The following is a 129,105-nucleotide window of genomic DNA, read 5'->3' on the forward strand; positions in this document are numbered from 1 at the left end:
GGGGAAACGTCTTGTAGAAACCGAGCTCTGCAGTAAGGGCGGATACCTCAGATTCTAAAAGCATGTTTGTCATATCCGCTGCATTATTTATAGAAATGCATTATTTTACACCACTAATATTAAATTCTGTTCTTCATTACATGCATGACCCACTAATGCAATGCACTGCTGCTACTGTAGGTTACATAAGAAACAATGCCAAAGATTTATGATGCTAAGCATTTCATATTCTACTCTGTCAATACATGGCATGTTCTATTAATTTTATGGATTGAAAAATGTTTCCCCATTATGCAGTTAATCCATTGTACAGCACATTGAATCCATTGTAAGTAAATACAATCAACATTAACTGGGGGTTTTTAATGAATACTAAGGCCGATGCAGAAAGGTGCGTTCACCCGAATGCACAGCTTTACTTGCTCTGGAACGCGCATTTTTCTGTGCTCAAGACATACTGCCGACGCGGCAAGCAGTTTTGGGCAGAAAATGTGCATTCCAAAATGCAAGTACTTAATGAGGGCATTTATCTGGCTATCTTATTTTTTTTTTTTTTAATTCTCAGCACAGTCTCTTTCTTCCCTGGTTCTCCCCCACCACCTAGAGTTAAAATATGCGCTTGGCCTGTGCCGAACACACATTTTAACTCAGTCTACGCACTTTTTGACTCCCAATGCGTTAGCATAGCATTAACTTGCTGCATCAGGAGTTTAAAAAAATGTTCAGTCTGTGTGTTAAAACCGTGTGCTGAATCCAGTGCTCAGTTCTTTAACACATAAATAATTGCATCACTATCACTGTGCATAAGAGAATACATGCGATATTTAATATTTATATAGCATTTGGTCAAGCTGATAAGTATTAATCAAGACCACTGAATTCAAAAGCATGGAAAAATCATGTTTGCTTTGTAGTTATTTGCCATTCTCAGCAGTGGTCTTCTTGGACTTCAGTAGCATTAAATAGCAGAGGTCATTTACCTCAAGTGAAGCCCCACAAACACTGGCATCTCCTCAGGTACCCTGCGCAGCACAGGATGGTCCTCTTTTAGGGAAATTTTAAGCGGCCCACAGAGCCGTACCTCCCGATTCCCTGCGTCAGATTTTCCTTGATTCTACAGCAAGAGTTAGCAAATTCTGTGGCAATTACGCGATAAATATGCATAATTTTTCACACCTCTGTGCAAAAAAAATGTCAGTATTTATTGAAAACCATTCACATTGTTTATTTTTTTAAAAAATATTTAAACTGTGTACAAATACAAAATTTACGAAGTGCAAAACCAACTACTGTATTTACCAAATAAAGAATTATGCTACAAACCTTTCACTGGGAAATGTCACTTTTGTTTTGAATTGCAACCATCCTTTTTATATTTTCAGGAGGGAGCCCTGGTCTTTCTGAACACGTGACTATATGGAGTCTGAAAAAAAGGTCCTGCTGTTAATTACACAGAAAGCTACGTGTGCATATATATTATGGGGCAGATTTTAAATACTTGTGCGAGCGCGTACTTTTGTTCGCGCAGCAGGCGCGAACAAAAGTACGCTGGATTTTATAAGATACGCGCGTAGCGTATAGCGTATAGCGCACTGCTCCTCGGCTGTGGCCCACTGGCACCTTTACTCTTCAGTTGTGAGCGGGATGGGCTCCGCTCGCGGTCCATGGGGGCCTCCTTCCATTTCGTGGCATCCCGCTCGCCACCCACCGGCACCTCCCTTGTCTTCAGCCGCGAGGGGAATAGGCTCCACTCACGGCCTGCCGGACAGCTTAAAATCCCATCCTCCGCAGGAGCACGCTTCTCTCCTCCCTCTTTTGTGGCCGTACCAGCCGCCAAAAACAAATAAGCAGGCAGCTGATTGGTGCCACGCAGCCACCGCTGATTGGTAAGTAGTCAGAGATAGATCAGCTTTTACTCAACTGGTTGCAAAATCGGGCTGTCCAGTCCAAAATCAGGCATTTGGTCGCCCTATTTACAGCCCGACACATCCAGGGGTCGATGCAATAATGTGTGCCCAGCCTAGCGCACAGGTTTACACATGGTTGGATGCGTGTTTTGGATGCGCTAGACTAGCAGTTGATGCAATAAGGAGATTAGCGCGTCCAAAACGCATGCCCAAATAATGGCATTGCCAGTAGCACTCATCACATGTAAATTCCATGTAGATGAAGCTATTACCTATTACCCACTGGAGCAAAAATAAAAAAAATCACTGGGCTCCCAACACACATTTTTTAACATAGAAAATTTAACTCCAGCCCCGGAGGTGGCGTTAAGTCAATCTGCGAGTCAAGGGCTCATGAGAAATTTAAAAATACGGTCTTCTGTGGTCCTGCCTAGTTAGTATCGTTTTGTGACGCTTAAATTTACTGCTTGCAGTGTTTAAAAATAAAGAATTATGGGCTTGATTTAAAAAAAATAAATAAATTGTGAACGCACAATTTAGAACAACCTCAGCAAAGTCGGCCAGAAATGGGATAAAAATGGACACCTGTATCGAGCAGCTGATGCATTTGAGTGCTGGGGACACACAATACTTCCCTAGCATGTCCTTTTTTAAGCAGCCCCTCATTTACATACCGCATCAGGCACCCAGGGGACGTGGCTGTGCGTGAGTAAGGGCGCTTTAACGCGCGTCTCATTGCATCGGCCTGTCAATGTATTTTGCATCAAAGAGCACTTTGATTGAAGGTGGTTGCTATCAACCAAGCCAGCTTTAGCCCACCCAATCAAGTCAAGCAAAGTCTTCCTATCTCATTTGCCCCCCCCCCCCCAATCTCCTGCGCTGTGGCCTCTCACCGGCAGGAGGAGTCTATGAGCAGCGCTCCTTATCAGCTGCTACCATCTACCCCCTCTTCTGACTTCCTTCCTTCCTCCCCCCCGTAATCTTGCAGGTCCTGCTGGCCCATGCAGACGGAAGCTGGCAGAAGAGGCAGCAAGAGGGATGAAGCACTACGCACCACCGGATTCCTCCTGCCAGCTACAGCCCTTCCAATGGGGGAGGGGAAAGGGATGCCAGGGGGTGAGAAGATGTCAGAGGGAAAGCCTATCCCATCATTCAGTTCAAATAAAAACATTGATGGAATGGGAGGGTAGAACTGCCTGTACCACTCTGCAGAGTGCAGCAGATGTAGACCTGTGCTGGGCGCCTCACTTAGGAATGGCAGGTACTGCCCGTCAGTGTATCTGAAGAAACTGTGTAGACCTGGGTGAAGCCCGGCGGGACTGATATAAGTAAGAAGAAGATGCATCTGGGGAATGTGTCCCAGCATTCCGGGTTTCTCTTTTCTTCTTGACAGAGTTAAGCTGGGACCAGGAATTCCAGCCGGTCCTGCAATTAATGACTTCCATGCCCGCTGAACAGGAGCTGCAGATAGCGCCAGTGCTGAGTGTAACAGATTAGGCAGGTCATACAATGAAATCGCAGGATCCTCAAAGTGAAGAGAACTGGGGGGGGGGGGTGTCCAAAGCAATTATTCTGCTTCCGTCTAGGGAGGGAAGAGAATGCTTTTAGAGGATGGAGGGAATTTGCACACAAAGGATTAGCCAGAGAGGCTGGTCTTTGTTTCACTGTAGAGGCAGAGTGTGTGTGTGGGGGAGAACTAGCACATTAAAGTACCTCCAAACTTAGGGATTGGAGGGTTATAAAGAGATGGTTATTGGTAACTGTTAGATTTCATAAAAGCATTTCACTAAGAAGTGAAGGCCCAGGGCTGATTACTGCAATTGCCAATTTAGAGCACTAAGCGGATACCATTCTTAAGTGGAATGATCAAGGGGTAAAATTCACAAAGCACATTTTTTATGAGCACAACTCCGTGTTAAATTGGAAGTAAACTTGTGTGCACAAACACATGCACACAACAGCACGCTAACGTGTGCACATCACATGGCGCCCCCTTATTACATCCGCCTATCTAGGGCAAGGCCAGACTGAGTTCCGTTGTGTGGCCGCGTGGCCTTCAAGTTGATAGGAAGAACCAGCTTGAACCAGAGGGCCAATCCAATTTGGCGTCAGGTTCATTCCCCCCCCTGTTGAGAGGTTGGCCCAGCCAGCTCAGACCTCACCCCTCACCCCTCTTCCCCAAGCTGTCGCATTCACCGGGCACCAGTGAGGCACATGCCTGAGACACGTGGTCCTAAGAAACTCACCTCTTCTGCAAATGCTTAGGCGAATATCCTAAAATAGAAAAAGAATCCTGTATATCTTCGGGGACATAATTAGCATTCTGAATTAGTGTCTCCCTTAAACTCCTCCATCATACCTTCTAGCTCTTATTATTCGTCGGAACTACTGATGAAAACCAGTGAGGCAATGGAGGCAGAACGTGGGTCTTCTTCCAAAGATTTTCGGCAGCCTCTGTAATGCTGAGCTCCCTGGGTGACCTCCAGGATTAGTGCTATGATGTACTACTGGATCCTATAACAGGAAAATATATACGTCCCCTGTGAGTGTTCGGGCTATCGGTAAATCACCCTGCCCTGCTCTAAATTGCCGAGCTGTGACACTTCAGCTGGCGTAGGCAGTGCTATCATTTGCCTTTGGATACTCGTTGGAAGCTAATCGTGGGCAAATTTAATTATGACAAGTCCTGTGGAAAATGCTTTCACCTCCACGGTTCCACAGCACCTTTATTACTATAGGGTTCGATTACAACATAAGCAGTTCATTGAAATCTAACAAAGAATTGCAGTACTATCAGAGTGGCATATGTTCAAAAGCCCTGGTTTTCTGTGGTAGCAATTACAGGATGAAGATTTACAATACAAAATATGCACAGAAAGCTCATTTGCACTGTAAGTCTTTCACATGGTGTTGAAAGCGTATTTAAACTGTACACAATTAATACAAGATTTACCAGCTATTTAAAACCTACGATGAATTGATGATTTTAACTGTGAAATGTTAACTTTGTCTTAAATTACTGCAAAGCATGATCATCATTTTTATATTTTCTTGGGGAAATTGTCATCTTCTCTCTTCTTGTTGAGGCTTCAGAAGAACGCCCATCAAAGTGCAAAAAATGCAAAAGTGTGGGCCTTTTGCACAAAATTGTTCGTGAAAACACCTTTTGCAAATGTGCTTTGCAGTAGTAAACGTCTGTGCTTAGCTTTCAAATGCCCATTAATGAGCTGCTACGATGGAAAGTCATGCAAAGCAGCTTATTAATAAGTCATTTTACAAAAATTGAAGCAGGAAAAAGGGTTTGCAGGCCTATTTTCCCAAAAAAGATAAGTACACCTTAACAGGCAGTCCTCATATCTAGGAACATCCCAGTTGTGGTCACCCTGACATTAATATTCATGAGCAGATGCAGGGGGAAGGTAAGAGGAAGGAATAATGTGTATCATACAAATATGACGGCCTGCCCAGTCTGCCCATTCACACCAACTGCTCAGCTCTACAATTTCTACCAATTCCTCAGAGATCCCCTGTGCTTGTCCCACGCTTTCTTGAAATTCAGATTCTGTTCTTGTCCCCACCACTTCCATGGGGAAGCTGACCATGCATTCATCTCTCTCTCTCCATAAACAAAATATTTCCTTGGATTATCCAGAGTCTACCCCCTTTCACCCTCACCCATCAACTTTCTCTGATCCATTTCCCTCCTGCTAATCTCCACTCTCTCTCTCTCCACCACCACTTTTTCTCCTCTCAGGGCATGACCCCAGCATTCTTCCCTTCTACCCTTCCTCCCTCCCTGACCCCAAACTCTGCCTATGTGAATGTGTGTTATCCATTACCATTTTCATCTCAGCCTCTTCTCCCAGCTGTGAGTGGAGGTTATCCCATTTCTTTAAAAGGACAGGGTCAAGGGATGAGATAGTGGGGGGAGGTAGGCCCTCTAGTTATCCTGTACCCTAAGATCAGCAGAGGATCACATGTTCATCATCCTAACAGCAACATCCGAGTACCCTGAGCCACCATAAACAAAAGGTCTGGGCCCTTTTTGAAAACTGAAATATAATTGTCCCAAGGCTGTACCTGTAAAAACGGAGCAATAGGGAGCTGATCCTCCATGTTCATGATGATGTAGGGTGTGCGCACGGCGTGTTCTGAAGTTTATACCAACAAGGGCGCGAACCTTGGAGGCGTCCCCCCTTAGTGACATCATCGGCTTCCAACATAAAAGGTCTTTACTTACGCTTACGAATCGAGTTAGCGTGGGATTGATTGTGGGGATCATCTCGACCCGCTTCATTCTCCACTGCTCTGCCTCTTTGAACTTACCAGGTGTACCCGCTCCTCGGGGGCCCCGCTCTCTCTTCTTGTTTTCAGATTGCTAAGACAGGATCCAGTACTCGCTCCTCGAGGGCCTATGTCCCTGAACGCTCAGAAGACTCCCTATTGCCTGGAAGCGATCGCAGACGTGAACATTGTGAGTTTCTATTCCAGTTGCATATAGGAACCGGTACTCGCTCCTCGTGGGCCCATGTTCCTAGAACTCTGAAGATTCTCTTCTGTCTAAGACCCTATCGCAGGTATGGAGATTGTGAGTTATTACAGATTGCAGATAGGAACCAATACTCGCTCCTCGAGGGCCCATGTTCCTAAAACCCTCCGAAGACTCTCTTCTATTTCAGAAGCTATTTCATATACAAATATTGTGAGTTCTTATTTCAGTTTGCATATAGGAACCAGTACTCGCCTAGAGGCTCCTGTTCCTGAATATACTAACTATTCTCTATTGCCTAAGAAACCATTACAGAGATAGATAACTGTGAGTTACCATCGCTCTCTCAGAGCTGTCCCTGGAACCAGGTACTCGCTCCTCGAGGGCCTAACTCTCTCCAGCTACTGAGCCTTATTATTAATCTATGTGAGTGTATCATCTACTTCTGGTTATGTATCCAGCATACCCTGTCTACTCACCGTCTATGAGTCTCTCTCTACAGCTCAGCAAACCTGGAGATAGAAGTTCCAGGATCTGAAGGACTTCAGCCCTGCTGGGCACATCAGCTCACTACTGCCACCTCTGGTGGTTCTACTACCTGTCTAATAAAGAACTATCTGTGTCTGTCTCCATACTCCAGCCTAGTCGGTGGTCCCTCTCATGATATCCTCCTGGGGGCGCTGTCATCTGCCATTGGCCCAAGGATTCACCATTCTACATTAGAGTACTCATCTCTCACACTTCAAGAGCTGAGTACAACAAACTGCTACCTTTCAGTCTAACCCTCAATTGTTGCTAACATCTCCTTCCTCAGGAACTGTATCATAACCAATTGCTACTTCTTAGCAGGAACTGTACAGATGGCCGACATCTCCCTTCAGGGGAACTCTCATATATCAGGTTGCCACTCTGTGCGGAGATCCATAACAGATACTAACTCCTCTCCTCTGGAAGAACAGATCTTATATGGTTGCTGACCTCTCCCCTCTGGGGAGCAACTCTATAACAGTTTGCCAACAGACTGCTAAACCTAGCAGAGTCGCTAACAGATTGCTAGCTCCTCCCCTCTGGGGGAGCAAAGCTCAACAGGATTGCTAACTCCTCACGGAGATTCCTAACAGACTGCTAACTCCTCCCCTAGGGAGGAGCAACCCTAACAGTTTGCTAACTCCGCAGCCTAACTCTTAACAGATTGCTAGCTCCGAGCAGCAAACCTTAACACAGTCAACACTGAAAAAGCTTTCGACTGAGTTCATTGGCCATATCTCTCAAGTTTTGGAGGTCATGGAATTAGGTGATCATTTTGTTAATTGGGTACAGAAATTGTATGGAAATCCTCAAGTGAGAATTAAAATCAATGGAGCCTATTCCAACCCATTTGATGTTAAACCAGGCACTAGGCAGGGTTGCCCTCTGTCCCCAATCCTGTTTATCCTATCTCTAGAGCCATTTGCGGCGAGAGTGAGAAATCACCCACAGATTAAGGGGCTGCAGATTGGCGGGACTAATTATAAGATTTCCCTATTCGCCGATGACCTTTTGTTTACTATCTCTGACCCAGGGGTCTCATTAAGGATTCTACTAGAGGAACTCAGTTATTTTGGCAAGCTGTCTGGGTTTAAAATTAATGCAGATAAATCGGAGATATTGAACGTCTCAGTACCGGAGGATCAATATACTGCGGTGTACAGAGAGTTACCCTTCAAATTGGCTAAGCACCATATAAAGTATCTGGGAGTTAAGATTGGCTCTGATTTAGAAGGGCTATATGGTATAAATTATGAGCCATTGGTGAACCAAATTCAAAGGGATATGGATAGATGGAATAGGACAGATATATCATGGATGGGTAGGATGGCGACTGTCAAAATGAATGTGCTAACCCACTTCTGTTACATGTTCCAAACTCTGCCCATTGCGGTTCCGGAAGGAGCTATGTGCATTTGGCAAAGAAAAATATTCCAATTTATTTGGAAAAAGAAGCTTCCACGGGTTTCTCGGAAAGTATTATACAGAGACAAGGCGAGGGGAGGACTCAACATACCGAACCTAGTGTTACACTATACGGCCACGATTTTGGGAGTGGTTGTCAGCTGGCACCGGGGGCTGGACTTGAGACCATGGGTAGCTATTGAACAGTCAGTGGCCGGTGAACCACCCCTGACAACGAGGGCGTGGCATAGAAATGAGAGGACAGTTAATCTTAAACAATTGACTCTCTTCTCGCAGCTAGTGCTCCATAATTGGTATAAGTGGCGGAAAGGTGTGATCAGGGATAGAAGGGTTTTAATACATCATTCTTACAAAGCTCAGACATCACTCCGGGAATGGACATGGTGTTCGTTAGAAGGTAGAGACAGAAGGGTCTCACTAGACTAGGACAATTCTTTTCAAGTCAGCATTTGATTGTTTCCTGAACTTCAGGATAGATATAACTTTATCCCAGGCAGACTTGTTCACCTATCTGCAACTAGCACATTACTTTAGATCGGAGAGAGTCACTGTAGAATTATCTAAAGGGAGAACACTGTTTGAGAAAAATTGTGAAAATGCAGGATTATTCAAATGCCCAATTTCCCGCCTCTGTATGTTATTAAATGGGCTCCATTTAATTCATCTTTCCGCCATCGGCTCGATGGCGGAAAGATGAACTACTAGTTAAGGCGGGAGGAGGACATGGGTGTGACATTATCAGAGTCTGATTGAGATCATTGCCACATGGTAACAGGCAGGAGCTTGGTTTCAGCGAATATAAAAGAGAACGGTTCTAAGATCCTGTGCAAGTGGTATCTGACACCAGAGAGGCTGCAAAAAATGAACAGCCAGTTCCGTGAGCTATGTTGGAGGCGGTGTGAGCAGAAGGGCACTTTCTTCCACATGTGGCGGTCATGCCCTGCTGTGGTGAGGACGTGGGACGCAGTAATGGAGCTTCTGAGGGAGGTCATGGGCGAGCCAGTGCCACGGGACCCTACAATATGTCTCAAGCCTGGTTGAGGGGTTTGGGACAGAGTTACAGAGACTTCTTATGCTTCAGGTGGTGATAGCGACGAGATGAGCAATAACACAATGGTGGAAGAAAGCTGAAACACCTACTTTACAAGCTGTTCTCCTTCGGATTGATCAAATGTACCAGCTGGGATATCTTACTGCTACTCGAAACGATAGGGTGAAGAAATTCCAGGGTATATGGGCTTTGTACTGTACTTGGAGCAAGCGGCCCCGGTAGTCAGATTCAGAGTTTATTTACTCAATCAGGGCTTTTCTCCAAAGCAAAGGGAGGGTGGGAGGAAGGGTAGGGTCGGGTGGGGTGATCACAGGGTATTTAGTAAAGGATATGTAATTAAAAACTCGGTGGTGTTCCACACAAATGCAGGGTTTATTGCATGGTATGGTTATTTACCAAAAAACAATGTATATTCCTTTATTCTAATATTCTCTGTTTATACTCACATTATATATGTCTATCTTTCTATGACCAATGTTGTTTCAATATGAGATAGTCATTGTTTACATTGTAATACTATGCCGATAGATTAAAAAGTACTATACAATGTTGAATGCCATATTTAAATAAAGAATTACAAAAAAAAAAGAAGAAAAAATCAAGTCCATTATTTGACTCTGCATATGAAACAGACAGATGCAAGGAATCCAGAGGTACATCTCCCTATCAATTTGTTTTAACGATGGCCTCCCTGTTCCAATATTAAACAAAGTATGAAATATGGGTGCTGTTATGGACACCTACATATAGGCCAACTTGCTCATAATGCGTATTATAAATTACATTTTATTCATAGGATTCACCTGTATATTGAAGAGAATGACTTAAAAACAATTGTGCATTCCCTGATTATTGTAATATCTTATTTTGAGGCTTACCACGAGTAACATTGAAAGCTTCACAATTTGTTCAAAATTCGGGAGCAAGAATTATATCCAGAATTCCTACATGCCAAACATATTTCTCCAACCATGAAACAGCTTCATTGGCTTCCTGTTACTTGGCGACTCAAATTTAGAGTCTTATTGTTTGTCTTTAAAGGATTCAATGGGCTTGTGTCTTCGACTGGCACCCTAATTACTGAGGTTCCACCAGTTAGACCGATAAGGCTAGATGAATCACGTGAATGTTTGTTCATGGTCCAAAATCCTTTGCTTTGGAACTCCTTACCTTTGGAGATTAAGGAAGACTCTTCTCTTCTTAGCTTTAGTAAATTACTTAAAACTCATTTGTTTAATCAGGTGTACGATAATATTTAATTTTTTAGACAGCAATAGGTTAAGTATTATTTATGTTTAATTTTTTTTTTACATAACAGGCAACTCCTTTTTCAACATCAGTAGTAGCGAAGTGTGTGTTATTTATAAAAACTGAGTATTTTTTCTATGTAAGCAGGCCCTGTATGATATTAACAAAATGCTCACTTTTGTGCAGGTAGATGTCTCAAGATATGAGGAAATGGATATATTTAGGCACTGAAGTAGCTACAAATATATGTTGTTTTGTATAGTTTTACCTGCTTCTGTGTTGTGTATTATTTTTGTTGATGTATTTTTACTATGATTGTTTTATTGTGAACCACTTAGAAATTGGATAAGTGGGTTCTTCTTCTGAGTAGCATCCTCACACCCTGGCGTCTTTAGCATTTGGGCTATCAAACCGGATGACTCATCGTTATGAAACAGCCGTAGCATGGTCCTATGGGGTTCTACATCCAGAGGAAGCTCTCCTTACTCCAGGGCAACCTCCCCGACATCTGCCGAAGAGGCCTCCGAGACATCCTGATCCTCCTCTACATTGTCCTCCTTTTGTCCCTTCCGCCGCTTAGGTCACCTGGAAGGGGAGGAGGGAGCGGCTGGACGCTTTCCGTGTCTCGGGGAGGATGATTTCTGGAGAGGCTTCCTCAGATGCAGTGCCTCCTGCCCTTTAGGTAAGGCCTCGTCCCTTTCACCAGCCATCAGGGAAATTGGCCGTAGTGGAGGAGGGGGGCAACCCGCCTGGGAGGCCACTCCTACCGAGCCTTCCACCATGGTTTGGGACCTAACCCCCATGGGAGCAAAATCCCCCTGCGACCTCTCTCACTGCACCACCACCACACTTTTCTAGCACAGACTGAGAGATTTTGGTTGCACAGCCATTAAAATGTTTCCCAGGCTGACCGCCTGGCATCATTTTGAACACGTCGCACGCAGTCGTGCAAAAGGCAGCCTCATGGCGATCGCCTACCCTGCTATGCGACTATCCCCAAGCTGACGCTGTGATCAGCTGCAACTATGCAAGCCTCTTCTCCTGCCTCCAACAGCCCCAAGCACCACAATGCTCTCGGCCCCAGATAGCACAATCCCAGCTGCCCAGGAACACCTCCTTCCTTCTTTTTTGTTTTTGCATTTATTTTTTTAATTAGATCACCCAATTACGACCCAGCTAGCTCACCTTCCCCTGCCTGCACGATGAATGCAAGACCCCAGCGAGGGAGGAGGAAGAGGCAGACAGAGGCTCAGAGGAAAAGACAGACCTGAGCCCAAAGCTTCCTTTCAGCTCCTGGAAGCGATCCACTGCCTGCGGAGGGAGAGGCCTACAAGCCTTCACCTCACACTTTCCTTAATCGGTTCAGTGAAACTGGCACAACCTGCCCCAATCCTGGCAGGCTTACCTCCATAGGTAAGTATGCATGGCAGGCTGTCAGTACAGGACTATATGAGGTGGCATCAGTGAGTCAGTGATCTCTGTCTCCATCTGCTGGTAGGAGTGCATAACCCACTTATGTGGACTGGCCTGCCTCAATAAAAGGAATGTCTCTTATGTACCTGGATACCAGCTTGGGATTCAGTATTCCCAGAACAGTTGCTCAAACTCCCTTCCAAGTCATGTTCCAGAGTTCCAGGTTTTGTCTGTTCCCCTCTGATAGTTTTTTCCTGTATTTAATCAAGCTCTACCCCATCAAAGGCTGTCAAGTTCCCGCATACCTCCCCTTGCAAGTACACTCAGCTGATGGACAAAGTATTGTATGTATTTTATAATTTGTTGTGATCAGTTTTGAGCTTTGTGGGAAAAGCAGAATAGAAGTGAAAAATAAAAGCAAAATCCTTCCCATATTGTTCTATCCCTGACTGCTTTTTTTTTTTTTTACAGGGCATGACATCATCCAATATGAGGCCCAAGGGAGAAAACAACATGTGATGCCAATTATAACTTCTGCTGACTGAGAGCTAAGTCCATTCACAGCCCCTCCTAAATTCAAATGATGTGGACTTTGGCTAACCTGACACCAAAGCATGTGACCTTTTGTGTCTGAACTTGGAGCGAGTGCCAGCAACCCTGCTGGGATGGACGTGTTTCTGGTATAGTACTTTGGCATTTAGACTTTGTTCAATGAACTGTAATTTAGGGAATAATCTCATTTTATTTCCTGTATGAGGGTTCAGAAGGCCAAGCGTCATTCCCTCAGGTTTACATGCAGATACTCGCACATTGCTCACGCCCAAAGACCAGCTTAGTTCCTGCAGTGTTTACCCTGCGTTTTTTGGTTGCCTCAGGATCAGCTTCCCCCCTCTCTAATTTCCTCTTACATCAGCAATGCTTCTTTATTTGTCCAGGAGGGTTAATATAAGGCCAGAGTTTAAAAAAAAAAAAAGTTCTATAGGTCAGTAGTTTCATATCCTGCTCCAGTTTACTTACGTTTTCCAGGGAACTACCCGCTTACCTGCAGATTCCACATGTGCCATGTGCATGTCATATGCTTCATGCAACATTCCTGCACAAGACAATAAAACTTCTTCCAGATGCTGACATAGAGCTTTTCTCAAAGATTTGTATGCTTATGGAAAACGGTCCATTAATTAATCCCACAGCTCATACAATCCAGTACCTTTGATTGCTAGAACTTGCCACTTTACAGCCATCTGTTTTATATTATGTTTATTTCTATTTCTGCTTTTCTGTACATTTGCCCGGTGCCGTCTGAAATTAACTCCTGCCTTTGGCCGCACATTTTACTTTCTGTATTGCGGTGACTAACTAATAGGCTCATCAACATGCATTTGCATGTGATGAGCGCTTTTAGTTTCGGGGGGGGGGGGGGGGGTAATAATAGCGCGTCAAAAACGCGCGGCCGAGCGCACCGTTCTGTATCGGCCTGTGTGAGCGCTAGCTTAATGTGCTGTGGAAGTTTTCTTATCTTTCTCAGAGCATCAATCACCATCGGCTTCGGCCTTACTTTACAAATTGCTTTAAAGAAAAGTTCCTGTCGCTTTAAGCTTGTGGACTCTGCGACTGTCTAGGTCCACACCCGGGAAGATTTTCGTATCACTCCTTATACACAATTGCGCAACTTTTGGGGGGGATGGGGGACCCGGGTCACTAGGGATACGCAGCCAGTGTTGCCAAATAATTATCATAATTATATAATAACTACGCCCTTCGTACAATGTTCGACCAATACATTTGAAAAAGCGACCAAAATGTATAACGATTTCAATTTGCTAAAACGCCGCCTAACAGCCGAGGAGCAGCGCCCGCTTAATACTTTCCCGCGGCGTCGCTGGCAGCAGCCAAACAGCTCCGTCCCGGAGTCTATTTCAGGAGCGGGCCGGCGAGCCTCGTTCTCGCTCAGTCACGTGATCAGCCACCACGCCGGGACTTTAAACGCCCACTTCTCCCCCCCCCCCGTTTCGTGGGTCTTTATGACGTCCGTCAAATCACAGCTAATCAGGATTGTGCATCTTCCTAGCCCCGCCCCCCCATCCCCAGTCAGCTTGCCGGCCGGTCCCCTTGGATCGTTGGCAGTGACTGGAGTTTGAAGATGCAAAGGGTTTTAAGCGAAAAGACGAAATTGAAATGCATGAAGCCATCTGGCCGGGTCGCTTTAATCCTGGCAAATAGAAAACTGCTTTTAGGTTGTGTTAAAAGCTACAGAGCTGGTGAGCAGCAGAGCCAGAGCCGATTCTCCCGTTTCCTCTTTTTCCCCTGCAGTGTTCTCTGCTCCTCCTCCTCCTCCGCCTCCCATTTCCCACAAGCGCTGCCTGTTGCTGCGGAGACAGGAGGAGGAGGAGGGATTGCAGCAACACCCTTCTCCCCTCCCCGGATCTTCTTTGCTTTGGACTCTAAACTCTGCACTGGCTAGCGGCACAGAGAAAAGAGGAGGAGGAGAGAGCCACCAGGCAAGCTGTGGGTGATTTGTGAGGAGAAGGATCAGTGCTGGGGGAATTGTGAAAAGGAGGTGACTGCTGGGGGAGGAGAGTGATGAGCATGTGAATGGTGTGGAGAGACAAGGATCAAATGGAAGTTGGAGCAAGTATAAGAAGGGTATGAATGATGCTGCGGTGATGAGGCGGGGGGGGGGGGGGGGTGGGGTGAATGGTGGGGTTTATGAAACGACAAAGAGAGTGTAAAGGGGGTGGGGGAAGAGTATGAGAGGAGGGATGAATGCTGGTGATAGGGAGGAAGGCGCATGAGGTGAGAAGCATTGGGATAGAAGAGCACGTGAATGTGGCAGAATCGTTCCTTTTTTAGCAAGCAACCCTACATGGCACAGCCAGTTCTATTCCATTAATTTTGCAGCATGTCAATTATGTATAAAATTATCTTTAGGAAAAAGTGCATTTTCTACAGTTTAATCAGACTCTCGAGCAATCGGAAGAACCCTAATATATTGTGTCTGCATAATGCTCTAGTATTCCATGTGTGCATATATAACGAGATAAAAATAACCTTCACATAGTTTGTTTACATGCAATAATATAAAGAAACTAGATTGCCACAGCTTATAGGCGGCTCCATAGCTCAGTGGTTAGAGCACTGGTCTTGTAAACCAGGGGTCGCGAGTTCGATCCTCGCTGGGGCCTCTAAGCCTTTTCCCCCCCTCTACCTCCCACACAATCTTCAGGGACACTGATGTGATATATTGCTGGTTTTATTTTTTATTTGCACAGCTCCCTCGCTCTTCCAGAATCGCTGTGATTCTTAGCCAGCATGCCGCATTTTTTTCCGCACAGTTACCCAGGTAAGGAAAGAAAAGACATCTTCGACCCCCACAGAGCATGGACAATAACCTTCAAAACCAGCAAAAGATATGTATATTCCCGTGTAGATGAACGTGAAACTGGGAGCTGTGTTTAAACACGACTCCTGCTATATATATATATATAGCACACGGATGTCAACCTCTGGACGCTGATGCAGCCCATATCACCCAGCAGGTGGCACTGTAGGACCACTGTCTGCTCTCCGCTATTCTTGGCAATAAGGAAAGTTTGAATCCTTTCTCGTATTGGCACCTAGATTGCAGCCATTGGATTGATTCCTCAGTTCTCGGAGAGTGCCTTGATCCATATAAAGCTTGTGAGGTTTCTCAGCCCTGCAGCAACAGGTGCCCGAGGAAAGCAGGACTCGGGGGGAGGGGAATGACTAGCCCCTATCTACCCCCGCCTTGTTTGTTCCTGCGCCGAGTGCTGTCTCCTATTGTAATATCATGCACACTGACGCACAAACAGATGAAGTCCCTTACAAGAATTCAAGTCTCTTGGTAGGGACATTGACTTTCCCCCCCATCTCTCCTTTCTCTGATCTTGCACCGTACCATTTTTCTGATATTTATCTGTACCCCTCGTTGAATGGGATTCTCTGTTTATTGCGATATGGTTAATAAAAATCTAAATATATATATATATATAAAAAAAGAATTCCAGCCTCTTGCAGCAAGCTCGAGGTCTCCTGTTCTCCTACCTAGTCAGGAAGCACCTAAGGGAACTTAGTTACGAGAAAATCCCTGCAGGAAGGACTCTGTTAATTGTTTGTGAAAAGGTAAATTGCAACCTGGAATTATTTAGCCATTTTTATGCTATATGGTGAGATGCTTAAGTCACTCGATTGAAACGGGGTTATCTTTCCAAGTTATACTGTGTGGAACTGAAACTCTTATTGCAGATTCATGCACAGCTGACAATCCGAGTATTGCTATACAGCTTCAGGAAAATTTCCCTCTTACAACCCTGTGTGATCTGAGTGCCAGTCAGTCACTGCATTCCCAAAAGTACAGGACGTACTGGGGAATTATACTCCTGCGTCTTAGTGCAGAAAGGCAAGCCAAATCTCATCTTAAAGATCTCTGACCCTTCTGCCTGCAGCAAAAGGCGAGAAGTAAACTTTTAATGCACCAAAATGAAAGGCTTGCAGGTGCACCTCGAAGAAGGGCGTTCTAAACATTCAGTTAAAACTCCAGCGGTGGTGACTTTATGGATATCTGGAAGGCGTAAGGAAGTGGTTTTTAAATGGATCGTTATGAATTGCACGTCATATGAAGACAGCATTTAGCATAGTTTCAAATGAGATGCTGCAAAGCTTTTACCGACCTGAGCTTAAGAGTTTATATTAGCTGGTGATCATTTCATTCAGATTTCGCTGATAGATGTCACTCTAAAATTCTCCCCTCTCGGGCTGAATTATCCGACGTTCAAACGCCAGCAACTTCCTTCTTTACTCCGTTGTATGATTTAGCACTGACATTTTCCTAGGTGGCAGCGAGATCCTGCTCATGGTGGGTCCTGCATTTAAACCTTGCTGTTTGTTTAGTGGTTCAGTGGGCTGACAGGTCTGTAAATCTAATGGGCAGCAGCAGGAGCGAGCGGTACCTGCTGACCTCTGCCCTGGCCAGACACCTCTAGGCAGTTAATGCGCTGATGGGGGCAGCAGCAGGCCCAAGCCGTCATGAGGCAGAGAAAGCCATTAAAAGATGCTGAAGCAGTACAAATGAGCAGTAAAACCATCACCGCTTCTCATAACATAATGAGAAGCAAATCGCTGACTCGTGGGTTTGCTTCTCGTCCTCCTTTTGGCTAAAAAAAAAAAAATAAAACATCAAGTGTACTGGAAGGCAATCCTTTCTTGTTCTGCCTGAGATTGGGAAAGGCTTTTTTGTTTTTCCCCCGGCCCATAATCAAGATATGGACTTCATTGCCAGAGGATGCGGTCAAGGTGACTACCAGCGCTGGGTTTAAAAAAGGGTTTGGGCAAGTTCCTAGAGGAGACGTCCGTAAACAATTAATTAGCCTGGTGAATGTGGGGAAAGCCACCGCGTATCGCTGGGATTGAACAACAAAGAATAAATCTGCTGCTGAGAAGGGGCCGGGCGCTTCCTAGTGACCCGGAGTGGCCACTGTCGGAGGCAGGATGGCAGGCTCGATCAACCATTGGTCTGACTCAACATGGCACATGGGGGATTGGCGCTCTGCCAGTCAACCCCGCCGGGGCCACAGTGTTGTTCTGACCATTGCCAAAGCAGGAGCATGACATCACCTGCTAAATAATAATAATAATAAAAAAAAAAAGCGATCATTTTATAGCCACTAAAAAAAGGATGACATGCTGAGAGCGGTCATCCCTTTATTTATTGATTGATTGATTGATTTGAGTTTTATATATCGTCATTTGGTTTTGCCAATCCAACGGTTTACAAAGTTTCGATCTTTAACAAAGTGTTCAAAAGGTTCGTGCGAGTGTTTACATAGGTTGTTGTATGTGTGTTGCATTCGTGCCTGTTCTCGCCCTCGCTCCACCCTCTCTACATTGGTGGAGACTCCCTTCGGGTCTGATGGACATGGACAGATGCTGCCGCAGCTTCTCTTCGCCGTACTTCCTGGAATCCCTGGGCTGGCCTGACGCTGCGGATCCGCCATGTTCCTGATGATGTAAGGGCACGTGCACACACGCTCCAGAGTTTGTACCGGCAAGGGCGCGAACCTTGGGGGCGTCTCCCATAGTGACGTCATCTGCTTCCTGCTTAAAAGGTCTTTGTTTGCAACTATGAATCGAGTTAGCAAGGGGTTTGATTGCGGGGATCATTCCGACTCGCTTCATCCTATGCTGCTCTGCCTCCACCACCTTATCTAGGGGTACCCGCTCCTCGGGGGGGGCCGCTCTCTCTTCTTGATTTCAGATTGCTAAGACGGGATCCGGTACTCGCTCCTCGAGGGCCTACGACCCTGAATGCTTAGAAGACTCCTTACTGCCTGGAAGCGATCGCAGACGTGAACACTGAGTCCTATTACAGACAGGAACCAGTACTCGCTCCACGAGGGCCTATGTTCCTAATCTCTGAAGACTCCCTTCTGTCTAAGACAATGTCGCAGGTACGGAGATCGTGAGTCATTATTATAGATTACAGATAGAAACCAGTACTCGCTCCACAAGGGCCCATGTTCCTAATCCCCGAAGACTCCCTTCTGTCTAAGACATTGTCGCAGGTACGGAGATCGTGAGTCATTATTATAGATTACAGATAGAAACCAGTACTCGCTCCACAAGGGCCCATGTTCCTAAAACCCTCCAAGACTCTCTTCTATTCCATAAGATATCTCATACACAGATATTGTGAGTTCTTATTCCAGACTGCATATAGGAACCAGCACTCACCTATGGCTCCTGTTCCTGAATATACTGAAGACTCTCTGTTGCATAGAAGCCATTACAGATTAGAGATGTGAATCGTGTGATCGATCGTCTTAACGATCGATTTCGGCTGGGGGGGGAATTGGATCATCGCGGTTTTGTTTTTTTAAATATCGAGTAAATCGGGGGAGGGCGGGAAAACCGGCACACTAAAACATCCCTAAAACCCACCCCGACCCTTTAAAATAAATCCCCCACCCTCCCGAACCCCCCCCAAAATGCCTTAAATTACCTGGGGTCCAGAGCGAGGGTCCCGGTGTGATCTTTTACTCTCGGGCCTCCGGTGCATTGTAGAAATGGTGCCAGCGCTACCTTTGCCCTGTCATATGACAGGGCAAAGGTAGCGCCGGCGCCATTTTGTTTTTTATCCCCCGACGTCAGGAGCGTAGGAGACCGCTCCCGGACCCCCGCTGGACCCCCAGGGACTTTTGGCCAGCTTGGGGGGCCTCCTGACCCCCACAAGACTTGCCAAAAGTCCAGCGGGGGTCCGGGAATGACCTCCTGCACTCGAATCGTTTTGCCGTACAAAATGGCGCCGGCCACGTATGGCCGGCGCCATTTTGTACGGCAAAACGACGTCAGGAGCATAGGAGATCGCTCCCAGACCCCCGCTGGACTTTTGGCAAGTCTTGTGGGGGTCAGGAGGCCCCCCCAAGCTGGCCAAAAGTCCCTGGGGGTTCAGCGGGGGTCAGGAACCCTCGCTGAACGACCTCCTGCAGTCGATCTCCTGCCGGCGCCATTTTCCGTACGGAAAACGATTCGCGGCAGGAAATCGCTCCTTGACCCCCGCTGGACCCCCAGGAACTTTTGGCCAGCTTGGGGGGCCTCCTGACCCCCACAAGACTTGCCAAAAGTCCAGCGGGGGTCTGGAACGACCTCCTGCGTCGAATCGTTTTGGTCTATGGCCGCCGCCATTTTGCGGCGGCCATTTTGCAAAATGGCGCCGGCTGAAGACTACACTTAGGGGCGGATTTTAAAAGGCGCGCAAATAGCCTACTTTTGTTTGTGCTCCAGGCGCAAACAAAAGTACGCTGGATTTTAGTAGATACGCACGGAGCCGCGCGTATCTGCTAAAATCCTGGATCGGCGCGCGCAAGGCTATGGATTTTGTATAGCCGGCGCGCGCCGAGCCGCACAGCCTACCCCCGTTCCCTCCAAGGCCGCTCCGAAATCGGAGCGGCCTCGGAGGGAACTTTCCTTTGCCCTCCCCTCACCTTCCCCTCACCTTCCCCTCCCTTCCCCTACCTAACCCACCCGCCCGGCCCTGTCTAAACCCCCCCCCTTACCTTTGTCGGGGGATTTACGCCTCCCTCTGGGAGGCGTAAATCCCCGCGCGCCAGCGGGCCTCCTGCGCGCCGGGCCGCGACCTGGGGGCGGGTACGGAGGGCGCGGCCACGCCCCCGGACCGCCCCGGGCCGTAGCCACGCCCCCATACCCGCCCCCAAAACGCTGCTGACACGCCCCCGAAACGCCGCGACGACCGGGCCCGCCCCCCGACACGCCCCCCTCGGAGAACCCCGGGACTTACGCGAGTCCCGGGGCTCTGCGCGCGCCGGGAGGCCTATGTAAAATAGGCTTCCTGGCGCGCAGGGCCCTGCTCGCGTAAATCCGCCCGGTTTTGGGCGGATTTACGCGAGCAGGGCTCTGAAAATCCGCCCCTTAGTGTGCCGGTTTTCCTGCTCTCCCCCTTCCCCCGATTTAGCTACGGACTGCCGCTACGGAGGTAATTTAAGCTATGGACCGCCGCTACGGACCCCCAGGTAATTTAAGGCATTTGGGGGGGGATTTAATTTAAAGGGTCGGGGTGGGTTTTAGTGTGCTGCTGGACCCCCAGGTAATTTAAGGCATTTGGGGGGGGGTTTAATTTAAAGGGTCGGGGGTGGGTTTTAGGGGGTTTTAGTGTGCCGGTTTTCCTGCCCTCCCCCCTTCCCCGATTTACGATTTTTTGACGATAAATCGGGGGAATTGGTATTGTATCGTGGCCCTAACGATTTTTGATGATTTAAAATATATCGGACGATATTTTAAATCGTCAAAAAATGATTCACATCCCTACTACCTATAGTCTCTCTCTACAGCTCAGCAACCCAGAGATCGCAATTCCAGTATCAGAAGAACTTCAGCCCTGCCGGGCACATCAGCTCACTACCTCCACCTCTGGTGGTTCTACTTCCTGTCTAAATAAAGAACTATCTGTGTCTGTCTCCATACTCCAGCCTAGCCGGTGGTCCCTCTCAGGATATCCTCCTGGGGGCGCTGTCATCTGCCATCAGCCCAGGGATTAACCAATTCACCTCAAGTGTCATTCCTTACACTACTCAAGCGGTATTGTACGACTGCCACTCTGTGGGAAGCCAACCCAACACAGATCATTAACTCCGCCTACGGAGTATTACAATTATTAGCTCTTCCCCTTAGCAGGGTGACCTATAACAGATTGCTAACTCCTTGGCGGACTCATAACAGATTGCCACTCCTAGCAGCAGGGATTGATAACAGATTGTTAACTCCTCCCTCTCCAGGAGGAGATCCATAACAGACTACTAACTCCTCCCCCTACAGGAGGAGCTCGATAACAGATTGCTATCTCTGAGCAGCAGAATTATAACAGATCTCTACTCCTCCCCTCTGGAGGAGCAGATTGATAACAGATTGCTAACTCCGAGCAGCAGATTTATGACAATGCGTTATAAATGCGGATATCGAGCTATACAGGTTATATTTCTTGCTTACATTGGTTCCACATGGTTACAAAGAGCAGGGTGGGATGTTATATTACGTGCTTACATTGGTCTCATATGGTTACATAGGGCAGTAGGGAGGGAAGTAATGGAAGAGAATCATTGGGTGTTTTGGTAGGCTTTGGTGAACATCCAAGTTTTTAGTTCTTTTTTGAAGGTTTTTAAATTTTGTTGTGTTCTAAGTTCAGTTGGGAGGGTGTTCCAAAGTTTGGGATTTCCTAGGGATATGGCTCTTTTCCGGGTTGAGGTAAGTTGTTTGGATTGAACAGGTGGAATTTTTAGGCGACCTTTGTTAGTTGAGCAGAGGTTTTGGTTTGGTGAGTGGAGTTTTATTGATGTACTTAGCCAGTTTGTTTGCTTTTCGCATATTATTTTGTGTAATATGGAGAGTATTTTGTAGTGTATCCTGAATTTTATCGGGAGCCAGTGTAGTGATATAAGAGTTGGAGTAATGTGATCGTGTTTTTTAATTCCTGTGAGTATTCTGGCGGCTGTATTTTGAAGGATTTGGAGTGGTTGGATGGTGGTGAGAGGTAAGTTGAATAGCAGGGTGTTGCAGTAATCCAGGTTGGAGAAAATGAGTAGTTGAAGGACTGTTCTGAAGTTGATGGGAGAATGGAAAGGTTTTAGACGTCTTAGGGTTAGGAGTTTGTGATATCTGTCTTTGATTTTAGCGGTGATGTGGTTCCTGAAGGATAGTTCATTGTCAATTATGACTCCTAGGTTGCGGGCATGAGTGACAGGGGAGATTGCAGCCTGGAGAGTTGTTTTTTCTATATGATTATTTCTGTCTTATCGATGTTTAAGATGAGTTTCATGTTTGTTAGTAGTTACTTTATTTTGGTGAGATAATCGGCTGTTTTTTTGTAGGTATCTTCCAGAGTGTTGTGTATTGGGATTAGTATTTGGATATCATCTGCATATATGAAGTGGGTCAGAAGTTCTGAGTATCAGAAGAGTACTGGGATATTAGACACTAGAAAAGGCCTCTTTTATTTCATTTGTTTTTGTTTGCTTTGTACATTTTATGTATTTTATAATTTGTAATGTTTTTTGTAAACCTGTCTAGAGCTTGTTTTGAACTGGTAGTACTGTATATAAGGTGAAGAAATGAATAAAATCTGTTCACAACTTGCACTGCTGACAGCATCAATGGGTCTTCCATTTCTAGTGCTTTTTCTTTGTTTAACTGAGAAATCTTGGCTTGCTAGGAGGACGGGCATTACTGACCTTCACCCCACCCTCTCTGGACAATCACATCCCCCTACAAACCTTTTCACTTATTGATATTTAAGTTTCCCAAAGCAACTTCTTAAGGGGTTGCTGCCTAAATGCTGTTCAGCCACTCCAGATCTAAGCATAATTTATTTTATTTATTTATTTATTTATTTATTTATTTATTTAAAATTTTTATATACCGACATTCATCCAGGATATCACATCGGTTTACAGTGTAACACAAACAAACGCCAGGCATGGCGCTTTACATTGAACAAATAAAACAAGTTAACAAATGAATAAATGAGGGTGTGAATAACAAGGGGAAATTTGCATTAAATACATATGTACAAAAGGAAGACACTAAGAGATAAGCAGTTTAGGGGTGCTAGGAGGAGAGGGGGGAGTGGCGAGCAGAGGGAAGGGAACAAGGTGAGGGGGGGAGAAAAAGGTAAGAGGTGAGGGGGGGAGAAAAAGTATATGAGGTGAGGGGGGGAGAAAAAGGTAGGAGAAGGGCGAAGTGAGGGGATAGAGGGCCAGAAGAGGGGGGCAGAGGAGAGGAAGGGTGGGCAGTGGAGAGGAAGGGAGAAATTAGGTGTATGCCTTGGCGAAGAGCCAGGTCTTGAGTTTCTGCTTGAATGATTTGAGGCATTCCTCTTGCCGTAGTTCAACTGGCATTGTGTTCCAAAGGGTCGACCCGGCTATTGATATTGCACGGGCTCTGGTAGATGTTAGTTTGTAGAGTTTAGGGGAAGGGATAGGCATAGTTGCGAGATGTGCGTGTCTAGTAGGCTTATTAGACTGGTGTAAGCGGAAGGATTCATTAAACAAGTTCATTTCAGGATTGTATAAAGCCTTGTGGATGAGAGAGAGAGTCTTATATTGTATACGGGAAGCTATTGGGAGCCAATGTAGATCTTTTAGAACAGGTGTAATATGGTCGTGTCTGCGTAAGTTGGTCAAGATTCGGGCTGTTGTGTTTTGTAAAATTTGAATGGGGTGAATGGCGTTGTTAGGAAGGCCGAGGAGAAGGGAGTTGCAGTAGTCGGTTTTGGCGAAGATGGTGGTTTGGAGCACTGTTTGGAAATCGGGGGGGTGTAGTAAGGGTTTTAGTTTTTTTAGTGTATGAAGTTTAAAGAAGCCATCTTTTAGTATGTTGTTGATAAATTTCTTCAGTGTGAAATGCCCATCGAGAATGATACCCAGATCACGGACTTGTTGTGCAAATTGGAACTGTGAAAGAGGGGGAAGGATCGAGTGGTTAAGGGGTGAGATGAGCATGATTTCAGTTTTAGTAGTGTTGAGAGCTAGGTGGATGGAAGAAAGGAGATTGTTTATGGATTGGAGAGTATCGTTCCAGAAATCCATGGTTTTAGAAATAGAGTCAGTGATGGGTATGAGGAGCTGAACATCGTCAGCATATATGTAGTGTGGGAGATTTAGGCTGGATAGGAAGTGACAGAGGGGTAGAATGTAAATATTGAAGAGGGTTGAAGAGAGGGATGAACCTTGAGGGACACCTTGATTAAGGGGGATAGCCTTGGAAACATGATTGCCAAGCTGAATTTTGTAATCTCTATTGCTGAGATATGAATTGAACCAGTCGTGGGCAACACCTGTAATGCCTATTTCAGTCAATGGCTGTAGGAGAATGGGATGGCTGACGGTGTCAAATGCGGAGGAGATGTCAAGGAAGACTAGTATGTATGATTGTCCTTTCTCAAATCCTTTAATAATGTGGTCTGTTAGGGAAAGTAAAAGAGTCTCAGTACTATGAGATTTCCGAAAGCCGTATTGTGCGGGGGCAAGGATGTGATTGTCTTCAAGGTATTCTGTGAGTTGCTTGTTAACGGTTTTTTCAAGGAGTTTAGCAATAAATGGAAGATTGGAAATAGGGCGATAGTTGGCTAGATCAGAGGGGTCAAGTTTGGGTTTCTTTAGGATGGGTTTGACAATAGCCTGTTTCAAGGGGAGAGGTACCTGTCCCAAGTTAATGGAGAGGTTAATGATATTTGTTAATGGTTTAGCAATAATATTGGGTATTGTGAGGAGATGTTTTGTGGGTATGGTGTCAGATGGGTGAGAGGAAGGTTTGGCTTTCTTGATAAAGGTTTCTATTTCTAATGTTGAGGTGCAGTCTAGGGAGGAGAGAACAGTAGTATTGTTGCAAGTCTTTGTATTGATGAAATCGGGTTCGACAATGTTGATGGGACTGGCACAAGGGGTGAACTTTGAAAGTAACTTGTCTACTTTGGTTTGGAAGAAGGTGGCTAGATCTTCACATTTGGATTTGGCTACTACGTCAGGGATGTCGGGGGCAGCCGTCTTGGTAAGTGAGTTAACGTAATCATATAGTACTTTAGGGTTGTATTGGAATTGGTGTAATAAATGTGAGCTATACCCTCCACTTTATTTTTTTTTTTTAGATAATTGAATTATGAATGTATGCAAAAGATGCGCAAATGGACAGCTGCAAGTATTGAAGCCTTGATGATTGTCACTACTGCTCATAAGTTCTAAATCTGTGCTAATTCAACCCCTTTTTTTGTGTCTGCATTTTCTGGCCCATTCGGCTAAAAAGGAAAAGCGAGATTGCTATCACTGCTCTTTCTTAGGTTTGTAATAAAAGCCGATATTAATATGGACAGAGAGGACACCCCTGAGGAACTGGACGTAATGAAAGTGCAAGGAGTTGGGCGAGTGCTTGGCGGTTAATAATCACTGCAATAAAGAGCGTAGACTCATGAATGAGGGCTGTAGAAATTCAAGAGAGCAGTACAGGATGCAGGGTGAGATAATGATATGCACCAAGCTGGGATTCTAATGTTTCAGGATCTCAAGGCAGTAGGAGATGAGGAGGTGGCCAGAGCTAAAAGAAAGCAAGGGTGCATCAGGAGAGGCATAACCAGCAGGAAAATGGGAGGCGACAATGCCTCTGTACAGGTCATTGGTGCAGTGGCCTATCCATGGATGGGCCACTTTGAGCTCAGGCCCACCAAATCAGCATTGCCTGGCGGCCCAAGAATAAAGGCCACTGTGGACAGACCCAGCGCTGCTAGGTGTGGAAGAGGAGGAGGAGGACCAGGAGGCTGCCAGTGGACCCACCCCACCGGTGTTCAAAGAAAGAAGAAGACCCCGCTGGGAGAGAGCCAATTCTGCTGCTTCACCTCCATTCCTGCCCTACGGAATTCAAAATTCTTGTGGTTAGCAGATGCTCTATTCTGATCTGGTGATGCACAAGATCACCGTAGAGAAAGTGCTAGCCCCTTGGGTTTTGAATATCGCAGGGTACCACGCAAGGAGCAGCAGCAGCAGCAGAAAGGGCTCCCCTTCTGCTCCCAATGGGGGGAAAGAGGAGGTGCTGTGTGCCGCGTGAATGTGCTGCTCAGAATGGTGCCCTGCCCGTTAATCGCCACACTCCGAGGCTCACGCGGCAGCTAGGAGGAAGCAGGCATGGTTGCGCCTGTCTTCAGAGAGGAACGCTAGTGTGCGCCTCTTGCTGCGGGAGCCCCCGGTACTGGGCCAGAACCTGAGCATCGGGCAGTGGTGGCTTTCCCGTGGCACTCCCCTCCCCTCCCCCCCCGGATCAGGTCTGAAGACACACCAGGGCGCCCTGGCACAGCGCTGGGGAAACGTCGCTCAAGAGCAGGAAAGCGAGCGGAAGTGGATCTAGCAGGTAGGACTCCACTGCTGGCGTCGCAGGCAGCTTGAATGATAACCACTTGAAACAGAGAGGGAGCACCACTAGAAGAGGTTACAGAGAGCACATCTGTTTTTCCCAGGCAGCAGGGGGGTGGGAGTGGTTTCTGGGCGCAATACAAGGAGCTGGATGGAGGAGGAAGTCAAAAATAGAGAGCCAGCTGCTGCTTCTTCTGACTGAGGCTAGCTGCTGCTGTTACATTAACAATGAGATTTACCTATTCCATATATATATATATAATATAGAGGAGGAATAGCCTAGTGGTTAGAGCAGTGGACTATGAACCAGGGGACCAAGGTTCAAGTCCCACTGCTGCTCCTTGTGACCTTGGTCAAGTCACTTTACCCTACATTGCCTCAGGTACAAAAACTTAGATTGTAAGCCCTCTGGGGATAGAGAAATACCTGAATGTAAACCGGTGTGGAATGTCGGTATATAAAAATAATAAATATATATATATATATATACATAATATGAGGAATTATTTCATAATTTGTAATTACCCAGTGACCGCCATTTGTTCTTTTTGTTAGGAGAGAAAGTCTCCCACATTCAGACATTCTGCAAATCAACTAATGAATAGTGGAGGTGGAGAGATGCTGCTACCATATAGGAGCCTGGACAAGGCTTTATACTTAAGTCTCTAATGATTACATTAAAATTAGTAAGAATACAAACGTTTGCACACCAAGACTGTCTTTATTCATGAATCCATTCCTTGCTTTTCATTGTGTCACAAGCTTGGGGGGGGGGGGGGTGACCCCTTTTTCTGCTTCCTGTCTGCTGTCCAGCCTGGAGCTGTTCTGGGCAGTGTATCAGGTGACATTTGACACACATTTAAAAAAACCCCAAAACAAAAAGGAAGATGAAGATGATGCTGTTACAAATCCGTAACTTTGTCTCCATGCTAGGTAAAGAAACTTGCTCGCTCCCCCCTCCCAGACCAGAGAAAGCTCCACGGTGAAACCTATCAAAAGCTTTTTCAGAGTCTGGAAGGCTGCTAGAAAATGAGGCTGTTCAAACTTCGGCTGATCAATCAAGGATCTGATCAATTCAGCTTTTCCCTCACCTGAAACCTACGCACTCCTCGTGGAGAACACGGGGCGGCCGTGGCTGAAAGTTTCCAGAGAATGAGTCTGTGCTGACCATCCTGCTTCATCGCTAGACATAAGGGAAGTGGAACTGTTGCATGGGAGGGGGGAGCAGGACCAGCGCTGGGTGTGAGCAGCCTGAGGGGGGGAAGGGCCAGGTGTCAGCTCTCTCCTAAACATTCACACACGCCTCGATCAGGAGAGCAGAAGCACCGGGGCCAACAAGCTTTCATCTTCTGTCTCCTCGACCTTGGCCCGTTCTCCTTCACGGCCTCCTCAACAGTGCCAGCAAAGAGCACAAAAATCAAGGCCGCGTGGCTGCTCCCATCTCAGAGTGTGCAGGTCCCACACTCGCTGGAGCCTTGGGGGCACCAGCACCAGCACCAGCACCTCCAGTACTGGAAAAGAGGTGGTAGTACAAGGCCATTCTGAGCTGAAAGGGGCCGATGCAATATCACGGGTGGTCATTATTGAGCGCCCATTTTCCTAACTCGCGCGCAGCCGCCTCTGCTGGGCACCCGAGGTAATGGTGAGACGAGCCGGTGCGGTGAAAAAGGACGCGCCAGGGACAGATTGTGCGTCCCTACTGCTCAAAAACGTCGGGCGCCCAGGAGAGGTAGCTGTGCGCCCACGACAGCATCGGGCGACCAGCACCAGCAGCTCACCTGACCAAACCCCCTCCCAGGTCTGGCTCCGATGGGCCAAGCGGTCCGAGTCAGACCCCCCCGGAGTCCTGTACCTGAAATGGCGGATTCGGAGGTCCATGCGGTAAAACAGCCCTTGCCACACCGGCAGCAGATATCTTCACCATAGTTTGCTGCCTTCTGGCTTCGACAGATCGCCTTCCGGGATTTACTCCACAAATCATATCCTGGCAGTTTGAAGCATTTTACGTTGATGCTTCTATAACCCTTCCTAGGATTTCCCCGCACTCAGAGGTGAATACAAATGCTGAGCTCCTTTCCACTAAAGTTTGGGCAGCCGCTGCCGAGTCTCTCTTTTGGCTCAGAAGCCGGGGATCTCTCAAATGCAGACAGTTTGAGCAGGGACCCTAATTCTTTACTGATGTTGCAAAAGGTAAGCAAAATACTTCTGTATCCTGTTATAAACTGTTGGATTAAGAGGAAATAATATAAGCAGTTCTGCATTGCAAAATTTTTTTTTTGTGAACAGAGAGAGGAATTCCCTGCTTGTGTTGTGGACAATTAACTGCATTTGGGTTAAATAATGTTTGACACGACCACGCTTTGCTGTAATTTCAATTTATTGCACTAATTATTTTAAAAAGAAGAAACGTTATCACGCTTAACGTGCATGGTATACTGTCTGAGGTTGCAGAAGCCTGGAAACGTGACAGCAGAAAAAGAGACGGTATGCCCCATGTAGTCTGCCTGTCCACCCAAGTAATTGAGCTTCACCATTCCCTTCATTCTCCTAGAGATCCCATGTTTATCCCATGCCTCCTTGAATTTGAATGACGTTTCTCTCCATCACCTGCACTGGGAGGCTGTTCCATGCATCCGCCACCCTCTCTGTGGAGAAATATTTCTTAAGATTACCCCTGAGGCCACCCCCATCTCACCCTCATCCCATGACCCTCCTTTCTGTCGAAAGAGGCTCACCTCCTGTGCATGGAAACCTTGGAGATATTTAAATGTCTCTATCCTATCTCCCCCATCTCACCTTTCCGCCAGGGCGTACATGTTTAGATCTTTGTCTGTCCCCATAAGCTTTAGAAGGTAGACCACTGGTCATTCTAGTAGCCGCCCTCTGGACCGACTCCATCCTGTTTATATCCTTTTGCAGGTGCGGTCCCCAGAATTGTACACAGTATTCCAAGTGAGCTCTCAGCAGGGCAGCCCTGGATTTGTCAGTAGGCACACCAGGCCTGTGCCTAGGGCAACACAATTCTGGGGGGGCAGCTGAAAATGTGTTGCCTCCCAGTTCTGCTGCATCTAACTCGGCACAGAATGGTCACTCTCCCCTTCCAGTGCAGAGAACAGGAAGGAAGGGGGTGAGGTTGGAAGGGACAGAGCCAAGAAAAGACTGCACTGCTCCCTACCCCAGCCCTTCCTCTCCTGTTCTGTGCAGGGAGCAGCAGGAGGGAGGTGAGGCCACAGCACAGCAGGAAGCCAAAAAGTCGCTCTGCTCCCTAATCCCTCCATTCTTGGATTTAAGAGGAGGAGGTGAGCCTGGAGCAGAACAAAGCAGGCTGTGCCTTAGATGTCCTGCTGTGATATCTCTGGTCTGAAGAGGGAGAAAAGGGGGAGCAACTGCACCAACAGTGCCTGGGGGCAGCAAAATTCTAAATTCGTCACTGATACGGGGCAATACCCCCTCCCTTTTTCTGCTGACCATTCCTCTCCCAAGGCAGCCAAGCATCTTCCCGGCTTTAGCCGTTGCTGTATGCACCTGTTTGGCCACCTTAAGATCATCAGATCCAATTACCCCCAGGTCCCGCTGCTCTTTTGCGCTTAGAAGAATTTCACCTCCAGTACTGTACTTCTCACGTCAGGCCTTGCAGCCTAAATGCATTACTCTGCATTTTTTGGCATTAAATCTTAGCCTTCAGACCGTAGACCATTCTTCAAGCTTTGCTAGATCCCTCCTCAGGTTTTCCTCTCCTTCCTGGCTTACCCTGAAGATTTTGGTATAAATCGGCAAACCGACAAACCATTCTCGACAATCCTTCCACAATGTCGCTCACGAAAATGTTGAAGAGATTGGTCCCAGGACCAATCCCTGAGGCTGACCAGCAGTAATGCTACCCCCCCTCCCCCCCCCTCCTCAGAGTGAACTCCATTTACCATTGCTTTGTGTCATCTCCACTGAGCCAGTTTCTAACCAAGTCGGTAACTCTAGGTCCTATACCATCGGTGCTCAATTCATTTATAAATAGCCCATGCGGAATAGAGTCAAAGGCCTTTACTGAAATCCAGGTACACTCCCTATAGCGCTTTCCTTGATCCACCTCTGTGGTCATCCAGTCAAAGAAATTGATCAGATTCCAACTTATTGGATTTTCAGTCTCCTTAAAGTACACACATGCTGTCACACCATGTCTATTTTTGGCCGCTTTAAAGAGAGGCGTGGGTTTTTTGTTTTTTTGAGAGCGTGGGCAGGATTGAAAACACTGCATGTACATTTAGAGTTTAAATGTGTACGCGTGCAGCCGGCATGCCGCAAAGTACGTTATGCCCTCATTTAACATTGCTTCTGTGCACGCATGCACTTTTAGCCACATAACAAGCTGATCTTTAAGCACAAGGGGGCCAATGGAAGAAGGGGGCGCTAACCTTAGTGCAGGTTTGCACTCCTATTTTATGCACGCATTTTTCTGGTGCAAGTTAAAACCTCTGTTACATACCGGTGTTAATTCTTAAAAGATGCGTGCTAAAACTGGAGTAAAAAGCAGCACTAAGATTAGTGCGGGTGCATGCAAAGCCCATATAAAAGAAGGCATTAGCTGTTCCCCAGCAATGCAGGGAGTTGCGTTAAAGGAGAGACAGCTTAAAGCACATTTTCTTAACACTGCAAATTTAACTTCCGAGTCAGAGCAGGAGTAAAACTTAACTCACATTCTGGCTGCCATATTATACTATTGCTGTGCCCAGAGTGGTAGTGTCTAGCTGCTTCTGCCAGGCAGGGTGCAGCTATAGAATAACTTTGCCCACCAGAAATGTGAGTTTATTCCACCTCGACCCCAGGAGTTTAATTTCTGGTGCTCTCAGGGAGGGCACCTACATCTGAAAATTACACCGGCGCTGTGCATCCAATTTTAGGGTACTGTTTAACTGTAGGAGCCCACCCCAGGGAGCGTGCATGTGTTCAGCTGGCTATACGTGCCCAGTCCAAAGAGCAAATTCTTGCATCCAAGGCCTTTTTTGGCAGAGAATGGCAAGTAAAATCAAAAGCATAAGCTCTCTGGGGCGGGCACCTACAGCTAACTTAATAAAGCATAACATCTCTTGGGGGGGGGGGCACTTAAAGCTGAAGAGGATGCCAAAGTCATATGCACAGCACTAAAGTGCACACTGTTCAGCTGAAGGTGCCCGCCCCAGAGAGCTTATGCTTTGATTTTTCTTGTCATGCCTTGTCGAAATGGCACTGCATGTGAGATTGGTGCTGTGCATCTCAACTTGTGGGTACATTCTTTCATTAAAGGCCATTTTGACAAGGAATGGCAGGTAAAATAAAAAAAATAAGCTCTCTGGGGAAGGCACCCACAGCTAGATGAACCAAGCATAGGCTGTCTGGGTAGGGACCCACAGCTGAACAGTACACACTTTAGTACAGCATATGTGGTGCTGCCAACTGTTCAATGAAACAAAGAAAACCTGCGACTGGTGCCTGCCTCAGAGAGCTTATATTGGAAATTTAACTCCTGGGTCTGAGGTGGAGTAAACTCATATTTCTGGTGGTAAAATGTTGTCTATTGTTGTGCCCAATTGTGGTACTCCACCTCACACACAGGAGGATTTACATTCCCACGTTAAGCTCTCTGGGGCAGGCACCTACAACAAGTCAGGATGCACAACACCAAGTGCATACCATGTAGCTGAAGGTGCCTTCCCAAGGGAGCTTATGCTTTGTTCAGCTGTAAGTGAACCTTCCTTCGTCCGAGGTGGAGTAAACTCACATTTCTGGTGGCCAAAGTTATTCTATTGCTGTGCCCCGTCTGGTAGAAAGACAGTACCACATGGGCAAGGCAACAGAATATCATGGCCACCAGAAATGTGAGTTAATGTGCACTCCGCCTCAGGTCAAGGAGTGAACCTGAAAATCCACTTAGGTGCATTAAAGCAGGAGTAAGGTGGTAAGCCCTTGAAGCCAGAAAGAGTGTGACCAAAGTGAACTTGCATGCAAGATTGTGCCCAGGTCGGGATCCCCAGTCCCAATCTGGCATGCAAGGTCTTTTTTGTTTTTTTTTTAATTTATGTTTAGTAAGTTTTTCATTATTCAACTGGAACAATGTTACCAGGCATTATATCATGAACTGTGAACATAGAGTTTTACAATTATAGTAAGGATGATAATGATAAACATAGCAAGGTCATTTTACCAAATGAAATCAAAGCTCTCTGGAACAGGCAACTGCAGCCATTTGAGTTGAACAGCACCAGGTGCCTTCCCTAGAGAGCTTACTCTTTGATTTTACTTGGCATGCCTTGCCCAAAGGGCCTTGCATGAGAGAGTGGGCCCAAGTCAGGATACCCAGTGCCAATCTTGCATGCAAGGTCATCTTGGTGACACTCCTTAACTCGGGCACGCCGTAGCTTACGGACGACCGCCCCTCCCACCCTTGACCACACGACAACAGAGTAGGTAAACCAAGATAACCTTTATTGAGTGGAAGAAACGGCCACAGCCAAAAATTAAAGCACTTTTGAAAGCACGTCTTCTGCATTAGTGCTGAGTTTTTCAGTTTAACACATTTTAGCATGCATCCCATTATCTTACTGCATCCCATGGGGACCCCTGTTTTTTATGTGGGTTAAGTAAAACTCATGCTAAAATTTAATTCCAATTTTAACGGGAGGTTTATTTCATTGGCCCACAATGTGCATCGGGCTGGATTTAGGCATAGGGAACATGCCAAATTCTGAAGTCGCCCAAAAACTGGAACGAATGAACGAACACACACCCACACCCACACCACACATACACACACACACACTGTTCTCTGATTTCCAAAGGAAAATTCCCCTAACCTGCGTTCTCTGCCTATGGGTGCCATAATTTTAAATGCACCCCTGAAATATACACAGCCACCTGGTGTCTTTGTGGGGTGGAAACTCCAAGCACTTAGGGCATTTAAGGGTAAATTTCTATCTACAGTAGACACCACAACAACACTTGATCAATTCATATCCCCTCTACTATTCAATAAACAACAAACCACGCATGGGGGATTTTCTAGTGAATGTGTTTATGTGCGGTAGCACTTAAACTTATGAGAACCATATCTTATGCTGTACCAACTCCCCTATTCGGAGATCCCGACCCACTTAATTTGTTTTATTTGTATAGCAAATTACTTAGCTCCATTTTGGCTGAGGACCTCGATCCTTCCCATCTCTTTATTACGTGGGTCTGGTCCGACTGCCCAAATAGGGGAGCCGGTACAGCATAAGATATCAAAGCATTTTAAAAGAAAAAAAAGAGAAATTGAAAAAAGAAAAAATATAAATACATTTGAAGATTAAAATTAAATACGGTTATGCACTAACAAAAAGATAACCTTACAGTGGTTCTCATAAGGTTAAGTGTTACCGCACATAAACACATTCACTAGAAAATCCCCCATGAGTGGTTTGTTGACTGTCTATAGTAGAGCCCGAGGGACTGCTTCAGAAGGGTAAGAAGAAATACAAGGGAAAGTTGACTTTTGCTGACATTAGAAGTGGTGCTGGAAAGAACGGCCTATAATAAATATAATTATTGGGTTGTTTACAAGGAATGGAAGGTTGGTCAGCAGTATCGTCTGCCCCAGAACGGAAGAAGGCCTGGAATAAGCATAGAGGACCTTTGGATCCAGGGAATGTGAGGGTAGATCCTGAGATCAGAGAGGCTCCGTAGCATTGCCTGAGGAATGTGCAGACTGGATGGGCCTTGCTGTCCTTTTCTCTATTTCTATAATGCTTACAACAGGCTGCTCTTCCTCTTCCTTCCTGGCTGCTCTCTCTTTTGTCTCTTATCCTTCAGATTCTTCTCGTGTTCTGGGCCTTGGTTTGGTTCCTTTTTTGTCTTCCTTGCTTGCTCCTTGGCTATGACCCTTTGCACTCTAGGGTGAGGCCTTTTGGCCTCCTCTTGGGAAGGAACTGTCATTGGCCTTGGAGCTCCAGCTTTAGGAGGGAAGTGGTGAGTGTTCTTTGCCTGCCCTTCCGTGCCAGGCTCATCGTTGGGTTTGGCCCTGGTGTGCTGGCTGCCCATGGCTGGGGACTTCCTTCTTGGTCTTGCCGGCATCCCCGAGAGACGTCCTGTGCTTACGGGTGCAGGTTTAATGCTCCTAGCCCACGCGGAAGAGACTTTTTTTGAATGCTTTGGAGGTATGGTTTTCCTTGGAGAGGCTTTCTTCCTTGGCTTTGGTCTTTCTAACGACAGTGGAGTCAGAGAGGTAGTAAGAGATGTCTTCGGGGATTTGGCCAATTCCGTAAGAATTTCACGGACAGTTTCTGGGGAAAATATAAACTTGCTTAAGTTTCACTGTTTAACGTCTTCTGAAGAAATGCAACCGTAAGCTTCAAGTATGTTACAGGGAATTGAAATCAAAGGGAGGGCAAGGTAATAATGGGGGTGGGGGGGGGGGGGGAGGAGTGGCAGCTGAAGTAATAGAAAGGAGGATGTTGTTAGCAAGCATAGAGGGTGTAACATGGGGAGGGTAGAGGATGTAAGTAGTAAGGCAGGGTGGGAGGGAAGAAGATATTATTAGAGAAGACAAAGGAAGTAACATGGTGGAGGGGAGGGAAAGAATGTTACCTAGAAGGGCAAAGAGATTAGTGGTGGTGGGGGGGGGGGGGAGGATGTTATTAGGGAGCATACGGAGAGTAATGTGAGGGGTAAAAGCAGAGGATGTTTTTAGGGGGCATAGAGGGAGTAACATGGGGGGAGGGGAGAGGATATTATTAGGGAGGACAAAAGGAATAATGTGGGGGTTGGGTAAAGAATGCCCTTCAGGGCTGCAGAGGGTACAACACTGGTGGGGAGAGTTTAGCTCACGACTTTTCATTGGTAGCTGAAGGCAAGTTACATTCAAGTACAATAATCTGAACATTAAAAAACTGTGCTTTCCGAAGCCAGGAGCACACAGATGTTACCAGCAGTGGTAATGTCACGTGTGACCATCCTTCCACCCCAATAAAGGCTGAAGGGGCTTGAAGCCCCCGAGTACTCTCTGCCCCAATCACAGAAACAGCCCCACCATTACCTGACAAAAAAGAAACTCCCGAGAGTTCCTCCCCTTGTGCCAAATGTGAAGCCCCACATAATGGGGCCGATGCAATAAGACGCATGCTCAAAACAGGCACTGATATTATGTATAATCAGCTAACTAGCACAGCGGCTGAATATGGATCCCCATTGTGTCATGCAAGAAGGAATCTCTTATCACTTTTCTGTCCTTTTGTAATTCTTTCTTTTTTACCTTAATGCATTATATTGGCAAGGCACACACAAGAAACTTTATTGGCATGACAGTTTTTTTCTTGATGGTAGTGCAACTGGCTCCCCTGTCTCTCTCACATCTAGGCACATTTACCATCAGTGTGTGTATCACACACGCCCTTCCGTCACACCTTGACACAGACACTGGCTCTGTCACTCTGCAATTCTCGGTGTGAGACAGAAGATAATATGTGATGGATGCAGTGACAACGTGAGCATTTGTGTCTAGGACAGGGGTGGGCAAAATCAGGCTAGACTCTAGGGGGGCTGATGCAAATAATCTGAGCGTTACAAAACTGTGCGCTGGCTTCCAGTGGACATTTTTAACGCTCGGGTTAATTTGTTTTATTTTTTTTTTTACTCTAGATGCAATAAGCTAATGATATTCTAATGCATGGGAGTACAAAATACATAAAAACTATAAAATGTGCGTTTGGCACAGGCCAACGCACATTTTAATGCAGGTAGAGGAGAGCTGTCTCTATAAGCGGTGACATAGTCTGAAATTCAAACGTCTGGCGTGAATCACCGCTATGTAGCCGGATAAAGTACTACATAGCGGTGACCATGCCAGATAGATGAATATGTCGATACTTATCTGGCTAGGTGGTGGCGACGGCTGCTGCCACTTACCCGCCCGGACATTTTTTTTCCCTTTTCAGTTATTTTTTCTGTAGTACTGGAAACGTAACCCCAGCCTTGACCCAGGCATTAAGTTTCCAGCACTAAAGAAGGTGCGCTGGTCCGATGCAATCTCTCATTTGCATGGGATTTCCGTGCAGGGCGCTAAGTATTACTCTTCTTGCGGGTACTCACATTTTCTGCGGGCAAAACTCCTTCCTGCATTGGGAATAAGTTTTGCCCGCAGAAAAGACGTGCACAAATGCAGGCTAAAAGGTGCGCTCCACTGAACACATCTTTCTGCATCAGCCCCTAGGAGAAGGAGTGGCCTAGTCACTAGAAGAATGGGCACCGAAATCAGAAAAGCCATCGTATGAATCTCACATCCCCCACTTACACTCCTCATGACTTTGGACAGGTCATTTTATCTTCTGTGCTTCAGGTACCCACTTAAAGGCAAATTTTAAAAGCACAAAAATTAGCATATACATGCATACGTAGCTGCTAGGTGCAAATTTCATATTTTAAAAAAGCTGCACGTGCGTACAGTATATTCACATTTGCGCGCGAATATAAACGTGCAAAACAGGGGCGTTCTGGAGCAGGGCCCACACCTGCGCGCATAAGTCGCCTTTTTCAAAGACGCGTCCACGCATACCTTTTCCAGCTTACTTGCGTATTTTTACATCACTAATTATATCTGGCATAAGTGATAATAAACGTGTTCATCGCGTAGAAAAGACTGGGGGACAGGTCTGGGCAAACTGCGGGGAGTTCAGGCTGAAGAAGCAGGAGGGTCTCGATGACCTGGAGAAGCACTGGGTGAACTGGTGGACTAATTGGCAAAACTGGAAATTGCCTCGATACGTGCACGTTATAAAACTGAGTTAGGCGTGCAAATAGGGACTTGTGCAAGTAAGTCTTCGGTTTTGTGCATAAATTATATGCACGTATATGTTTAAAATAGGTGGGTAAAGCGTGCATGTTCAATACGTTTATAGCTATGTGGTTTCAATGTATTGCATGTATTTGCGTGTAGGCCTACATACACGCACGTGTGTAGCAAACATGCATGCATTTTATAATATGAGCATATGTGAAAAGCGCATGTTATAAAATACCATTGTAAAATTGTGCACACCCATGTTTCAAAGTTATCCTCCCTGACTGTAAGCTCTTAAGGGCAGGGATTTATTGTATCTGAATTACTAATAATGCTGTATGCTTTCTTGAGTTTTATTTGGAAAGGTGGGCTAAAAATCCAAATTATTATTAGATGTGACAATATAAGTGTACCCGTATTAAGAACATAAGAACATAAGAAAATGCCATACTGGGTCAGACCAAGGGTCCATCAAGCCCAGCATCCTGTTTCCAACAGTGGCCAATCCAGGCCATAAGAACCTGGCAAGTACCCAAAAACTAAGTCTATTCCATGTAACCACTGCTAATGGCAGTGGCTATTCTCTAAGTGAACTTAATAGCAGGTAATGGACTTCTCCTCCAAGAACTTATCCAATCCTTTTTTAAACACAGCTATACTAACTGCACGAACCACATTCTCTGGCAACAAATTCCAGAGTTTAATTGTGCGTTGAGTAAAAAAGAACTTTCTCCGATTAGTTTTAAATGTGCCCCATGCTAACTTCATGGAGTGTCCCCTAGTCTTTCTACTATCCGAAAGAGTAAATAACCGATTCACATCTACCCGTTCTAGACCTCTCATGATTTTAAACACCTCTATCATATCCCCCCTCAGTCGTCTCTTCTCCAAGCTGAAAAGTCCTAACCTCTTTAGTCTTTCCTCATAGGGGAGTTGTTCCATTCCCCTTATCATTTTGGTAGCCCTTCTCTGTACCTTCTCCATCGCAATTATATCTTTTTTGAGATGCGGCGACCAGAATTGTACACAGTATTCAAGGTGCGGTCTCACCATGGAGCGATACAGAGGCATTATGACATTTTCCGTTTTATTCATCATTCCTTTTCTAATAATTCCCAACATTCTGTTTGCTTTTTTGACTGCCGTAGCACACTGAACCGACGATTTCAATGTGTTATCCACTATGACACCTAGATCTCTTTCTTGGGTTGTAGCACCTAATATGGAACCTAACATTGTGTAACTATAGCATGGGTTATTTTTCCCTATATGCATCACCTTGCACTTATCCACATTAAATTTCATCTGCCATTTGGATGCCCAATTTTCCAGTCTCACAAGTTCTTCCTGCAATTTATCACAATCTGCTTGTGATTTAACTACTCTGAACAATTTTGTGTCATCTGCAAATTTGATTATCTCACTCATCGTATTTCTTTCCAGATCATTTATAAATATATTGAACAGTAAGGGTCCCAATACAGATCCCTGAGGCACTCCACTGTCCACTCCCTTCCACTGAGAAAATTGCCCATTTAATCCTACTCTCTGTTTCCTGTCTTTTAGCCAGTTTGCAATCCACGAAAGGACATTGCCACCTATCCCATGACTTTTTACTTTTCCTAGAAGCCTCTCATGAGGAACTTTGTCAAACGCCTTCTGAAAATCCAAGTATACTATATCTACCGGTTCACCTTTATCCACATGTTTATTAACTCCTTCAAAAAAGTGAAGCAGATTTGTGAGGCAAGACTTGCCCTGGGTAAAGCCATGCTGACTTTGTTCCATTAAACCATGTCTTTCTATATGTTCTGTGATTTTGATGTTTAGAACACTTTCCACTATTTTTCCTGGCACTGAAGTCAGGCTAACCGGTCTGTAGTTTCCCGGATCGCCCCTGGAGCCCTTTTTAAATATTGGGGTTACATTTGCTATCCTCCAGTCTTCAGGTACAATGGATGATTTTAATGATAAGTTACAAATTTTTACTAATAGGTCTGAAATTTCATTTTTTAGTTCCTTCAGAACTCTGGGGTGTATACCATCTGGTCCAGGTGATTTACTACTCTTCAGTTTGTCAATCAGGCCTATCACATCTTCTAGGTTCACCGTGATTTGATTCAGTCCATCTGAATCATTACCCATGAAAACCTTCTCCATTACGGGTACCTCCCCAACATCCTCTTCAGTAAACACCGAAGCAAAGAAATCATTTAATCTTTCCGCGATGGCCTTATCTTCTCTAAGTGCCCCTTTAACCCCTCGATCATCTAACGGTCCAACTGACTCCCTCACAGGCTTTCTGCTTCGGATATATTTAAAAAAGTTTTTACTGTGAGTTTTTGCCTCTACAGCCAACTTCTTTTCAAATTCTCTCTTAGCCTGTCTTATCAATGTCTTACATTTAACTTGCCAATGTTTATGCTTTATCCTATTTTCTTCTGTTGGATCCTTCTTCCAATTTTTGAATGAAGATCTTTTGGCTAAAATAGCTTCTTTCACCTCCCCTTTTAACCATGCCGATAATCGTTTTGCCTTCTTTCCACCTTTCTTAATGTGTGGAATACATCTGGACTGTGCTTCTAGAATGGTATTTTTTAACAATGACCACGCCTCTTGGACATTTTTTACTTTTGTAGCTGCTCCTTTCAGTTTTTTTCTAACAATTTTTCTCATTTTATCAAAGTTTCCCTTTTGAAAGTTTAGCACGAGAGCCTTGGATTTGCACACTGTTCCTTTTCCAGTCATTAAATCAAATTTGATCATATTATGATCACTATTGCCAAGCGGCCCCACCACCGTTACCTCTCTCACCAAGTCCTGTGCTCCTGTGTATTACTTGTTTTACACAAATCAACAATCTTCCTCCTGTTTGTTTTCTCTATTCTTCTATGTTTGTCTTTTTAAAAAAAAAAAAAAATGATGGCGAGATGTTTTGATTTCCTTGGGACTGAATGAGACAGCCCATAAAAAAAGTGCATCTTTCCTTAAGGCTCCCTCTCTGAGGGTACTGCTCAGGTATTGGTGCTGCAGGATTCTTTGGGTGAATCAGAGAGCAGATGTTTCTGCTGACAAGCAGTACAGCAACGGCCTGATTGACTTAAGATTTGTTGTGAGATAGGAGAAATTTTCTAAACTCCTCCTCTTGTGCCTCAAAAGTGAAATAAGGAAAGAACAAGTGGGAATGCTTTATTCTAACTGATGACTGAATTACCAAAAAAAAAACAAACCATTTCTTGAATGCGGTAGTAGTGCTTTATGAGGAACAGTAGAGAAGCACATGAAAAGAAAGAAAAAAAAAAAGGAAAACTTACTTGCTTCTGGAGCGAATGGGATACGATTACTCTTCACTTGTATTGGACTTGGCTTGTATTTACATTTCCCAGGGGGTGCCCGTCTGCAAACACACATTAAAGAGAGAATTACATGTAAGAACTGCACATCTACCTCTGGGATACTGGGCATCTGTTTAGCGGGGTGAGCCGATGGGCTGCTTCTTACTTTTGACTGCACCAAAGCTACTGATTTTCTAAAAGGTCTCCGCATCAACTCGCCCAGGACCATACCAGCCAACTTTCCAAAATGATTGGGGGTGCTGAACTCAACACAAATTACACCCCCCTGGGCACAGTGAAGGTGTTTGCTCAGTATTGGGGGTGCTCAAGCACCCACAGAGCTGGCGCCTTTGCCCAGGATATTACTTAATACCAGTGGCGGCTCGTACGTAATGCGGTGGTGCCGATGCCCTCACTCTGCAGGGTTCCGGCGCCTCGCTGAACAACCTCCTGCAGTCGATCTCCTGCCGGCGCCATTTTCCGTACGAAAACGATTCGCGGCGGGAAATCGCTCCCTGACCCCCGCTGGACCTCCAGGAACTTTTGGCCAGCTTGTGGGGGGCCTCCTGACCCCCACGAGACTTGCCAAAAGTCCAGCAGGGGTCCGAAAGGACCTCCTGCCGTCCAATCGTGTTCGTCTATGGCCGCCGCCATTTTTCGGCGCCATTTTGGAAAATGGCGCCGGCTGAAGACAACAAGATTCAGGAGCAGGAGCCCGTTCCGGACCGCTGCCGTTCCGGACTGCCGCTGGACCCGCAGGTTATTTAACTCATTTGGGGGGGGTTCGGGAGGGTGGGGGATTTAATTTAAAGGGTCGGGGGTGGGTTTTAGGGGGTTTTAATGTGCCGGTTTTGCGATTTTTAGATTTTTAGATTTTTCACGATTTTTCACGATTTTTCACGATATTTTACCCCCCCAAACGGCAACAATACGATTCCCTCCCCCTCCCAGCCGAAATCGATCGTTAAGACGATCGAGGACACGATTCACATCCCTACTACATACTATGTAGATTGCTAAACGGAACAGAAAACACTACAAGATAAAAGCAGCAGAGATGTCTGAAAGCCAACTGGACTATGAATTGAACAGGGCGTTTAGCCCCATAGCAGAAGCAGAAGGGAGCCATTTTGTGAAACAGGTGCAGATTAGAAATATTGCCTAAGATAGTGTAAACCTCGCCAGTGGGAGGGGCCACATCAAGAACTCCACCTCTCCGCTGAGTGATTTAGAATGAGCATGTGCAACACGCTTACACAACTGAGTGGAATATTTGATGCATATTGAACTTGCTGTTTCCTGCTTCATTGGGTTTTTTTGTTTTTGTCAGAAACAGGGCTTAATTTGTGGGGGAATGGCCAGAATGCAGTTCCACCATTTCTTTTCAAGCTTAAGTGGCAGAGCAGCAGGGGGTGTTCTGCTCCAGCCACTCCCCTCCAGGCAGCCTGCAGGGAAGAAGAGAAGAGAGGGTGAGCCTGGAGCAAAGATCAGCCACTCTGCTCCCTCATCCAACCCCTTCCCTCTTGTTCCCCCCTTCCCCACATCTCTCCTCCTATATTGCAAGGAAGAGAAGGGGAAGGGATGCAGACCTATAGGGGAAAAAAATTGACACAAATTGTTAAGATTGATGGGTGTGTGGGCCCTGGGCCGAGGTGAGAGATAGCACTGCCCAGGGGGAGGAGCCCCATGAGCCTCACTGTCGGGAGGAGAGGTCTCAGCTGATATCAGACACAGTTCAAGTCTAGAGTCTTTATTAAAGAGAAAGAGCAGCACTACCCGCGGAGCGGGAGGTGCCAGAGAAAGTCTCTCAGGCACTGAGGTACCACTGGGCAGTGGAATGGGGGATGCCCAAGGAGGGTACCTCAGAACAGATGGTAATGGTCCGCAGAGCGGGTTACACTGATGAAGTCCTCTGTAGAGATGGTTATGGACCGCAGAGCGGGGTACACCGGAGAGGTCCTCAGTAGAGAAGGTAATGGTCTGCAGAGTGGAGTACTTATGGCTGTAGTAGCGATGGTTCCAGGGAAGCCCCGAGAAACGGGGCAGGTAGAAGTCCAAGGCGTTAGGCCCTCCGAGGAGCGGATAGCCAGAGATGAAGGAGAGGCCCCCGAGGAGCGAGTACCTAGGACGTCTCACCCAATGGAAATAGAAGCTGGAACGAAGGGTCCTTCAGTGAGCGAAGTGGAATTAGCAAGAGGGAACTCGTTACTAAGTAATAGGTAGGCAGGGCCAGCTGGCTTAAATGTGCAGGAGGATTGATGTCATTCGGAGGGGATGCCCCCGAGGTTCCCGCCATAACGTGCTTAAGACTGGCCCATGCGCACGCGCCCCTATGTGATTCCGAAGGCATGATGGCGGTCGGCGGCGTCCCTGCCATCATGGGAGGCCTGGGAGTGGTAGGCAGGCTGGCGATGGCTGGCTGAGGCCTCAAGTCTTCCCAATGGAGTCAGGGATGTGAAGAAAGAGGTGAGCAACAGCAGTCACAGCCATCTGTGACCGATGGGTGTAACAGTATCCCCCTTCTTAGAGCCCCTTCCTGGGTTTTTGGCTTTCTTGGATGAGAGGTATGGAATTGTCTGATCAATTCCTTGTCAAAAATATTGACTGCAGGCTCCCAGCTATTTTCTTTGCGGCCAAATCCTTCCCACGAAATCAGATATTCCTAACGCTTCCCGCACTTCCTTACGTCCAAGATGTCTTCAACCTGATACATTATATCTTCTTCTGAAGAGAAAGATTGGGGCTCAGGAGGTTTCTTGGAGAATTCTGATAGGATGAGTGGTTTTAATAGCGAGATGTGGAAGGCGTTATGAATCTTGAGTGATGTGGGTAGACGAAGGCTGTAAGTGACCGGCCCCAGCCGGCGAAGTGCCGGAAACGGCCCGATGTATCTGGGAGCGAAGCGGGCTGATGGTAGCTTTAGATGAATAAAGCGGGTGTACACCAGAGAGGTCCTCAGTAGAGAAGGTAATAGTCCGCAGAGTGGAGTACTCACGACTGGAGCAGCGATGGTTCCAGGGAAGCCCCAGGGAATGGGGCAGGCAGAAGTCCAAGGCATTAGGCTCTCCGAGGAGCGGATTGCCAGAGAGCAGGTACCTAGGACATCTCACGCCACGGAAGTAGAAGCTGGAACGAAAGGTCCTTCAGTGAGCGAAGCAGAATTAGCAAGAAGGAACTTGTTGCCAAGTCGTAAGTAGGCAGGGCCAGCCGGCTTAAATCTGCAGGAGGATTGATGTCATCCGGAAGGGAAGCCCCCGAGGTTCCCACCATGACATGCTTAAGACTGGCCCATGCGCATGCGCCTAAGTGATTCCGAAGGCAAGATGGCAGTCGGTGGTGTCCATGCCGCCCCGGGAAGCCTGGGAGTGGTAGGCAGGCCGGCGATGGCTGGCTGAGGCCTCAGCCTTCCCAATGGCGTCAGGGATGTGAAGAAAGAGGTGAGCAACAGCGGTTGCAGCCATCTGCGACCGACAGGCGTAACACAAATAGAGTTTGAATCAGTTCAAGTTTTAAATTTGTGAGCATTAGTGCCAATTGTCAAGGCTTCAATCCTACCTTTGATAAATGGTGCTGCTACTTACAGCTTTTAATTTTGTGCTTATTCAACCCCTTTTTGTGTCCATTGCCGAGGGCTTCATTTTTGGCAGAAAAACCAAGAACAGCATTCTGCCACCTTTTATTTGGGACCTGAAAAAGCAGAACAGAGCTGGCAGTATATATCAATACTGGCTCACCCAAGGAAACAGTAGTGGAATGGATTATTTATGGCCTCCCAGACCTTGGAGGATGCAAAGAAGGGTAGAGCTGCTTACTCTGAGACAAGAGGTGTGTGTGTGTCCTGTCCATCACACCTGCTTAAGACTGGCCCATGCACGCGTTCCAGTTCCTTTTTGTCTACAAATTAAGCCCTGGTCAATATACAGTATGATTACAAGAACTGCCATCCATGAACATATTTCCCCTGTTTTGCAATCACTGCATTAGTTACCAGTGCATTAACAAATCCAGTACAAACTAGATGTTATAATACATAATCTCCTTACTAATATAATATCTCCCTGGATCACATTAATACTAAAGGCCTGATTTTCAAAAGCATTTACACGTTTAAAAATGGGTTTTCCACAAGCAAATGCACTGTATCCAAGTAAGTGGGTTTTTGAAAATTGCTACAATTTATGCCATTGAATTATACAGAGAATTTACCTGTGTAAGTGCACTTTATGTAGGCAAATGGCTTTTGAAAATTGCTACAATAGTAACTAAATTTACACATGTAAATCCTTTTGAAAATTACCCCCTAAAGTTATATGTCCCTTCTCGAACACTATAATCTTCCAATCAAAGTCTCTTTGATATTCCCTCCTCACATTTAGCCCGTCTTAGTATAACAAGAGAGAGAGTTTTTTTCCGGAGCTGGTCCCATACTATGGAATGCATTTCTTCCTATATCACATATCATAAAATAAAAGGTCCCAAAGATTTTTGAAAAGCTTTAAAATTTGCTTTATTTAAGATGGCCTTCCCCATTACAATCACAGCTTCTTAGCAACTACACTTCATAAACCAATTTCTATGATAATGATGCAGCTTTTCTCAAGCAGCTCATTATGTGACAGGTTCTCAGCTATTCAATCTCATACATAGATCCCCAGCACATCCTGATCACTGCTTTCTCCCTTTTCAGCTTAACAGATAATTATAGAGCAGCATTCATGAGATATTGTCTGTCTTATCTTTGTCTAAGCAGTATCCATGTGATATTAACTGTTATTTCTGCAAGAGTATGCATTGCCAGCTTTATTATGTATATTTTTATGTACCCCAGCCCAAACCTTGGAGGGAGCAGGAAACAAATTATTTTAAATAAATAGATAAATAAATAAAAATATACCATTTGTCATTTCAAATATAACTTACTTTTTCATGGAAAGTTGATTATAATAAATCCTAGCATCTTTCCCTCCAGGAATGTCCACTTGGTGTCTCTGTTAGCCAAGCAAAAAAAAAAAAACCCAGCACTGCCTTCCAGCCAAAGGCACCCCCCCTACTGACATTAACAAAGGTAATAAACATCACAATGAAGTAATAACAACTTTTCTATTAGCTTCAGAGGAACATTTGCTGTTCTACCCTGGCATTTCTGACTCAAATGGGATGTGACCAAGGGTGATCTTCTATGCAATTTAATTTACCCTAGCCAAACAGGGAAAAGAGCAATTTAATTAGCCACTAGATTACAGTAAATAAGAAATCATCAAGAATCCTTCTTTGCCTGAAAAGGGTTAATTAGCAGTAGGGGAAAAGAGGTGAAGGTAACATTGTACAAGGCTCATAACACCTTATCTGGAACATGGAGTACAGGTTTAGTCATCTTAATGTTATGAACAAGAAGTGGGAATTCAAAGAGACTAAACATCTCAAAGGGACTGAGCAAGCAAGTCTCACATTTGGACAGACGAGAATTTAAAACCTGGGCGCTGAGTATGAAAACTGGAGCTGATAGGGACTATGATAAAACCTGTGTAAGCATTTGAAGCCTGTACAAACAAGAAACTATTCAAGGAATGGCAGGACCAGGAGTTACAGGGTAAAAGATTAATTCTTTATAGTCAGAATAATGGAGGTCTGGCGTAACCCACCATCAGATCCTGCTGAGGCATCTTCCACTGCTGCACTTAAACATAAACCAGTCATACTGGTACCTGCTAACAAAATCTCTGGAACTGGGTTCAGGGCTAGATGACAGGTAAGATAAATGACTGGGACACTTGGAGGTAAGCGGCATACAATGCACCTGTGTCTTTATTCAGTCTAATAAATCTATGCCACAGTTTCTGCAGAGGGAGAGAAGACTCACTGGGCCAACTTCGGAAAGATACACACACAGCAAGAGCTATCAATGCCAGCCAAGAGGGAAAGCTGTGCAGGGCTCGCTGCTGGCAGTGGATTCCATCCCATCAGCACTTGGCCATCGGTGTGTGCCAATCGAGAGGCAAGAAGCCACCTGGAAGCCTTCTGTAAGCTTCTTGGAAAATATTTAGTAAACCTGGCTCTCCCTATTTTCTGCATTTATAGTGGAACTTGGAGCAGATTTGTCATCAGAACCCCAGCTACTCTCAGTAGTCAGGAATACAGTCTTATGTTCAGTTGTAGATATCAGTTTTGCCTGTGGATAAAGAAGCCACGCCGCAGTCATGAAAACGCCTGCTCACCCCTCAAAGAAAGAGGAGGTTGTGGTGTGCATTTTTCATGGGTGGAATTTCAGGTTCAGGAATTTCATTTTTAATTTGTATATACAATTGCTGAGGAATCTGTGTATTTAAAGTCTAAAACCAAATCCAGAACACTTCCAGATGAAAATGTATATGAATAAAGTAAACTCCAGGTCCCGTAACAACTCGCCTCTCTTCCCTCTCCTCCCAGCCCGGAGAGAGGAGATCTCTAGTCCCTTGGGGACTTTTCTTCCTCTCTCCTCCAGATTTCAGGGGAGAAGACCCTTGACCCCACGCTCACTCTCTTTTCTGCTTTTGGAAGCCATGGAAAAAAAATCTCATCCCTACACTGACCACGAGACGGAGGAACTGGAGTGCACCACACTTCAGGAATTTTTGTAATGGCTGTTGCACCATAGGGATGTATATTTGTTTGAGACAACAAAAAAAAAAGAGTCAAAAGAGCCCATTATTGTTTCATTTCACAAACTGAAAAATTAAAAATGAAAGTCATCAATTTTTTTTTATTTTGGGAAATAATGTGCCTTAATAGTAAAACAGTCAGCCTATTAGCAAAACAAGATGCTCTATTTGCTAGCTAACAGCGCACATTATTTCCCAAAAAGATAAAAATAAAATAAAAGCCCCAAAAATATAAAACAAAAAATCTCCAAAAGACAAAAAAATGAAATGAAGATAAAAGTTAATGCACGCATCCCTATTGCATAAACCTTTTCTTTTGTTTCTTGTTTTGACTGCTTTTTTATTTTCCTAAAAAAAAAAATAATCTATATTTTTCAGCCTTACTACACCTTTTTTACTTTTCCTCAACTGTGCAGGGCAACAGGAAATACCCAAAGAGCAAGTTTGCTTACCATAAATGGTGTTTTCTGTGGATAGCAGAATGAAGTAGCCATGACTCTGGGGAACATCCTCCAGAACTCTAGGTGGCAGAGCTTTCTCAAAGCACAGAGTCCTCACTGGGGAGGCGGGCAGAAATTACATGGCTAATTCATTCTGCTAACGATCGAAAACACCGTTTACGGTAAGAAAACTTGCTCTTTTCCGCAGATAAGCAGGCTGAATTAGCCATGACTTTGGTGAGTCCCAAGCTGGAAGGTTAGAGCATTGGCGCCCCCTGAGGGCAGTGTATTGCCTCTTCCAGTTTCTGATGACGTGATCAACCTGACCAGTGGTTGCAGACAGTCTCTCATTTGTCCTCGATAGAAGAGGGGTCGATCCTCTCTACCCTCTGTGGCCACCTGCTGACCAGCAGTGATCTATTGTGTAAGGCATACAACAATGTTCGCATGGCAGCTCACGAATGTCCATGACAAATGCATCCCTCGAAGTGCAATGGATGCCACAATTGCTCTGTCTTGGTGGCCTCGGTGCAGCATCAGAATACTTTGCTTGCTGGAGCAAGACAGGATGCACTAGGACCCAGAGCCTGGGCACTTCATCTTGAAGGATGCCCCAGTTGGGAGTGCTAGACTCCGAGTGTACGCAGCAGTCACAGTAGGTTGGGCAGATTTGGGATCCAACGTGTGAAGACGCCTTCTGTGTCTGCCTTAAGTGGCTCTGGGAGATGGCTGGCACAGTTATCGCCCGAGTAAAACAGAGATCCGAGATAACCCCAGGAAGGTGAGGGCTTGTTCATAGCACTGCCCTGTCTCAGTGAGATTCGAGATATTTATATCGAGAATGTCGGTATATGAAAACCCTAAATAAATAAATAAATTAGATGAAGCAGTGGATAAACGCCTGTTTTTCACTGACCCTCTTTCCTGAACTGAGGGTGACCCGGGCAGACTTCCCCTCAGCACGATGTCCCAGGTGACAGCTGTCCGATGATGCATATAGCAGAAACATGGGTTGACTCAGGCTCAGGCTAGCGTTTCATGGGACCACTCTCCTTGATTGCTGGCGTAGCCGAGAGATCCTTCAGCAATCTGGAGTTAAATGCTAGGTATGACACCAGGGAGTCATCCTGAGGAGATGATAGGCTACAATGGCATTCATGTGTCCTGTCCGATGCCGTTGCCCTTCTTGCTCGGCCTGGGGGAGAAAATCTTCTTCACACTTCCTGGGTAGCGGAGAAGGTTCGATCCATGTTCTCCACTCGACCTGCGTGCTTGGCACAATTACTGTGGTAGTCCTTCCAGGCAGGGTACTTACTGGAAGACCCCCCTACACCGTGCTTCCACGGTGTAGGGGGGTCTTCCAGTAGGTAGGTTCTTCCACGGTAGGTTCAGGTATGTTGATGTGTCCTTCAACCTCCCCAATGTTGGATGCTAGCAGGAGCGCATTGGGTGGAGGAAGGATCACCCTTCCTGACAGCAAGTTTTGTGTATGTCCATGAGTGTTAGCTTCCCAATGGGTGGACGAATCAGGCAAGCATCCCACAGTCTCTGTGGACCATTGAGGTCCTCAGTGTGATACTGATCCCATTCGAGCTTCATCTCTGAGTGGTCCTTGTTATATGCGGATATGAGGAAATTATATGGTAGCCTCTTCATCTCTGGGAACAGAGAAGCATCTTGTACTAGGTGAAGCCCGTGTGGGCAGATGGGGGAAGCCTGGATTCCCTGTTGCTTTTGGTGACCAAGGTGTACTAAGGCGGTCCCCCACCTGACGAGGTAACCTGCCACTGAATGCTAGATTCCCATTCTCAGGAGTATGGTATCACCGCATCTGTCTACTGTGGAATCCCTGCACAGGCTATGGCTATTCAGAGTGTGAAGGCCTGGACTCCTGTCTACTGCCAGATGAGTCCCACTTCTCGGCGGCCGTCTGCAGAGTCAATCCTCTTCCTTCGTTTGTATAGGGGATTGTCCTCTGGCCACCTATGCGGGCCATGATTACCGCCTTCACTGGAATCACTGGGTTTGAATCTGATGTGTATGGTGACCCCATCTTTGTTGGAAGCATGGTACATCCGTTGGCAGATTGCCTTCCTTTGGGCCGCCATGGAGGGTGACTAGCACCAGAGTTGCCATCTCTTACCCTCTTCATATGTCGATCTGGCCTGGTGAGGGGGGGCAGGCATTGCATCTCCGTGTTGCCTGCCTTGATTATTAGTGGGTTACGTATAATTGCATGGCTGATGCCGCTATCATTTTCCTCCTGGTTGACAGTTGCTGGCTGGGCACTGCACCCTGCCACTAATCTAGCCGCAGGCCATGGTCCTTGGATTTGGGTAGTCACATTTTGTTTTCCTTTATGCCAACTGTTGCCCAGGACCGTCAAAGAAATTTGCCAAATTTGGCGCTTCATTTTCCTGGTCTGTAACACATTGTTAGAACCCCTAAGTCATTCCTTCCTCCAGTGAGTTGAAGGGTCTGAGCCCCATGTGATTGATAGTGAGGCCAGCTTCCTCAGCCTTGCTGGTGGCTAGCTGGCCTTCAAGGCTGCCAGTTGCTGGTGTTCCAGTTAACAAACCTGTTGTGTCACCTATTTTCTGAGTGGGTGACTATCCCTTTAGAAAGATGTCTCATTCCGGGGGAATAGAGGTAGACCTGAGATCTGCCTCCCCGAGGCTTCCCCATCGCAATGAAGCACAGGGAAGCTGGACTGCACTGTGGCAGGATCATTGGCGCCCCAGTCGCAACTAACACTGCTTTGATGATATCTGAAGAGGTTGTAGTATGCCATGAACCTCCATCCTGGGGTCAGGCAACCTCAATCAACATGACCAATGCGCTGGACAGGAGAAACATATTCTTCCTTCTTAGTCAAGAGGATGGTTCAACCCCATGCGTGTAAGCAAGATGGACTGACCGCCTCACCACTCTGTCATCCTGAACAGAGAGGTGTTCAGTCGGAGAGTTTTGAGCATAGGCTTGCATTTATTTATTTATTTACTTTTATTTGTGTGATTTTATATACCGAAGTTTGGAGCAAGCCTTCACTCCAGTTTACAGATAAAACAACTTATTACAGTAGACGTGCATGGGAAGAGTTTCTCGAAGAGCCTATCTCGGAAGTGCTAGAGTCATCTCAACGACTGGCAATACTCTCCTCCAATGAGGCCTAACAAGGTAAGTCCATGTACACCTGCTGACTGGCCTCCTAGGCCTTGCCTATAGTTATGCTGGAGCAATGCCTCCACAGGTCAGCGTACTTCCAGCATCGACTCTGCACGTCGATGCGTCGGCCAACTCTCCCCTGCACCTCAATCAGGTCGTGACACCTCTGTGCCAGCGAAGGGGGGTACGCAGCTTGGGATCCCCAAATGGGAAGACACCCGCTGCTGAATGAGCCAGTGCTCCAGCTTCAACCAGTCACTCCGACACTTCAATGCAAATGCTTCAATACATCAGATGCATCGCATCAATGAAGCACGTGGAACAGTGGCGTAGCCACGGGTGGGCCTGGGTGGGCAGCTGCCCACCCAATTTAGACCCAGGCCCACCCAACTGACACCAGAACTGCAAGGCTGTCGCGGGATCCCATCCCCGCGACAGTGAAGAGGAGAACCCATGCTTGGCGCGCCATCACGGCACACATGGGGAAGCGCTGCTGCGGCCGTATGGCCGACCGATCTTCCTGTTTGGGGGGGGGGGGGAGAGGAGGAGAGCGGAAGCGCCGCGCACAGTTTCCGCTTCCTCCCCCCAGAGCAGGAAGATCAGCTGCCTCTTCTGCTGCCACTGGCCTCCTGCGTACAGCCGACCGATCTTCCTGGGGGGGGGGGGGGGGAAGAAGAGCGGAAGCGCCGCACACAGCCTCCGCTCCCCCCCCCCAGCAGGAAGATCGGTCGGCCGTATGGCTCGAAGATAGCAGGAGGCCAGTGGCAGCAGGAGAGGCAGCTGATCTTCCTGCTCTGGGGGGAGGAAGCGGAAACTGTGCGCGGCGCTTCCGCTCTCCTCCCCCCCCCCCAAAACAGGAAGATCGGTCGGCCATACGGCCCGAAGATAGCAGGAGGCCAGTGGCAGCAGGAGAGGCAGCTGATCTTCCTGCTCTGGGGGGAGGAAGCGGAAACTGTGCACAGGCTTGAATGTGTATGTGAGGATGAGAATGGGAGCCTTGTGTGTGTGTGGGTGAAAATCGGACCCTGGGTGTGTATGGGAGTGAGAATGGAGTCTTGAATGTGTGTGGGTGATAATGGAAGCTTGAATATGTGGGTGAGGATGGAAGCTTGAATATGTGGGTGAGGTTGGAAGCTTGAATATGTGGGTGAGGTTGGAAGCTTGAATGTGTGTATATATGGGTGAGGATGGAAGCTTGAATGTGTGTATATATGGGTGAGAATGGGAGCCTGGGTTTGTGTGTGTGGGTGAGAATGGAAGCTTGAATATGTGGGTGAGGATGGAAGCTTGAATGTGTATATATATGGGTGAGAATGGGAGCCTGGGTTTGTGTGTGTGGGTGAGAATGGAAGCTTGAATATGTGGGTAAGAATGGGTGCTTGAAAGTGTGTATGTATGGGTGAGAATGGGAGAATGGGTTTGTGTGTGTGGATGAGAATGGGTGCCTGGATGTGCGTCTGTGTGTGCATAAGAATATAAGCCTGGGGAGGGGTGAGAAAGTGAGAGCTTGTATGTGTGTCTGCAGAGAATGTGAGCTTGGGGGGGGGGGGGGGAGAGCATATGAGAGTGAGAGCCTGAGTGTGTGAGGAAGTCTGTGAGAGAAAGCATTTATGTATATATATGTGTGTGTGTGTGGAAGGGAAGAAGACAGTAGTAGAAAAGACACTGAAGAGGAATTAGGAAATGAGCGACAAGGGAAAAAATGGGAAAGAGAGACCAGGACCAACTGATTAGAAAAATACAAAGATCAGACAACAAAGGTAAAAAAAAAATATATATATATAGAGAGAGAGAGAGAGATGTTAGCAATTTAAATATGTCATCTTTGGGAATGTGCATTCTTATATTTTTGTATTTTGCTCTTTCTTAAGTATTCCACTGTTCAGACATTTTAGTTTCTCAGGCTTTCTATTTTGGCTTTATCTACATGTTTCTGTTTCTAATTTATAGTCTCTTATTTCTATATTAGGTAAGGGTCAGTCTCAGTTTTGCCTGTTTGTGACAGAAATGAGTATTTCTAGCATATAGTTTCTCTGTAGTAGTAGTCCAGCCTGTTCTGTTATTCCCGTAGGTGATGTATTAATGTTCTAGGGCCTGGTGTAGTATTTGCATTGCTGCTTTTTCATAAGGTTGCTGTTTGAATCCTGAGAGTCAGTGCTGTGATTGTTTGGCAAGGTTCCAGATGCCTCTTTCTTTGCAAGAGTTTGTTACTTCACAAAATAGCAGTGGAGGGTTATTTTTTGCTGAGATTACACCAGAATTTGAATTTTTTTTTCATGTTACTTGTAATGTGAATTGCCCTAGCTTTGTGCTGCACCTGTTCTGATGATTAATTATATTTTATTGTATTTATGAAGATTTCTGGGTTTCTGCAAAGATGGTTCATGAAAGAATACATTAATTTTTGTTTTATTATATGATTGGATTTGATTGTTTTCTATACTTGAAATAATTGAAGTAAATTATTTTAAAGTTTCATACATGACACATAATGGCTGTTGCAAACTACTTAGAAAGCCATTCTAGGGTGCAGTATATGGCATTATTTATCAGTAAGAAAACAACTAGTAGACCTGCATGCCTTGTGCCCACCTATGTTAACCTTGTGCCCACCCAAAAAATCAATTCTGGCTACGCCACTGACGTGGAAGCCTCGACTTCAACGAGGCACACTGATGGGTCAGGTTTGGCGAAAGCGCTTGGATGCATCGAATGGATGGAAGCGCTTGGATGCACTGAGTGGATGGAAGTGCTTCAATGCATCGAGTGGATGGACATTCCACGATGTTCCACTCTGAACTGGCATGGGGTGCTTAACAGAGTCCCTGGCTCACCATAGGACCTTGCTGAAGAGGCCCTTTCTGTTCTTGCGCTCAGGGAAGTCCCATCTGGGCCCTGGAGCAGACTCAACAACACCTGGTCTGACCCAAGAGCACAGATCCAGCTTTCACCAAAGATGAGATTTGTGCAGTGTTCTCTCAACCTAGCTTGATGTTACCCAGGTAGAGAGTCCATCAAGCTAGGTTGAGAGAACACTGCACAAATCTCATCTTTGAGTGAGCGTCCTCACTCCAAGGGTCATCAAATCTTCACAAGTGAGCACTGTTCTGTTTGTACGTCTCACTTTGAATGTCAAAGTGGCCCCTAACCCCTACACTAATACCTAAACCTTACCTCGAGTTACTAGGTTGGACTCCCATAGAGATATAAATACCTATCTAGTGTCAGGGAATCATGGCTAGTCTCTCTCTCTCTCTCTCTCTCTCTCTCTCTCTCTCTCTCTCTCTCTCTCTCTCTCTCTCTCTCTCTCTCTTTCTCACAGCTTAACACTACTGAAAAAAGTGTAGCTAAAATCAGCATTAAAGCTGTGCAATAGGGCTCCACAAAATGGTAAACTCCTCCTCTTTTTTAGATTTGCATCACACCACACGATATGGTGCTATCATATGCATTAACAGCACTTTTCACATGCGAAAACACCTTATAGCATTTTGATAAATGACCCTATCTGTTAGTTACCATGATTGATTATGATGTTCAATAAAGAGGCAGCCATAGTACAAACTGAACATAATTGTCTCTGTTCTGTCAATTGTTTTAAGATCATAATCAGCCATTTGAAAATTTCTTGCTTGTTTATAGAATCCTGTTCATTGTACATTAGTTTTTGACAACAGACTAAAAGAAACTTAAGTGAGTCTTCCTAGATAAACAATGCTGCTATAAGGTATTAGACTGTATTAAAAGTTTTAATAAAAGGTCTGAAGCTGAAGAGAGTTTTGTAGCTATACTGTATATCTATGATCTTAAAAGTTTATATATATAATATCATCTTAGCATTCTTACACTGATTTAATGAAAGATATCACAGCCAGCACAAAATTCAATTTGGGGAGGAGAGGAGAAGAACAGAATAGTAGGGGTGTGCATTCATTTGAAACAAGACAAATGAGCCCATTTATGTTGTGTTTCAAATGAGGGAAGAAAAACACAAATACTGTATATTTGTGGGGTTTTTTTCATTTTCGTAAATAGTTCACACTATTTACAAATAGCACACATCATTTCAAATAGTTCATACTATTTGCTGAAAATTAAAACATGAAAAAAATGAAAACCCCCCCCAAAAAACAAATACAACTCTGATAATGAAAAATAAACACATCCACCCATAAAATGAATAAACTAAAATGAAAAATATTGCATGTGCACATCCCTAGAGGACAGTAACATTACAGAACCTGGAGTGGTCATGTATGGGCACAGAAATATTACAAATCACCAGTTAGGAGAAAGGAAAGTTGTATATATTTTGTATCTACAGTAATTATGAGTAATTATCAATGTACATTCAGCCAGAAGGTGTCATTACTGAGCAATGGCTGAGACTCCCACCTCTCAGGGGCAGCGCGCTACCTCTGCAGCATCCCAGCCCCAGCCAGCCCAGGAAGCAGAAGCCTGGCCTGGGACCCAAACCCAGACCCTCTGAACATGGTGTGCAGAAGCACTTGCCATTGAGCCATCAAGCTGGCCTACAGTCCCCTTTTTTAATTTTATTTTAATTTTTTTTATTTAATTGTTTTATTTTATTCTTTTGTTGTTGTTGTTGAGCTGCCAGTTTTGTCCTGCTCCTCTGTACTTCCAGTTAAATCGGAGCCAAGGCTGGGATCTGGCATCATGAGCCTTCATTCACAACTCATGGATCTTTCCCCCTTTTTTATACCCCGAAACTATGTCTGCTCTGGTCATTGCAGAAATAATACCAGGCCATGGACCAGGGATCCTTCCAGAACTCTCCTGTCATGGACCCTGAATGTGGCCACCACTCTTAAGCAATGACCATGACACCTCCCCACCCCCAGCTGCTATTAATGCTGCCTCCACAGTATCCACAGCCACTGCCCAGCCAGAGAGCGGAAGATTTGACTCGGAGATCAAATGAGAGATTTTCCACACAACAGTTCACAGTACTACAACTGAGCCAGTGGGCTGGCCCCTCCCATCCCATTAGAGGCATTCCTGAATGAAGTACAGTAAGAACACCTGAGAGGTAGATCCTGTCCGTCCATCTGTCTGTGACCTCATATCGCAAGCAGAATAACGGGAGGTAGGATGCTGCGTCTTGTGTGATCCGGGAGCGTGTTGTGATATGCCGAGTTTCATGCTGGTTGGATAGAAACTTTCAGGTTTACAAGAACGCCTCTCCCACACCTGAATACTCTCCATGGTAGTATGCTTTTTGTACTTATTTACATATGCAATTCATAAAAAGAAGATATGCAAAGTTCCAATTAGAGCAGCCTTGCCTACAATTGCTATAAAGTACACTGGCTGGGTAGCATTTGCCAACTCTTCATTGATATTTTAGCCACTGGTGAGGTTAAATGAAGAGCGACAGGGACAGGTTAAACGTGAGCATGCACATCAGGTGGCATTAAAGATACCATTGTTCCAGTCCTGTTCCAGCGTCCTCCTGTTCCAGCATCCTTCTGCTCCAATGTCTGTCTATCTCAAGTAGTACCTCCGGACTGACTCTCTGGTACTGACCTCTGCCTGTTCCTTGACCATTCTGCTCGCTGTCTGGATCTTGACCTCTGTCTGCCTTGTGACCTCATCTGATCTCTGGAACCCTGACCCTTGCTTCATGGACTACTCCTCGGACTGATCCTCGGAACTGACCCCCAGCTGCCATTGACCACATCTCCTGATTCTGGCTTTGTCCCTTGCCTTATCATCACCTACGCTGTACTGGCCTTCCTTGCTTCTCCAGACCTACAGCCTGGAGACCTGACCGCACTCCTTTGCTGCTTGTGGGCACGCCTCTCTACTACCTCTCTGGGAGACCCTGTGAGGCCCACCTAAGTCCAAGCGGCCCGGGTCCCTATGGGCTCCACCCATAGGGGGGGACCGCGGGCTTCCAGTGGTGAAGCTCATCCTAGCCTCTGTCTCCTCCTGTGCTCCGCCCCCTGGGGGCAGGTGCTTCCTGGTCCCTACCAGGGAGCCGTTCCACACTGCTCCAGGACAAGGGTCCACCCCCGAGCGCAACATATTTCATGTATTTTGTGTGGGGTTTTTCTGTTACCCGCTGAGACTGGTGAATCAACGAGATCAAAATATTATAAATAAATCTACAAAATTATTATTTTTTTAAAATAGATCATTCTATTGATTACCAACACCACTGGATTAAAAAGATTTCAGTCTAATTCAGGTGAATATTTGGCACTGAAAGTTTAAACAGGTCGTGTTTGTTTTCTGTCCTTCTGTCCCCACCCCCCACCCCTGACGTATGCACAGCACATCATTCTTTTAATGTGCCTTTCCTTGGAAAAGTGAAATATCAAATAGAAGTAAATAATAGTGTGCAGGTTTTAAAAGCATATCCTCTACAGCTAGCAAAGACGGATATCTTGCACTTCCACGGTAACTTCATACCTAACAGGCTCTTTCACAGTGTAGGCAGTGCAAACAGTATTCCTGATAAAAATAATAATAATAATAATAATAATGCAATTCACAACCGGGCTGACGTTTAGTCCTAATTTGCAGCAGTATAGGTAAAGTCTTCCTCTTCTTCTAGCACCAGCCCTGTCATTTCCAAACCATCGGTGAGGTCCCTGGAGTGGGATACAGAAGACTTGCAAGGCAGTCAGCGTGAAGCCCCATTAGGAAAATCAATAGCCTGCCTGCCCTTTCTGGGAGTTTAAAAAGGCAGCGCCTTTTATTTTTTTGTTTAGTGACCTGCATTTATGTGTATTCAAGTAGACTGCTTTGAACAGGCAGTACACATTGTTCCCTCTGGACACGGTATTATGCAAAAATTCAAGGTGGTTTAGTCTGGCGCACACTATTTTATTTATTTAAAAGTCTTACAGTCTGCATGGCTGGGGATGGGGGACTGTTAAAGACCAGGCTTTTTGAGAGATGTGATTTTGTGATGGGTCCCAGTGTTGGCGTTGCTCTTGTGTGGGCTTCATATAAAAAAAAAAAACAAAAACACGATCTGGGAATTGCTGTGCGATTGAGAGATGTCGTTTCCTCGGCATCTGTACTGACTTTTGTGCTAAATTTGCCCTGCCAACGCAGCCTAAGACAGATGTGCTTCCTTGGTTAAACATTTACCATCCACAGAAACTTAAAATAAAGCAGGAAGGAAGGATTTTGTGCCCTCCTATGTGGCAGCCCTTCTGAGCCAACAAAGTGCAAATAGGAACCAACATCCCAAACACGCAAACCTGCCAAGCATATCATGGCAAGGCGTCAGGAAAATGCAAGTGTGTTACTGCTATTCAGAACCCTTTGAGGTCTGTGCTACTGTGGAGTAATCCTAGCCGGGCCTAATGGAACGATTCTTTCACATCACACACACACATTTCCAATTCCATTCCTCGGGGCATCTCCAAAGAGCCAAGTTTTTGAAAAGTCTTATGGTTTATAAAAAAAGAGGATTCTCTGCCTATACACCGTGAATTGGTAAGTCAAGCTCTCTGGTGGGGAAAGGTTGACATCGGGGATGGCTGCAGTGGCAGAGTCACATTGGGACAGAAGTAGTCCATTGCAGAAAGTGAGAAATGTAAATAACAGGTCTGAAGCCAAAATGTTTTTTTGAAATCTTTTCTGTAGGAGGTTTATCCTAGCAATGAGCACTGAGAGTTAGGAGACCTGGGGGGGGAGGGGCTTGTGAATTCTTAGCTCAGGTCTGTTGCTGGCTCTGTGCGTGACCTGTCCACACATGACAGTACCTCCCCATGACTCGCTCTGCCCGCCGGGAAACCTGTAATTGCTTTATCGATATTATTAGTGCTTCTTTCAAAGCTCTAGAAGCGGGATTCTCAACTTGTTCCTTGGGGGGAGGGACACATAGCCACAGTCTGTTCTGCAGGATAGCCGCGATGAATATGCATGAGAAAGCTTGGCATAGATTAGAGGCAATAAATGCAAATCTCTCTCGTGCACATTCATCCTTAAAACCAGACTGGCCAGGGTGGGTCCCAAAGGGCTGCGTGGAGAACTCCTGCTGGTGGATTATGCGCCAAACCCAGCAGCTCTTGCCGTTATCACAGAGGCAGCTGACCGCATGTTTCAGAAGTGCTCCAAATGGACAGGCAACTCTGAGCCTGCTTGGCTTACAAATGCACATTATTAAACCATCAGCAGATTCTAGGGGCCAGATATATGGAAGGGGACAAATCCACAGGGGAAAAAATGCAAGCAAAGGTTTTATGTACAAAGCTTCTGTAGGACGTTTACCCCAATTATTACATTTAAACTTAGGTGCAAAAGCCCCACAGCACTTTTTGCACAAGTCTTTGTATGCATAATTTTTTTTTTCAGTGAAAATTTCTGAAAGGAAAGAAATTCAAGAAATGAAGTGAAGGTGAAGGTAGGATCTCTAAAATCATCCAAGCAATCTGACTTGCAGGCATTTTGCATTTCTCCCTGCTTTTGACAGATCTTTACATCTCATTCTATGCCATTTATCCAATCATCTTCCTGCCCCTGGAAGATTCCCCCTTGTGATGTCACAATGCTGACCAATCAGGGTGGAACAAGGCGTTAACATACTCTATCTTTAGGAAGAACTTTCCTTTTGGGCCAAAATGTGATTTTTGACTACTGTTCCCCTATTGCAGTGCATTTTACTGAGAAGTCTCCCTCTTCTCTCATCTTCTCACAGAGTTTCCCTTCTGAAGAGGTCGTTAAATGCTGGTGGGTGTGAATATATTGATATTGAGTTAGCTCTGCCATGGCTTAAAAGCCCTGCCTTTCTCACTATACCTTGCCTCAGCTTAGGTCTCCTTTGCTGTAGTTGTGGCCATCATTGCTCTTGTTGCTTACGTTTTAGCTGCTGTTTGGCTTTCCGTTGCTGTTTGCCTTGTGCGTTTCCCTGTCTTGTGCTTGTTCTGTGTTTGGCCCCATTATCGTGGCCTTCACGTGCGTCTGACTCTGTTAGTATTGTCCGTCTCTTGTGGGCATCTAGTTCTGTGGGTGCAGGTCCCTGCTCATTTGGGTGGCCGTTAGTCCCTTGTCCTTGGACCATCCACGTCCTGCCGGCCACCAGAAGCTGAGGGGGGGAGGTGGAGCAGAGACCTGTCCCCCGGTCTCTGCTCCAGGCTGTCAAATCCCTGAATGCAGCCTGCCAGCTGCTCCTGTCCTGGAGGGGTTGCCCCTATAAGCGGCCAGTTTGGCCTAACAAGAACAGGTCCAGTCTGTCCCCTTGAAACAATGCTTGGCAGGAGCACCACCGGCAGTGGCTGACGTGTGCCTTCTCATGAGAGGAAGCCACTTCAGGATTGAAGCAGATAAGGGAGCAGCCAAAATCTAATTCACGTGACCCCCTATCGTAATAGCTGCAGATGCGATAATCCAAGGAGCACGAGTACTTAATAGTACCCTGTGCAATAGTCATCCCTGCCATGAGGTACATAAAGTAGTCCACCAAAAAAAAACCCAACAAAACCCCAAACAATTAGTTAAAGGAAAACCAGCAAAGTTATTGGCTAGGGATGTTGCTTTTAGCAGATTAATGAAGGTTTAATGATGCAAGCTTTAGAGAGGATGTTCGAAGTGCATTGCCTAATAATTCTGAAAGCTGGCAATTGGAAGCATTCATTAGCTTTATATTGGAGATTACCTTACCCCAAGCCCACTGCTTTTTATTTTTTAACCAGTGTTATCCAGAATCGTAGTTTAATGATGATTTATCTAAAGGTACAGTACTCTACTCTATGCTGCAGTTACTTTGCATTATCGTTCTTCTGATAGAGTAACATTACAGTTGCGCTTAGGATGCAGTGTTCAGTATCCCCATCCGCCAGGACTGGCTTGACCTGGGCACGCTGCAGAGGCCAGGGGGTCGAAGGGAGGGATGGAAAGCGAATGCCCCAACATTGGCAACCCCTGTCGGACGAAGTGGCATGATCTGAGGATACAGACTGAAGTTTGCTACATAAATCTAATTTTTTTTTTTTTTTTACAAATCCGCAAAGGCTTAACATTGCCCGGGTCATAAAGCAGAACAACTCATTTCACGAGCCGACAAAGGTGGTTTTCTTAGATCCTTTGCAGCTTGGTTGTGGATATTGTTCATGGAAGCCTTGATTCTCACAGAGAATTGTAAAGTGTCAAAGGGACTTCACGTGTGTAAAGCAGAGCTTTCGCTCCTGAAATGGTCCTTTGGAAAACTGCGCATAAAATGGCACTGGTGCACACTGCAGGCAATTCCTTTCACATGCCTCAGGAGAGTTGGGAATTACATGCCTGCTTTGTGATTTTAACACACGTGCACCGAGATTCGTCCCAACTCATGCACACCAAAGCAACAGGTGCGATCGTGGGGCATGCGGTTTTGCCGGAGTAATTTTCACAACGGACTTACCCAGGTTGAAAGTTTTTGCTTTGAATACAGTGCACAAATTTACGGGGGGCCTGTTCTAAAATTACCCTGCTAATGCATCGTTTAGCACCAACAAGATTTTATAACCCTAATGTGTGTGTCTGGGTTGCATGCGTGCATCACGGCGGAGTCTTTAATATCACTGCAGCACGTTTAACGTACGCGGCCTGGGCTTAATGGGGGCCGTTGTCCAAGTAATTTACGTGCCTAAACTCCGATTTATGCTTGTGAGTTGGCTTATGAAAATGACCCTGGGAGAAGGCTGTGGCAGGGGGAAAAGTATGCGAGGAACTCGATTCCATGCCTGCGCTTCCCCCGCACTTGAGGTAGGCGTTTTGACGGGGGGGGGGGGGGGGGGGGGGGCGAGGAAAGCATTTGTGTGCGCACGTTCAGGTTTTGAAAATGTGCACCCACATAAAGTTACAACGGCTCCAAAGCAGGGATAATTCGTATGCGTCCGCAAGCCCTGGGACTACTCGCAGATTCTTTAAAAACGGACATGCAGAAGTCTGCTTGGAAAGTTTGAGCAAAAGTCCGCTAAATTCGGGCTAGAGTACCGGCAGACTTTTACCTTTCCCATCTTATAAAGAAAGACAATGCTGCAGAGCTGAAACAATTTATATATGAGAGCACTGGATATCCACATATAAAGCAGACGCTATAAATACTGACCTTGCAGGATCAACAACTTTGTAGATGGTTCCCTGGGGTGCAAACGCACTTGGATAAGAAGTAGCCATGAAATAAAGTTCTCCTAAATAAAATAAAAAAGCAAAAGCAGGATTGGGGTGAAATGTTATCTCAAATGGCAGTGCACGTGCATTTTCTTCCATCTCTTGACCGAGTAATGCATCAGGGTTAATACTTTGAGATGCTTAAAGCAACAGCACGCCGTCCTCGCTCAGTTTTGGCCAGACGTGCGTGAGATGCACGGTGATCTCCTACCCTTCTTCCACGCCCATATTTTTTGGAGTCAATAGATATAATACTGGAAAGAGAATTTTTTTTTTTTTGGAAGATTTTTCCCATCTCTCCTGTGGTGTAGGCAGTGAGTGCTTGCAGCTTAACCAGCTGGGAGGAGGAGAGAAGTCTCGGGCAGATACAGGAGCCTGGCAGCCCCAGACATTAGCAGGACTGACCAAGGAAAGAAAATGCTCTAAAAAAATAAAGAAAACTTCAAATGTAGGTGTTGAAAGACATTTTAACAACTGTCTTGGCTATGCCTCTATGTTGCACTGTTGCTTTAAGTGCTCTATGTGACCAATATAGACTGTGTGACCAACAGAGACAAATTTTCATTTCTTTGTACACCAGGACTCCAAAAATGAACTTTTTATCCATTACATTACAATATAACTTGACAGTCAATCAGCAGCCAAACACTTAAAGTAGCAGTTCCACTATCCGGGCATAACAGGACCGGCTTCATGCATACCCATGGCTTCCAACTTCAGCCCTTAGAGTCCTGCTGGTCTGCCACTCAGCTCCACAAAAATGTTAAATGCACCCCTGTCAGCCAGCAGATATCACTCACCGTGTGCGAGAGCATTACCTATAAATGTGAAAAGCCATGCGGAGGGGCCTGGATTTAAATTTCCAGCTCAAGCCTTCCACTCCCCAGACCATGCCAAGGCTAGGGGGAGCTGTGGAGGCAGCACTCGCTGCCCCCTAGTGGAGGGAAGGGATTCCCAGCAGTCATTGTGCAATGGCAGATTCAGGGCCCACAGAAGCAGGGTTTTAGAAGAAACCCTGTGGCGATAGTCCTCGGCCAGGGGCCACGCTCCAATGACTAAAGTGAGTTGGGAGGAAAATATGAAATAAGGGGAATAATCCCCAGATAGTTGTTAATGAAGGCTCCTGATATCAGATCCCAGCAGACTGAGCTGAAAGCCCAAAAAATACAGGAGGAAACTGCCGAGTCAAAAAAGAAAGAAAGAAAAAGAAAACGCAACTTCGCATCATTTTCCAGTTGTGAAAGCACGAACGACAGACTTATAGATATGCCAAGTGATCCAGTTCAAGGAAGGAGATTTTAGGTCAGTCCTGCATTTCTGACGACCCCATTCAGATGCATTCTGGTACCTGCAGGGCTGATTTCAAATGGTAGAAGGCAGGACTACAAAGACCACAATGCCTTGGGATGGAAGTTCAAAAGCCAAGAGTGGCCAGAGGTTTCCCTCCTTGAGCTGGATCAGTTGGCGGCTCTGGATTTGTACCAAGATTGAATGTGAATATTGTAGGGCTGGTTGATTCCATATGCTCAGAGTGCAGGGGTGGGGGGGGCATCTGAGTTCAGAATCGGAGTTGGGACTAGGGAGTGAAGGAGGTGGCTGCCCCAGGTGTCAAGCCCAAGGAGGCATCATCAGCAAGGCTGCTTTTACCTGTGGGCATGAGCACATAAGTCTCTGCCCTGATGACTATTGTCCATTGCCCAAAATCTCAGGCAGCAGAGATCAGCCCTCAGCCTCCTACTCCAGCCCCTCCCTTCCCAGGCAGCATGCAAGGAACTGGATGGATGGGAGCCTGGAGTAGAGGGAGCGCACTGCAAAGCAAAGAAAACCCCTCCCATCCCTAATCCAGCCCCTTCTCCTATCTGCAGAGAACATAAGGGGGGGATGGGGGGGGGGGGATGGGACTGGAGAGGATTGCAGTTTTTATCTGCATATTTCTATTTCTAATTTGTGATCCCTTATTCTGTGTTCAGTGAGGGTCTGGCTGTGATCTACTGTGTGCGGAGGTGAAGTATTCTGCTAGCGTGTAGGCTTCTGGCTAGGGATCTCTGTAGCAGTCCAGCTTGTTCTGTTTTCCCACCAGGAGGTGTACTGGTGCTTCAGGTCCAGGTGGAATATTTGCAGTGTTGTCTTTTCGTGCAGGGTTGTTGCTGCATGGGTTCTGGGAGTTAGTGCTGTGTTGGAATGGCAGGCTTGCTGTATAGGTTCTGAGTAACATTTTGCAGGGTTTGTGTGTTACTTCCCAAAGTGCCTGGTATCAGAGGGACTTTGTGTCACTGTAACTGAAGGAACAACATCATTTGAATGTTCTTCCTATGGTGAGCAGTAAAGAGAAAAAATTGCAGTTCGGCCCAGCCTTTTCAGAGATTGCCTTCAACCAATGTAGTATGAATTTCTTTTACTTGATACATTTTTTGGGATCTTCTTTTTTTGCAGTCTATTTCCAAAAATCACAGAACACACACATTCATCAGACCCTGTGACATGATTTCTGAAACATATATTTAGCAAAGCAAAGTTTAATATTTAAAAGTATGCTGACCAGTTATGGGATTTTACAGGGTTATTCTGGGAAGGGTTGAGGAGGGGACATAGTGACAGTCGAGTTTAATTATAAAATCACAGGGGGAGCCTATGAGCCTGAAAATTAATTGAGGATGCACAAGGCTGAAGGCCTAGGGAAGTGGTCTCCAAACCTGTTCAGGGGGGACCCCCAGCCACTGTGGTCAGGATACTGCAATGAATAAGCTTGGGTAGGAGAAAGCTAGGGGCTGCCTCTCGGCTCACTCACGGGCTCGGCGCTGATCTTAAGTTCAGGGGGGACCCCCAGCCACTGTGGTCAGGATACTGCAATGAATAAGCTTGGGTAGGAGAAAGCTAGGGGCTGCCTCTCGGCTCACTCACGGGCTCGGCGCTGATCTTAAGTTCAGGGGGGACCCCCAGCCACTGTGGTCAGGATACTGCAATGAATAAGCTTGGGTAGGAGAAAGCTAGGGGCTGCCTCTCGGCTCACTCACGGGCTCGGCGCTGATTTTAAGTTTCTCCAACTATTGCTGCTGCCGCTGCAGAGAGATCGACAGCGCTGCAGCCTGAAGAGCACAGGAGGGAGGAGAGACAGAAAGAGGGCGAGGGGAGGGGGCTCCATTTAGCAGAGGTAAAGAGGAGAAGGCAAAGGGACTGACGGGGGTGCAACAAGAGTGAGGGGGCTGCTGGGCAGAGAGGGGGAGAGGGGGGATTCCTGCTGTTGGACTTGGGGTGGGTGGGGTGAAAGGGGGATGCAAGACATCTGTATGCATCCGGGAGGGGGTGCTGGAGAAGTGATAGGGGGGACGCAGGGCACGGAATGGATTGAGGGGATGCAGGAGAAGGCGTGGGGAAGAAATAGGAGGATTCATGGCACAGAGTGGAGTGAGAGGAGAAGGGGATACAGGGAAATGAGGGGAGGGGAAGAGAATGGGATTTCTGGGCATGAGGTGGGAGGATAAGGGGGGTGCTGGGTAGGAGGGGAGCTTTGCTGATGCTGCCGCCACTATAAGGAAAGCTGTGCCTCTGCGGCTGAAGGAGGAAGCGCGGTGCGGGAGCCGACACGGGTAAGGCAGAGGGGCCGTAATTCTGTCTATCTGCCCTGGGCACAGGAAAAGCTGGTCCCGGCTCTGTTCAGAGAGTAAAGAGGAGAGAGAGAGAGGTGGGCAGTGAGCGCATCACTGTACCTGCTTCGTCTTCAGCAAAGGAGATGATATATTTGTGGTAGGTGTTGATCAGCCTGGGAAAGTTACAGGTTTTTGTGTCACCCATGCAGATGTCCCGCTTCCTCCATCCCTTCGTCTTCTCATCTTCCTGCAAAGCCATAAGTCGACTGGATGAAAAATAAAATCTTATGTTTTAGGGCTCCGCGCTTCCATTTTGGGGGGTTAATTCCTGCTGAAACAGTAATTACTGGTCATTAACTGGTACCGTAATTCTGGGAGGAGCCTGTTCTGCGGCGTTCCCAAGTCCCATTACACGCCCATGTATCTGCAGATACTTAGCCTGCAGCGTGTCTCCAGCACTCACCCGCTGAGAGCACACCTCCCAAATTTCACATTACAAAGGGCTGACTCTTTCTGATGCTCAGTCTTTCTTTAAACTTTCTAAGCATCGCTATGTAATGTAGTAGATGACCGGTTTCTGGCTCCTGGAGTAACAACAGTAATTGTGTATTTGTGTTCATGCCTCATCAAATACTATTTACATATATGTGACATGATACATTCCCCACATATTGGGTATCCTGCAACTTTTTTTTTTTTTTTTATTACTTATAATCCTAAAGTTCATTAGAGCTGAATTGGGTAATTCACTAGAGGCCCACTGTAGTTGTACCTATGGAAAAACAAAAGTGTAATTTAAGTTACTGAAAACAATCTTTGCAGGCCTGCATCCTGTGGTCCAAACATACCTCCTTTAATTTGCAATAGGTTTTATCAGCCGATCTGTGGCTCATTTAAAAGTAGAAGAAGACTATATGTGAAAATGGTAGAAGTCTATTGTGAAGCCCTAAATTGTGCCTTGTAATTCTCCTTAAAAAATATAATCATTACTCCAGAGGCCGTAGGGATTCCCGGATGGTATCTGCCCCCAAGAAAGCGTTCTTCCACCTGTCTCTCAGCTACCCCTCCCCCCACCCCTCCACTCCGCTCTGCCACCTCTTGAATTATAGTTGCTATATTGTCCTGGTATCGTATTGTCGCCTTGAAGTAAGAGTTCCCATTCTTCATGTCCCTCTAAAATGGTAAATCTCATCATGACCCAAACCTGTTGGGTTTTTTTGGTTCCCCAAGCGGCTGACAGCCACCCTCACCCAGGGCCATCTATTCCCACAAACACCACTCAAGAGGAAATGAACTTGAGTCTCTCTTACCCATTCATGAAATCACCAAAAATGTACAGCCCATGCAGATTGGGGGACTCACAACCCCTGTATACGTAGCCTCCAGTGACAGATTTCCCCACTTTGTGCCCATAAGCGTAGATGGGAAGGATGTCATCTGTAAGGGTAGAGGAAGAGAACAGATTTCAGTGGCTCGGACATCAGGAGGGATTCAACAGCAATAGAAGATCATTGCTGTGCTTTTCTGCCATGCGGGACAACACTACAACATAAAAAATAATTAACCAATTTAATTACATAAGAACATAACATAAGAACATGCCATACCGGGTCAGACCAAGAGTCCATCAAGCCCAGCATCCTGTTTCCAACAGAGGCCAATCCAACTCACAAGTACCTGGCAAGTACCCAAACATTAAATAGATTCCAGGCTACTATTCCCTATTGATTAATAGCAGTTTGTGGACTTCTCTAGGAACTTATCCAAACCGTTTTTAAACTCAGATACACTAACTGCTATAACCACATCCTCTGGCAATGAATTCCAGAGCTTAATTATGCATTGAGTGAAAAATAATTTTCTCCAATTTGTTTTAAATGAGCTATTTACTAACTTCATGGCGTGCCCCCTAGTCTTTCTATTATTTGAGAAAGTAAATAATCGATTTACATTTACCATTTCAAGTCCTCTCATGATTTTGTAGACCTTTATCATATCCCCCCTCAGCCGTATCTTCTTCAAGCTGAATAAACTCTAACGTCTTTAGCCTTTCCTCATATGGAGCCATTACATCTCCTTTATCATTTTGGTCGCCCTTCTCTTCTCCATCGCAACTATATCTTTTTTTGAGATGTGGCAACCACAATTGCCTACAGTATTGAAGGTGCGGCCTCACCATGGGGCAATACAGAGGCATTATGACATCCTCAATTTTGCCATTCCCATCTTAATAATGCCTAACATTCTGTTTGCTTTTTTGACTGCTGCAGTACACTGAGCCGACGATTTTAATGTATTATCCATTATGATGCCTAGATCTTTCTCCTAATATGGAACCTAACATCGTGTAACTATAGCAAGGATTATTTTTCCCTACATGCATCACCCTTCATTTGTCCACATTAAATTTCATCTACCATTCGGATGCCCAATCTTTATTTATTTATTTGTTTATTTATTTATTTATTTATTTATTTATTTATTTATTTATTTAGAGGTTTTTATATACCGATAACTGTTTGCTCATCATATCGGTTTACATGGAACAGGTTAGATAAAATAACAACAATCTTCCAGCCTCACAAGGTCCTCCTGCAGTTTATCATAATCTGCTTGAGATTTAACTACTCTGAATAATTTTGTGCCATCCGCACATTTGATTTCTTGATTTGTATATTTCTGTTACATATAGGCCCTCTGCAAACATAACATATGCTAACAAAAGAATTTTCATCAGTGCCTGAAGAAATAGTAACAGAAGGACTTCAGCAACCCCCTCTATAGCGATGGGGGAAGTACCTTTTACAAATAGGGCAGGCTATCATACTCTTATTCATTTTGCTCTGTGTTGAGCAAATTAATGGAATCACCGCTAAAATAGAGAATAGTGCAGTTTCTGGAATCCAATGAATAGCAAGATCTAAGATAGCATAGTTTTACCAGAAGTAGGTCTTATCAAATGAATCTGATTCATTTTTTTGATTGGTGACCAGAGAGTTGGATGAAGGGAGAGCACTAGATCCCTGAGGCACTGGAGTGCCTCAGGGATCTGTATTGGGACCCTTACTTTTCAATATATTTATAAATGATCTAGAAAGAAATACGACGAGGGAGGTAATCAAATTTGCAGATGATACAAAATTGTTCGTAGTAGTTAAATCACAAGCAGATTGTGATAAAATGCAGGAAGACCTTGTGAGACTGGAAAATTGGGCATCGAAATGGCAGATGAAATTTAACATGGATATGTGCAAGGAGATGCATATAGAGAAAAATAACCCAAGCTATAGTTACACAATGTTAGGTTCCATATAAGGTGCTACCACCCAAGAAAGAGATCTAGGCGTCATAGTGGATAACACATTGAAATCGTCGGTTCAGTGTGCTGCGGCAGTCAAAAAAGCAAACAGAATGTTGGGAATTATTAGGAAGGGAATGGTGAATAAAATGAAAATGTCATAATGCCTCTGTATCGCTTCATGGTGAGACCCCTCACCTTGAATACTGTGTACAATTCTGGTCACCGCATCTCAAAAAAGATATAATTGCGATGGAGAAGGTACAGAGAAGGGCGACCAAAATGAAAAGGGGACTGGAACAGCTCCCCTATGAGGAAAGACTAAAGAGGTTAGGACTTTTCAGCTTGGAGAAAAGACGGTTGAGGGGGGATATGATAGAGGTGTTTAAAATCATGAGAGGTCTAGAACGGGTAGATGTGAATCGGTTATTTACTCTTTCAGATAGTAGAAAGACTAGGGGGCACTCCATGAAGTTAGCATGTGGCACATTTAAAACTAATCGGAGAAAGTTCTTCTTCACTCAACGCACAATTAAACTCTGGAATTTGTTGCCAGAGGATGTAGTTAGTGCAATTAGTATAGCTGTGTTTAAAAAAGAATTGGATAAGTTCTTGGGGGAGAAGTCCATTATCTGCTATTAATTAAGTTGACTTAGAAAATAGCCACTGCTGTTACTAGCAACAGTAACATGGAATAGACTTAGTTTTTGGGTACTTGCCAGGTTTCTTATGGCCTGGATTGGCCACTGTTGGAAACAGGATGCTGGGCTTGATGGACCCTTGGTCTGACCCAATATGGCATGTTCTTATGTAGTATACTTGGATTTCAGTTAGACCTCTGACATGGTTCTGCATAGGTGACATAAATAAATTTTGTGTCCTACGGCCCGTAGAGTGACTGACTAGGTTAGAAATTGGCGGAATGAGAGATTACAAAGGGTAGTGATAAATGGAGTTCACTCCAAGGGTGGGGGCGGGCATTAGAAGAGGTGGATTGGTGCTTTCAACATTTTTATGAGCAACATTGCCAAAGGATTATTGGAAAAGTTTGTCTCTTTGCCAATGATGCCAAAATCTGCAACAGGGTGAAAACAAACAAAAGAACCGATGCCTTGGAAAGAAATTTATTAGTAATAACTGCCCGACTCTGGCCGAGTTTCGCCCTTAAGACTACATCAGGGGCTCTTGGAAATAGATAGTTTTGTACTCGGGGACACTAGATAGTGTCCCCGAGTACAATAGCACACTGATTTGATTTTATGGAATGGATGTGAAATTGATTAGTGAATCATATGTTGTGAGGTAATCCTAGAACAGTATTCCTATTCTCCTTTCAAATAGGACAGACTGATGCAGTTTCTTTATCCACATTAAGTGTATGGTGTAGTGCTGCATTCGTGGGTCACTCAATATCACATTTTTTAGAAAAGAACTTCAACTTTCGCCAGAAATATACATGCAGTGCACTCAACAAGTAGCAGTCTGTCCTATTTGAACGGAGAATAGGAATACTGTTCTAGGATTACCTCACAACATATGGTTCACTAATCAGTTTCACATCCATTCCATAAAATCAAATCAGTGTGCTATTGGAACACTATCTAGTGTGCCCAAGTACAAAACTTTTCCAAGAGCCCCTGATGTAGCCCTAAGGGTGAAACTTGGCCAGAGTCGGGCGGTTATTACTAATACATTTCTTTCCAAGGCATCAGTCTTCTTTTGTTTTTTTTCACACTCGTGGCTACCTTAGACCGACTACCGCTTTGTTTTTGGAATTCTTCCTTAAAATCTGCAACAGGGCAGGCAGGCAGCCAAGAAAGTGTGGAAAATATGAAGAGGGATCTAGTGAAGCTTGAGGAATGGTCTAGAGTCTGGTAGCTAAGATTTAATGTTAAAAAATGCAGAATAATGCATTTAGGATGTAAAAATTCAAGGGAGAGGTACAGTATGGGGTGAAATTTTTCTAAGTATAAAGAAGAGTGGGATCTAATGACCTTAACGTGGCCAAAATGGTGGATAATGTGACTACAAAAGCCAGAAAATGCTTGGCTGCATAGGAAGAGGAATGGTCAGTATATTTATTTATTTATTTAAAGGCTTTTATATACCGATGTTCATGTACTGGTACATATCACGTCGGTTTACATAAAACAAAGTTGGAAATTTCATCAAACAGGAGGGAACAATTAACAGGGCTAACTTCGAGGAACTTATAGATAAGCTAAGAAAGACTTAAAATTAAAATTAAATTATTACAGATAACTTATAACTTATTACAGATATCAGCTAACCAATAACAGTCTAAAGCTTGGATTTATGACCTAACAGTATAAAGTCTAACTAACTAGGAGGATTTAAGGTTATGGCATGTGACATTTAGCGTCTTGGAGTATGAAATGCGCAAGTTAATCCCTAAGGGGGAGACCTTTAAGTGAAGGCTTAGTGAAAAGCCAAGTTTTGAGCTTCTTTTTGAATGCTTGATTACAGGTTTCTAGACGAAGGTCCATGGGGAGTGCATTCCAATGAGAGGGGCTGGCAGTCGAGAAAGCTCGTTTCTTGAGCAGTGACTTGGCTGGAGGTGCATATAAGGTGCCTAAATAGCTGGTTCTGATGGGTCTCAGTGATGCGTGAAGACGAAGTGGGTTGCTCAGATCTAGCGATGTTTGTGAATGAATGGTCTTGTGTGTTATGGATAGTACTTTGAATATGATTCTAGATTTAATGGGGAGCCAGTGTAGGTTCTTTAGAATAGGTGTGATGTGTTCACCTTTATTAGAGTTGGTTAGAATCCTGGCAGCCGAGTTTAAAAGGGTATAAAAAGCCGAGTATAAAAGGGTATAAAAAAGGGTTTAAAAGGGTATAAAAAGGGTTTAAAAGGGTATAAAAAGCCGAGTATAAAAAGGGAGGTGATATTACCCCTGTATAGGTCTCTGATGAGACCTCAGTTGGAATACTCTGTACAATTCTAGAGACCATACTTTATAAATTACACTGGTAAACAAATTTCTGGGAACCTTTTGTTTCTTCCACAACCTTCGGTGAAACAAGTAGATTTTAACAAGCTGAACACAAATATGCATTTATTATGTCTGTATCACGTACCGTTTGCCAGAAAAGTGCGATATACATTAAGCATTGTTACGAGTCTGTAGCGGCATAAGCTATAATGGCAATGTTGGCACCAGAAAACAAAACTAAAAATGTTTTGCTGCAGATTTTCATTTGTAATCACTGTCCGAAGCTTCGTGGATGAGAGTTCAACAATAGTCACTCAGCATGGAGGGGTTCCCTTTGCCTTGATACCATTTCTCCATTTTGACAATGTCTTGATGAAACCTTTCACCATGTTCATCACTCACAGCATCAAGGTTGTCTGGGAAGAAGTCCATGTGGAAATGAAGAAAATGTATCTTCAATGACATGTTGCACTTCATCAATTTGTATTCCTGAAGCAGATTTTCAACCTGTTCGACATAGTCTGTTGCCTTATAGTTGCCTAGAAAGTTACAAACGACATTCTTGAAGGCTATCCATGCAACACGTTCTGTACCTTGCAGAAGATCAACAAACTGGCTGTCCTTCATCACAGCTTGGATTTGTGGGCCAACAAAAACGCCTTCTTTTATCTTGGCGTCACTTATGCGTGGAAACAATTATTGTAACACAATGATGATGTAGAAATTTCGAAGTAATATCTGTGATCAGCATTAAAAAATCTATTTGGAACACCATAAAGTCTGAAGGAAACAAAACTTTGTTTACCAGTTTTATATAAACTAGATGAAGTTGATCCAGAGTGTGACTACTAAAATGGTCAGTGGTCTTTGTTGTAGAGCATATACAGATCTAAACATGTATACCCAAGGGGATAGGGGAGATATGATAGAGACATTTAATATCTCCAAGGTTTCCATGCACAGGAAGGTGAGCCTCTTTCAATGGAAAGGAGGTTCTAGAACGAGAGGTCATTGGATATGGGTGAAAGAGGGTAGACTCAGGAGTAATCTAAGGACATTTTTCACAGAAAGGTTAGTGGATGCATGGAACAGCCTCCCCGTGAAGGTGATGGAGACAAAAATAGTATCTGATTTCAAGAAAGCATGGGATAAAAACAGGGGATCTCTGAGGGGGTGATGGGAATTGTAAAGCTGAATTAGTTGGGTGGATAGGCAGACTAAATAAGCCATACCCGTCACATTTCTATGCTATTAGTGATATTATACTTGATATCACTAATAACCGTGATAACCGCAGGTATTGGAAAGTATGCTTAGGTTGTAAAAAAAATATATCCTTGGCACTGCTGCCAGACTGTCTGACATCAGCCTTGCTGAAACAAAGAGCTCAAGCACTGATCGGGAGACTCTGATCTCTAATGCCACTTTGAGTCCATGCACTTCTCTATGCTAAAGTGAACTTCTAGAAAAAAAATGAGAAGCTTCCAGTCAAAAGCTTTGTTTGGCCCTCATCCATATGCATTGACCATGCCTGTTCACTTCTATAAAAATGAATGAAACAGGAGCCAAAAAAGCCTGCCATCAGAAAGTCTCACCAATATCAATGGTCTAAAGGAGGAACGCGTATTCTTGTTTCTCATGTCCTGCAAGCTGCCCGGCTAACCATAGCCTACTACTGGAAATCTGCAACTTGTCTGGATCATTGGAAAAATGTATTGGTAGAAGTTGCATCCATGGAACGGATCATGTACTTTTTGAAAAGGAATAATGAATATTATGATCAGATTTGGGGACCTTATTGGGCTTGTGGGTGGCTACCTTTTAATTTAACCATATGAGGTAGACTATCCCCTGGTCAGCATAATTGTTTTTAAGTACCTGTTGAATGTTTTGCGCCATAGTTTGGGCTGTTTATGTATGTACATGTTTACTTCTCCTTCATATGTAAGATGTCACTATTGTGCCTTTTGTTTTATAAAAAAAGAAATGAAATAAAAATTAAAAAGAGCTAAAGGCAGTATGGGCCTTATAGAAATAGATTACACAGAGAGTTGCTATAATAGGCCTCCAGGCATATCGAACCACTTAGACCCAAATACTCAAAAAGCGAAGTATGAAAGTGAACAGCCAAAAATCGGTTTCTATCCTTAAATTTGGACAAGCGTTCCAACAAGTAGAAAGACTGAGTAAGAATCTACTAGGACATGTGGGAAAGAGACAACAGAATTTGCAAAACAAGAAAAATAACTATTTAAAGAATTGGGCCAGCAAACAAGGAAAAATAGTTGGCGAGAGCATAAATACAGCAGAAAATGTAAAAAGTCCCTTCAGTCATAAGTAGATCAAAACTTGACATAGGAATCACTAAAGAAAGGAAATCTCAAAGCTAAAGACGAAAATTGCAGCATAAGACTGTTGGCTACAGACAAGATGGCTCACAGCCTGCACAGGATAAAAATAGTAAAGCAGACAAATACAGTTACTGTAAAACAAAACTGGAAACTATTAAATCTTTCCGGAGAAGGTGGTGGAGACAAACAAAAGTAACAGAATTCAAAAAAGCATGGAAAAAGCACAGAGGATCCATGGTTGCAAGAAGATGGAAAAGCACATTGGGGTAACCTGCACAGAGCAGCATATGCAGCCCAAAACAGCAGTGGTATGATTGCGTCATGGCTCCAGGAAAGCATGTGATGGATTTTGGCCATGCTTGGGACAGAAGTGAAAGGAAGGTTGAGAGATTGGGAGGAAGACCCAAAGTGGGGTGTTGGAGTTGGGTTGCATCTGAGAATTTTATATATATATCTGCCAGAAGAGGATGAATCTCAACAGGGCAGTCTGGGTCGGCCATTTTGATCTGTATTTATTTAGATTTAGTTCAGGCCTTTATATTGATAGCTCAAGGCACATTACATTCGGGTACAGTAAGTATTCTCTTGTCCCCAGAGGGCTTACAATCTAAGGGGTCTATTTACTAAACTGCAGTAACCACAGCTGAGGTGACCCAAAAAAAATCACCATGAAATTGTGGCCCCCACATCCCATGGCCACCATTTCAAAGGACCTAAGTGGCCCGCATATTACCTCCAGTCTCAACTTCCCACAAAGCGGCCAAAGTATAAAAAGTAATGTAAAAAAGATACAAGATTCCCCCACTCCTCCTGGCCCACGTGACCCCCTCAGTATTTACAACAAATCTTCAGTGGTCCAATGGCGTTTAGACTGCCCTTAGGGCTCTGAGCCTGGTGTTGTCATTTAAAAAATGGCACCAGTCAGCATCATAGAGGGGGCCTCTAGGCTCCACTGGACCCCAGGGGACTTGTAAGTACTGGAAGGGGATTGGGTGTGGGTGGTGGACTTTTTTCAAAAGGTGTCAGAGTTTGGAAAGGGAAACCAGGCCTTCGTACCTCTTTGCATTGCTTATTCTATTTTGGCTGCTTCATGGGGTAGTGGTGGGGGGCTGGAGCAGGGGTCTCAATAGAACCCCCCCCCCATTAGCATGTCTTACTCTACAGGGGGTAGGAGGGCTGGAGGGCTGTATGTGAGCTGCTTGAGCCTTTTAAGGAAACATCCTGGGAGCATTGGGATGTGTATTAACATCCCAGTGCTTTTGGAGAAAGTTAGCTACACATCTTGAGATCTAGCTAACTTTCCATCAAATAATGCGGCTTGTGAATTTTGAGGCAAGCCACAATATTTGATTTGCATAGGATTAATGATTAATGCTCTGATCTGCATGTATTTGCATGTAAAGCAGATGCTTATAGTTCCCATATTGTGCTGGGTTCTTGGAGGGGGAGATAACATGGGGTATTTGGAATACCACACGCTATCTCTGCTTTAAGGCACGGTAAAGCTGTCACCAGTTTATTGAAATTACCCCCTGTGTATGTACATGAGGTAATGGAGGATGAAGTGACTTGCCCAAGGTCACAAGGAGCATCAGCAGGATGTGAACCCCCAGTTTCCCTAGCTCTCAGCTGTTGCTCTAACCACTAGACCACTCCTTCATTCAGAGCATTATTTACTACGTTACCATGATAATTGACCATAAATCAACCATGTTAGTGCCGGTAGATGGGTGGTGGTCGGGTACTATCCAGCAAGCTGATAAATAGAAAACAAGGGGCAGCAAAAAAAGAAGCATGCCCTTGGTGACACACCACAAACCATTGGCGTATCCAAAGTGGAAACAGACTACAACTCTCCAGAAACCAAGTCATTGGCCGGCAAGCTCAGAGGGCCTAGGAGGCTGGATATTCAAGCATCAGCTTCAGTAATTTTGGTGGCCATTTAGATAATTACAAAGCCTGTTGGTAAGACTTAGGGGACTGGGTGTTGGACTAAGCATGAGATTTTGCATGCTCATCTGCCCAACAAGGAAAAAATAAAATAAAATCTGACTTTGGATAAGGAGTAAAATCCTACAAGAAGTCACGTTTCTATGGCCAGCAGCTGAGACATATCCTTGCAGTGTGGACAAGAATAACAGGACAGATTATTATTTATTTAAAAAGGACTTGTATTCTGCATTGTCATAACATCTAGGCAGGTAACAGCATGAACCATCATAAATAAGAACATATAAATACATAAAACAACATTACATAAAACATTTACAGCTCAACTAGTTTATAGTATCATAAAAACTATAGTGGCCAGAAAACCAAATTTCCTCTAGCAGGCTATTGCTGGCTAACATCCTGACCTGAATTATTGACTAAACCAGCGACAAGACACTGGAAAGCCAGTGAAAAAAAAAAGATGTGCCATCAGGAATTTACAGAATGCCATTATAGATTTTTCAGCTTTAAGGCCGTCAGGCAGAGCATTCCAGAAGTTTAGGCTGGCCACGAAGAACAAATGTTCCCGTGACTCTGCCAAACTGATCAACTTAACTTCAATAAGTTACGGTAAGATTACCAACTGGTTTTATTCTGCCATCTTCTACCATGTTACTATGTATAGGGGCAAATTTCCATCTGACTGTATTTAGACAAAGTCCACTGCTACTTTTAACCCATAGAATTTGCACCCATTTTCAAAGTGAAAGCACATGCTTAGGAAATAATTTTCCAAAGGATTTACGCACATAAATGGGTTCTGAAAATTGCTTTTACACACCATAACTTTGGAAATTCCCTCCCTAGGGCAGAACATTCAAAAGGGTTTTCTGTGTGTAAATGGGCTTCTTAAAATTGCTACAACATATGCTTCTTTTACATGCACACAGTAACTCCTTTGAAAATTCATTCCTAAGTTTCAGTCTGAAGGTACCCACAGACATTCGCGCCTGCTTTTTCTGCACATGCCTTTCCTCGTCGAAAACAATGTGCGTCGATTGGAAAACGTATCCCGCGTGCACTGTTCTCCTCTGACCTACACACACCCTCAAGAACACTTCCTCCTAATGCGGCCCAAAGGATGCGCGTACTCTTAGTCGCCTGGAGGGATAGTTTCAGATTGCTGTTTAATGCAGGAAAAACGTTTTTTTTCAGCTGCATAAAATCATTTTGGTAATCATCCTTCTCGAGTATTAGGCTCCATCTGACAGCGAAGGCAGAGGGCAGGGTTCATCTGAAACGGTGGATCAGACCTTGTTCTACTGAAGGGATCCTAAGGACGACAATTATCAAAGGATGACGGCAAAGCCATGTTAAAAAAGAGGCAACAGGAGGCTGACGGTGAGACATTTTCTTGAACTGAGCAATCGCTTCTACTTGCCTGTTTTTTTTTCCTCCGGTGCCAGCCCCGATTGCCGACCCTGACGTCAGAGGGAGGCGCCCAAGAACACCTTAAAAGGCGCACTCCTGTGGCGCGTCACTGCCGCCGGCGCGTCGCCAAGCCGCCCCTGTTCGACTCAGTTTGAGAAGCTTGAGAAGCTTGAGAAGAATGAGAAGGTGAGCAGCAGAAGCAGTTGGGCAAATTTTGCGATTTCCATTTACCTTGTTCACTCATCGAGGTTAAGGATATTTTTACCATCAAAGACTTGCTATGCCGGCGAAAAGGAAAGGCAGGGTGAGGGTATATCCCTCGACACCCCCATCATCTGCCTTGACTCAGCTGGAGATCAACAAGTTTTTAATCCAACTAGAAGAGAAAGGAGGAGCTGAGGACTCCGTTGGAGGTACACGAAATGGAGATTCAGGTACCCCCCAGGAAGAAGCGTCCCTCAGCCCGGACAGCCGCCCACCTCCGGTTCAACGCAGTGTGGACAGTGGTGAAGCTCTGCAAATCCCAATTGAAAGGGTTGCAGAACAGGGGGAACCATTGGTCCAGAATTTACTGCAGTCAACATCCGAACCGGGTCAGGTAACTCTTGAAAGGATATTAGAAGCTGTCAATACTTTGAGTAATGCTATGGCTCGTATGGAGAAGAAAATGGACAATGTAACAACAGAATTTCAAGGGAAATTATCGATAGTTCAGACTCAGAATAATGAGACAACACGTAGATTGACTGAAAATGAAAAAAATTTAAAATCATTGCAACAAATAAATGTGTGTTTAATTAAAGACCAAATGGCTAGTGCTAGACGCTTGGAACTATTAGAGAACAGGATGCGACATTTAAATCTCAGAATAACCAATTTCCCACAGATACTGGGAGAAATTCCATATATAACATTAAAAAGATTTTTCAGGGATAAATTATCTTATGTGGAAGAAGCAATTCCTCCAATAAATACATGTTATTTTCTCACTAATAGATCCCAAATTCCGGCAGATCTGACTAATTTTCTGGAAGATTCATCATTAGATGTCGTACATAGGAATACATTAATAGTTTCCTTTGTAACAACCCAAGACGTAGCTACTGTCATGAAAAAATATTTTAAAAAATTTCCAATAACTTTTCACGATCAGGTGGTTAAATTATATCCTGATTTGGCACCTGTTACCAGAAATAGACGTAAGGAATTTTTAGCCTTACGTCAGCAAATTGTTTCCTTGGGATTTGTATTCTTATTACGTTTTCCATGTAGATGTGAGTTAAAAAAGGGAGAGCAAGCATATATATTTTACCAAGTCAATCAATTACAGCAATTTATTGAATCACAGCAAACTAATACAATTACAACAGAGATGCCGTTAGCAGAATCTTCTCCTACAAGTGTTACATAGACAAGTGAGCAGCTATGCTGGGACTAGAAATAGAATAGTTGGTTAATTATAAGGTGTTTTATTACTGCATTATGTCTCCTTAAATTCTTAGTTACTTAACTTCAGCCTCCTATTATTCCTTTTGGAAGAGTTACAATGTATAATTTAAATGTAATTTTTCTTTTTCTTTGGAGAGTATTGGAATTCATACCTTGAGTCCTAATATGGGGAAATTAATTGAATTTCTTTAGGAATGTCGAACTGTGAATATTTCCTTATTTCTGTATATTTAGGATATAGGTAACTGTATGTATGAATGTTTCAAATAATTTCTTTGTAAAATTGGAATGAAAATGAGAAATAAAGAATGAAAAAAAAAAAAAAAAAAAGAGGCAACAGCAGAATTACTAAAGGGGCTGAGAAACAGAGGGAGATGGAAAAGAAGAAAGAAAGAGCAGCAGACAGGAAAAACGAGGAACGCAAATCGGGAAGACCGCAACAAGAGGAAGAAAGGGTATCAAGCAAAGAAATTTGAAGCAAACGTCTTCCTTACCTAAGGAGGAATTCTGGCAAAGCTTCAAGTCGTAGCACTCATATCCCTCCTTAGCTCTCCAGCCATAGTTCCCTCCTTTAACAATGATGTCGATTTCTTCAAACCTGTTCTGGCCAACGTCCCCACAGAATATTCTCCCTCTCCCTTTTCCACTGACTGGGTCGCCTCGGTCCACGGCACAGCGCCACATGTTCCTGACCCCGTAGGCATAGATCTCCGGGCAAGCGGCGGGAACGGAGATGAAAGGGTTATTGGGTGGGATGGCATAGGGCTTGCCATCGGATCCAGGCCCATCAACGTCTATCCTTAGAACTTTGCCCAGTAAGGTGCTCCTGGAAGGAAGCCGATTCAGAAACAAGAGAGGATGTTAGCCCATGGCAGGATTGTGCAGGTCGACAAGCTAAAACAGAACCGTGACATAACAGTTACGTCATCGTTACTTATATATCCCCTGCCTCTCAACTCTCGCCTCCTTCGCCACCCCCTTACACAATCTTTCCATGTTCCCCGCACTTTGATGACACACCTTAAGGAAATGTTGATTATGTAATCCTCTCTGAAATGTTAATAATCCACTGAAATGTTTTTTTTATAATCCTTGAAATGTTGTTAATAAGTCAGTAATGTTAATTTAGTTACTCTTCATTCGCCTTCTTCTGCCTTTCTATTCCTCCTGCTCTTTCCTGGTCCCCTCTCTCCTTTTCTTGCCTGCTCCCCTTCTCCTGTTCCCTGTTCAATGTAACTTTCTACTTCCTTGAGTTGATTGTAAACTGGCATGATGTGCCCTACAAATGTCGGTATATCAAAAGTTATTAAATAAATAAATAAAAACAAACAAATAAATAAATACTTGAGCATTACACAGGGGGCAGGAGGGGAATCTCTTGAGTGCTTTATGCACGTCACACATAATGAAGAGACCAGGGGAGCGCCATTAGGGAACGGTTGCTGCATCTACGTGCCCACGTGCATAAACCTTTAAGCTAGATGGGGGTGAGATTAACGTGCATTAGTTACATACACTTTTCCGTAGTATAGCACAAAATGCAGTGAAATTTATGTGGAGTGTAAATAACGGATTTGGCCATCCTCCCTAAATGACTATGACTCCTATCTAAATAAGGCCCAGGTGCCTTTATAGGAGCACTAAGGGGCAGATTTAGCAAATGTTTGCTCTGCTTATTTTTCCTGGTGCCTTTTCCCATTTAAAATACTGGGAGGTGACTTCCGGCGATGACGTAGCCCGAGACGGAAGCAGGAGAATAGAGCTCCGCGGCCCCGCTCTTGACTTACCTTATTTTAAACACTAATTGCCGCTGTGTTTGCCCCTGAATCCCTCCCGACGCCTGTGGGTAGAACCGCCGCCTATACTGCAGAGCCCGAGGGGCGTGGGATGCGCCGGACCGGCACGCGAAACAGAGTGGAGCGCCGACCGCACAGAGCACGAGGTGTCAAGATGGCGGAGGTGGCAGGCCCTGCCGAGCCTCTGGTGGCTGCCATCTCGGAGGAAGCCCTTCAAAAAATATCGCACAGTGTCACGGAGGCACTTGATGGCAGACTAATCAAGTTACAAACTTCTATTGAAGATGTCAAAACAGCTGTGGAAGGGCATTCCAAACGACTTGATGTGGCGGAGTCCACCCTCTCTGACTTGGGAGACAGACTAGCGACCTCGGAACGCCACGTGGCAGAGTTGCAGAGCAGACAACGGGAGTTGCTGGCTAAAATGGAGGAGCAGGAAGATCGTGGCAGGCGGAATAATCTAAAAATTATCGGGCTCTCTGAGGCTGTGCGGGAGGAGGAGCTCCGGTCTTTGGTGGAAAACTGGCTCCCAAGACAGATGGGTTTGGAATTGGCGGAGGGCAGCCTTCAGTGTGAACGAGTGCACCGAGTGGGCCCAATGCGGGAGGGGCAAGGCCGACCACGGCCGGTCATGGCCCGGATCCTTAATTGGACTCATAAGACACAGTTGCTGAGGGCCTACAGACAACAGGAGAAGCTGGAACACTCTGGGAACAGATTGTTGCTATTTAACGATTTCTCAGCTGGCACAGCGGCACAACGGAAGCTCCTCGCCCCAGCATGCACGGTGCTGCACCAACGAGGTATTCGATTTGCCCTATTATACCCGGCGAAGTTGCGGGTGCATTACAATAATCAAACGCACGTCTTTACTACCAAAGCGGAGGCTGATGGATTCCTCGCCTCTCTGCCACCTGCGGACTGATAATGCCCGCTGCTTTTCGTGCTGGACGGTTAAAGCCTTGTGGGACTTGCGGGGCTGAAAATCCTGGCGGATAGCTACACATCATTGTCCATATCCATCTTGGACTACGTGACTTTTATGCACATGTTTTCCGTCCTGTATGTTGGGGCACCTGGGCGCGTGTGTACAGTCGTACTCATTATCTTACGCAGTTCTTTTCTTGGCTATTGCACCACGACTCATGGGGATTCAGTTCCCTTTTTGGTATCCTTGCTCAGCATTAGTTCAATGAGCGGATGGGGGGCTGTGGTTGTCGGGCGGGAGGAGGGGGGGAGAGCGGGGCCGGGAGTTGGGGCCCCAGAGGTTGGTTGCAGACGGTGGGACCCCGGCTCCTGGGAGCAGTAGTGGGAATTCATAAGATTGAGAGTGGTTCTGATAGTATGAATGTGTGTGAATGTGTTAGTAGGGATGGGGATTTTCTAGGGGTTACTGACAGGCCCAAAGTGTTCGATGTGTCCTGCAAGGCTTGGTTTTGTGTTCACTGCCCACAATGGTTTTCTTCCTCATGGCCTAGGCTGGGAGGCTATGGGGTATTTTTGAGCATTGTATTTTGGGGCCCTAGGGGGCTCCGAGCCTTCCTTATGCAGTTATGGCCTCTTCATGGCACAGGTTAAATTAGTTTCCCTAAACGTGGACGGCATCCACTCCCCTATAAAACGTACCAAATTGTATGCACCTGTTTAAACGCCTGAAGACGCAAATTGCGTTTATACAGGAAACGCATCTTGGCGATGAGGAGCATGCTAAATTGAAGCGTGACTGGGTGGGACAATGCTACTCCTCTTCTTATAGTCGGCGTAGGAGGGGCGTGGCCATTCTCATACATAAGAATCTGCCGTTTCACCTTACACGGCTTAGCCAGGATAAGGAGGGACGCTATGTTTTGGTGGCGGGTACACTATACCAACAGAAAGTAGTATTTTGCAACATCTACGCCCCTAATGTGTATGCACCGGGGTATTTTACCACGCTCATTCGCCTGCTCATGGAGTACTCCGATTACAGCCTGATAGTGGGAGGGGATTTTAACATAGTGGCAAACAAGAATGTAGATGTTAAGCCTCCCAAGCTGTCTTCTACTGCTGACGCGGGGAAGGGAGTTAACCTTTTATGCCAGGAATTGCAGCTTTTAGATGTGTGGCGGGTGCTCCATCCCCAAGAAATGGATTTTACTTTCTATTCCCACCCACATAACACCTATTCTAGAATAGACTACCTGTTACTTTCTGAACGCTGTTTCCCCCAGTTAGAGGCAGCTACCATTGAACCGATTGTCTTGACAGATCACGCTCCAATTACTATTACTTTGCGTTGGGGGCACAGCTCACATTTGCCATTTTCGTGGCGCATGCGACCCGACCTATATCAGGATGCTACTTTTAAAAAATATTTACAGGACAACTGGGCGGAGTATGTGGCGCATAATCAAACTCCTGATGTAGGACCCGGGACGGTGTGGGAAGCGGGGAAAGCGGTGATGCGGGGGACCATAATTGCCTATGTGGCCAAACAAAATAGGCACCGTAATGCGGAGATCCTCCGGCTTACAGCGCAGGTGCAGGCGGCTCAACTATCCCATAAGGGCACTTTAAAGCCTGAGGATAAGGCATCTCTAGACCTGGCCCGCACAGCCCTTAACCACTTGTTGCATATACGAGCCTCCAAATCCCTCCGATTTTATCGTTATCAACTGTATAAATTTGGTAATAGGCCTAGCAGGCTTATGTCCCATTTAGTACGCCCTAAAGGGGAAAGAGTGTCCATATCTGGGATCCGGAATGGCCAGGGGGCCCACTGCACGAATCCCGAGACAATTGCGGCCAGGTTTCTAGAGTATTTCACGCAGCTCTATGGGGACAAACCTATGTCTGTGGAACAGGCGGAGGATCTCTTTCAGGGGCAGACCTGGCCCAGCTTACGGCCGGAGGATCTTTCGGTCCTGAACTGTCCCACTACAACTCAAGAAATTTTCTCAGTTATTCAGGGCCTCAAATTGGGCAAAGCCGCGGGGCAAGATGGGTTCGGGTCGGAGTTTTACAAAATCTTGGGGTATCCTGTCCTAGCTCCGTTACAGGGTTATTATAATAGCCTTTTAACCGGGCCGTCCCTATCGGATGACGCGAACCGGTCGGTTATCGTGGTATTACCTAAACCTGGGAAAGACCCCTTGGAAGTGGGCTCCTATAGGCCAATATCATTGCTTAATGTGGATATTAAGATTCTCTCTTCGGTCCTGGCTGCTCGGCTGCAGGGGTTGCTCCCCGCCTTGATTAACGAAGATCAGACTGGATTTGTGAGGGGCAGACAGGGAGTGCGAAATGTTCGGCGTCTTCTGGCGGCCCTTAGTTACCAATCCTAACAGGAGGCCCTTATACTGAGTCTCGATGCTGAAAAAGCATTCGACTCGATATCTTGGGAGTACCTGTTTTGGACGCTGAATAAATACGGTTTTTCGGGCTCCTACTTGGGATGGTTATCCGCCTTGTATCAGAACCCTAGTGCTACCATTTTGCTGAATGGGCGGCCCACGAACACTTTTCCCATACGATGCGGGGTCCGCCAGGGCTGTCCTTTGTCCCCCTTACTGTTTGTCCTGGCACTGGAACCATTAGCTAGTCGCTTGAGGGGGGAACGGGCATTTTATAGTCTTAGTGTAAGCGGCCACCCACTGAAAATAGCGCTATTTGCTGACGACATTTTACTCTTTGTGGGTCGGCCGCGTACCAGTGTACCGGTCATTGTCCAGTTGTTTAATCAGTTTACCCCAGTAGCGGGCATCCGTATTAATTATACGAAATCGGAGGCTCTGGCTCTTAATGCGCAATTGCCTGACACGTGGGGGGGGCCCTTTCCCTTTCACTGGGCTCCATCGAGGATTAAATATTTGGGAGTTTGGATCCCACGGGATCTTAAGCAATTATATGCTTTAAACATTACCACTTGCATTGACCGATTGCGAGACCATTTAGCCACCTGGACCTCCCTCCCATTGTCCTTCTTTGGTCGCTGTGCCCTGGTTAAAATGGTCTTGGTACCCAAACTTCTCTATTTGTTACATATGATTCCTAGCTGGTTGACTGGGGTGGATATAAAGCGCTTACGTGCTAGTATACAGAAGTTCTTGTGGCAGGGGAAGAGGGCGCGGCTCTCATATGCTCTCTTGGAGTTGCCTGGGGACCGGGGAGGACTCAACATGCCTGACTTTCGTTTATACAATGTGGCATGTCAGCTGAGGTTCATGGGAGAATGGCTCACGGGCACATACCACTTATGCGCGGCGGGCATGCTAGAGCGGATGTCAGCCCCTAATTCCCCGGTGAGCATTGCGCAATGCCGTGAAGCGGCGCGTGGCGCTGCCCTTTATCCTACCGTCCTGCTGTCTCCTTGTATCAAGGCCTGGAGATGGTGGCGACAGTTGAATGATAGACCTGGGGTGCGCTCCTTACTACTTCCCCTGGTACGTAATGTGGAATTCTTGCCGGGGCAGGAGGGTGAGGGGATATTCCAGTCTTGGGTGGATAAGGGACTACTGTTTCTATACCATATGTTGGATGGTACGTCCGGTAACTTGTTGGACTTTGCTGCTCTGTAACAACTTTATCATATTCCAGCTAAACAGTTTTATGCTTTTCTACAAGCAAGACACTATTTTCGATCCTGCGCGTGGACTACTGCGGATATTGTGGGGGAGCTTAAATTTGCCAACGAGTTCTTTGATACTGCTTACATCACTAACACCATTACGGCTTGGAAACGTTTGGGGCAGAAGCGCCGCTCCGTGGACAGAGTGTCTCATCTGGCCGGTCGGTGGTCAGCAGCACTTACGTCTCATGTTACGGGTGCCCAAATCAATGCGGCGTTTGTGGGCCTGAGGAAGTCTCTTCCGGATATCGGCCTCAGAGAGACTCAATTTAAAATTCTGCACTGGCTGTACTGTGATGATGTTCGGAGGTCGCAAATGCGACTCACCCCCACTCCAGTGTGTATCAAATGTGGATCGCTCCCTGGGACCCTGGCTCATCGGTTGTATGATTGTTCCACGCTCCGGGTCTTCTGGACGGCTGTGACACGGATACTCACTATCTGCATCGGGATCACCATAAACCCTACAGGACTGGTGCTTTTATGCAGTTCTCTTCCCCACGCTTTGCTAGACAGACATTCTAAGGTTAAATTTGAAAGGGCGGCAGTCATGCAGGCCTGCCGTACCATTCTGGCAGACTGGCTTATACCGGACGTCCACCCATCCTTCCAAGCTTGGGCCCGCCGAATGGCAGCCATGGCACAACTGGAACGACTGGACTTTTTGTTGGGTCACCGGACACCAGACAAGACTTATTGTGTTTGTTGGGACAATTGTGTAAAAGCTTTACCTACTGACCTGCAGGATGATCTCCGGTCGAATGGATACACATCTGATTGGGTCTCTTAGGGGGGGAGGGGGGTACTTAATGGTTAATGTGTGTGTGGAATGGTTGTGGTATGGATGTTCTCAGTATGGAGGGGGAAGGGGAGGGAGGAGCATGACAGGGGGGTACACATGGATAAGGGATAAAATGGTGTGACGAGCTGGGGTCACCTTGACAAACATGGGGAGTGTTAAGTTCATCATGTATACTGTTCGTTGTAGTTACTGTTCGGGTTGTTAAGTGTTGGCTTGGTAACAAGCTGCTTGTTCAAACCAATAAAAATACTATTCTGGAAAAAAAAAAAATACTGGGAGGTTTTCATTCCTAAATCTGGAGCCCATCTTGGTAAATCTGCCCGATCTGTAAACTGTAATCAAACAGCAAAGGTAGCCTTACAGAGGACAATTTTCAGCAAACCCTCCTGGGGCTAAAGTTTGCCTGCGCATGGCTTTGGGCTGAATTTTCAAAGACGACTTATGTTCATTAATCCACTTTGAAAATTAGCAGGTGTGCGCAGAACCAGTGCCAGGGTGCACGCGCGCGCGCACACACACACGCACACTCTCGAGTAGGTGTGAATGAATGCAGGTAAATTTATGCACATACTTTCAAAATCGAAAGTACATGCAAATGGTTTCCCTGCCCTGACTCCACAGCCCTCCCCCCCCTCCCGAATGCTCCTTTGGAGTGGGCATAAAAGTACACGTGAAACCGCCTCATGCATGCACTTTTATGCGCATGGACCCTGATGGATTTTCAAAATGCCACTTACCTGCATAAACCAGGGTTTTATGTGCACACGTCATTTTGAAAATCAAGCCCTTAGTGTGTAGCCAAAACATGAGCTGGATTAACATACATTTTCATATATATCATCACCCTCTGCACCTAGCATCCCACTAGGAACGTTGTTCAATCCGTTCCATTTTATAATGCAGAGAGTAAACCTCCCAGCCTGTCATTAGTGTAAAAAAGTCTTCTCAAAATACGATGGAATCGTAGATGAACCACAGCCACAATGAGATGTGAAACTGCGTATTCCTATATACAAAAACAAAACAAAACAAAAAATAATAATCTGCACATGTTTCTCTTCTTATTTATTGTCCCTGGGGCTTTTCTTTAAAAACAAAAAAAGGGCTATGCAGATTATTGATTATTTTGAAAAATTCCACCTTAGAATTATGAAACGTTTGCATGGAAAATGTCACTTTCGGCACATCTCCCGGAATAAACAAACTACAGCAAAACAGAAGTGCCACAGGCATTTAGTAAGCTCCTTACTTGTTTTGAGCGTTGCCAAATTTTCCGAAGGGGTCTCCAGCTTTCCCCCCGTCCCCAGTGAATATGTACAGATAGCCATCCAGGCCGAACAGCAGCTGCCCGCCGTTGTGGTTGGACGCTGGTTCTTTCAGCTCCAGAATCTGCCTACAAGACATATCACAGGCGCACGATACTTCGGTTACTGCTCCAGAGTGACCCACAGAGTTATCAGCCGGCTCCATTTCTTTTCTTCCTTCCCCACCTCCCAGAAATGTTTCATCCAGCCTCGAGTTTACCTGCACTGCATGCATGGACTTTCAGGGCTGATTTATCTAAGAAAAGAAGATCTACAAATCCATGCATGCAAGAGAGGTTTAAAAGCAGGACGTGATCCATCTCGTTGAAAAAAACAAACAAACAGTCAGTCATGGAGCCAGTTAGCATCCCAAGTTGTAGGCCGAAGCCAAAGGCCAAACTCAGTTAACGGTTTGATGACTTTGCAGCTCTACGACAACTTTCTGGAATCAACCTGAAGCAGACAAGGTGCTCAGGCAGTGTCAAGACCAGATTTAATATTTTAGTGCCAGTACTAATAGGCCTATGTATTAAAAACCTGCAGAGTACCTTTGTTAAGCAGATTTTTTGGCCAAATCCATGCACCCCAAATCTAAGCAGCTAAAACTTAGCTATGGACACCTTCTAGAATTAGGCCATTCAGCTTTTGGGCACCAAAGGTTTAACCAGCTGGCTCTGAAAGTCAGCATTAGCAGGCTAGTTCCTTCCCCACCCACCCCTAATTATTTAACATGCGGAGCTGACAAGGCACCAGCCCCTCTCCCTCATGCAATATTAAAAAGGTTCCGTGAGGGGGGGGGGGTGTCAACAACCCCTGCCATCCCAGCAAAGTGACACGTGGGAGGGGGAGCCAACAGCCCCCTCACCCCATGATACTTCTCCCCCATCAGCTGGCCCGGTATTAATTTAATCAAAGATGCCTGAGTCCTTCCCCCCGATGATGCCCCTACCCATCTAACTGCCCCACCCCAAACATGTGCCATCTCCTTCCCACCCACCACAACAAGCCCCCCCCCCATCTCCCCATACTGGCCAAAACAACCCTGGCCAAGCCAAGAGCTCTTACAATCTTCCTGGCTTGGTGTCCAGTGTTACTGTGAAAAGGTGTTGTAGATAGGCAGGGATGGGGCCATTCTCATGGGGAATGGAACCGGTTATCTTTTTTTTTTTTTTTAATTAATGCTGGGCTGGCGGAGGGGAGGGAGGGACGGGGGAGAGGAGGAGGCTGTCGGCTCCTCTCCCCAGCCTCCGCACATGCTAGTTACTGTGCCAGGAAAGGATAGCGGCGGGGCAGGCTGGTTGCCAGCACTCCAGCCCCCTGCAGGAGGGAAGGAGGATATGTATGGGCAGGCAGATTTAGGGCTGCTCTGACAGTGCCTAGATTAGGCGCCGAGCTGTGAAAATTAGCAACTATGCACCTAACCTCCTTCCCCCTACCTGAACTCGCCACTGACCAGCCTCCCTAGAGGCATCTAAATTCAGGCTCTTTCTGGGGGAAATTGTCAGTTTGACAGATCTAATTCCTGAAGTTAGGTACCTGGACCTTTTGACTTTGGACCTATAAGTTTATAAATGTCCTTTGTGGTGGTGGTGGTGGTGGGGGGGGGGGGCTCCCCACCAGGCTGCCCCTGCTCAGGTCCTTCCCCTTCTGTTACCCCTCAGGGCCTTCTCCTGGGCTCATCCCCCACTCACTTCCTCTTTTCTTTGGCTGGTGCTGTTCCCCAATCACAGAGATCGTCAGGTGATGGCAAAAAAAAAAAAAAAATATATCAGCTCAGCATGTGCAGGCTCACAAGCTCTGCAGTGGCCTCACCGATCCTCCCACAGGGGCTTCCTGTTAATAAGAAAACCCACATAAGGGATGGGGCCCTGCCTGAGTCTGAGCTTGCTTTGATCCACAAGCTCCAGGATTTTTTTTTTCCCCCTGTTGCTGATGTGGACACAGCCAGCGCTGCCTGAAGATCCCAGCTGTTCTGCTGGTTTTAGTGCTCAGCCGGTGCTAGTGACGGGACCAGATGGAACATTCCTAATTTGGCACCATAGGCAATTTCCTTCATTGGCCATGTGGGAAATCCAGGCCCGGACGGCCTCAGACCTTTGATATCACTGGAAAATTGCCTTAAGAGACAAAAAAAAACAAAACCCCAGCTACAGGAACTCACACTGGCCCAACATCAAAGACATGAGCATACATTCCCTACTAAAATGTGTAAGATAAAATTGATCTTGTGGCAGGGAGAAAGAGCCATCCTTCTCATGGGGCCTAGCTAATGATACAGAGCGCAAACGGGGAATGGAAAATAGACAATAGGAGAAATTCTCACAGCAAGAGAAACACCAATCACTAACCAACATCACTTTATAATTATGCAGGTAACCAAACAGAATGAGCATCTGACGTAAAATTATTGGGTATAAAAGCAGGAGAGAGAGGAGCCAAGAGGCTAGCTAACTGATAAAGATCTAAGCCAGTCCTCACAAGCTGGTCATGCTGTCCGAGATCTGGCCACGTGCCGAAGCTCTGCTGTTTTGGTGAGAGAGTTTTCAGGAGTATTGCTTTTGGCTCTCTGTTAGCTTAGGTTACAAGTCTTACATAGGGACAGGGATGAAAGAATGAATGAAATGTTTGTTTTTCATTCTGATTCGTGTCACCACTTTTTGAATCAGCAGCCCCAGGCTTTCTCTGACGCCCTGTGGGCCCCCCCCCCCTTAACTTATAGCACCTTTGGGGGTATCCCACCACCACGGGAGTAAGAGCTTTCCCCGGCTGTTCCTGACCTGCCAGTGCTGTTTCTGATAATGGTGCCAGCCGACTGAGACCAGCGCAATTTTAAAATTCTGCTGTACACTGAAATGCTATTTTCCTAGCTGGCTCCATTTTGTTGGACAGAAACACCACCGGCAGGGCTCGAGTGACCGAGGATCACTCCTGTCCCTGAAGGTGGTGACCCCGGCAGCACAGCAAGTTAAGAGGGAGTCCAGCAGTGCCCTGCGAGGTCTCTTCATAAACCAGGCAGACGGGTTTTGATTTTAATGCAAGCTGTTATGCAAAATGCACCAAAACCAATATGAAACGAAACAAAAAAACCCCATAAAAACAAACCAAAGGAAATGAAATCCCCCCAAACGGTAAAAATACTCATGCACAACCCTATAAGACAGATAATCAAGGGCATATTGTTGGGTTCTCTGCTGTCATTTTGTTGCACTGATTTTCTGGTATTAGGACACCACATCTCAAAAAAGATGAAGCAGAATTAGCAAAGATACAGAGAAGGGCAACTAAAACGATAAAGTGGATGGAATGAACCCCTATGAGAAAAGGCTAAAGGGGTTAGGACTGTTCAGCTTGGAGAAGAGAAGGCTGAGGAGATATGATAGATGTCTATAAAATAATGAGTTGGCTCACCCAGTCCTCCAGGCTGCCCTGTTCTAGCTATGGATATAACCCCACTGTCAGTGGTGCAAGCTTAACTGCCTGCAGGATATTGCTCTTTATCCAAGTCAGTTTTGTAATTTTCTCTCTTTGGTTCTCTACCATTTTAGATGAGCACAAAATTTTTTATCCTTAAACCAACAGCCAGCCTCCACCCCCATGTCTTTTACTACTGCCCTCTCTATCTTTCCCAGGCATATTAAAATGCTGTTACAGTATTGGTTTCTACTACTTCTGCTGCTAGGTTATTCCAGGCATCTAGCACCCTCTCAGTAAAAAAAAAATAAAAAATTATATTGTTTATTCAGTACTTTAACTAGAGTTGTAACATCCCTCACCTCTAGTCTGAAGCACCTCTGGAATAGCCTCTGGCATCATGCTGCATCCCAGGCACATGGCTGAATTTCCTCTGCCCCTTTTAGAGGACCGGCTGGACTTCCTATGACACACACAGGTGACATCACATCCTGCCTAGTATAAAAAGGAAGCTCAGAGACACCTTCTAGTGCCTTTGCAACAGGTCTCCTACTTGTTCTGCAGTGGTAGTTGCTCAGTGTTGTCCTGGTTATGTTCCTGGCCTCTCCTGACTGTTCTCCCCCCCGGCCTGATTTCTCATTACCTTGACTTTTCATTGCTTTGCTCTCTGCCTGCCTTGAACCTCAGTCTGGTCTTTGGCTTTGCTGTCTGCCTGCCCTGACCTCAGCATGGCCACTGACCTTGTGTGCTTCTACTTTCTTCAAACCTGGCCTGAAAAGCCCTGTTGGTTGCCAAAACCTGTGGGCTCAACCCAAGGAGGAGGTGACTGGTCAGGCAGAAGGTCTTGTCTTGTGGTGTATCAGCCGCTGCCTGTTAAGGCCTATCTTGTGCTCACACAAGATAAGTTTATACAACCTAACAGTGGCCAAAGGCCTCACTATCCTCACTTCATGATAAGAGTAATATTTAACCCTACTGTTTACCTCTCAGAGCGTGGGTCAGCCTTGTTCATGTCAGAAGACGAGACTTTGAGTTCACTGATCCTGATCTTCTCCACCTTGCTTTTCTCCATGAAGGAATAGTAAACATAAAATTTCCCATTCTTTTTGAATTTGGGGTGAAAAGCCATTCCCAGGAAGCCTCTCTCATCTCCTATCCATGGACTTGTTAACACTGTTTTGTTGAGGTCCAAGAAGGGCTCTTCCAACCGGCTACCATCATGCAGGTACACCCAGACAAATCCCAACTGCTCAGCCACAAACATGCGATGGGTGTTATCATTCGCATGAAGCATCAGGACAGGATTTCTCAGCCCATTGGCGATTTCAATCAAACAAAGTTTAAGACAGCCCTTAGTGTCTTCCACAACTGACCCTAAATTGTAGTTGAGATCTGTGTTTTTCAGCACATTTGGAAAGCAGTAATCTTGGTCCGGTAGGTTAAGCAGGTTACAAAAGTGGGTCCGATCCCTCTCACAAGATTGCTGGATTTTTTGGTCGTCAGTAAGAAGTGTAATCACTGAACGACATTTAACATGGAACTCAGAGCAATAGTTAAAGCAAAGCCCTGGGAGGTTTCTGAGGGGGGTGCGAGGATCTTCTGCATCATATAGATGAGCAGCATATGGAGAACATTCCTGCCAGGAAGGGAAAGAAAGAACAAATGTACAGTTATATTTGGAAAGGAAAAAATGTGTGTAAAGATGAATTATTAACTTGAATGTGTCGTGGCATGCAAAACCAAAAACACATGTATGACTTTTTGGGAACAATATCCAAACAAACAGAGGAAAGAAATCCAAATTTTCACCAACCACTACCCAAAAATTATTTTACTAATGAGGACAACGTCATCAGATTATTAGTGCTACACTTTTAATCCACTGTCTCTCGCCAAGCAATGGGCCGCAAACAGCATCAGCTGCTTAAAAGCACTGTATTGTAATCACTTGACGTTGCACCCCAACCATTAACCACCCATTAAACTATATCCTAAGCCCAAATTCCATATCCAAAGAACAATTTTTTATTTTTCTTAAACTGACATATTTAATATTTTAAAAAAATACTTAGATCCCACTGCAGCGTTCCAAACACTGCCCAACATGGACCATGTTTCTGCTGTCTCCAGCCTTCGTCAGGGGACACCTCCTATCAACATACAATCCGGACGCTTCTTTTACCCATACTTATTAACCTAAAATAAAAATACTATTAAAAACATTCCCATCACAAACACTCACACCACATGCATTTCATATCACATACACCCTGCTATCCATTATATGATTTACTTAAATACCCACAATTAAACTCCTCAAGTGAACAGTCAAAACGTTCTTCTTTGTGCACTTTTGTAGATGCCACAGCGTTCGAAAACTCGCTCCTTCTTGTATTCCTTCTCTTCCTACAATGACGCCTTAGCGTTCAAAACCTCCTTCATTTCTTCCTAGCCTATATCTCCACTTCCCTCCCTGGAAGTCAAATCTATCAATCACAATTATAATTGCCGATGCAACCACATCTAAGAAGCCAGACTCAAAACACAGACCAGTCTATTTCCTTATTCAGCCCACCAGGGGCTACCGTGTTGAAATAATGTATCCACTTCTGTTCTTTCTGCAATAGAACATTATCAAAATCACCGCCCCGTACAGACGGCTTAGGGTGTTCAATTACTGCAAATCGCAGGTCACCAAATGAATGTCCCTTCGCCAAACAATGTTGAACTAAAGGTGACTCAATACGTTGTCTCACTATTGAGCTTCTGTGTTCCACCATCCTAACCCTTAAGCATTGCTTCATTTTACCAATGTATAAAAGCGGGCAAGGGCACCATATCCCATAAATTACACCTACCGCTGAGCAATCAGTGTAAATTCTTAAACAAAATTTGCCCCCCTTAAAGAAGGGTAACTCTTCTCCTCTAAAAGATTGATCACACACGGAACACTTGTTGCATGGATAGTGTCCCCTTAACATATTACCTTGTGGTATATTAATTCTGACTTCATCGCCAAAATATGAATGCACTACACTGTCTCTAATGTTTTTTCCCCTTTTAAGGGCAAATCGTGGGATGTTATTAAATATTCGATGTAACCCTAGTAGGTGCTAATGTCTCTTTATACTATTCTGTACACGGTAAACATAAGAGAGTACGGCAAGACTCATACCGTTCTGTCTTCTTCCACATCCTGTGTAGATCTAACCAATGGGGGTCAATAGTAAATCTCTTTTGTATGCTTTTTTTAGGACATTCATGGGGTAACCTCTCTGTTGATTTGCCCTTAAAAGGGGCAAAAACATTAGAGACAGTGTAGTGCATTCATATTTTGGCGATGCAAACTGTGTGCCCCTGGTAGTATTCACAATGTGACTTTCCAGTGCGTCAGTAAAACAGTGATGTTACCAATAGAAATCTGGGAAACTGTAAGTAAAAAAAACAAAACAAAAAATAACCCAAATCTGCCCATTTCGCAGCAATGCTACTTACAAACCTGCATTGTTTAAAGTCCAGAATATAAGGGCCACACAGCATCCCCAGGGCCAATCTTTATTCCCCGACCTCTAACTCTTCTCTCCATTTACCACCACTGTCAGCCAGAGGGGCACTCGTGGTGGGGATCACTGTGCCTCTCTCTACCTCTCTCACAAGGGTTCTCCAATTCAGAAAGAGCGGGCAACACACTTGAAGTGGCATTCAAGCAAAAAGGTTTACTGCAACTCGTAAAAGCTCGAGTGAAAATAAAAATAGAAAAATCACAACACACAGATAGAATGAAACTCCAAGTGCCTTCGACTCTTTCTTTCTCTCTCTGTCTCCAACTCTGAGTCAATGTCCCTTCCTGGTGACAGCAAAGACCTGAAAAATCTCTTCTCCAAAAAAAAAAAAGAAAGTGAGTAGAAAGGTGATGGTACAAAGACTTCCTTCCATCCAAAAATACTTCTCCAGCAACAGTTCTTACTTCTTGGCAAATGACAGTCCCCACTTTAAGTGGACGCAGGGCAAAGTAGCTCCCAATCCTAATCCCCTCAGGCAGAGGGTAAAGGCTCTCCTGAGCTGGGAGCAGGCCAGAAACAAACCCAACTTTCTATAAAAGGCGAGAACTCTCTCTTCTCTTCTCCTCACACAGGACAGTCCCTCTTCCAGGTCTCTGAAAGCACTGGCAAGTAGGGCAAAGTCTGACCCCTTCGAATAGGCTGTGGGGCCTGAATTTGGGGAAACCACCAACACCACACCACTCCCTCCAAAACCAAAAGCTACGACCAATTACACATTCATTGCACGTTGTTATATAGGGGGAGCTTTGACCAATCCCAGCAACCAAGCTAGGGGAAGATCCAAAAATGTCAAAACTTTGCTCGAAAGATGAAAAAAAGGGGAAAAAAATGTGTGGTAAGGGAAGGAAGAACCCCTTACAGCTGCTTCATGCAGTGTTCTGGCATATTGCAAAAGAGAATTAGGCAGGAGGACAGCACCACAGCGGAGGAAATATCAAAAGTCCCCAGCTCGCAGAAGTTACAAGTTTAACTTTAATAAAAGGGGGACTGGAACAGCTCCCCTATGAGGAAAGACTAAAGAGGTTAGGTCTTTTCAGCTTGGAGAAGAGATGGCTGAGGGGGGATATGATAGAGATGTTTAAAATCATGAGAGGTCTAGAACGGGTAGATGTGAATCGGTTATTTACTCTTTCAGATAATAGAAGGACTAGGGGGCACTCCCTGAAGTTAGCATGGGGCACATTTAAAACTAATCGGAGAAAGTTCTTTTTTACTCATAGAAACATAGAAACATAGAAATGACGGCAGAAGAAGACCAAATGGCCCATCCAGTCTGCCCAGCAAGCTTCCCTCATTTTTTCTCTCATACTTATCTGTTTCTCTTAGCTCTTGGATCTATTTCCCTTCCACCCCCACCATTAATGTAGAGAGCGGTGATGGAGCTGCATCCAAGTGAAATATCTAGCTTGATTAGTTAGAGGTAGTAGGGGTAGTAACCGCCGCAATAAGCAAGCTACACCCATGCTTATTTGTTTTTACCCAGATTATGTTATACAGCCCTTATTGGTTGTTTATCTTCTCCCCTGCCGTTGAAGCAGGGAGCCATGCTGGATATGCGTGAAGTATCAGTTTTTCTTCTCCCCTGCCGTTGAAGCAGGGAGCCATGCTGGATATGCATCGAAAGTGAAGTATCAGGCACATTTGGTTTGGGGTAGTAACCGCCGTAACAAGCCAGCTACTCCCCGCTTTGTGAGTGCGAACCCTTTTTTCTTCTCCCCTGCCGTTGAAGCAGAGAGCTCTGCTGGATGTGTGAAGTATCAGTTTTTCTTCTCCCCTGCTGTTGAAGCAGAGAACTATGCTGGATATGCATTGAAAGTGAAGTATAAGAATGGAGTGATCAAGCTAGTTGAAAGGCATCAGGAATAGAGGAAGGTGGAGGTAGTAATTTGGTTATTTGGTTTGGGGTAGTAACCGCCGTAACAAGCCAGCTACTCCCGTCTTTGTGAGTGCAAATCCTTTTTTCCACATTTCCTCTTGCTGTTGAAGCTTAGAGTGATGTTGGAGTCACAGTAACCATGTGTTACTCAACGCACAATTAAACTCTGGAATTTGTTGCCAGAGGATGTGGTTAGTTAGTGCAGTTAGTATAGCTGTGTTTAAAAAAGGATTGGATAAGTTATTGGAGGAGAAGTCCATTATTTGCTATTAATTAAGTTGACTTAGAGAATAGCCACTGCCATTAGCAATGATTACATGGAATAGACTTAGTTTTTGGGTAATTGCCAGGTTCTTATGGCCTGGATTGGCCTCTGTTGGAAACAGGATACTGGGCTTGATGGACCCTTGGTCTGACCCAGTATGGCATGTTCTTATGTTCTTATGAAAGGTGCCCCGCTCCTGCATTGTTGGAATACACATTGAGCTCCGCCCCTCTCGCTCTCTGTCTGGAACTTGAGCCCTCCCCAGAAGAGAAACGTTGGCGACAGTGGATGGTGCATTTACCCTCTTCCATCTACCCGCCCCTGAAGAGACATAACAGGTGGCAGTGGACAGCATAATCCATCCTCCCCTGGGACCCCCTCATGCACCGGCTCCTATCACTCAAAGAGGAGGTCGATGACAAGGACGGTGGCCTTGCAGTGCGCCTCTGATGCGTTCTCCCCTCTGCTTCCTCCTGTAGGATCTGGTGAGTGAGGGGGGCCGGGGGGGGGGGGCAGGAAGAGAGTGAACCGGGGATCGCAGGGGTGGGAGAAGAGAATGAACCAACCAGGGATTGGGGGGGGGGGGGATTGAGTGAGTGAACTGGGGATATGTGGGTAAGTGAACCAGGATAAGTGAGGAGGTTCCTGGGATGAGGGAAGAGAGTGAACCAGGGTGAATAAGGGGTTTGTAGGTGGGGTAGTGAACCAGAGCAAGTGAGGGGTTTGGGAGTCGGAAGTAAACCTGGGTGAGTGAGGGGTTTGTGGGGGGAACCAGGGACATGGGGGTAGGGAGGGGAAACCAAAGTGAAAGAGGGAGAGAGAGAGAGGGGATCAAAGGGACTTTGAGAGGGGGGGGGGAATAAGGGAAAGAGGGGCTGGGGATGGGTGTGTGATTCCACTACCACTCATCTCAGTTATGCACTTCCTACACTTCACAGTATTTCCCTGTCCTTGGATGAGCTTTCACTGCTAGTTATTTAGTATTTTAGAAGGCCCATATTCAAAATCATTTAGCTGGGTAACTCAGAAGTTATCCAGCTCCATCAATATTTGGACTCTTCCCCGGCTAAATTCTAGCTGGCTGATAAGATAAGCGGATAGAATTTAGCTGGATAAGTTAGGGTCATTTCTGGGGGCAGAACCGAGAGGAGCTGAGTTTGCTGGCTAGGTTATCTGGCTAATTCCTACATTCAGAGTTAGCTTGAAGACATAGCCGGCTAAGGCCTAGATTTTCTAAGACACCGCGGCGGCGTGAATTGCACAGTACGGGGGGGGGGGGCAGGGGGCAGGGGGCGGGCCTGCGAAAGCCGGCAGCGATCGCACCTCTGTGGTGCGATCGCTGCCGGCTTTCGCACCCGATAGCACCATCATAAAAGGTGGTGCTATTGGTTTAATAGCCTGCACTGCCCCCAGTTATCCCAGACCCTTTAAACCCCTCCAGAGCGGCTGGGTTTTTTTTTAAATTATTTTACAGCTTACTCCTCCTCCATAGCAGAAGTAAACTTATGCAGCAGTGGACCTGAGTGTGCACCAGGTTGCACAAGTAATAACGTGCACATTTCTTGGCCCCGCCCTGATACACCCACACCACGCCCCTCTTTTAAATCAAGCGAGATGTGCGCACAGCAGGAGGTGGGCACCCGTTTGGGTGGTTTTTAAAATTTGGTGGGTGCGCGCGAGTCCGGCTCGTGCATGCATTTCCAGATTTCGGCCTGCGCCAGTATTTTAAAACTTACCTTTAAGGGTACTTAAAAATTAGGGGTCAGCGTGAAGTTGGATTTAGATTTTAAAACTTTTATAGGTAAGCAAATTGATTTTTTTTCTGAGGCCACCAGCACCTTCAGCCATGTAAAAGGTGAAAATCTATAGCTGGAATGGCAACAAGATAGCACAACAGGCGATATTTTATACTTGGATTGTTCTGACTTTGCTAGGCCTGTGAAAATCAAAAATTAGAGTTCCCTTTTATAGAGGAAGCTAACAATCCTGAACATATTTATTTATTTAAAGTTTTTACTATACCGACATTCGTTAGATACATCACATCGGTTTACATTAAAGCATAACAATAGCAAAATATGCTTTACAGAGAAAAGAATGGAATTAAACAGTGAGTTGTAGCTACAGGGGGGAGGAACAAGGGGTGAAACTGTATACATGGCACATAAATAATAACAAAAGTTTACCAAATATTAGAAGCTTGCAGGTTTTGGATTGGCTATATATGGAAGGGGAGTTGGGGTAAGCTATATACAAAAAAACATTGATAATCTGAACTTCCCTCCAAAGCAGTATCTGTTGCCATCAGATATCACTTTAATTCTGCAAGTATCTTGCCTACGCCTTGTATATTCCTGTAAATAGTCCGTTGCAGTTTTTATTTATTGCTTTAATTCCTCCACCTCCTGCTCTTTGTATACTCCTCCTTGTTCGCCCTCCCTGTTCATTGTAATTTCTACCTTTAAAGTTACATTGTAAACCGGTATGATGTATGCATACTAATACCGGTATATAAAAGTTTTTAAATAAATAAATAAATAAATAAATAATTCTTTCGGTCTTCAGATTTTTTTTTTAAAAAGAAAGCAATTTTTTTTTTTAACCTACAATGCACTCTTGAAAGAGAGAGGAGCTTGAGCCCGGTGAGAGGGACAGGAAAGCTTGGTCTTGCATGGTGTTAATTTCACCACAAAGAGGCACTTTTTTTTTTCCCCTTCTTTCTACAATAATATTTAGCTCAAGTTGCTTAGCACTTGTTCCGTGATGTGTAGGAAATTCCCACCGTCCTGTTGAAGGAAAAAAAAAAAAAGGTGCAGCCAGTTATTTGTCCTTAAAGCAAAATACAGCAGCACTGACCACACCGGCATGGGCTCTTTCTGCCATCCTGTAAGCAGGAGGGTGAAGCAGGGCCCCCTGCCCTCAGTGCACCGGCTGCAGCGCTGCCACCGTCCTGTGTGAGGCCCCCCCCACCAGCAGCCCCGACTGCTTTTAACCTGAGCAGCTCTGACAGGGGGGGCTGGGGCACGGCAGAAAGCCGCTCATTTCTCTGCCACTTCGCATCCCGTACTATCTGAGCTGGACACTGCGGTTTTATTTTGAATTGACCGCCCCAGGGCTTCGGGAGAATGCAAGGGGGGGGGGGGGGGGGAGAGCCGAAGTCTTTTTAGCCGCATGGCATCCAGGAAGCCCAGGAAGTCTGGCAAGCCTAGATCGGCTTGGTGGCAAATATTTGAGTTAACTGCAATCTTTGGAACTTGCAGGGGGAGAGAAAAGAGCAAAAGAAAGAAAGAAAGAAAGAAACAAAAAAAAAAAGATAAGAGATACCCCCCCCTCCCCCCAGCCCCAGCGCCCTTACCTGACACAGAATATCCTTAATGTACCCCCCGCAGAGCCTGTAGCCCTGGAGGTCAAAGGCCTCCATCATGCTCCAGTATCTGGCCGCCACGGCGCTCTCCTTCTCCTGGTCGCAGCAGCCGAACCTCTGGTACTCGGTGCAGAACTCCAGGTGGAAAGCGGGTCGGAAAGGGGGCCCATAGTCCAGGCACTGCGGGTGCCCTGCCAGCAGCAGGAAGAGGGAAGGGAAAGCCAGGCAGGTGAAGGGGCAAGCTGCTGCCCTGCTGCTGCTGCTGCCCCCCTGCCTGCCAGCCTCGGCTGTGAGCGCAGGCTTTCTTGCCATTGCTGCCGGGCATCTGCTCGCTCCTTCCCCTGGGCTGTAAACTCGGCGCGGCGCACTGTTTGCTCAGTTGGACGCGCTCTCCTCCGGGGGGGGGGAGAGAGAGAGAGAGTGAGATAGAGAGAGAGAGAGAGAGAGAGAGAGAGAGAGCGAGTGTGTGTGGGTGTGTGGTGTGTGTGTGGGTGTGTATGTGTGTGCGGGTGTGGGTGTGTGTGTGTGTGGGTGGGTGTGTATGTGGGTGTGTATGTGTGTGTGGGTGTGGGTGTGTGGTGTGGGTGTGTGTGTGTGTGGGTGTGTGTGTGGGTGTGTGTGTGTGGGTGGGTGTGTATGTGTGTGCGGGTGTGGGTGTGTGTGTGGGTGTGTGTATGTGGGTGGGTGTGTATGTGTGTGCGGGTGTGGGTGTGTGTGTGGGTGTGTGTGTGTGTGGGTGGGTGTGTATGTGTGTGCGGGTGTGTATGTGTGTGCGGGTGTGGGTGTGTGTGCGGGTGTGGGTGGGTGTGTATGTGTGTGCGGGTGTGGGTGTGTGTATGTGGGTGGGTGTGTATGTGTGTGCGGGTGTGGGTGTGTGTGTGGGTGTGGGTGTGTGTGTGTGGGGTGTGTATGTGTGTGTGGGTGTGGGTGTGTGTGTGTGTGTGGGTGGGTGTGTATGTGGGTGTGTATGTGTGTGTGGGTGTGGGTGTGTGGTGTGGGTGTGTGTGTGTGTGGGTGTGTGTGTGGGTGTGTGTGTGTGGGTGGGTGTGTATGTGTGTGCGGGTGTGGGTGTGTGCGGGTGTGGGTGGGTGTGTATGTGTGTGCGGGTGTGGGTGTGTGTGTGGGTGTGTGTATGTGGGTGGGTGTGTATGTGTGTGCGGTGGGGTGTGTGTGTGGGTGTGGGTGTGTGTGTGTGGGTGGGTGGGTATGTGTGTGCGGGTGTGTATGTGTGTGCGGGTGTGGGTGTGTGTGCGGGTGTGGGGGGTGTGTATGTGGGTGTGGGTGTGTGTATGTGGGTGGGTGTGTATGTGTGTGCGGGTGTGGGTGTGTGTGTGGGTGTGGGTGTGTGTGTGTGGGTGGGTGTGTATGTGTGTGCGGGTGTGGGTGTGTGCGGGTGTGGGTGGGTGTGTATGTGTGTGCGGGTGTGGGTGTGTGTGTGGGTGTGTGTATGTGGGTGGGTGTGTATGTGTGTGCGGGTGTGGGTGTGTGTGTGGGTGTGGGTGTGTGTGTGTGGGTGGGTGTGTATGTGTGTGCGGGTGTGTATGTGTGTGCGGGTGTGGGTGTGTGTGCGGGTGTGGGTGGGTGTGTATGTGGGTGTGGGTGTGTGTATGTGGGGTGGGTGTGTATGTGTGTGCGGGTGTGGGTGTGTGTGTGGGTGTGGGTGTGTGTGTGTGGGTGGGTGTGTATGTGTGTGCGGGTGTGGGTGTGTGTGTGGGCTGGAAGGGGGCAGACATTCCAGGCTCTCCTGCTCTGTGCTGTACACGTCACTCGCATACCACAGCTTTGTTCTCCCCCAGTTAACAGGACCTGGATAGTAGACAAATCATCAAATCGATGTTCCTCTCTGAACGCTTACGTGCCTGCCTGCCTACCTGTAGGAAAACGCAAAATATCAAATGTTAATATCATTAAAAAAAAATAATAATTTAGAGGCAGGCTGCTTGGAGATCTATGATCCTCACACCTACTGTGCCTAAACTGCTGATGTTTGGCAAAGCAGGGCTCCTGGGATGAGGGAGAGGCATCTAAAGATTCTGCGGAGCCCCGGGCAAACCTCGAGGTCACTGAGTCGATCTTCAATCCTTTTCTCTTCTTTCTTGCATGTAATTAACAGCTTCTTCACGCGTTTCCCCTCTAATCATGCGTTTATTTATTTGCTTATTAGTTAGTTCCAGCTGATTATACACCCTACCCAACAAGCTCAAGGAGAGTTATAAATCCTCCACCTTTAAACGCATGGCAAAGGTACAAAATACAATTACAAACATTACAATCCAAAATGTACACTCAGAGTACAGTTTTTTAGATTTCCAGTGTCCAAACCAAAGAGGCGGGCATAATGAAAAACAAAGCATAATATAGGTTAAAAAACCAAACAAACCAAAAACAAATAACACACTTTGGTCATAGACCAACCTTAAGGGCATTTTTACTTGAGCTGAAAAGTGCCAAAATGGATTTCAGCCTGAGACAGGAAGGACACTAAACACATTTGCAGTATTATCCTTCATTAAAGCGGAAGGAGTGGCAAAACACTTACAGTGTCAAGGCAAACTGAGCTAGCACTTAAAGTAGCAAAATCATGAAGACTTTCCTGATGAATCATCCTGATTCTGACTGCATTCTCGAGGAGACACTAGCATTTAAAGCCTCTGAAAACTCCTTGTACTGACTTAGCTAAGCCCCTAGGTGGGCATCACACTGATGGCAGGAAACATGCACACATACAGCATAAGCCAAATAGCTGGAGAGTGAACCAGAGAAGATTTTAAAATACACAATAGGGTAGGACCACAATAAAGTTGCCACTTAATTTTTTAAAAGGATGAAAATACAAGAAATACAATATAATAGGACAAAGAAAGGAAACAAAGATATAAGATTAAAATAGGAAGTAATAGAGCCAAGACATGGACAGCTTGATATTTTGAGCAAACTAGCTAGTACTGCTGCTTGCAAACTGGTGGGGGGGAAGTAACAAGATGGAGATGTTTATGCATAGTTCACTGGAAACTACGAAAAGGAAGCTGTCTGCTAATTGATGTATATGTTAATACGACATCAATCACTTGAAAATTATCATATTGGCCCAAATATGAAATAAGAAAGCTTGAGAAGTAGGCAAGTGCCTGGCCGTTGAGATTCAGTGGAACAAAATGCAGACTCATCATTCATTTTGAAGAGCGGAATTCCGAAGGTGTGATACATTGTGGGAGGCTGAGATACTAATGTGCTCTGACTGGGAGAGAGACCTTGGGGCAATCACCTATGATGGTCTCAAGGTAGTGGAGCAGTGCGATAAGGTGGTGGCCAGAGACAGAAGGATGCTGGGTGCAGAGAGAGAAAGGCATAACCAGTAGAAGGGGGGGGAGGTGATAATGCCTTACCTACAATATTGCATCCATTTTTTGGAGACTGTACCATCAAATGCATATAGTCTGGGTGGAGGTGGTCCAGAGAAAGGCTACCAAAGTGGTGCAGGGTCTTTTGCAAAAGTCCTATGAAATGAGACTTAAGAAAACATGTTTATCCTACAGAGAAGAGCAATGGTGGGATGGGGCTTGAATAGAATGAGAGAGTTATTCAAATACCACAGATGTATCAATGATGCACATAAAGCAAGCCTTTGTCAGAGATAAGAATATTCTACATCAAGATGTCGTAATATGAGGCTCCAAGGAGGCTGACTCAGGAACGACATCAGAAAATATTTCTTCAGGGACAGTGTGGTGGATGCATGGAATGGCCTCTTGCAGGGGTGGTGAATACAAAAACAGTGACAGAATTTAAAAGAAAAAGAAGCCTGGGACAAGCATAGAGGAGTGAGAGGAAAGCCAACGATCAAGTGGGGTCTATGGCAGTGCAGCAGAATTGAAGCTGAGCAGACCAGATAGACCTTGAGCTTCTCATCTTGCCATCATGTTCAGTGTTGCCTCAAATATAAGATAACTCCCATCCTTCCGGAGAACAACAAATTTGAAATATGAATATATTTTCCTCTCCTTTTCCTCTTCTTCCATCCTTGCCTTTACTCCTGTCCTCTCCCCTCACTGCTTATTGCTGTCCTCACTAGACCATTGGTTCCTTGCTCCACCAGCCCTGTCCCAGCCCATGTAGGCCATTGCCACCTCCTCTCACAAGCCCAGAATGGGTTGCTGCTATCTCTCCAAGGTCCCAACATGAGCTCCTGCTGCCTCTTTTCTCAACCCTGCGCAGTCTGTGGCCTCCTCCACTGCTTCCTTGCATTTTCCCACATGGGCCGCATCCACTACATCCTCAACATGGCCCCGTGCAGTCCACTGCTGCCTCTCCTGTCTCATGGCCCCAAATGAGGCACTTGTGTGGGCCACTTCCTCCCATGGCCTCATGCACAGGCCTGGATTTGTCAATAGGCACACTAAGCTTGTGCCTAGGGTGGCAAAAATCGGGGGGAGGGCAAAAGGCTGGCTGAAGATTTATTGCCTTCCAGCCATGCTGAACCTCACTCAGCAAAGATTAGTCCTCTACTTCTTGATCCATCCCCTTCCCTGCCTTTGAAGTATACAGAAAACAAAATGGGAGAGGGGAGAGCCTGGCGCACACAGAGCAAAGGGCAGTGGTATGCAGTGACATTTATAGCAGGAGATTCAGTCTCACTCCCTCAGTCTCCTCTCCCCTCCCACATGCACCGCTTCTCTGCCCTCCCTCCCCCCACCTGGTCTACAGCAGTCTCACTCCTTCAACCCCCTCTCTCCTAGATTCAGAAGACACATGGAACCCATAGGCCATTAGGCCTGTTGTACAAATAGACTCAAAGATAAACTTAGATCCCAATTTGAAAATACATCATATACATGAAGGAATCTATATATAATACATTAAAATCACATCATATTGAATCCACGAATATGTTTTGAAAAATGTACATAATTTTTTATTCCAAAATTTAGAGAATACATAACATATGGACAACGACTGTTATACAAAATAGTAGAAAATTGCACCATATTTAACATAAATGTTTGATGATATCAATATATATTGCATTATTCCCCACACATACACCCAACTACGATACTACACTTGCATATACATGAAAAACCAGATTTCACTGAGCAACTCCAATAGTCTACTCAATTGGTCCCTACAGACTCTAGATCTGATCTGTTTCACCTAAATAAGGCTTCTTCCGGGGACACTAAAGATCCTTGGCATATAATGGTGCAGTCTCCTCTTCATAAAGTTAAAACCATCAGACAACATCCATCCTTATTTCACACCAGCATCTTCAAAATATTCTCAACTTCATATATGGAATTCTCCTTTCTGACAAATGTTATTAAAAAATGAGTCTCCATTCAATTCTTTTTTCCAACACTGCCATGCCATGCAATCAGCCACTCTCTCCTCTTCCCTTAAAGCTGGACAAAAATACACTCCTCACCAGGCAATATCATACTTTCTCAAGTAGGCCTGTTGTAACATGTAATGAGTGTGGGCTTTGTATATCTGCAAATGAGAGACAGCTCTAGCAGACATATTGTGTATGTGCAGAACTGCAGCTGTGTTGCTCAAGAAACATTGCCAGTGGGGAGAACTGACAACCGGACAAAAGGCACTCATGATGCCAGAACCACAGGTGCCATGGTAAAGCTGAAACTCAGATAGAAGAGAGAGAGTGTGAGAACAAGAAAGATACAAATGTTGGGGCAACAATAGTGGGCTTGGATGAAAAGAAACATCCAGCTGTCATGATGTGTTGAGATAAGAGGAAGTTGGTATTCTTTTTATAAGCAGCTAATGTGCAGGCAGAGAACTGAAGGAGTTCTGACAGCGACTATCAGGTCAGTCATTTGTCCCTCCTTCCCAACAGTCTGCTTTACATACCAATAAATGCTTCTAAACTGACTGAGTACCGTGTTTGTTTATCTGTAAATGGGGATAAGCACTGTAAGAAGCCTTCATTCTGATGACCAAGATGTGTTCCCAGGCATGGCCTGGAAGGCAGCAATTGTTTTCCTCTGCAGAATGGAGAGATAAAGTAGCCTTGGCAGAGATGTCTCAGAAGAATTTGCTATGTAATCAACCAGAGGAACTCGGCAATATATATAATGCAAAAAAGTTTATTGTACACAATAATTTTAATTCATTATCATTTATATACTTTTTATACAAGTCCTGCTATGTGACCCAAAGCCCTCCTTACATTAAAAACAATCTCATTTCGCCTATTTCACCTATTTCGCTATTATATCTATATGACAGGAACTCCCATAATTCTGGCCATCTCTGATGGTCAGACCACTATACTCGTTTCATCAAAGTCAACATTTTTTCATGTTCAGATAATTCACTTAACGCATGCTGACTGATGCGCTTCCCGACCTGTGTTAAATGAATAATTCACAATTAATCTTAAAACACCTAAGAATAAATTACCACCCCAACAGTAAGTGAAGCCGTACAAAGACAAACTCCATAAGGACAGGAGGTTGTAAGTATAAAATCTATTCCTATTGTTTTATTTATTTATCGAGTTTTATATACCGCCATTCGGTTTCACCATCACAACGGTTTACAAAGGATCGATTTCTACAGTCATACATTTGTTAACATGGCTTTTTTTAGACATTCTTGTATATATTCTTTCAACGAGTCATTAAGGTATAGGCTGGGCTCTTCTGGTAAAGTCTTTAGCATAGTGTCATTAGGAGATTTGGTAGGCTTTTGTAAACATCCAGGTTTTTAGCTCTTTTTTGAATGTTTTTAAATTTTGTTGTGTTCTCAGTTCCGTTGGGAGGGAGTTCAAAGTTCAGGGCTTCCTAGGGATATAGCTCTCTTCTGAGTTGTGATAAGTTTATGACGGATGGTGGGATTTTTAGTAGGCCTTTGTTCGTTGATCGTAGATTTCTATTTGGTGAGTGTAGTTTTATGAATGCACTGAGCCAATTTGTTTGTTTTTCATATATTATTTTGTGAATTATGGATAGTATTTTGTAGTCAATCCTGTATTTTATTGGCAGCCAGTGTAATGAAATGAGGGTTGGAGTAATATGATCAAATTTTCTTGTTCCTGTGAGGATTCTGGCAGCTGTATTTTGTAGGATTTGTAGAGGTTGGATGGTGGTGAGAGGTATGTTGAATAACAGAGAGTTTAGTATAGTTTATATATATATATATTAAGTATAGTTTAGTTTAGTTTTCTCTGTTGTAGGGACCTGTTCAATATCTATGTGACCGACATAGTGGACGGGATACAAGGTAAAGTTTGTCTGTTTGCGGATGATACTAAGATCTGCAACAGAGTGGACCCGCCGGAAAGAGTGGAGAGAATGAGACGGGATTTAAAGAAGCTGGAAGAGTGGTCGAAGATATGGCAGCTGAGATTCAATGCCAAGAAGTGCAGAGTCATGCATATGGGGTGTGGAAATCCGGAAAAACTGTATTCGATGGGGGGTGAAGGGCTGATGTGCACGGAGCAGGAGAGAGACCTTGGGGTGATAGTGTCTAATGATCTGAAGTCAGCGAAACAATGTGACAAGGCGATAGCTAAAGCCAGAAGAATGCTGGGCTGCATAGAGAGGAATATCGAGTAAGAAAAGGGAAGTGATGATCCCCTTGTACAGGTCCTTGGTGAGGCTCAGTTCTGGAGACCGTATCTCCGAAGAGACAGAGACAGGATGGAGGCGGTCCAGAGAAGGGCGACCAAAAAGGTGGATGGTCTTCATCGAATGACTTATGAGGAGAATCTAAATATGTACACCCTGGAGGAAAGGAGGAGCAGAGGTGATATGATACAGACTTTCAGATACTTGAAAGGTTTTAATGATCCAAAGATAACGACAAACCTTTTTCGTTGGAAAAAAATCAGCAGAACCAGGGACACGATTTAAAACTCCAGGGAGGAAGACTCAGAACCAATGTCAGGAAGTATTTCTTCACGGAGAGGGTGATGGATGCCTAGAATGACCTTCCGGAGGAAGTGGTGAAGACCAAAACTGTAAAGGACTTCAAAGGGGTGTGGGATAAACACTGTGGATCCATAAAGTCTAGAGGATGTGAATGAAGAGTGGGTGGCTCATGGGAATGACGGCTACTACCTGGTGATAATACCCTTATTCAATAAACATACACACGGTTAATGCGACTCCAACATTGCTCTAAGCTTCAGCGGCAATGAGGAAATGTGGAAAAAAGGATTTGCATTCACAAAAAAGCAAGGAGTAGCTTGCTTGTTATGGCGGTTACTACCCCAAACCAAATAAGCCTGATACTTCACTTTCAATGCATATCCAGCATAGCTCTCTGCTTCAACGGCAGGGGAGAAAGTTTGACACTTCACGCATATCCAGCATAGCTCTCTGCTTCAACAGCAGGGGAGCAAGACTGATACTTCACTTTCAATGCATAGCCAGCATGGCTCTCTGCTTCAACGGCAGGGGGGAATGAAGAAAGGTGGCTCTATATTCAGGCAACAACCAACAAGGACTGAATTACATAGTCTGGATAAATAGATAAGCATGGGTGTAGCTTGCTTATTGTGGTGGTTAATACCCCTAACTAATTAATAGGGATGTGCAGCCAAAATGTTTTCAGTTGCATTCGTGATTTGGATTCGTCGGGGCACAAATGCTTTACATTCGGCCGTATGGCGTCCCGATGCGTTAATACGGCGAGTTAAATTCGTGTCCCGCCTAAAATTAAAATTAACGACAAACCCCCCACCCTCCTGACCCCCCCAAGACTTACCAAAACTCCCTGGTGGTCCAGGGGGGAATCCAGAAGCCATCCCTGCATTCTCACACCCTCGATTGCCGGTTTCATCACGGCACCGATAGCCTGTGTCACAGGGGCTACCAGTGCCATTGGTCAGCCCCTGTCACATGGTCACCAGTGCCATCTTGTGCTCCTACCATGTGACAGGGGCTGACCAATGGCACCGGTAGCCCCTGTGACATAGTATGGGCAAAGGCTATCGGTGCCATTTTGAGTCCTGGCATCGGACTTTTGGCCAACTTGGGGGGACCTCCTGACCCCCACAAGACTTGCCAAAAGTCCAGCGGGGGTCCGGGAGCAACCTCCTGCACGCCGGCCGTCCGATGCCAATACTCAAAATGGCGCCGATCGCCTTTGCCCTCACTCTGGCTTCCGAACTACAGTGGGGAGATGACAGCCTCATGGCAATCCTTCCAGCAAGGCCTATCCGAAACCATTAAAGATGACCTGGCCGGATGGGAGCCACCAGAACAGATTTGATCTGGCTTGCAATTCGTTTGGACATATAGTTTCAGGAGTGGTCCTGGGAGAGGGCATCAACCCGTCATCCGGTCCCACTAGCCCCCGCTTTCCAACACCCATTCATTCCGGCCAAGCCTCTGGAACCTAGAGCCTTGCCTGAGTAACCAATGCAAGTGGATCATCTCAGGATCTCCCCCAAAGAATGTCAGCGACATCGGCAACTCAGTCTGTGCCTGTACCATGCCAATCTCTGATATTATTTATTTATTTATTTATAAATTTTTATATACCGAGGTTCAATTAACAAGCTTAATTATCACTTCGGTTTACATTACAACCAGCAAAAAAAATAACAGAGACACAGTCTTGTTTTACAATGAACAGGGTAGAAATAACCTGCATAAAAACAATGAACAAGGTAGAAATAATCTGGCAAAACATTATACGGCTTCTTGTCCCCTCGAGGCGAGAAACTTTCGGACCTAGGACTAGTAAGAAAGGCCACCCTAAGTCCTTCGGGCTCCTCTCTGCAGATGTTACTCCCCGTGAGCTTTCACTTGGGAAAGATCAGACTACATCTTCAAGCCTTCCTGGATACTGGCACTGCAGGGAGCTTCATAGAAGAAAGATTAGTGTGGGAATATCAAATCCCCTTGAGATCTGCTCTTACAGGTCTCCTCTGTCTCGGGGAAGCTGCTTCCAGGAAGGATTATCCAAATCACAGCACCTTTGACCATGAACACCAGCCTCTTACATCAGGAACAAATTAGCCTTTACGTCTTTCCCTCTATTGTAAACTAGGTAATTCTGAGGTTGCCATGGTTGGTCCTGCACCACCCCCAGATTCACCGGGGCACCCTGCGACTGTCTAAATGGAGCCCCATGTGCCATGAACACTGTTTGGCCTAAATGAGAGTCCTGGCACTTAAACTTCAGTGCTCCATTCCAACTATGTCTGGGCTACCCACCTCCTATGTGGATTTCACTGATGTCTTCAGCAAACAGTGGGTGGAGACCTTGCTTCCACATCAAGATTATGACTGTTCCATTGAACTGATGCCGGGGAAAATGCCTCCTCATGGAAGGGTGTACCCATTGTCAGCCCCAGAGAGTGAGACCATAACCCATTATATTCAAGACAACCTAGCCAGAGGCTTTATCAGACCATCTTCTTCCCTAGCGGGAGCCGGGTTCTTCTTCGTGGGAATAAAGGATGGGTCTATATGGCCCTGTATCGACTATCTGAGCTTAACGCCATTACAAAGAAAAATAGATACCCATTGCCGCTGATCACGGAGCTCTTTGACCAGCTTAAAGAGGCTCGGATATTTACAAAGTTGGATTTGCAGGGGGCCTACAATTTGGTTTGAATCTGAGATGGAGAGGAGTGCATAACCACCTTCAGTACACGAGACGGCCATTATGAGTTTTTAGTCATGCCATTTGGGCTAATGCCCCCGCAGTGTTTCAAGCTATGCTAAACAAAATATTTTGGGACCTTTTATATTCACACATTGTGGTGTACTTGGATGATATTCTCATTTTTTCTAAGACATCGGACCAGCATCAAGATCACATGTGACAGTCCTGCAGTGGTTACGAGAACACAAACTTTATGCCAAACTTGAAAAATGCACCTTCCATCAAGAGGAAGTGCCTTTTCTTGGATATATAATCCCTCAAGCAGGTCTATGTATGGATCCGGAAAAACTCAAGGCCATTCTAGAATGGCTGCAGCTGGTGGGCCTCAAGGCATTACAATGAATTTTGGGGTTTTCTAACTACTACCACCAGTTCATCCATGGATACTCCTCACTGGCAGCTCCTCTCACAGCTTTAACCAGAAAGGGTGTGGATGCCCGCAACTGGACCCAAGAGGTGATCCGGGCTTTTCAACAATTAAAAGAATTCACAAGGACCTTTGCTTGCGACACCTGAATCCCTCCCAACCGTTCATCACTGAGGTAGATGCCTCCTCATTAGGGGTAGGGGCAGTCCTTCTGCAACCAGACACCAATGGGACATTAATTACCTGTGCATATTTCTCCAAGAAGTTTTCTTTTAACAAAAGGAATTACACTATAGGAGATCGAGAACTTTTCGCAATTAAGTTAGCCCTGGAAGAACGGCTTCTGTTGGAAGGAGCCAGTCACCCAGTGACTATCTATACGGATCACAAAAATTTGGCATACCCATCACATGCTCAACGTCTTAATCCATGACAACCCCAGTGGACTTTAATTTTTAGTCGCTTTGATTTCAATCTACATTTTTGCCCAGCAGAGAAGAACCAGAAGGCTGATGCCCTATTCGGGAGCTCTGATTCCAATAAACCTCCTGACCTATCTCATCATGTCATCAATACGGCCAGAATTTTAATCACTTCCACCTTGCCGGTATCCGTGGGGAAGACAGTAGTTCCCAAGCGTCTGCGAGAACGAGTTCTCCGCTGGGCCTATGACTCACATATTGCTGGTCACCCAGGGCTCCAATGCACCAAGGAGCTCCTCTTCTGTCACTATTGGTGGTCTCAGTGGGAAAAAGACACCAAACGATATCAACCCTTACCGGCTCCTAAGAGAACCTGGCCCCACCTGGCCACTGATTTTATCACGGACTTTCCTCCTTCTAAAGGGATCAATACAATTTGGGTAATCGTAGAGCAGTTTTCCTCTGCCCCGGAATTAGCACAATTGTTTGTCCAACATGTGTTCCGTTTTCATGGTCTTCCTCACCACATCCTGTCTGACTAGTGGGTCCAGTTTACCGCCCACTACTGGAAGGGCTTGTGTAAGAAGTCCAGAATTCATCTTGATTTCTCCTCGGCTTAACGACCTCCAATCAAACGGACTAGCAGAACGCATTACTCGCTCAAAACGTTTCTACAATATTACGTGAATCAATGTCAATAACCACATTAACCGAGCTACGGGGACTTCACTGTTCTACCTAGTTTTGGGCGACATCCTCGGGAACCAATGCCAGTAGCTATGCTATCAACCCGTCCCGCCACCAGCATCATTGGCAGACCACACAACAACTCCTGGAACAGGCTGCTACCCAATCCAAAACACAGGCTGATGATGTTGCAATTTTGCCCATATCAAGTATTTATATTTTTAATCATCAGTCATTCTTAAATAAGTGAGGGACCTCCTCTCACTGTATGCCCTGAACAACTAATCTCCTTTTGTTTTTTTTATTTTTATGCATATAAAAATATTAGACAACACTTATCTTTAAAGATGTCTTCAAAAAGTGAATGGGATGCTGATTGAGAGATTTTCCCCAATATATGGATGTGAAACTCCCTCCTCCCTCAGGGGAGAGATAAATTGTTGTTGGAAATAATTTCAGCAAAATCCCATATTTGTTGCAAACAATTTGGAGACGTAGTTTCTCTGTGCAGCACACAAGTCTCTTAAAAAGCTGTGCTTGTGTACCGCTGCAGCTAAGAGGCAATATGAGGTGGCAGAGATCCTAGACGTTAAGAGAGTAAGGAAACATCTCCTTTACCTCATTTCCTGGAAAGGTTACGGTCCTGGGGAGAATTCTTGGGAGCTTGCCAGCAATATTCAAGCCCCTCAACTTATCCACAAATTTCACCAACGTTTTCCTCTAAAATTCAGACCCAGAAGACAGGGAAGGGAACCTTGCGGGGGAGGTACTGTTAGAGTACACTTCCGCTGCAAACTTACCGGGACCTGATGCTCCCCTGTCATGCCGAAATGCCACCACTATTAGCAGAAGCAGCTTCCTCCTGCCCATGCACCAGACCAAGCATGCTGCTGACCCACGCTTTATGTGTGCCACTGGATGCCACAGGAAGTGACGACAGTGGCATCAGCTCTTTAAAGGGCCATTCCTCTCACTACTCCTTGCCTTGGCAACAGGTCTTTTGAACACCTGGTTTCTCAGTGTGTGTTGCTTCCTTGTTGGTTCCCTGTGCTGCCCGTGTGCTGGGTTTCTTTGCCTTTCTCCTGTTCTTGGTCCCTTCATTGCCTGTCTTGGATTGCTTTTCTGGTTTTGACCTTTGCCTGGACTTGGACTTCGCTGGATTGCTGTCTGGTCCCGTTTCTCTGCCTGGAACTGGATCTTGCTGTTCATCGGATCTGCTCCCTGACACTTGCTCTGACCACTTGCCTGTTCACTGAATCTCCTGCCTGCCGCCTGCCCCAACCACTTGCCTGTTCACTGGATCTGTCTCTACCCCAGGTAACCACTTAAGCCTTGTCAGCCGACAACACTTAGGGCTTAACCCGTGAGAAATCCACCTGTGGTAGTGGGTCACTACCATCCTAGAGTCCACGAAATCTAACAAAACATCTTTACTGTTGACATTCTGCTGCAAAAGAAAAAAAAAAGTGCATCTTTCTGGACCTGAATCAACAGAATGCCTGTCACATTACTAACTGTGTTCATAAGTTTTTATATTTATCCCTATTATTTGTAATGAAATATTTTAGATACTGTTTATTTGGTGAAGGACCCTGTCCATTATAGCATGCATTGCAGAATGAGTTGAAAAATGCAATTAGGTTTCTGAGTGCTTTGATCTTTTAATAAAGCCAATGTTTGTACCTGTTTTATACAGAGATCTGATATGAGATAAGATAAACTTCCTTTTTACTTTTCTGCTTTTTGCTTTAAAAATTACAGAGAGAGAGAGCAATGGACTAATAGACTTTGCTTTTCCTCTTTAGTGAAAGTATTTTGTATGTTGGAGACTGAATTATGGGATGGGGAACTGCTGAGGAGATGACTGGAGACAGGAGTTAATGCTGAAAGATATTGGGACATTGTTGGGTCTGCTTTCCTGTTTGTCATCAGGAATGAATTCACAAGTCCTGATGAAAGCAGAGGTGCAAATGATCAACTATGCTGCATATTCTTGTTTCATCTCTATTTCTTGGACTACTGTTATGAACATTCTATACAAAAGACTGGTTTGATTGTTTTAATTGCTTTATATTGCATTTTTCATGCTTTGTATTAGAATCATTTACAAATATCACATGAATTATGGTAAAATACATACATGTAATAAGTGCTCCACCCTAGCAGAAGCAATTACATGGGATCCTTTAACCCTGATCAGTATTTATATTTGGTGCTGGCCATAGTACAGCCAGACTGGCAATGAGCATTTTGCACTTTCAAGTTATTGTGGAAATCTGTAAGAACATTACTGTAGAAATCCACATGCACACTGTCCTTCAATTAAGAGAGAGAACAGAAACCTTACAAGACCATAGATTAATTCTGGATTTGCTTTTAATGGCACCAGGAGGCATTTGTCATGTGCTCCGCACCGCCTATGGTAAACAATTTTGTGTTGAAATCACTGACTGCATCCCCATTATTTTTAATCTGCCACCGTATTCTTCTTTCCTCAGCTAATCAGGTAGTTTGAGTACTCCTTCCCTTGAGGTTTTTGGAAGACAAGTACCTAAACTGGCATTCTAGTTTAAATTAGAGTGATGATAGCATTATGTATCTTTCCTACAGTTCTTCGGATGCCCATAAGGTTCTCTCTCTCATACCTGGGATATTTCCATTCCCAACCACTCTGAGATTGTTGTGGATTGGGAGATGGAGAGCTATACAAACTTTATCCTCTCACTAACACACACACAGGCTCTCACTGCCCCACACACACATACACCCACACACAGGCTCTCCTCCACACACAAGCTCACACTCATTGGCTCTCACCCACCCAAACACACACAATCATCCACACACTGGCAGTCACACATACACATACAGGCTCTCAAACCCCCCCCCCCCCCACACACACACACAGGCTGTCACCCACCCCTCCCCACACACCTACACAGCCTCTCATCCACACATACACAGGATCTCACCCACAAACATGAACCCAGGCTGTCACCCACCCGGCCAGGTAGTCATGCACACACAACCAGGCAGTCACCCACCCTCATAGTCACTCATATACACCCACACAGGCGCTCACCCCCTCACACACACAGGCAATCACCCACACAAATTGTCACCCCCCCCACACACACGCACAGCCTCTCTCACATAAACAACCACACAGCTCTCACCCACATATACACAGCTATCATCCACCCAAAAACACATACCCAGGCTCTTACCCACCTACCCACCCATCATCCACACACACACAGGCAGTCACACATAACCTACATCCCCACCCCCACTGCAGGGGCTAGTCTCGCGGTAAAAGCTGCAAGACCAGCCCTGCAGCAACAGGAGATGACGTATGGATAAATGCGACTCCTGCTGTCCATGGGTGGGGGGTTGTAGTGAAGTGTGATGCCATTGATTGGATTGGGCAGGGGTTTGGTTTATACCTGCCCGATCCAATGTATAAATTTGAGGTGGCACTTGCCACCCTGTAGTGATGCCTATGGGCTGGGGATTCACTGAATCCCTTGAAGGTCCTGACCGCATGCCACTGGCAAAGGGGGATCATTTTGGGAAGATTAGGAGGGGTTGAATGGGGCTCATTGGGGGTGAGAAGAGAGGCTGAGGAGTGGGGGGAAGAGGGCAGTGTTGGTGTGTGAGGGAGGGAGAAGGGATTGATGCTGGTGTGTGTGTGGCAGATTGAGAGGACAGAGAGGAGGTGTAAGGGGGGGCAGGACCAGAGCACGGTACGGATACCTCCCTCCTCTCCTCTCCCCCTCCCCACCTACTGCAATTCAGGATCTCGCTCCCTTGATCTCAGATTCCATCCCCCAGATCCTGGAACCTCCCTGCTTTCCTCTTCCTTCTCTCCAGATCCTGGAACCCCCCTCCCCCCCCAACACGTCCTACTCCCTTTCCCCATCCCAGAACCTCCATCCCTCTCCCTCTCCATTTCAGATTCCTGATTTCCCCCTTTCCCATCCTCCCCATCCTCAATCCTTATTACCTCTCCTCCCCCATCCTCAGTCCTCTCTCCTTCTCATAGTCCTCCCTCCTATCCCCAGTCCTTTCACCTTCTCCTTTCCCCATTCCTAGTCCTCCTTTCCTCACCCCATCCCTGGACCTCTCACCCTTACCCTCTCTCCTTCTCTTTTTCCCATCCCTGAGATCTCATCCCTGTACTGATACTTAAGATCCCTTTAAATCACCCAATAAAAAAAAAAAAATTATACAGGTACAAGCAAGATTGGAAAATTACTTAGATATCCATATTCAGACACAGTCCGGCTAGGTGGTTAAACATATCCAGCTACTTTGGAGGTATATTCAGTAGAGAAACCGCACTATTGAATATAGCTGGCTATCTTAAAATTAGCTGGCTAACTATAGCCGCCTAACTTTAGCCCAATCAGACTTAGCCAGCGAAGTCATCTCGCTAACTCTGAATATCGGAGTTAGCCGGCTAACTTAACCATGGAGGGAATAAACGTAAACACTCTGCTTCTAGGCTTAAGGTCCAGCTTCTTTTGGAAGAGACCCTGGAAGTAATGATAGGGATACTACCAAAGGAAACAGCATGGCCACTCATTCTGTATCCTAACTTCTGATCAGGGTAAGTGACTGATTTTGCACTGCTGGATTGTGCTTGAATATTTTGTCAGAAAATGAATTCCATATGCAGAGGAGGTATGCGGTGCTACTGAGATTGTTAAGTGTTTTTCTATTGACTGTACCTGCTTCTGTGAAATCAGGTGGACTTTCAATATGTGAAGTTATCCATATGCTTTTTTTTTTTTTGCCTGATAAATTTTCACCACATATTGGACAAGGTTGTGGGCAGGATTTGGGTCTGCAAGAGGTGGAAGTGCCAGTAGTCAGTTCGGAAGGTGAAAGAATCAATCTAAAGCACATTGAGTGTCAGCAGTTAATGCTATCACACCACAGTTTTAAATTAATACAGAAAGTGAGAAAATGACCTCTCTCGTCCAGAGAGGAAAGATGCCCTGCCCAGTAAAAAAAAAAAAAAAAACCAAATTGAAAAAACCAGAAACCCCCTTTGAGCCTGGTTCACTATGTCAACTGCTTGACCATTTTTTAAGAACCTGCTCATGAGTGTACAGGATCCTAGCCCTTGGCACATGGAGGGAGGTACCTGACGAAAGGGATGAGTCCCTTTCGTCAGGTCAGTGCAAAATGAGCTAAGTGGGAGGATGTCCGAACATACAACAGCACCGTGGGTTGGATAACACTCAACAGTGAATGTATTTCAGTGCACTAACACAGCAACCACAATGCTTTACTCAAGCCAGATGTGTGAAATTCAGCGAAAGAGTGACAAGACAGCAGTGGAGACCAATCTCCGACTGCACCCAGCGCTGTCTTTTCATCCCACCCGCTCTCATTGCTGTATAATACTAGCTTATAGAAAGAGGCTTAGTCATGAATCTTCTTGGTATGGCTCAATTTGTTAGTCCTGGACATGATACATTGTGACAATTAAGGAATATGGTCTGGTGATTACAAGCAAGGATATACAGAATGTGGATAGATTGTCATATTAAGGAAGAGGATATAATGGTCACAAGCGAGATATATATATTTAAAAGCAATGTCTGTAAACATTTAACTTTATATATTCTTAGTTAAAAAGGTATTGTTATATGGAAAGGATGATATATGCTATTTAAATCAAAATCTCAAATGGACATTTGTTGTTTTAATTGGGTTGTATGAATTTGTGTGTGTGCTAATTTAGTTTTTAAAGTGTCTATATAGGTGAATAGGTGAATGCTCGCAATAAAATATTACACATGTTGTAAATGTGTTCTCTCTCTATTTGTGTAGTAGAGTTTATGATTGAGTCATAGAGAGTCATATTTAAAAGATTATCCTCAGTATTATTATATCGTATTTTTATAGTGCAGCAACAACAACTGTTCCCATTCCCAGACTTCTCGATGCCTTCTTAATACAATGCAGCTAGCATTGAGCTTTGCGTAATAGTTTTGCGGTGAAAATCTTTCACGGAATCTGTAGCGCTTCAGATAACCCAAGAGGGAGCTGGTGCAATACTGCCCGCCACCATGCAGGAGGGAGTTTGATTCCTAAGAGGGTTTCTGCTTCTTGGGCTAGCTGGCCCATTAGCCTCTAGGTGGGGGAGGGAGTCTCAGCCATTGTATAATAGCCACACCTAGTAGCTAGATTCAGAGAGAATAGGAGCAGGGCTCCATAAGGAACCACAATCTGGCCAATGAATGCCGCTGAAATAGCTGAGCTAGATTGAGGAGGAAGAATTACTCTTGGCTGGTTGGGAATCGAGGTTTATGACACTGTAGCCCAATAAAGGCAAATTTCAATTGAGTTTGGAAGCCCAAATGTCCTGTGATCCCATGGCTGTGTGGGGGGCCACAAAATCTGGCCCTTCCCACAGAATTCCTTCTCTGCGTAATCAGTGTGGGAGATCCGAGTTGCCATTTACAAGTGGCAGCAGTGGCTCGTGTATCTTCTCCTCTTCCCTATGCCAACATGGGCTTTATCAGAGCACAACAGTGGTGACATGGTGCCTCGAGCCACTTCCTGTTCCTGTGCAGCCCAGGCCTGAATGTTGTGTTTTGAACTATTCGGCGTTACAGTAGGCCCCACGAGTCAAAATTTGACACTCTGGCTCCGAGCCACACAGGAGAAGGATGTGCTCTGAGGTGCTGTGACAACCATTGCTGTGCTCTGACAAAGCACAATTTGACATCAGGGAGAGGGGCTTAATGCTGATACGAGTGAGGGGATCAAAGGGGGCATGGGTGTGGGGGTAATAGGGAGGGAACTGGAAGGGTTGTGAATATGTGTGTGGAATCAGGGAGCGGATCAGAAGGTATATATGTGTGAGAGTGAGTGAGAAATTGGAGAGTGTGTGTGTGTGTGTAGTGAGATAATCTGTTGAGGGATGTGTGTGTGAAGTAGGATCTGAGGGAGGGAATGTGTATGTGTGTGAGACTCAGGAGATCAGAGGGGTTGTGGAGTGTATGTTTTTGGAGAATCTCCTGTCAGGAAAATAGAACAATCCAAATTGCTATAGATCTCTACAAAGAAACTACAAGCTAGCAAAATACCTCATCTTGGTCACACATGCAGAACACAGACAAACCCTCACCAAACACAGACTAAAGAGACTATAAAATATTAATAGAAACATACAGACAAACAACTTGAAACCAACACAAGCAAGACTCTGTATGAAGTGCAACAATGGAAAAATACAAGCATCATTCCACATAAAACATCAAAAATAAAACCAAGAAATATAAAACAGCTTAATAATAAAACCGTACTTAGAGAAAGAATGAACATTTCCAAACAGCTGACAAAAAGAATAACCAATAATGAAAAATTCATATAAATTTTCTTTTAAATTTCCCAAGCACCAATAAGAACATAAGAAATTGCCATGCTGGGTCAGACCAAGGGTCCATCAAGCCCAGCATCCTGTTTCCAACAGAGGCCAAACCAGGCCACAAGAACCTGGCAATTATCTAGAAACTAAGTCTATCCCATGTTAGGGAAGAGGAGGAGACAGCTGCTGTGCTGGCTGGGCCTGTCCAGCTCAGGAGGAGACTTGTGTTGGTTGGCCCGCGGGGCTGAAGAAAGAAGGCTGATCCTGCCTGCACCCTGCACACTCTTTGCACCCTGCACTGATATTACTGCTAGTAATATCAGTGGCTATTTTCTAAGTCAACTTAATTAATAGCAGGTAATGGACTTCTCCTCCAAGAACTTATCCAAACCTTTTTTAAACCCAGCTACTCTAACTGCACTAACCACATCCCCTGGCAACAAATTCCAGAGTTTAATTGTGCGTTGAGTGAAAAAGAACTTTCTCCAATTAGTTTTAAATGTGCCCCATGCTAACTTCATGGAGTGCCCCCTAGTCCTATTATCCGAAAGAGTAAATAACCGATTCACATTAACCCGTTCTAGACCTCTCATGATTTTAAACACCTCTATCATTTCCCCTCTCAGCCGTCTCTTCTCCAAGCTGAAAAGTCCTAACCTCTTTAGTCTTTCCTTATAGGGGAGCTGTTCCATCCCTTTATCATTTTGGTTGCCCTTCTCTGTACCTTCTCCATCGCAACTATATCTTTTTTGAGATGCGGCAACCAGAATTGTACATAGTATTCAAGGTGCAGTCTCACCATGGAGCAATGCAGAGGCATTATGACATTTTCCATTTTATTAACCATTCCCTTCCTAATAATTTCTAACATTCTGTTTGCTTTTTTGACTGCCGCAGCACACTGAACGAGGAAAGGAGGAGCAGGGGTGATATGATACTGACCTTCAGATACTTGAAAAGTTTTAATGATCCAAAGTTAACAACAAACCTTTTCCATTACAAAAAAATCAGCAGAAGCAGAGGTCACGATTTAAAACTCCAGGGAGGAAGACTCAGAACCAATGTCAGGAAGTATTTCTTCACGGAGAGGGTGGTGGATGCCTGGAATGCCCTTCCAGAGGAAGTGGTGTTTTTCCCATGCCCCTGTGAAGGATTTCAAAGGGGCGTGGGAAAAACACTGTGGATCCATAAAGACTGGAGGATGGGAATGAAGAGAAGAGGCATGGGGTGACTTGCGGGAATGACTGCTACTTCCTGGTGATTAATACCCTTATTCAATAAACATACACACGGTTAATGCGACTCCAACATTGCTCTATGCTTCAACGGCAAGAGGAAATGTGGGACAAAGGAATTGCATTCACAAATGAGTGTGGGAGTAGCTTGTTGTTGCGGCGGTTACTACCCCGAACCAATTAAGCCTGATACTTCACTATGAATACATATACATCGCAGCTCACTGCTTCAACGGCAGGGGGAATGAAGATAAGAGGATTTACATTCTGACAACTACCAACTATGATTGAATTGCATAGTCTGGGAAAACAAATAAGCGTGGGAGTAGCTTGCTTGGTGCGGCGGTTACAACCCCCGAACTAATACTTCACTTTGAATACATATACATCGCAGCTCACTGCCTCAACAGCAGGGGGAATGAAGAAAAGATGATTTATATTAAGACAACCAACAAGGACTAAATTGCACAGGATGGGTAAACAAATAAGCATGGGAGTAGTTTGCTTATTGCGGCAGTTACTACCCCTAACCAATTAGGCTTGATACTTCACTTTTCTGCAGCTCCAGCACTGCTCTCTACATCAATGGCAGGGGTGAAAGGAAAATTAGAACCAAAAAGTTACCAATAAGGGCCCTGACCTCAGTGGTCAGAGTAACAGATAAGTATGTGAAAAATAACTGTGAAAGCTTGCTGGGCAGACTGGATGGGCCGTATGGTCTTCTTCTGCCATCACTTCTATGTTTCTATGTGATTTCAATGTGTTATCCACTATGACGCCTAGATCTCTTTCTTGGGTGGTAGCTCCTAATATGGAACCTAACATTGTGTAACTATAGCACGGGTTATTTTTCCCTATATGCATCACCTGCACTTATCCACATTAAATTTCATCTGCCATTTGGATGCCCAATTTTCCAGTCTCACAAGGTCTTCCTGCAATTTATCACAATCTGCTTGTGATTTAACTACTCTGAACTATTTCGTATCATCTACAAATTTGATTACCTCACTCGTCGTATTTCTTTCCAGATCATTTATAAATATATTGAAAAGTACGGGTCCCAATACAGATCCCTGAGGCACTCCACTGCCCACTCCTTTCCACTGAGAAAATTGCCCATTTAATCCTACTCTCTGTTTCCTGTCTTTTAGCCAGTTTGTAATCCACGAAAGAACATCACCATCTATCCCATGACTTTTTACTTTTCCTAGAAGCGTCTCATGAGGAAGATGACACACAAACCTTATTCTCTCTCTCTCCAACACACACATATTCACTTGCTCACACACATATACTCTCTCCTTACCATATGCTCTCTCAAATACACACACACGTGCACACAGAGGCACAGTCCTTCACATGCTTTCTCACACACAAATACATACTCTGTCTCCCTGGAGCATATAGGCAACAGCAGGTTCCTCCCTGGACTCGCACAGCATCTCTTTCACTCGCACATACATCCACACTTGTTCTCTGTCACACACAAACACACACTGTCTCTCACACAAACACATGCTGTCCCTCATACATATACACGTGTTCTCACACACGCACATTCATGCTCTCACACACACATGCTGCTTCTCACAAACACATCCATGTGTATGCCCTCTCTCACACATGCATGCACACTCATTCTGTCTCACACACATGCACACTTATGTTCTCTATTTGTCTCACACACATGCTGTCTCCCGCACAAATTCTCTCTGTCTCTCTTTCCCCAGAGTGTGCAGGGTGCAGGCAGGATCAGCCTTCTTTCTTCAGCCCCGCGGGCCAACCAACACAAGTCTCCTCCTGAGCTGGACAGGCCCAGCCAGCACAGCAGCTGTCTCCTCCTCTTCAGGCCACACAGACCAGCCGATACAGCAGCCGTCACCTCCTCCTTGGGCTGTGTGGGCTCAGCAGAAATGGCAGCTGCCTCCTTCTCCTCGGGCCCAGCCAACACAACTGCATATAAAAACATAAATATAAATACATAAATATTAATGTGAGAGAGAGGATAACGTTTGTATAGCCACCCACTCCCCAATCCATAACATTCTCAGGGTGATTGGCCCTCAAAAGATCCCTGGTATGGAGAATGGGAGATTTTTAAATATTTACTAGCTATAATTTTGTGGTGTTATTTGATGTGTCCACAATATCATGATATTTGCATACAATGGAGGCAATGCATGCAAATCTCTCTCATATGTATTCATTGTGGATATCCTGAAAACCTGGCCTGCTTGTGGCTCTTGAGGACTGACGTTGGCCACCCCTGAATTATACTGTGTGAGTTATGCGAAGAATGTATGTAAGATAAAATGACTAACTGCAAAAGTAATGTAAACAAATTGCAGTGGGAATGTGGGTGGTGCTTGCAGAAGAGTTGGGGGTGAAGTTCAAGTGGAGCTTGGCTGGCCGTCCCAATCAAAAAAGTGTTCCGCTGCCCCTGTGTATATAATTTTATTTACTTATTAAAAAGTTTCTAAACCAGTTTACAAAGTTTCACAATATGAAATAAAATAAAAATCAATACAGACAGTATAAAAACACATCCTAAAATTATTTGATTTGTTACAAAGTTTTTATAAAAGGCCTAAACAAAAAACATATACTAAAACACATGTATATATATATATACATACATATACACACACATATATATATATATATTTATTTTTAATTTTTATATACCAACATTCTTGTATAAGATACAAATCCTACCGGTTTACATTAAAACAGAAGATGCAAGAAAAATGTTTCCTTTGTCTAATACATTGAACATTTATAACAAGGAAATTGTTAACAAGGGTTGAAACTAAGAAAAACATGGAGAAAGATAAAACAAAAAAGAGGAAGAAACACAGAAGTTTAAAAATTAAACGGAGGCACAATGGGTTGCACGAAGGGGTGCACAAAGGGGAGTACCCCTTTGGTGCGCGATGCCTGGTGAAATGGCGCCGTTTACCGGCTCGACGCTGGGAGGGATGACGTCAGAGGAGGATGGGTCTCTTACTCACTGCTTTCCTCTCATCGTTCTCCTCTCAGATTTCAAAGCGGATTTTTTCATTTTTTCTTCACAGTGATTGATTGTAAAAGTGCCCGGTGCTGGTGGGCTGCCCCCTCCTCATAGGTGCCTGGTGGAATGGCGCCGTTTACCGGCTCAACGCTGGGCGAGATGATGTCAGAGGTGGGGCGGGTCTCTTACTCACTGCTTTCCTCTCATTGTTCTCCCTTCAGATTTCAAAGCGGATTTTTTCATTTTTATACATATATACACACACATACACATATATACACATATATATATACATACATATATATACACACACACATATATATACATACATACACACACATATATATACATACACATATATATACATACATACACATATACATATATATATACACACACATACACATATATACACACACATATACATACATTTATACACACATACACCTATATATACATATATATACACATATATACATAAATACACACATGACAGAGAGTGGACTAATTCAAAGCAATCTCAGGGTAACTAGAAATCAAGAGTTTCCAGGTATGGAGTGTGGGGAATTTTTATTCATCCTTATTAGTTTTAATTATTATTGAGTGTTTTGACACTTTTTATAGATTTTTTGGAACTTTAAAAAATGTTTTTATATAAATGTTATGACCGTTGTACTATAATAGTAGGGTGTATCAGAAACCAAGCACTCTGCTATGTATGTGATGTTCACGATTTTGACTTAATAAAAAGATTTGATATAAAAATATTTATATGCTGGTCACCTAATATTCATTTATTCCCTCCTTCACTATCTGCCGATTGGTCCGTCCACAATCACATGTCAGTGAAAAGACCAATCCCTTCAGAAGACTGGCCTTTCAGAATTCTGAAAGGGGATTGGTCCTCTCACTGACATGCGACAATGAAAGGAACAACCGAAAGCCAAGAAAGCAACTAGAATGCTAGTGATTCTTAGGAAAGGAATGGAGAATGAATCAGAGAATATCATATTGCCTTTGTATCGCTCCATGGTGCAACCATATCTTGAGTACTGTGTGCAATTCTGGTCATCGTCTCTCAAAAAAGTTATAGCAAAATTAAAAAAAGATACAGAGAAGGGCAACTAAAATGATAAAAGTCTAAATAGTGCCTTTCTGTGGCGGAGCCCTTTTCCCCACTGTCGTGGCCAAGGTTGGTGGGGGGGTAGGTGTTTCTGTATTGCAAGTTCTCTGGTTGGAACCTCACAGGGTCTGATGCCCTCTTCCCAACTGGATATCCTATGCAGAAAAGGGCTCTAAAACCCATCCAGCAAAGACTCCCAGATGTTGGTAGGGTAAGCAGGGATAAATTTAGGAGACATGTCCCGAGTGAGAATTTTGTATGGAGAACTTATGAAATAAATAATTCTTGAAGGAAAAGGTTCAACAATTTTATTTTACTAAAAAGAAAATATTAGGAATTATCTGACTAAAAACAATATGGTAAGTATTCAAGATCTTTCAACATGTATCTGCGAAACTATACTGCAAAACAACTTTCTCATATTTTTTTTATAGGTAGATAATATGAAATTTTTCCAAATTCAAACGTCTTATTTCTCTAACATAGAAATACTTTGGAAGTAATATTAACAATTATTTTTCTCTTTTATAGAATCTTAAACTCAGAGCAACTGTAATTCAGATAAGTATTACTTTATTGTGTGTTTCTCTTTATTTTATCCTGACTGTATCCAGACTTCAAATTTGTACCTAAGAAATTGAGTATTTGTGGTGTTTTCTCTTTTAGGCTCTTCTGAAACAGAGTCCCTTTGATGTAAGTATCCTTGTCTTTTCTTCTCTGTATGTGTTTTGTTTTGTTTTTTTGAGTCTTGTCTGTCTTTTTGTGGTGCTTTCCTACTGAACTCAATAAATTTTATTAGACTGCTAGTCTGGCCAGACCTAGTGTATAGTATGGTTTTGCAGATGAAAGTGTGCACACTTATCTGGAGATTTCTGGGTCTTGGTCCAAGCTCTGCCTGTTGCTGTGCATACTCTGATGCGATGTTCTCTGGTGTGAAACATCCGCTGGCGATGGGTCTGATGTCACAAGCATCAGGGCCTTCCTCCATCTGTGTCCACTTCCAGAGGGTACCTACTACCTGGCAATAACAAATCAATAACAAAGCCCACCTCCTTGGCACCAATAATCTTCCTGCAGCTAAGAGAGGGTGACCGACAGCTTGGTGAAACGAATTCTCTATCTATTGAAGACATCAGATAATCGAAAATTTCCCTGTCTTGAATTTCTTAGGGGGGGGGGGGGGGGCTGGGACAGCCTCGCATTCTTCTCACATCCCTCTAATTAGAACAGGTAAACCAATGACCACTTTACCTATGCACCTACATTAGAACAAAACATGTGGTGGATGGGAAAAGATGGCGTGTGGAGGGTGCGAAGTTGGGTTAATAACAGCGTAGACCTATGCCCCCCCTTTACATTTAGAATTAGTGTGGTCCTTCTGGGAGGCTGGGAAAAAAAAAGATGGGGCACTCAATGACTTTCTCATACAGGATCCCGAGGTATGGCAGCAGTTTTACAAATAAATAGCAAGAATTCATAGATTTTAACGATTTACCAGAGACAGGCATTGAAACATTATGGGAAGCAGGCAAAATATAAGAGGACATTTTATTTCTATTACAACTTAAAAAAAAAAAAAAAAAAAAAGATGGCGGCTCGAATTAGCCAATTAGAATGGCTCATTGCTTGTAAGGAGAAAGAGTATGATTTAATGAGAGAAGTGTGTAGTTGAAAGTGGGAGGACATTTTATAGGTATAGGCGATACCTTCAAGGAGTTTTATAAAGGATTGTACACTTCAGGGAGCTGTGAAGGTGAAGCTTGCTGGGTGACTTATCTTCCTAGGTTGAACCAAGATTAGATTCCCCAATCACTGCTATGGAAGTAATGGCTGCGGCTAAGAAGCCGAGAGGAGGGAAGGCTCGTGCAAATGATTCTGTGTAGAGAATTATAAAAAATTCTCCAAGTTCGTGGCCCCGCTTATCCAAGGGTTCCTCATCTCAGGGAAACTTTCTAAGTCAATGTCTGATGCTGCCGTAACAGTTATTCGCAGGAGGGGTGCACCTCTGATTGCCCTATTTTGCTGTTGAATGCCGATATGAAGATCTTTGCAAAGGTGCTAGCAAATAAGTTAGATCTTAACACGAGCAAATGAATACCAACATCAAGCAGATTTCACTTTGGGGAGGTACTCTACTGATAATCTGGTGGAGACTGGCTGGCCTTCATGCTGAAATTAAGAATGAGGATGCTGCCTGAGTTGCACTGGATGCAGAGAAGGCCTGTGCCAGATGAATATCACTATATGTTTGAAATTCTGGGCAAGTGTGGATTTGGGGTTAATTTTATAAGGTGGGTGCAAACTACAATATATAGTTCCCCAGGGGAGAGGTGAGTGTGAATGAGATTTTCTTGATTTTTTGTTTCAGTTTTTATAGAGGAACTAGACAGGGGTGGCCCCCTCTTACCTTTGCTTTTTTGCATTAGTAATAAGAGCCATCTTGCTGAATGTATTAGGAACGCCTTCAGGATTAAAGGAAGGACGGTGGAGGTACAAAAGATAGCACTATATGCCAACAATATTTTGGTGTATTTAACATGGAAAATTTGATACCAGCATTATTGGGAGCACTGGAAATGTCTGGAAAGATTTTGGGGTATAAAAGTCTGAAATTATGCCCCTTTTTAGAGAAAATAGGTACCCTTTTAGGTAGAACAGCAGGGGTTTGAAATATTTGGGAATATGGATTTCACCGAGTTTAGAGGAGTTTGAGCAGCTGAATTACATTCCTTTACCAAAAGTGTTTAGGGAAGATAATCTTAAGTGAAGAAGGTTGTATGATAGTTGGTTGGGGAGAGCTAATGCGGTTATGATGAATTGGCTGCCACACACTTTGCATCTTTTTGTAATGTTACCATTGGAGTCACCTGCTGGATTTTTCCATACAGGCTTACTATGGGACACAGATCGCCCTAGTTTGAAAATACTGCAAAGGCCTAAAATGGATGAGGATTATAAATCTGCCCAATTTTTGCGAGTACTACTTGATAGCCCCGGTTTAATTTGCTCTTGTAGTGGAACAAGGTATCTGAACGTCAAACACTGGCTTAAAACTGAAAAGGGGGAATTGGGATAGTACCAGCTGATATAGTATAAACGGGATGTCCAGAAAGCATTTTACAAAGTCCCTCATGAGAGACTTCTTAGGAAATAAAAATGTTATGGGATAGGGGCCAGTGTCCTACTGTGGTCTGCCAACTGGTTAAAGGATAGAAAACAGAGTAGGGCTAAATAGTAAATGTTGTCAATGGAGAAAGGTGAAGAGTGGACTGCCCCAGGGATCTGTTCTGGGATCACTGCTTTTTAATATATTTATAAATGACCTGGAAATAAGAACTAGTGAGTTGATCAACTTTGCCAAGGACACAAAATTATTCAAAGTTCTTAAATCACAAGAGGATTGTGAGAAATTGCAAGAGGACCTTGCAAAACTGGGAGACTGGGCATGCAAACGGCAAATTAAATTTAATGTGGACAAGTGCAAAGTGATGCACTCAGGGAAGAGTAACCTAAATAATAGCTACACAATGCAAGGTTCCACATTAGGAGTCACCACTCAGGAAAAGGATCATTGATAGTACGTTGAGATCTTCTGCTCAGTGTGCAGCAGCAGCAGCCAAGAAAGCAAACAGAATACTAGGGATTATTAGGAAAGGAATGGAGGATAAAACACAATCTCATAATGCCTATCGCTTCATGGTGTGATCTCATCTTGAGAATTATGTGCAGTTCTGAAAAGGCTAAAGCAGAATTAGAAAAGGCACAGAGAAGGGTAACCAAAATGAGAGAGAGGATGGAAAGGCTAAAGAAGTCTATAAAATGAGTGGAATGTAACAAGTAAATGTTGTTTTCTCTTTCAAAAAGTACAAAGACCAGGGGACACACAATGAATTTACTAAGTAATACATTTAAAACTAATAAGAGACTTTTTTTTTACTTAACGCATAATTGAGCTCTGGAATTCATTGTCAGAGGATGTGGTGAAAGCTATTAGTGTATCTGCGTTTGGACAAGTTCCTGGACGAAAAGTGCATAATCCATTATTAAGATGGAGTTAAAGATATCAACTGCTTATTCTTAGGATGAATCTATCTACTCCTTGGGATCCTGCCAGGTTCTTGTAACCTGGATTGGCCACTGTTGGAAACAGGATGCTGGGCTTGATGGACCCTTGGTCTGACCCAGTATGGCAAGTCTTATGTTCTTAAGCTGATCTTAGTTGGAAGGAGAGTGATTCTGTGAGCCTGCAGTAAAGTTAGGGTCACCTACTTT

At 45.1% G+C, this 129,105-nt stretch overlaps 1 protein-coding gene and 1 non-coding gene across 2 annotated transcripts; one reads left to right on the plus strand and one right to left on the minus strand.

Annotated features, from left to right (window-relative positions):
* The first annotated feature begins 15,170 nt into the window (after nt 1–15,170).
* TRNAT-UGU lies at nt 15,171–15,243 on the plus strand. Its single transcript has one exon. It is a non-coding gene; the product is annotated as a tRNA-Thr (tRNA).
* A 17,682-nt stretch (nt 15,244–32,925) lies between these two features.
* Nucleotides 32,926–100,312, minus strand: HHIPL2 (HHIP like 2). The gene is made up of 9 exons (XM_029593148.1): nt 99,953–100,312; nt 91,877–92,529; nt 87,428–87,571; nt 79,469–79,800; nt 66,867–66,993; nt 65,677–65,822; nt 61,908–61,989; nt 40,576–40,658; nt 32,926–34,769 (listed from the first exon to the last, which is right to left on the minus strand). Exons 1-9 carry the CDS (start codon nt 100,271–100,273, stop codon nt 34,237–34,239), a joined length of 2,421 nt encoding a protein of 806 aa, XP_029449008.1. The 5' UTR covers nt 100,274–100,312; the 3' UTR covers nt 32,926–34,236.
* Nucleotides 100,313–129,105: the final 28,793 nt, after the last annotated feature.

The sequence above is a fragment of the Rhinatrema bivittatum genome, chromosome 3 (assembly GCF_901001135.1).
Source record: "Rhinatrema bivittatum chromosome 3, aRhiBiv1.1, whole genome shotgun sequence".
In the NCBI taxonomy this organism is placed as follows: domain Eukaryota; kingdom Metazoa; phylum Chordata; class Amphibia; order Gymnophiona; family Rhinatrematidae; genus Rhinatrema; species Rhinatrema bivittatum.

Excerpts from the sequence above, each read along its gene's own strand:
- HHIPL2 (XM_029593148.1), bottom strand. The coding sequence starts at position 100,273 with ATGGCAAGAAAGCCTGCGCTCACAGCCGAGGCTGGCAGGCAGGGGGGC. Across the intron at positions 65,823-66,866 it reads TTTGGTGATTTCATGAATGG|TCGACTTATGGCTTTGCAGG; the intron begins GTAAGAGAGACT and ends TTTTTCATCCAG. Across the intron at positions 61,990-65,676 it reads CTTTGCTGAAGACGAAGCAG|GAGAACTTTATTTCATGGCT; the intron begins GTACAGTGATGC and ends TATTTTATTTAG.